We start from the raw sequence: 144179 nt of genomic DNA on the forward strand, positions 1-144179 counted from the left end.
GTCCCGTCCTTTGCGCTGTGTTTTTTTTTTGTAAGACAAAAGAGCTTCTGCCGCGCAACAAAGTGAGCAACTGCGAATGAAATGGCGTTTGTCAAAAGTTCGATCCCATGCATGCGAACCTGCGCCTCGCCGCAGAGACGCTTTAAATCACTTTTTTCATTTTCCCAATAGTTTATGATCATTTGAGGACAATGCAAACGATGAAAAAGTACAGTGACGTGAAGGGTATGTTTAATTGGGTGGACTGTGCACACATTTAAAAGGAGCGCCATACGTCGTGCGATGGCGAAGTGTCTGCAAAACCTTCCGTTTCCTATATGATAGATCCGCGATGACGTACATCAGCCTTTACGAATATAAAGCAACTCCCTTATTTTCGTTTTAACATTTTCATACATCGATGCAATGTGTAAATTTCATGGGCGAAAGAAAGGCCGAAAGGAGGAGTTGAGGGGATATGCAGCGTTCAGAAAATTTCGGGGGGTGTTCTGACACCGAACCCCCCCTGGCTACGCCCCTGATCAGCAGCCTCATTTAAATGAATTCCTCTGTGCCCAGGCTCCCAAACCAACCGTAATGAACAAACGTGGGGTGGTATCAAGCAGTTGAGTAAGCGGAGTGCCTGAGATGTTGTAGGCGCGTTGAGAGAGGAACACAGGGATAATGAATCCGTCATAACTATGACAGAAGACAAAAGAGCTGTTTAACGTGTGCAAGGCCAGGACTACTGTTAAAAAATCGGCCAAATAAATGGGGATGTAATCGGGAAGGGTGGTATCAAGCATTTGAGTAAGCGGAGTGCCTGAGATACCGTAGACGCGGTGAGAAAGGAATAAAGGGATAATGACTCTGTCATAATTATAACGGAAGACAAAGAGCTGCGGCGAGCGAAGATTTTGCTCTTGCGCTCGTCGTTCTGAGAGATCAAAAAGTAGTTTTGTTCGAACAGCCGAAGGAAGAGGTTACATCGTGGGAGGGAACAGCGCGAAACAAAACGACAGACAAAGGAAGAGGACACAAAGACGAGCGCTGTCTTTGAAGAAGTTAACACCGCATCTCTATGGGCTCATGCGTTTCTCGCACGTGGGCCGTCGGCTCCATGCTGCAGGCAGGCGACGGCGGTCTGCATTTACATCGCGCCGCCGGAAGCGGCGGTAACCAGCTTCCCCGTGTTCTAGCGTTTTCCCTGCTGCCGCCCAACTTCAACATTGTCTGGTGGTGTCTACAGGCATCTCCGATTATCGGCACTCCTCGCTGCGCCAACGCCTAGCAGAAGTGCAGTAATGGCCTCCCGTCGCTCGCCCGGCTTCCTCGCTGGACGGAAGCCGTTTTGCGCGCTCTTATTCGCGCTGCCCCCAGTCGTTCGAGCACAAGCCCCAGCGCGCGGCAGTTCTTGCTCCCATCACTGCGCCAACTGGACTGTCGTGGACTTCGTAGCTACGGATTCACGGCAGCTTTCCCGTGCACCTCGGCGTGCCTACATGATTCATTTGGGAACTTATGCAGCGGCGGCGCATCGCAAGTCCATTGCGCTACTGATGACGCTGTTCGAGGCTTCGTTTGAGGCGGCGGAGTTCGTGGCACTAGGCGACTCCTCACAAGCACCCTGCATTCCTCAGCGCCACGGACGACTGCAGCGCGTTGGTGGTGGCAGCGTGGCTGTCTACTACGGTCATAGGCGGGAAGGACCTGGATACTCGCCACTCTCTTTCTGCGAGTGCCCACGGATTAGCTTGCTCTACCTATTGCGCCACCGCCCAGCCATCCTGTCGCAGTGGTATAGTTTGTGCAGCGTTCGCGTGGCTATATTGACTCTCCCCCACCGGATTAATCGGGCCTTGATCTCGCCTCCCACGCCGTACTGTGCCGCATGCGCGGTCTGCTGCATCATGGGTGCGGCGCGCCCCACCTGGTTCTCACCTGGCTCCAAGCAGTCTGATCCCCACACTTAGAAGAAAATAAATACTCCCAGGATCGTTACGAGGTGTAATGCGTATGTTTGAGCGTTCGCTGTGCTGTGAGAAGGCGCAGGACAGAATTGGCTGCGTTTATTTCATGGTTTCAGCTGTCGCAGCCTTCTATTTCATCCCTGGGTTTCCGTAGGCAACGTCTTCAAGGTATGTTAGTTTGCACTGATTTTTTTTTATTTTCGCTTAGTAGAACTCATTTTTTTCTGTTTTGATAACACGTCGCTGAAGCTTCCTCCGAGGCTCGTGCAAGTCTCTAAGCGAGAGGATGGTTTAAACTTGAATACAATTCGTGACTTGAAACTGCGTATCTGCAGCCTACGCCCATCGCGTCTTTTCTTTTGTCACCCAAGTTGCTCTTCACATACGTTTGCTTTTGCTTGTGCATATCTGCTTTTGTAGCCCTTAGAATACTCGTTTAAGGTGCATCAACTTTCAGCCTGTATTCTGTTCTTCTTGCTTCATTTTGCAGATTTCTCAGAGCTAGAGAAAAAAGTGGTCATCATAAATATGTATGATGCCGTAGTGCTACATTGTGTATTATATATGGTTCATACGTTTGTGTCTGCTGTTTCTATTCATTCAAATTTGCGCCATTGAACGCAAGTTTTGTTCGGCGCGGATTTCCATTTCGGTCTGTATTGCTTTTCTTTGACTGAAGCATGCCAGCATTTTGATTGTGGTGGTGGATGGTGCTGTCGCCGGTATGGACGAAGGGCTACAAGTCGTGCAAAGAGCACAGCTAGTAAACTGAAATGATTTCTGTATGGCGCTGCTATTTACTCTTATATGGGCAGGATCGGATGACTTTTTGAATTCATATTTCCTTTTTGTGTAAAATGCTAAGACATTTCACCTAAACGGATAAGTGCAGAACGGCCGAGCCAGCACGCATTCACACGAGTGGGCAGCTGTATTAGACCACCTGTAACAAAAGTATGCGCCTGAAATTTGGCACATATGTGCGCTTGGATGCCTGCAGGCTGCATGAAAAAGGAAGAATAATTTTATTGAACCAGAGCCGAGAAATTGAGCATCAACCTTTCGGGGCTTTCCATGGGACGCACAACTTTTTGGACATTGCTAGTTGTGGGGACGTTTTTTGGATGTGCTAGGAAAAAATGAGTACCTCCTGGGGAGGTTTGAAATGTCCCGATGGGTTATTTTTGGGAGATTTTGAAGATGATTTTTGTTTGTTGGGGTTGGGTATGCTAGCCGGCAGCACTGGGTGTGCTGAACGATACTGCTCTCGAAATGCGTGTGCACAGTAGCAACTTTGAAGTGCATGCGCGCACTACGCGTGCCACTCGCAAAAATGGTTCGGATGGGTTAAGGTATAGTCTGCGAAGTTCCGGGTCATGCCAGTATGCAGGCGATACAACCTAGTTATCGGCGTTCTGACGGCGTACGCGGCAAAAGTACGCAGCCTGAACGCCTCAGCACTGTGCCCCTTTGAATTGTGTACCACCGCCCGCAAACGTAACATGAACGCTTGAGCGCGTCGCTTGGAATGACATGATGGGATATTAATGTCGCTGAGCTCTCGCCTCTATGTGCGAGACAATGCTATAGTGCCTAGAATACTGGCTAGTGTGGCAAGGGCAGGCTTGGCTAAGGTCCCGATGTTGATGGTTTCCGGCTGCGCCCGCTTGGTGCGCTGTTGTTCGGGTGGGTGCATCTGCGTTCAATTCGCGCCTTGATACGCGCGCGCGGAGCAGCGCGAAGCAAACAATTTTTTTGTATTTTCAGCGTTCTTGAAAAAAATGTTCCGTTATGTAAGAACTATGCGAGCGAGCTGACAGTGCGCACATTTTGCAATCCCAGATATAGGTCAATTTGTTGACGTATTCTAGCAGTTTGCCTTCACCCGCAATAAACTCGATACTGACCATGCAACCGATTCTTTTTTATTTACTAAGCTCTCGAGAGCAAAATCATTTCAGGAAGTCCAAAGCCCCTTATCACATAGCCTTCATTCGACCATCGCAGCTTGCTGCGGTGCTTCGGGGTGCCGACGTCATGGACAAACACCGCATGAACGTTACGACGTAGAGTGGGACCGTGCGGTGGTCCAGGGACCCAAGGGGGGTCTAAACACACTTGCCATGATAAAGTTTTTCTCTCTCTCTCTCTCGACCATACTTGAAGTGGAAATAAAGATTCACAATAAGGTTAAGCAATAAACTGCACACTAAAGGAACGTGCGAGATGTTCGTTGCACTGGAAATTGAAGCGCTGAAATCGAAAACTTTATGGCAGTGAAATTTAAAACACCACCCTTGATTAATTTTAAATAGACGCTGATATTTAGAAATGACTTTAAAGAGCTGATTTTGTTGAAGACGAATAACGAACTTAATAAAAATTTCTCCAATCAGAGCATCTAAAAAAATACACAAAACTGACATTGCTTTAAAAAAAAGCAATTATAATGACATACGTTAAGGAAATAATATTTCCGTTAAAAATCTTGGAACAGTTGTACTTCACAATGCCGAACATTAAAAACAAGCATTTTCTTAATTGTTTCTCATGAAGGTCCTAACCCAGAATATTGCAACCATGATTTATTATAACTCCACCGATCTCAACAGCTTCCTTATAATTCAACTAGCCCAATTACCAGGCAGCGAGATGTTGAGAACTGAAGCTCGATGCCGCACGTAAAGGCTGACATGTCCAAAGCATGTCAGAAATTTATTTATTTATTTATTTCATTTATACAAAATACCCTTAAGGGCCCTCAGTTCGAGGGTATTACATGGGGGGGGGGGTACAGGCATGCAATCAAAAGTAAACAAATAAACAACAACTTCAAGAAAATACAACAAACAGATAAAAGCATATGAGTCATTGCAAGAAAAATACAAAACGCAAAATTAAACATTGAAGCGTGAACGGGAAAAACCAAAACATGAACAGAGCAGCCGACAGTAACGTTAATACAAGTTATACAATATCTCACCTGTTTCTCATTTGCATTCAGAATAAACAAGTTTATAAAAAGCTGTATTTTACACCAATGTTTAAGCACCCTGTCTGATCGAGTCGAGACAGTGGTAATTACGTGCATGAGATGTACGGATATCTGGAAACATAAAAATATGAAAACAAAAATATGGTCGTCTCCATTTACTGCACACATAAAACGTAAAGTACGTAATTTATTTACACAACAGTATACAGTATTACAGATACATAAAGGGGACAAACTAGAATTATTCATACTTCACGCTACTGGCAGCGGCGCAACTTAAGGAGCTTTTGTCGCTGCCTTTGACCTTCTCTTTCCTTGTTCAGGCCCTTAACAAAAAATCTGAACCTTATCAAGACATAAAATTTGACCGGTTAAGACAAATTTTCTTTCTCATGGCTGGAGCAGCCAAGCTGCGGCAGTGAGAATGAACGTAAGGACTTGGCGAAATCTAGCAAACTCTCTTCATGGAGAACATTTTTGCTCAAGAAGGCGGTGAATTCGTCCTCGATTAGCTTGACTGCAGTGAACAGGGCGGAACTAGGCTAAACAAGCCCACCGTCGTCAAAATGAGGCGTGAAGTGAGAGCTCTCATTAATGTTTGCGTCATTTGGTGTCACACAAAGGCAAGATGCACACTGAGGGCATGCGTTTTTTGCGATCGTCTTTCTCGCCACATAGCTAGCAGCATAGTAGATCAAGGCAGCGTTACTTTTCCTTTCTACGTACCCGGCATGGTCATTTCTGAACAGAACACTATCAATTGCCTCCTCGACTTTGTGGGGATGCACTCGCAACCCCCCCCCCCCCCCCCCCGTGGTTCCGCGCGGTTTTGAACTGTGTCAGCCGCGCTTAAACGTGGAGAACGTATTTATCTCCCCATTTTTAAACCCCTCAACTTCATCAACCTTTCCATGGTCAAATAAATAGGCAATAATGTTCAAAAGTGGCGCTGCCTTGGTGCTAGACTGTGATACAGGTGCTTCACTCAAGAGCGCTTTGATAACGTCTGGTGAGCAGTTCGTTCCTCTCGGTGGTTTTGCCAGGTTATAAAACGACATTAAGTTAACAGTCACCAGAAACTGTGACACGCTAGGGTGGTCGTTACAACCGGATGACTGCCTTATAATGCCGACGTTTTCCAATTTGTCCCGACTCAGACGCGATGTGAAGAAGTAGTTGTATCCTACAGTGGAGCTAAGATAAGAAAGCAAGTCTACTGTACTTCTTATCGTAACCCTTAGACCACAAGCCGTGTTTTCAGTAAGAAATCCGCCCCCAGCTGGTTCTTCGTGCCGCTGCCATGCGTCTAGGTAATGTAAAAAAATTTTCTAGGAATTTTTCATCTGCATTTCCAGGCTTCAGAGCCTTTTGGCTCGTCCTTGAGGTCATTATGCGGATAAGCCGGTTCATTTTCTTGACGAATTCCTCTGTTGGTTCCGCATTACTGTGCACGGAATGTACGCGTTTTCTGTGCACGTAGAGTCCCTTGATCCCCTGATCACCAAAAAGCTGAAATACTAAACCTACTTTCATTTTTTCGAACGAATTTGGCTACAGGTGTGAGCTTGTTATGTTGGGCATAGCTTTCAGCGTGACATAGTCACGGTCCGACTCCCACGTTGCCTCGATAATACCGCTGTGAACGTAGCCAGACGGGGTCAGGTAGCCTTTGGACACAAATCCATTCCGCACATTTTTCAAGAGGTGTGGAAAGTCTGAGACGAAGAATAGTTGCCTTTCAGGGTCGACAGGATGTTCGTGCTGTTTCTCAGATGAGTAGCAGAACCTATTAAAAACATGTTTTGTACATTAGTTAACGACGAAATGATGCGAGGCCAATGTTTTTAAAAGCTAGCAACAGACAGACACTGTGTAGGCTTCACCTACACAAATTAACTGAGTATGATAGAGTAGCACATTTTTATATTTACCACAGCAGCAGGATATCAAACTGACAGCTTTTGACTATATGTTAGTATGGAAACAGACAAAACACTACGCTATTATGAATCCACTGCAGCCTATAATTTATATAAATTTTAAAAGTCCCAATTATGAAATGAGTGAAGAGAACTTAATTGTTACGATTATGTGGAAATTTCAAGTAAATGAAATTTCGCTTTTAGGGAAGTTTATTATGCTTACACACAGGCTGACAGTACTAACAAATGAGTGAAATTTATAGTTTGCTCACCATGTATGCCAAAGATCCGCCACATGCTCCGTTTCCAACTGGCGCCGTCACGTCACAGAGTCAACATAGAAGCCTGCTTGTTCAGCCAGGACCGTGTATTCAACTACGATTTTTGCCAGCGTGTCTGCTTTTACATTTTCATTCAAGGCAAAAAACGCCAAGGATTTGCGTCCAGCTCTCTAAAAAATGGGCAGTGATGGTGCGAGATATATGACCAAGTTGTTGATGCCATGAGTTTGAAAGCTAGCACATTTAAAACAACTTACCGGTCTACGGCTGAAAAAGCACCACCATCCTGTGGTGTGCAAGCACACCTTTGTGGTCGCTGGTCGTGTAATCCCCCCAAGGTCCACGAAGCCTTCAATGTTACCTGAATTGTTACGAAAAGCACATTACGCCTTATGCGGAACATTGGCTGTCATAATGGAGCAAATAAAATGCAATCTTGCTTTTCTCCCTGGATTATAGAATTAATATAAAGCTACAAGAATAACATGTTGGAATTAGTATTGAAACTCACCAGCTGCCTTCACACTGAGATGATCCGAGAGTTTAATCTCATCCACAAGCAGGCCCCCATGACGGCTGAACGTGTGCATGCTTTTGGTCTTTTCGCTTAAAGCCGCAAGAACCTTCGTGTTCAGACCAAAGCCACCCTTAAATCATTGCAGATATTTTTGTGAGCATTTTCGTCTAGGCATAATCATAATGCTCTGTCAGGCCACTTCTCCGCTTTGAAGTGAAATGCCAAGAACTAGATATAATGGACACATTGCCTAATATTGCCCACAAACGTGATCCACTCCCGCCTTGGTACTGCCTACCATCTGTGTGCGACTTCACATTAACACAATTTCGGAAGAAACATACACCGCATGAACAGATATTACAAGAGTATTTAGCACTAAACGAAAAATACGGAGAATACGAAGCATTTTATACTGATGGATCAAAATCAGCACAATATGTCGGAAGTGCTGTGGTTCAGACTAATTGGGAAAAAATAGTACGCCTGCCTGAGTGCGCATCCATTTTCACCGCCGAGTGTTACGCAGTCTCGGTGGCTGTAGAAAAAATAATAAATGAGAACATTCAAAACAGTATCATTTACACTGATTCTCTGAGCATACTAAGCTCACTTCACCATAGAAATGCAGTGACACCACTAATTGGTGACATCATACACAACATATCAAGCGCCACAATACAGGGACAAGACATAAAATTTTGCTGGGTTCCCAGTCACATTGGAATCACTGGCAATGAGAAGGCAGATGAATGTGCTGGAAAAGCTCGGAACAAAGAAATAAAGAAAGTGTACATTCCCTACAAAGATGGTATGAAGTTGGTGCAGTGCAAATTAAGAAATAAATGGCAGTCGCAATGAAATATCGAAAGAAATAATAAGCTACATTTAGTAAAACCCATTCTAGACGAATGGAAATCATGCTCCCACCAAAAACGATTCATCAGTTATTTTATGCCGTCTCCGTATTGGACACACACATCTCACCCACAACTTCCTGCTAACAAACAAAGACAAACCTGTTTGCGAGCAATGTGGACATAATAAGGCATGCCTCTCAGAGACTTTCGTCTTGCGGCCAGGAAACAAGCTCTCACAGCTAACTGCTGCTTCTTCGGGAGTGACTGTATTTTTGCCTCAAGGGCTCCTTTTCTCAGCGCATTGTTTTGCTCCTTCTTTTGAGTCACATGCTGCTGAGCACTGGCCAGACTTTTCTTTGTCTTTCTCAAAGCACGAGAAAAATTCTTGAATTTTTTTTGCCACTGCAAGGATCTTTCGTCTTTTTTCTACTATGCATGTTGTACTGCGAGAGCTTCCGTAAATATTTGCAGTGCAAGCATGACTCTCCTTTTCCATCGGTGGTCAGCAAGCATTTCTCTGCAAAGTACATACTTCTGTATGAAGTGTGCTTGCCTGCAACAGGAATCATGCCACATCCATTACAGAGGCCACGCAGAGCCATTACTTTGATTAATATCTCTGCCTCATGGTGGGCTGTAAGCACGCGCTTTTCCTTTTCTCTTCCTCGGGAGTAAATTGTGGCAATTACAGAACCGTGCTCACGCAAAGGTTTTCCAAAAGACACCATTCCTTCTATGAATAGTTTCGAAGAGTCGCCAGCTTCGGTCTCGCAACAGGCATAAGTTAAAGCGCCATTTGACGCAGCAGGCAACTTCATCCATGTCACCGGAATCAGAATTCCATCGAACGGGTGCTGAACATCACTTGGGCACGGACACTCAGTATCGCTTCACTATCACACAATGGTCCTGTAGAAATGTCTGTCTACTCGGAATCGGAACGCTTCTGGAGTTCCTCTGATGCGCCTCCACGAGCGACGCAATGAGAGTCCCGTGTACCATCACCATCGACCGTACAGCATAACTCGGGATCCACCAGCTCGACATTTCGCTTCCGTTGTTTAGGCGCCGGTCCTTGGTTGCAAATGTTTCGCATGACAGCCTTCGGTGTCAGCCTTCTGTCTGCCCTCTTTATCTTGTTTCTCATTCAGCAAGCCATGCTGGGTCCGCCGGTGCAGTGAACAAAGACACCTTTTCTTCGTTAGAGCGATAACTGCTTCGACACAACGGAACAAAACACATCCTCTATTTGCATTGCCGCTTAGCCTTTAAAGGCCCCCTGCCCACCCGCGGCCAGCAGACACTCTCTACCTCACTTTGAGCGAGCCTCCTCTCCTTCCATTCCCTCCTCGAAATTTTTCTCTCCCGCTCCTCGTCGAGTAGGCTCGGCAAGGCAAAATCACCCCTTCCTTCTCCGGTGTAAGCCGGAGGCGTGGTGTCTGTGGAGTGCGTCACAGGGCGACGTCATGGCCCCGCCTTCAATACAATTCTTTTCTTGGTTTTTGCATTTTCTCCGCACACTGAACGATCGAGAGGCGCGATCGGCTCGGCCACCTAGACTTGTTAGCGAGCGCATCCTTTCATACATCTGTTTGTCATTCCCAGTTAACGAGCCACCTTTTCATTTTCTTTTAGGCCTCCCCACCGTTTCACGAGCGGAGGGGCGGAAGTCGGTTGTGTTCGAAACACACGGCGAAGCGCGGACCCGGCAACCGCCCGTTTGCTTTTCTCCATGCGTGTTTGTGTTCTGTGCGTTTGTGTCTTTTCTCCGCTCCAAAGCATATGTCATTCATTGGAGTCAAGGCGTACGCAAGATGCACGAAAGATAAGCGGTATGTGTGCGGAGCGGTAAAGTGGGCGAGCGAGGGAAAGGCTCTGCTGCACTACTATTTAAAACCTTGTTTTGGGGGGCTCGCATAGAAGAAAAGAAACTGAGAAGGGAGCGCGCACGCAGAGCGTCCCGTGACGGGATCACGGCGGGGGGGGGGGGGGGGGGGGGGGGCGAGCCAACTCCCTCAGTTTTACTGTTTTTTTACTTTTTATGGCTAGGGTTCAAGGCTGTCGCCGCACGCTCCCTCCGCAGTTTTTTTTTTTTTTGTTCCTTCATGCGGGTTTGTAGGCATGAGCCAGAACAGAAGGCGCTGCGGAAAGCGTTGTGCAGACGACGCGACGCCAAGGCTACGCCCAACCTTCTCCCGTCAGTCAGAACGATGCACCAATGGAGTGTCTTTAGCGAAAGTAGCCCCCCTTGACGTCAGCGGGGTGCAGAGTAGTGGGCCGGGCCCGTTTTTGAAGGAAGGAAAGAACGAACGGGCTTTGATTTGAATTTTCGCAGCTTTTCGGGGCGCGCATGGGTCTAGTATTTTGCAGAGGTTATCTTCGATGCCTCATCTATGCAGTGGGCTTGTTTTTCAAAAATGTCCGGACCCTGGTCAGTGGCCCTTTAAAGGGACACTGAGGAGAAACTGAAGTTGGCTTGTATCGACGAATACCAGCTCCTGATTACAACAACGCCACTCATACTGACAACACAGCTCTTGTAACGTAGAAAAGAGCAAGAACCAAAATACAGGTATCGCCGCCACAGGCCAAACTCGCAAGTACAAGCGTGATGACGTCATAGGACAAAACAGTGTTGCTAGCAACACTGGGACACGAGATGTCACGAATCACTGAGGCGCAGCCAATGCATGCGCAAATCTCCTTGACGTCGCCAGACAGCGCCACGTACCCGGCAGCTACGCGCGCGCCTGCAGTATCGGGACCAACCAGCGTCTGCTCACCCGCAGTAGGCGAGCTCCCGGTATTCCGCTAACGGTAACAAGGTACACGATATGCTAAAGGTGTCTGTTTGTGAGAACTTCGTTGACGACTTCGAGAACGGGATCCATCGTAACGCTGGCAAAACGCCGGTGCAAACGTAAACGAAGCGACGGTAGCGACGACCGCAATAGCCGATAAATGCCTTCAACGTGCGGCCGGCGGTAGCTTTCTTTTCGGCTGCTGCTAGGCCGCTCTGCTGGCCGCCAGAAATCACGGAGTCCGTGTGACGTCATGTGTACGTCATGTTTCACGTCACTTAGTCCTGTGTCGTTATAAGAGAATCCCAAGTTTGAATCAGAGCGGCGGGAAAAACTTTTTCAACTTCGAATCCAAATTTCTTAGAAATAAATGCGTCTTTCGCTGCCGGCCAAGTGGCAACGAAGCCATGAAATGCCGAAATATCGGATTTTGCTACAAAAAAATTAATAGAGCTCTCCTCACTGTCCCTTTAACATTTCAGGATGTTCTTGCTCACGTTTAGCGTCTTCCAGCTTCAAAATCCAAGAGATGATGCCTGGCAAACATTGATTTCACACGAGCAATCACGCGAAGCTGCGGTATCGGCGCAACAGCAGACGACAGGAGTTCGGCGGCTTTCGCGCACCCACTCGACCGGCAGCGCCCCTTGCGGCCTCTCCGCGCAGTCATCGCGGCGGGGTCCTCGCCCTCCCGTACGAAACGCTTGCGCTGCGCACACTAGCCAGTATATTTCTAGGCACTATAACAATCATGGGGGAAGAAAAAAACTAGGAGGGAGCATGACGTCACAATCTTGAAGCCTAGTCATAAAAATTATAATGGGAAGCATCATGGGAAAAAGGCCCTCACGTGATATGACAGAAGCCAACAGCCACAGAAACCAACGGGCACAGGGGATTTTTTTTTTAAATTTATTTATTTTGTGGTGTTGATCAATTTAGAATATGTTATCGCTTAAAGCTAATTGATTAGAAAAGCAGAAGAAAAAACAACCACATGCCGCCGGTGGGATCCGAACCCACGACCTCCGAATTACGCGTCCTGTGCTCTACCTCTGAGCTACGGCGACTTTTTTTTTCTTTATTATCTGAGCTACGGCGACGGCTGTCAAACCTTCTGCTTTCGGGGGTATTTATGCTTACAAGTAACCTAACCTTGGGAGTGTTCATCAGCGCCACCCACGTTCATAAGCGGCGGACGTAGAACGTCCTGAGTTACCGCAGGTGTGACGTAGAACGTCATCGAACGGAGAGGGTGGAAGCTGTGTGAGAACCCTCTTATGCTTCCTATGGCATCAAGGCTGCCAGAATCGAGGCCCTCGCTAAGCAATTAAGCAAACAAGGAAGGGGAATGAGGGGCTCGTTGTAAATATGACAGAAGCTTCTGTCATATTTACAACGAGCCCCTCATTCCCCTTCCTTGTTTGCTTAATTCCTCACGTGATAAGGCAGCGGTAGCTCTTAGCTGGATTTCGGTTTCGGTTTCGCTCTCTCGCTCTACGAGCAACTGCGTGACCATCTGCTTGTGATCACTGACGGCTCCATGGTGAGCACAAACTGCTCGCTCGCCGCAGTGGCCGCCATCCCCGAGCGACGCGCGCGCTGACTGCGGCGCAATGGAGACAAGCACATGCTCCTTCGCTGTGACGCTTCTGCATAACCGCGTCGCTAGATGCTCGCGGCCTACAGGGCGCTGGGAATCATCCCGGACAGTCTCGAAGCGCTCCAGTGGCCGCGCGGCAGTGCGCGCACCCGTGACAGAACAATGGTGAGCATCAGTGTGTTCATCGAGCAGGCGGGCTTGACTTCCCGCTTGCTCTTCGCCAGGTAGTGCACGTGTGACACGAACGCTCCGTGGGTGCTACCTCGGCCGGTATACGCGGCCGGGCGCCCCACCTCGGCCGCTAGTGCAGTGCGCCGCGCGCGCAATTAGTCCGAGACATGACGCTACGTGTGCGCGGCTATGTAACAGTTTACTTCTTTTTGTAAGTGACTGTGCGCAGTTGCCGGGAGACCCCGCGCAGGGGCAGACGTAAAGCCGCCGGCACTCTCTCTCTCGAAAGAGAAATACTTCACCGCTGCATTTCACGTCGGAACCGCGTATGTGCGCGAACTTGTGTCTCGAGAGTAGCAGAGAACGGCGGGCCCATTGGCGGGCCGAAGTCCGCCTGTCCGAGAAAGAGAACCTTGCGCAGCGCTCCGGAGCGCTCGTTAAGCACGTCCGTCCGCCGTGAGCGCTGCAGGGAAGCCACTGCGCCCTTTTTTAGAGGCTCGTTTTCTTCGCCTACTCTCGAGTTCTCCGCTTATAGCATGCGCGGAAATAAACGCTAATTCCTCTCCATTCCCTTTATGAACCACAGTTGAACAGTGACGAGGTCGCGGCCGCACCCTTTGATGAAAAGTTTACCTGCAGTTTTCTACAGTGCACCCAAAAACTCAAGAGTGTAATCAACAAAAGTGTTGAGACGCGGAGCCTTCAGACAACTTCGAGCTCGGTACGCATTCCGCCAAAGCTGCAACACAGGCGCTGCGCTTCTGCGCTACATCGGAGCACGGACGTTCACTAAAAAGCACCGCTGGTTGGCAGTCTGGTAACTGTGGAGGGCCTATTTCCCAAGAGTCAGTGCGCAAAAGGGCCCTCGGCAGGGGCGTCAGAGGAGGATGGCTTGCAGAGGCTGAGCGCACTCTCTCCTAGTTTTCTTTCCTCCGTGATAACAATGCTGCACAGTGGAGGGGCTGGTGATAGCGATTGGGTTTCAGCTAGCCTACCGCCGCCAAAGCTCAGCTGATGTAATGTCAGTCCAAGACACGCACTGGAACGTTTACATTTACGGGTGGTGGTACGTGCGCAGTCTAAATTGTTACGCTCTTCGGTCGAGCAATAAGGTGACGGATATAACCGACGCGCGTTACAGGGACTCCGTGACAGGGAGGAAGCGAAAGCGTGATCGGCGACGACTAACCTTTCACGCGAGAGCTGCTGAATTGTTCGGGAGACAGACTGCAGCGCACCATGGAGGTTCTCTCGGCGCGCGTTTAAACGCTGCCGCCTCGCCCGTCGAGCTGCCAATCAAACATTTTAAGGAACAGCGTCACGATGTTTTTATGACGACCTTCTCTCTACGACTATTACGTTGAGTACTTTGCTAGCCTTGCTGATCTCCCATCAATAGAAAAAGAAACTTCCACATACAAACAGAAATCGCCATATACGTGAAAGACCAAAGCAACATTGTGATGCTACTGCTCATGCATTTTTCAACCGCAGCGCAAGCAACAGGTTGTTAATCCGCAAGTTTCTACCAGTGCATGGTAACTGCTGGAAATCGCTGTGATTTCCGCGGACATCGATACGGCTGAATACCCTATTGTAAGGCTTTCCACAATGAAACCGAAACAGAAACTAGTTGTCACCGCCAGGGGGCTGCCGGTAGCTGTTTTTCTAACGATAAAACTGATCAGGTGAGAAATACCCAAAGTGGCCGAATACAAATACCTCGGGATATGGCTAAACGAAGGGCAGATATACACGGAAAAGCATGAACAGGCTCTTAGGGCAAAAAGACGAAGAGACGCAGGGATAATGAAACATAGGGCATTATGGGGGTACAACAAATATGAAGTACTAAGAGGTATTTGGAAAGGAATAATGGTGCCGGGGCTTACTTTCGGCCGTGCGGTTCTGTGCTTATGGGCAGAAGTTCAGTCGAGATTACACGTAAATCAGAGAGCTGTTGGAAGATTAGCACTAGGTGCCCACGGCAAAACCACAAACGAGGCAGTACAAGGGGATATGGGCTGGGCATCGTTCGAAGCACGGGAAGCTAAGAGTAAAATACAATATGAAGAACGCCTGAGGAAATTGGACAATAACAGGTGGGCAGCTAAGGTGTTTAAATATTTATACAGAAAGAGCGTTGACTCACAGTGGCAGAAAAGGACTAGAAAACTAACCAGTAAGTATGCCGGTCATGAGGACGGAGAAAGAACGAGCATTAAACGACAGGTTCAAAACGCGGAAGCTAAACATTGGATGAATTCAATGGAAAAGAAACATAGTGCAGAACTATATCGATACTGGAAAAGGCAGATCAGGAAAGAATTTTTCTATGATAACTCAAGAGGCAGTGCCCTACTTTTTGAAGCTAGGTCAGGGTGTCTTAGAACGCGCAGCTACAAAAAGAAATTTAACGAAGATGACACATGTGCAGTGTGTGGTAGATCTGCGGAAACAATTGAACACTTCATAATCAAATGTGATGGTATCCATCCGGATGTCAATGCAGGCAAAGTCTAAAAACGTTGGGCACAGTCACTCTTCCCAACATGGAGGAAGGAAATGCTTCCCAACGTTTCTAGATAAAGACAGTTGGGAAACTGCGCCAGCGAGCCAGAGAGCAAAGCGGCCCCCATGGAGGAAGAAAAAACTAGGAGGGAGCATGACGTCACAATCGTGAAGCCTAGTCATAAAAAATATAATGGAAAGCATCATGGGAAATAGGCCCTCACGTGACAAGGCAGGGGTAGCTCTTAGCCGTATTTCGGTTTCGGTTTCGCTCTGTCGTTCTACGAGCAACTGCGCGAACATTTGCTTATGTTCACTGACGGCTCCGTGGTGAGCACAAACTGCTCGCTCGCCGCAGCGGCCACCATCCCCGAGCGACGCGTGCGCTGACTGCGGCGCAGTGGAGCCATTGGAGCGCATGCTCCTTCGCTGTGCCGCTTCTGCAGTGCCGCGTCGCGAGATGCTCGCGGCCTACAGGGCGCTGGGAATCATCCCGGACAGTCTTGAAGCGCTCCTGTGGCCGCGCGGCAGTACGCGCACCCGTGACAGAACAATGGTGAGCCTCTGTGCGTTCATCGAGCAGGCGGGCTTGACTTCCCGCTTGCTCTTCGCCAGGTAGTGCACGCGTGACACGAACGCTCCGTGGGTGCTACCTCGGACGGTATACGCGGCCGGGCGCCCCACCCCGGCCTCTAGTGCAGTGTGCTGCGCGCGCGATTAGCCCGAGACAGGACGCTACGTGCGCGCGGCTATGTATACATACAGTTTACTTCTTTTTGTAAGTGATTGTGCGCAGTGGCCGGGAGACCCCACGCACGGGCAGACGTAAAGCCGCCGGCACTCTCTCTCGACAGCGAGAGAGAGAAATACTTGACTGCTGCATTTCACGTCGGAACCGCGTATGGGCGCGATCGTATTCGGCGCGACTTGTACCTCGGAAATAGCAGAGAACGGCGGGCCCATGGGCGGGCCGATCGAAGTCCGCCTGCCCGAGAAATAGAATCTTGCGCAGCGCGCCGGAGCGCTCGTTAAACACGTCCGTCCGCCGTGAGCGCTCTGGCAGCCACTGCGCCTTCAACAGTGCACCCAAGAACTGACAGAGCGTTATCAACAGAAGTGCTGAGACGCGGAGCCTTCAGACAACCTCGAGCTCGGTACGCATTCCGCCAAAGCTGCAACACAGGCGCTGCGCTTCTGCGCTACATCAGAGCACGACCGTTCACTAAAAAGCACCGCTGGTTGGCAGTCTGGTAACTGGGGGGGGGGGGGGGGCTATTTCCCAAGAGTCAGTAGCAAAAGGGCCCTCGGCAGCGGCGTCAGAAGAGAGAGCTTGCAGAGGCTGAGCGCGCTCTCTCCTAGCTTTCTTTCCTCCATGGCGGCCCCACTCAATCGCAGGGTTGCCAGATCACTCCGACCTCAGGTAGCCAAATTGACCTCCATAGTAGGCCAAACGTAGCCAAAAGCGAAATTTTTACGTAGCCCAAAAGTAGCCAAAAATATTTGTTTTTGTGACTACATTTCTTAGGCATATTGAATTAATTTTCGGCAAGGATATTTACATATCAGATTTCTTTCCCGCACACGATGTCTGAGGTGGTGCGCACGGCGTGTTCTTTCCGTTCATCCATGTTTCCGTTGTTACGTTTCGCCTCCGTCATGGAGGCGTCCGTCATGGCTCCAAGCTCTATGGCCTCCGTCGCCTTCGTCATGTGCGCTAACTAGTGTTTCTAACCAGGTGTGCTAACCAGGTCCTGAAGATGGGGCCGCAGTTCCACTTTGCAGGCGCGACAGTAGGCCATATCACCTGAGGCGGATGGAGACAGCCAGTCTACACGCGGAAAAGAACGGCGGCGCTATGTAACGCAATCGCAGCTCTAGTTTAGATATACTTCACCTTTTAAATGTTCGCAGATTAGGCACATCGACAGTGAAAATATCTTGCTGTATACTTACGCAGACTCACATTTTAATTTTATGCATTATGAAAAAGGTTCTTACGGAGAGCGTCGCCTCAAAGCATCTAGCATGCGCCATCTTTAAGCTACATTCGACGATATGCATGAGCTCAGAATAAATCAAGGACATATACCATTAGATGATAATCTGTCAATTTTATCTTCAGCCTAACAGCACATTCGCAATAATGAGAAAAACGTATTACCCTCGAATTCCGGCTCCCTTTTCTATTCCTTCTTGTAGTTCCAGGTGTACTTCGCCCACTTGCCCATTCTGAAAGTTCTCGTAGTGACGGATCTAAAGACATGCCACTAACTTCCGCCGCCCTCATTAGTTACAGTGGGTTCCGCGCCTCGCCGAAGGATAGCGCCATGGCTCCGCATGAGTGCACGCGGATTACGCAATAGACACGGCGCTCTCGCGTAGCTCGCAATGAATCTCGAGGGCTGCACGTGTGCCGCTTGAGGCTGCAGAAAACAGCGTAGGCTCTTGCGAGTGGCGCGCTTTCTGTGTCCACCACGGGAATAGGAAGAGAGAGAAAAAGACCTTATTTTAATGCGTAAACATATGCGTATCTTGAGCAGAATGTGTCCGCAGAACCAGAATAAAAAATGCAACAAAAGGACATGCCTGTCGGTGGTGGGTTTCCAACCAGCCACCTACCGCAGCCGAAGCGGATGCCCAAACCACTAGGCCACGTCTACGGTTAACGGTTAACATGTGAGGATCACGAAACCATGCAACAGATGCGAAACAGTAGCATTTAATGTTTACGCATTCGCACCACGTAGGGACACTTAAGTTCTCTTAGTATTTTCCCTCTATTTTGGCGCCCAGGTCACCCAGGGTGCACCGTCAATTGGAGAACGCTCACATGTGCAGACGGCAACAGTCAATGTTCGATGGCGCGCGCGCGCACGAGTAGTCTTAGTTCGCAGATTAAATGGAATCTATAGGCCGTAAAGTGTTTCCTGGGGGTAACTTTCGCGTAGTGTTCACTTTTATAAAAGAAATCGAAAGGCCATGATCCTTGACCGCCTGACACACATAAGTTTTCGCGAACGCAGCGTTTTCATATTGTGATTTGTAGCAAACGCGCTCAATTTCTTTAACCTGCTATAGCCTGCATTTTGATTCCAGCAGGCCTTTTATTTCTTTCCCTTATTCTTTACAGAGCACATTATGACTACTTTAACTTTTTTTTTCACGCATGAAAAAGATGTAGCCCAAAAGTAGCCACATAGCCAAAAAGGAAATGTATGACGCCAACTCGGACAAAAAGTAGCCCAATTTGGCTATTTATAGCCCAATCTGGCAACCCTGCGAGTCGATCGCCGTCTAGGCGGTGGCGTTGCGGTCGCTTTAGGATGAGCGCGTCGTCTGCTACTCCCAGCTCAACGTTTTTAGATAATATTATCAACATAAACTACGAGGAGGCAAGTGGTACGTCATGTTTCTCTAAACCGCGGAAAGAAGGGCTTCCAGTTTTTTCCGATATTTACAGCCAGAAGCTCAACCTCGAGCATCCTGCCCTCACGTACCCCACACGTGGAGCGCACGCGGACTTCGCAATTCGTAGATGAGCGTCTAGAAGCAGCCGCTCCTCGAACCTTACTGCCAGGTCCCTCCGAAGACGGATGGAACCAACTCCTCAGAAGGCCAAACAAGAGCATCCAACTGGCACTCATTTCGTGGGCCCAGGAAGTCGCCCCCACCTGGGGGTCACACCAAGCCCACCTGCCGTAAATCCCGCCAATCAAAGGCAATAAAGTTGTTTCTCTCTCTCTCTCCGGCGCAGACGATGCGAGGCGCGAGCGAACGGTAATCATTCGCGCAGCAAACTGTGACCAAGCGTAGCCAATGGGCGCCGCGGCCGTGAAGAGAAATCGTGGCCTCTGAGGTCAAGCGCGATGACGGTTGCACTGGTCACGGAGGCCATGGGAAAACAAACATGGTACTCCGACCACCTGAGAGATGGCGCTGGCATCTCTTTGAGATTAAAGTCACTGGAACTCAGAGTTCCAGTGACTTTATTTGAGATGAAATCGGCGACAGAAAGGGGCCGCATACCCGGAGCAAGTTTTCCAACTGTCTTTATCTAGAAACGTTGACTCTTCCTGAGGCCCTAGGGTTTAAAGATAACAATGATCAAGCAAATAGATCTGCAGTGAAAGTTCGCAAAAAGCGATTGAAGGATTGGTGGCTGAAAAGCAGAGATGTGACATAAGGTTAAAATTGTAGGAAACCGTAGGTAAAGATGATGGTGAATCTTAATTAGAAATGCCAACACACAGTAAACAAAAAAAAATAATAAGGAAAGAAAGAAAAGCTGAGCCTGGTGGCAGTTTCCACCACCCCGTTTCAAAGGGGGCGCTCCTATCCATCCGTCCATTCATCCATCTCCATCATGGTGGTTCGGCCGCTGGCTGCGACGCATCTGCGACGCAATTCGGTACTTGGATTGCCGTCGTGAAATGTTTTGTGGTTTGCGTGCTTTTCTACTTGCAGAAGTGTGCACAGTCGCGCAGTGCTGTCGACATACCCTATTCGAGGCAAAGGGTCATTTTTCTGGTCTCTCTAACTTTTCAGTCTGTGTGTGGCTTCTTACTGCAGTGCAGGATAGGTGTCCAGGCACAAGGATGCGTGGCCAGTGTCGCGATTGAAAGGTTCGAAATAAGGCCTGGAATATTTTCTTCTCCGTGACTACGTGTTAGAGTCTGCCAGCTACGCAGCACTCGTGCTGAACTCGCTGGTTGGTGTAGTGTCAATGACGCGAAGGCGAACAGCGTTCTGTACGACTACATAATCGTCTGTAAAGGTAAGCAGTACTCTTGTGCATTTTCCGAAGCATATAATGCGGGAACGGTGACCTGTCGTACTTCTGCAGTATTCGTGTTCAATGCTCTAAAAAGCGTTTAAGGCGCTTGTTTGTCGCTGGCTGGCGAAATGTCACCGCGGCGAGTTGCTCTGTCAAGAATTGTCGGTACTTGTTTTGGCAAAGGGAATGCTATCGTGCGCGCGCTAGCTTTGCATGAATTTAGTATGCGAACGCGCCTGTTTGCACGTTTTTTTTCTTGTTGAGCACATATTTGTCAACGTATATTCCTTGTTCTACGCGTTTCTGCCCGTGCTTGTTCAAACCGCCGCGCACGTATCAAGGATCGGCACTTCGGCTGTGCCTGAAACGTATGATTGTCTTTCGAGATAACGTTAGCACCTTGAGGACGCGGGGATTCAAACACTTTCTATCCTCCGCGGTTTTTGGTTTGGTTTGTTGGGGTTTAACGTCTCAAAGCAACTCAGACTATGAGGGACGCCGTAGTGAAGGGCTCCGGAAATTTAGACCACCAGGGGGTTCTTTAACGTGCACTGACATCGCACAGTACACGGGCCTCTAGAATTTCTCCTTCAAAGAAATTCTAGCCGCCGCGGTCGGGATCGAACCCGCGTCTTTCGGGTCAGCAGCCGAGCGCCGTAACCACTGAGCCACCGCGACGGGTCCTCCGCGGTTTTTGCTTGGCGCTAGGCTGTTGCACCCCGGGTCGTGGACTCGGTCCTGATCGCAGTGGCCGCATTTCGATTGAGGTGAAATGAAAAAAAGAATGCTGATACTGAGGCGGCTTTCTGAGGATACTGAGGCTGTTTTCGAATCAGCTAACCTTCTAGGGTTTTGAAGTAGTGTCATTGCTTATAACGTCTGTGAAGGTACTTTCTTAATTTTGGCTGAAAGAGTGGTGCAGTTACCAATTTAAAGCGCGATATTTAAATCTCCCGCGCGAGTGCAAGGGAGGAAGGCAGCGGAGAGGGAAACCGCGTCCATGTTGGCCATTGTGACGTCACGTTGAGGAGACTGGAATACTTCGACGCACCCAAGCGAGTTTTCAGCCAGCATTGTGTCTCGTGCTGCATGCGTTGTTCCTCGTATTGCGTGCGTTGTGACGTACAAAGCGTGTCAGCCGACCTTGAGCGTCAGGTTCAACACTAGGTACTGCCCTGCGTTCGTGTCCACGAACGACAACGGCCGTGACTGTGTCGTCTTCCACTGTTTTCCACAAGATCATAAGCTCGCAGCGCGGGTGCGCGCTGCTGTGATGAGGGAGAATTCAAGCGCACCAGCAAGCGTACTCTGCTCGAAGCACTTTCGCCAGAGCAGCTGCATGCAGAGCTTGCCCTTATGTGATCTCTTAGAGATTTCTGTCAAAAAGGCACGGCTGAACCATTACACAGTTCCTTTGATTTTGTCGCATATGAGATGCATGTTACCATTGCCAAGAAGTGCCTCTTCTACTTAGCCCCTGCAGAAACCTTATAGAGGCTCAAGCATGTGTCGCTCTCATTAGCTTAGGCGCGGCCAGACCACCTGAGGCGGGCTCAGCAAGGCTCAGTTAGAGATACTCGGTTCGACATGTCCAAGCAAGCAGGCAAGCAAAGCAAAGCACAACAAAGCAAACCAAGCAAGCAAGCATCAGAGCTCTTCATATGCGGCATCTCGTTTAATCGTAGCTAAGCGATTAAATTGGAAGCGTTTGAGAGATGTCTGTCTGATTTCGGATGCAAATTTAAGAGAGAAATGAACGCCAACCAAGTTTTTGCTTAAAAACACGATGTTTCGCAACCTTACTCAGTTTCTTCATCAAGATGTGGCAGTGGGCGAGTTGCAGCTTGGCTTTAAAACACACATAATAGTTGACCACCAGGTCACTGAACCTAAACTGCAGGTCTAGGAAGGGCGAACGTTTCTGAGGCAGCGATTAATATTTCCCAGCATCTGCTGAACGCCATGAGTGAAGCAGCAGCCTTGTGCGTGTATTTGGCTTGGTTTCCAGCTCACAATGATTGCGTCACTATCCTGTGGTCCCATGCCTCGCAGTGCTGGGCCACTGCGCTTCACTCATTTTGACATCAACTTTGTGCTGCTTCATCGTTTCCTTGAAATACTTTCTTGCCCCAACCCACAACGCTGGGTACTGAGAACAGGATTTTTTGTACACGCTTTGGGCCTTTTCTTTTAGAAGACGCTCTTTCGGGCGAGCCAGGATACGTCCGGTGGTGGTAATTGACTTGAGTGTTGTTCGCACCTCTTCCTCTCCGAGAATACGAGCCGAGGTTGTGCTGGCACCTTCTACGCATGGACTGCATATGCGTCTTTCACTCTGGCATATGCTTGTGCTAGGCGTAGAATTTTTTGCTTGCGTCTTTTTTGGTATCAGGTGATACATGGCATGAACAAACTGTAGTATCCTTTTCTTTGGAGGTCAGTGAAAAAATAGTCGCCATATTCGCTTTTCCAACACCATGGAAAGCTGCGATCTGCACTCAATGCAGAGCCAGATCCACATCGGCAGCTTCTCCAGGCCTAAAAGTGCTGTCAAGACCTCTTGACCAATCACGGGCGGCGGCGCGCTGCACGGTGTGCCCCGCGGCACAGGCTGCATATTTCTGCTAAAAAAGGCAATTCGCGCTTGGTGTTGACTTATTTGGGTTCGATATTCGAGCATACAGCATGAAAAACTATAGGACACTGCTGCCGGCCTGATTTTCAGAAAAAGTGCTTCAGTCTGCCTTTAAAGGGACTATGCAATAAAATAATTGCGATTACATAAAGCAAACGACAGATAGGCATTCCATCATTCGTCACCCCAGCGCAAGAATTTTTGAGCTAGCATCAATAACAACGAAGTTATAGACGATTAAAAATCAGGTTCCTCCTCTCTCCTCTCAACTCATACGCACGGAGCACCAAGAAAAAATGAAACAGCTCTGGGACTGGGCCCCGCCCATGAATACGTCACTCGCTGACGTTCGGTTCGCGACTTCTGGTTGTCGCATCCAGCACCCCAGCAGCAGCATCTCTCCGGTCTCTCTTCGCATTCCTGGATCGTGGCACACGTCGGATTTCTTTGCTTGTCACTGCGACAAAGGCACTGCGAGTGGTTCCCGAACTCCCGATAGAAAGAGGCGGCAGAGGTAAATTGAAACCATATGCGTGAAGGCAATGCCCTGGCTCACGCTTGCCCGAGGGGGTCGCGCGGCTGCTCAAGCAGACGATTTTCACAGCTACCGGAAGCGTGCCCGTGACGTGGCTGCCGTGGCTCCAGCGAATGACGTGTGGTGGCCTGCCGATGTCATGGGACTAGTGATATCTGTTTTCCCGATTTTGGTTTCAAAGTTGGTGCCTACGAAGACACCAATCGACCCACGAATTTTAAGAAACGCGATTTTAAAAAATTCTTAATAAATTGCCGGCTCAGTTCCAAAGACTCATACTTGGTGTCAGTGCTTCTTAGCATCATTTCTAAGTATTGAAAATATTTACAAGTGACTTTTAATTCATTGCATAGTCCCTTTAATAAACTCTAGGTGATCTGAATTAATCCTGAGCCCTCCAGTACGATCAGTGCCCATTTTCCACGTCTGAATATCAAACCCCACATTATACGAAGCACTGTCTCAGGTTGCAGCTATCAACCAAAGTTAATTTCCGGCCATCAGGATTTAATTTAATCACTGTGTGAACTTCTTTTTTTTTTTATGATGCCGATCACGTTTCTTGTTACCTAGAGTACAGGATCTTTCATTTTGATCAGTCTGCTTTAGTTGAAAATTGGTTTTTGAGGAAAGGAAGTGACGCAATAATTGTCTCAGTTTTTACTATGTTTATTTACGCTTTCGAACGGTCGTTTGCAGATTTATTTTCCTCATAGCAAGATTCCTTTATTAATGCTAGGCTCGCTGCGGTGGCTCAGTGGTTATGGCGCTCGGCTGCTGGCCCGAAAGACGCGGGTTCGATCCCGGCCGCGGCGGCCGAATTTTGATGGAGGCGAAATTCTAGAGGCCCGTGTACTGTGCGATGTCAGTGCACGTTAAAGAACCCCAGGTGGCGGAAATTTACGGAGCCCTTCCCTACGGCGTCCCTCATAGTCTGAGTCGCTTTGGGATGCTGAATCCCCTTAAACCAAACCTTAAACTATTTGTTAATGCTAGGGGAACTGATGCATTTTAAACAGGCTAGTTTTGCTGTGTGTAAAGGCGGATACTTGGGCAAGTATATTTTTCCTGATCTCTTTACATACATGTGATATTCACGGTTAGGCCGAGTTTGCATGCTTGTTTTTGTAGTGTCAGTGATAATGGGAAATTGGTATCTGTAGGTGGCACATCTGTCTTCAAGTAGGAGTCAATGGCATGGATTATTGTGGCCACCATATGGAGTCAAAAGCTGTTGTAAGTTATTGGTGCAGTTTTTGGTTGTCACGAGATGGTCTATTACTCTCATTGCTCTTTTCCTTAATGCTACTGCTCAGAGCAGTTCGAATAGCTCTGGCCTCATATGTTTACCTACTCATATTAGTTGGTCATCAGAATAGGCCTGTTGCAGGCCATTTGAAGTTTTAAGTGCAATGTTACTCTTTTTAAAGGGACACTGAGGAGAGCTCTATTAATATTTTTTTTATAGCAAAATCAGACAGTTCGGCATTTCATGGCTTTGTTGCCACTTGGCCGGCAGCGAAAGGTGCATTTATTTCTAAGAAATTTGGATTCGAAGTTGAAGAAGTTTTTCCCGCCGCTCTGATTCAAACTTGGGATTCTCCTATGACGACACAGGACTAAGTGACGTGAAACGTGACGTGCACATGACGTAACGCATACTCCGTGATTTCTGGCGGCCAGCAGTGCGGCCCAGCAGCAGCCGAAAAGAAAGCTACCGCCGGCCGCACGTTGAAGGCATCTATCGGCTGTTGCGGCCGTCGCTTCGTTTACGTTTGCACCGGCGTTTTGCCAGCGTTACGATGGATCCCGTTCTCGAAGTCGTCAACGAAGTTCTCGCAAACAGACACCTTTAGCATATCGTGTACCTTGTTACCGTTAGCGGAATACCGGGAGCTCGCCTACTGCGGGTGAGCAGACGCTGGTTGGTCCCGATACTGCAGGCGCGCGCGTAGCTGCCGGGTACGTGGCGCTGTCTGGCGACGTCAAGGAGATTTGCACATGCATTTGCTGCGCCTCAGTGATTCGTGGCTTCTCGTGTCCTAGTGTTGCTAGAACTATTGGTTCTAGCAACACTGTTTTGTCCTATGACGTCATGAAGCTTGTACTTGTGAGTTTAGCCTGTGGTGGCGATACCTGTATTTTGGTTCTTGCTCTTTTCTACGTTACAAGAGCTTTGTTGTCAGTATGAATGGCGTTTTTGTAATCAGGAGCTGGTATTCTGTCGATGCAAGTCAACTTCAATTTCTCCTCAGTGTCCCTTTAAATGTTCCATGAAGTGCAAAGTGTGTGCATGTTTTTGGCTACATTGTGGCTATATATTGCCTACTTGGCTGACCAAACTATTCTATTTCTATTTTCCAGAGTGCTACAAAAGGACTGATGACAGCAGAGATACAAAAGGTTTCAAAAATTTCCTGGCACTTTTAAGTGCTGAACTTCCGCAAGATACGTGTTTCTTTCCAAAATGCCTTGTATGCTGGCTCGTGCAAGCAACGGCGAATGTGTTGAGCTAAATGACCTCTGCCGCTTAATGAATCAGCTGTCCTGTGATGTTCAAGCAAGCGTTCATTGATGCAGTGCCCCGTCTGTCGAATGTAACGTTTGCCACAGGCAAGGGGGATACTGCACACTATGCCATCCACACATTTGACGGGGTTTGGTGTGGTTAATTTTGCTGGCAGGCCTCTTCTTGACATCATTTACCAGGTGGCACATGCGTCCCGGCTTTTCCGGGGCTGAAAAATACGACACGTACACTGAGTTTGTCGCCGACCTTCTTGAGGTGGTGTGACACCTGATGTCAGTAGGGCACAATGAAGCTCACTGTTGCAAATGTGCATTTTCTTCTGTCTTAAGCCACACAGCAGACTTCACCTCGCGAACCTTGCTTCCTACCACTGAGGCCACAATTTCTCATGGGCAAACTGCCTGCTCCAGCAGCCTTAGTTGAGCACTGACGCTGACACAGACTCAGTTTATCCCTCGAAACCTGCCTGCTGCAGTCGCCTTAGTTGGGCATTGACGCTGTCACGGAGTTGTGAAATTGTCAATGCCCAACCAACGCGACTGGAACTGGCAGTTTTCCCAGAAGAAATTGTGCCCTTAGAGCTACAAAGCCAGGTTCGAGAGGTGAACTCTGCTGGGTGGCCTAAGCCAGATGAAAACGCATGTTCGCAACAGCGGCCTGTGATTTTGCCCTACTGGCATCAGTTATCGTGCCGATTCAAGAAGGCCAGTGACAAACGTGGTGTACATGTCGTATTTTCAGCGCCAGAAAAAGCTGGGATATATGTGCCACCTGGTAAATGACATCAAGAAGAGGCCTGCCTCGGAACTAAGCACACAAAACCCCTCGCTAAACATGAGGTTAGCATGGTGTACAGCATCCTTCTTGCCTGTGGCACACATAACATTACACAGACGGGGTGCTGCATCAATGAACGCTTGCTCGAACATCGCAGGATAGCTGATTCTTAAGTGGCAGAGGTCATTCAGCTGAACACGAGTCATCATGCAAAGTGTTTTGGAAAGAAACATGTCTCTTGCGCAAGTTTAAGCATTTAAAAGAGCCAGGCAAATTTTTAAGCCTTTTGTATCGCCGCTGAAAAAGAGAATTACACCACCAGCCGTTCTGTAGGGCTCTGGAAGAATGAAATAGATTATCTCAAGGCAAATGTGTTTGTTGGGTCAGCCAGCTAAGCGATGTATAGGCGTGCTAATGTGTTGAACGTGAGAGGCAAGATACCCTTATCTCTGTTTTTGTTTTTTGTGTTTTGGTTTTTGCCGCCCTGAATAATCGTTATCTGGTCGCGGAAATACTTTTCAGCCCCAGAGATCAGTAGTACCCCTTTGCACATAAAAAGCCAGTGTTGTGGAATAAACCTCAGTTGGTGTCCGGCGTCCATGGAGTCTACTCTCTTCATCAGTGTGTTTTTGTGCACTGGAATTATGTCTCATAATGCTCCCTTGCTTTCAAAGAATAAGAAGTGCGTCTGGTGTCTCTCTTTTGCCAGTGATGGTTATAAGAGAGTGGCTGCTCATGTACTGACATTTTGGGCCTAATTGATGAATGCTTGGGAATCTATGTCTGACAGCATGTTCCATGGGTGCCTTCTTGAGAAAAATCAGTTAATTACTCATTTTACTCCAATAACCATTACTGCTCATCGTGTCTTAGAACTCATTGATAAGCTTAAGCTTTCAAGTACTTGAGGGCTGGGTGAGAAATCTTTGGAGAAACTTTAAACTACTAGGAATATCTGGAGCCAAATTTTACCAATAATTGTTAGCCAATCCAAACCTCTTGGTTCTATCCCTGACAACCCAATGCTAACCTTCCATTCATTAAGGCCAACAACCGTTCTGATCGCTTGAACTGTTCTCCTATTTTATTGGTGTTCATTTTGCATGAACGGTCACAGCACAAAATGATGGTTTGGTTTGGTTTATGGGGTTTAACGTCACAAAGCGACTAAGGCTATGAGAGACGCCGTTGTGGAGGGCTCCGGAAATTTCGACCACCTGGGGTTCTTTAACATGCACTGACATCGCACAGTACACAGGCCTCTGGAATTTCTCCTCCAAAGAAATTCAACCGCCGCGGCCAGGATCGAACCCGCGTCTTTCGGGTCAGCAGCCGAGCACCATAACCGCTGAGCCACCGCGGCGGCAGCACAAAATGAATCCGCATATTACTTGCCACCATAATTCAAACTAATTTTTTTATACCAGTCATCATGGCTTCCATTCTCATTACTGATGTGCGACACAACTTTTTTAGTTCACAACTGATTTTCACCTAAATTTAGATTCTTTATTTTAGGCAAGGGTCATCGACTTGAATTTCTCAAAAGCTTTTCATCATGTTTCTCATTATCACCTTTCAACTACACTCTCATGCCTGAGCCTTCATCCTTTGATGTTAGCACAGATTCATTGCTTCCTGTTATAATGCTTGCCTTAAAAAAACTATTGTACTGCTTGCCTTTTGAATCCCAGCATATCAATATGCAAAATCATACCGTGTCCCTCATTGCCTGAGTCGCTTTGCAAAGTTAAACCCCCATAAACCAATCATATTACCCAGGTACGCTAATATTAGCTATTCAATAACAGTCTCTGTTTGTACCTCCCAACCGCGCCCTTTTGACTGCATTATTGTGAAGAATGCCACAACTAGCTGAAGTACCCCTCTGTATTGATTTGGCTAAGACAGATGAACTGGCTTGCTGGTAATTCATTGTGTCCAAACAGAGCAAAGAAGACAAGGAAGGTATGGAACGGCTTGAGCGCTGGCTTTCAACAAGGCTATTGAAAGCATGTCAAAATGTATACATTGTGGCCTAAAAAACCAATGAACAAAGGACACCTTGTAACATTCACATTGGATCTGTTGAAAAGAAAAGAAAAGTTGATTATGAACCATTTAAGATCATGAACTCCTTCTTATGGAGCGATAAAGAAGATGTGCTAACAGAGTGATTGCGATTTTTTTGAAATTTCAGTGGCCTTGATTATCTCATGCTCAAGCATTTCTGTGTCCATTTAGCACAATGCAGCGCGTGAATTCCGGCTCACAGCACTCAGGATCTGACAAACGATCGCAGTCGTGACAGTGAATCATCAGATTCCCCCTGAAAGCTTTGTTCACATTGTAACGGTGGTCTTTTAACCTTTCATTGGCGTACTTGCCACTTTTGCCCAATGTAAACATAGCCACATATCAAGGGATTTGAGTACACTATGCCTTCTGTGCAGTCCACGAAGTGATTCTGGTGGTTGATTGTGCAACCTTTGTTGCCTTGCCGATCTCGGTGGACATGCTCACACAGGTACTGAAGTTTCTGAGGTCTGGAGAAAACATCAACGCCATCTCGACTACCTATTTTCATTAACCAGTGCGATAAATTGTGTGGGGCACAGGCACAACCTTTTTTTTGAGAGTTACAGTCCCAACGGGGGTATAACAGGCCTGTTTCTGCTTGTGCTTAAGGCACTCGTCTACGGACACCATCAAAAGTTCTGGATATCCAGCGCAAGGAAAACTGCTTATTGGCTGGGCAAAAATGGATACCAAGGCATGTAGACAGGATTTCATGAAGGCATTTGTGAAGAAAGGGTTAGCAATTGTTCTCTTCAGACTCCAATGAGCCAAAGAAAATGGTAAAAGCAGCTGGTTTGCCCTCGGCTCATGAGATCAACAAGTGTGGTAACCCAGGACTGAGATCCTGAGATTTAAAAAACATAATGATGTATTCTCTGGAATCTCAGTGGTAATTAAAAGCCGGCTGAGGCTCTGTCTGCACTGCTCTATAACCTTATACACTGCTTCATCAGGATTCGAGATCCTGTAATAAGTCATGCAACAGCGGCGGTAATAGTTTTTCTTTTTTTTCAAGAACAAGCTATTTTGAAATGCAACAAATTTGGACAGGTATGAGTTTAAAAGTGCTGCAAAATTCTTCACCGGAGACAGCTATCGCTAACCTTTGTTTCAAAAATGCCTTAATCAAATCCTGTATACATGCCATGGCATCCACTTTCGTCCGGCAAATATGCCGTTTGTCTAGCGCTATATATACAGAAGCTTTGTTCATGTCTGTAGCTGAGTGCCTTAAGCAGCAGTTGAAACAGGCCTGTCTTGCCCCCGTCGAGACTGTAACTCCCAAAAGAAAGGTTGTACCTCTTTCCTTACAACCACAATTGATCGCACTGGTCAAAGAAAATAGGCAGTCGAGTTGGTGTTGATGTTGTTTTCTCCACACCTCAGAAGCTTCAAGACCTGTGTAAGCAGTAAAGCGAAATCAACCATCATAGTTTCTTCGTGCACTGCACAGAAGGCATAGTGTGCTCGATCCCTTTCAAATGCGGCTGTGTTTAGATTGCGCAAGCTGGCAGGTGTGGGAATGAGAGGTTAGAAGACCACTATGACAAGGTGAAAAAGCTTGCGGGAGGAATTTTTTAATTTACCGTCGTGACTGTGATAGTTTCCCATATCCTGAACACAGTGAGCCGGAATTCACGTGCTGCATTGTGCCAGACACAGAAAAGTTTGTGTTTGAGATAATCGAGGTTGCTGAAATTTCAAATAACCGCAATCATTGTGGTAGCACACCTTCTGTATTGCTTAATAAGAAATAGTTTGTGCTCTTAAATGCTTCATAATCAGTTTTTGTTTTGTTTTCAGCACATGCAATGTGTTTGACAAAGGCGCTCTTTGTTTCCTTGATTTTAGGCCACAATGTATCTATTTTGACGTGGTTTCCAATAAACCTTTTTGAAAGTCAGCACTCTTGTCATATTTATTCCTGTCTCGTCTGTGTCTTGTCTATGTTGTTGTTTCAAGATGTATTAACCTTCTGTCATGGTGGCGCTGGTGCAGTGGCCGGCGTGGTGAAGACGACGACAGTGTGGAGTGTGCGTGGAGTGTAGGGGGACGTGGCAGTGTTCGAACGCCGCGGGTGTGGCTGGGTCGGCTGTGGGAGACCCGTGTGTGCGTTTGTGCTGTGCCACAGTAATGTGACGGCTTCGGGCCGCCATCTCACCAGTGCCAGTCTTGGCGAGCTGCTACGACGCGACGACTTAGGTTCGCCGCCGTCACAGCCACCGCTTCGCTTGGGCAACTACCGACCTGTGTTGCCTGGCAAACCAACGCTCGGTACCAGCGACTCCACTGTGTCCTCGGGGCCCACTTCAAACCGTGAGTGGCACGGGACGTTTGTGGCCGTGCAGGCATTAGGCCATTGGCTAGAACACTGTCGGATAGATTGGAGCCGTACGTGGCCGTGTTCCGTAAGACCACCACCTGCCTGTGTGCACACCTGTTCGCGGTTTGTGGGTTAAGGTGCAGTGAAGTATAAAGGTGTTGTAACTAACGTGCCCATTGGTGTCGTCCTTGACTGGCACGGCGAACCACCACACCTCCTTTCCCAACTGTAATGTTAACGGTATGAAGAAATCTTAACCAGATAAAGCGCAACATGCTCGGAGCATGACAGGATACATGCTGCTGACACCACAAAGGTGCTGGGATTTATCAGGGGAAGCCTTGGTCTCTGTGCTCTTGCCATGCTGCTCAGTTTATGCACAAAAATTTTATTGATTCGAAACTGAAGTATTCTTTAGCTGTTTCAAAGTTGCACCAAACTGTTTGAAGCTATGTTGATAGCTCTCCTTGATCCAACAGTGACACATGGTGCAGCATAGTTTACTCAGTCATCTCACTTGACCACCAGACATTAGTGCATAAAAGGAAAATCGCTTATTTGGGTGTGTTTGGTATGCTCTGCAATACATTTACTGAACTTTGTTAACTTTTGTTGTCCCACCTCAGTCCAGGACACCACCATCAATAATTCAAGAAATTTTTCCTGTTCCCATTGAAGAATAAATTGGCTACCTCACCACATTTTCATTACACGTCCCTCAAAATTCAGGAAATATGTGAAATCACTTGGAGCATTGACACTGGTTTGTTGTACCTTTTGTTTGCCTCTTTTGTTTTTATTTTCTTGCAACTGATGTATCAATGGCGTGTATGCCTCTTTTATTTCTTAGTGTATTGTCTGCGACTTCTCAGCTGCACTACTGCAGTCACCCCTCTGGTGTTACCTTTGTATTGTTAATACCGCTTGTTAATACCTTACTAAAAACCCACTATTAATGCCCCACTGATGCTGTCATGGACACAATTTATCCCTGGAAACCTGTCTGCTCCAGTCGCCTTAGTTGGGCATTGTCGCTGTTATGGAGTTGTGACAGCCTTCAATGCCCAACTAAGGCGACTGGAGCAGACAGTTTTCCCAGGAGAAATTGTGGCCTTAGCTGTAGAAAGCCGGGTTCGAGAGGTGTAGTTGGCTTTGGGGCCTAAGCCAGAAGAAAACGCACATTCGCAACAGTGACCTGTGAGTGTGCCCTAATGGCATCAGTTGTCACATTGCCTCAAGAAGGCCATTGACAAATGCGGAGTACATGCTGTATTTTCAGCCCCAGAAAAAGCTGCGTTACATGTGCCACCTGGTAAATGACATCAAGAAGAGGCCTGTCTGCGAAACTAAGCACACCAAACTGCTTGTTAAACATGAAGTTGGCATGGTGTACAGCATCCTCATTGCCTGTGGCAGACGTTAAATTACACCGATGGGGCGCTGCGTCAATGAGCGCTTGCTTGAACATTGCAGGATAGCTGATTCATTAAGTGGTGGAGGTCATTTAGCTGAACACATTCACTGTTGCTTGCACGAGCCAGCATACAAGGCATTTTGGAAATAAACACGTATCTTGCTCCAGTTTAGCACTTAAAAGAGCCTGGAAATTTTTTAAGCCTTTTGTATCGCTGCTGGAAAAGAGAATTACCTGAGCAGCCCTTTTGTAGGACTCCGGAAAAAAGAAATAGGTCATCTGAAGAGAAATGTGTTTGTTAAGTCAGCTAGGTAGGCGTTGTATAGGCAGGCCAATGTGTTGAACATGAGTGGCAAGATACCCTTATGCTTATGTTTTTGTGTTTTGTTTTGGTTTTTGCTGCCCTGAATAACCATTATCTGGTCGTGGAAATACTTTTCAGCCCCCAGGGATCAGTAGTACCCCTTTTCGCATAAAAAGCCAGTGTTGTGGAATAAATCTCAGTTGATGTCCGGTGTCCATGGAGTCTACTCTCTTCATCTGTGTGTTTTTTTGTGCGCTGGAACTATGTCTCATAATGCTCCCTTGCTTTCAGTGAATAAGAAATGCGTCTGGTATCTCTCTGTCTTACCAGTGATGGTTATAAGATAGTGGCTGCTCATGTACTGACATTTTGGGCCCAGTTGATGAATCCTTGGGAATTTGTCTGACAGCATGTTCCATGAGTGCCTTCTTGAGAAAAATCAGTTATTCATTACGCATTTTACTCCAATAACCATTACTACTCATTGTGTCTCAGAACTCATTGATATGCTCAAGCTTTGAAATACTTGAGGGCTGGGTGACAAATTTTTGGAGATACTTTAAATTGCTAGGAATATCTGGAGCGAAATTTTACCAATAATTGTTAGCCAATACAAACCTCTTGGTTCTATCCCTGACAACCCGAAGCTAATCTTCCAATCATTAAGGCCGGCAACCGTTCTGATTCCTTGAACTGTTCTTCTATTTTATTGATGTTCATTTTGCATGAACAGTTAGAGCACGAAATGAATCCGCATATTATTTATTTATTTATTATCAATACCTCAAATGCACGTGGAATTAAGTATTGCATGAGGGATGGGCTGAATGTTCCGCTAATGAGAGATTGGATGGCAGCCTTGAAGTGCAGTGGATCGGAGTGGTGCACGGAGTCGATTGGCCGGCTGTTCCAGTCTTGAGCAGTTTGCACGAAAAATGAGCGAAGATGAGCTGTAGTCTGTGCTGGGGGAGGGTAGACTGCTTCGGGATGGTTGGTACGACTTGATAGGCGATGAGCTGGCAAAATAGCTGAAACATCAAGTGGGCTGTGATAAAATTTGTGAAAGAGAAGAAATTTGTGAAGGCAGAGCCTAAAGATGCGACGTCTGGACTCGAGATTAGTAAGATTAGCCTCAGATTTAAGTGCAGTGAGGCTGGTGTGACACAAGTAGTCCGAAAAAATAAATCTAGCTGTGCGATTCTGGACTGATTCGAGGGTGTTATTGCCACCATAATTAAAACTAATTTTTCTATACCAGTCATCACAGCTTCCATTCTCATTACTGATGTGCAACACAACTTTTTAGTTCACAACTGATTTTCACCTAAATTTAGATTCTTTATTTTAGGCAAGGGTCATTGACTTGAATTTCTCAAAAGCTTTTCATCATGTTTCTCATTATCACCTTTCAACTACACTCTCATGCCTGAGCCTTCATCCTTTGATGTTAGCACAGATTCATTGCTTCCTGTTATAATGCTTGCCTTAAAAAAACTATTGTACTGCTTGCCTTTTGAAGCCCAGCATATCAATATGCAAAATCATACCGTGTCCCTCATTGCCTGAGTCGCTTTGCAAAGTTAAACCCCATAAACCAATCATATTACCCAGGTACGCTAATATTACCTATTCAATAACAGTCTCTGTACCTCCCAACCGCGCCCTTTTGACTGCATTATTGTGAAGAATGCCACAACTAGCTGAAGTACCCCTCTGTATTGATTTTACTAAGACAAATGAACTGGCTTGCTGGTAATTCATTGTGTCAAAACGGAGCAAAGAAGACAAGGAAGGAATGCAACGGCTTGAGCGCTGACATTCAACAAAGTTATTGAAAGCATGTCAGATTGTATACATTGTGGCCTAAGAAACCAATAAACAAAGGACGCCTTGTAGCATTCACATTGGATCTGTTGAAAACAAAACAAAGGTTATGAACCATTTAAGAGCATGAACTCCCTCTTATGGAAGGATAGAGAAGGTAGTGATTGCGGTTTTTTTAGCTTTCAGTGACCTCAGTTATCTCACGCACAAGCTTTTCTGTGTCTATTTAGCACACTGCAGTGCGTGAATTCCAGCTCACAGCATTCAAGATGTGGCAAACAATCGCAGTCGCGATAGTGAATCATCAAATTCCCCCTGAATGCTTTGTTCACATCGTAACAGTGGTCTTTTAACCTCTCATTGGCGTACCTGCCACTTTTGCCCAATGTAAACATAGCCACTTATCAATGGATTCGAGTACACCATGCCTTGTGTGCATTCCACGAAGTGATTCTGGTGGTTGGTTGTACAACCTTTGTTTCCTTGCCGATCTTGGTGGACACGCTTACACTGGTAGTGAAGTTTCTGAGGTGTTGAGAAAACAACACTAATGCCATAACCACTGCTTGTTTTCTTTAATTAATGCGATAAATCGTGTGGGGAAGAGGCACAACCATTTTTTGGGAGTTAGTCTCAACGAGGGTATAACAGGCCTGGTTCAACTTGTGCTTAAGGTACTCGTTTACAGACACCAGCAAAAGTTCTGAATATCCAGCGCTAGGAAAAACGCTTATTCGCTGGGCTAAAATGGATGCCATGGCATGTACACAGGATTTCATGAAGGCATTTGTGAAGCAAAGGTGAGCAATAGTTCTCTTCGTCAACTTCTAATGAGCCGAAAAAAATGGTAAAAGCAGCTTGTTTGCCCTCGGCTCATAAGATCAACAAGTGTGGTCTCCCAGGATTGAGATCCTGAGGTCCAAAAAACGAAATGATGTATTCTCTAGAATCTCAGTGGTGATGAAAAGTGGACTGAGGCTCTGACTGCACTCTTCTATCACCTTATAGACTGCTTCATCAGGATTTGAGATCCTGTAAAAGTCACGTAGCAACGGTGCTAATACAGTTTTTTTTGCAGAAACAAGGTATTTTGAAATCTAACAAATTTGGACAGGAGGCAAGAGTTTAAAAGTGCAACAAAATTCATCTGAGACAGCTATCGCTAACCTTTGCTTCAGAAATGCCTTAATAAAATCCTGTGTACATGCCATGGCATCCAGTTTTGCCCAGCAAATATGCTGCTTGTCTAGCGCTGGATATTCAGAACCTTTGTTCATGTCTGTAGCTGATTGCATTGTGTAGCAGTTTAAACCGGCCTGTCATGCCCCTGTCGAGACTGTAACTCCCAAAAGAAAGGTTGTACCTGTTCCCTACATCCACACTTGATCGCATCGGTTAAAGCAAATAGGCAGTCGCGGTAGCGTTGTTGTTGTTTTCTCCACACCTTAGAAGCTTCTGTAGCTATTGTAAGCAGTCAGCTGAGATCAGCCATCGGAGTCTCTTCGTGCACTGCACAGGAGGCATAGTGTGCTTGATCCCCTTCAACTGCGGCTATGATTACATTGGGCAGACTGGAAGGTGTGCCACTGAGAGGTTAAAAGACGAATGTGACGATGTGAACACATCTTGCAGGAGGAATTTGATGATTCACTGTCGTGATTGCAATCATTTGAGAGATCCTGAACATTGTGAGCCGGAATTCATGTGCTGCATTTTGACAGGCAGAGAAAAGTTTGTGTGTAAGATAATTGAGGCTGCTGAAATTTCAAATAACCGCAACAATAGTGTTAGCACACCTTCCGTATTGCTCGATAAGAAATAGTTGGAGCTCTTGAATGCTTTTTGTTTTGATTTCAGCACATTTAATGTGGTTGACACAAGGCACCCTTTGTTTCCTTGATTTTAGGCCGCAATGTCTATATTTGGACGCGGTTTCCAATAAACCTTATTGAAAGTCAGCACTGTTGCTGTCATATTTATCCCTTTCTCGTCCGTGTCTTGGCTGTGTTGTTTTTTCAAGATGTATTGACCTCCTTTCCCAACTCTAGTGTTTACGGTATGAAGAAATCTTAACCTGATGCAGCCCAACATGCTCGGAGCATGCTACAATATATGATGTAGGCTCCACAGAGGCGCTCGGGTTTATCAGGAGATCCCTTTGTCTGTGTGCTCTTGCCATGCTGCTCAGTTTGTGCACAAAAATTATATTGATTCGAAAGTGAAGTCTTCTTTAACTCTTTCAAAGTTGCACAAGACCGTTTGAAGCTATGTCTATAGCTCCCTTTGATCAGACAGCGACATGCTGTACAGCATAGTTTAGTCAGTCATCTCACTTGACCACCAGACATTACTGTATAAAAGGGAAATCGCTCATTAGGGTGTGTTCTTTATGCTCTACAATGCATTTCCTTACCTTTGTTAACTCTTGTTGTGCCACCTCAGACCAGGACACCATCACCACTAATTCAAGAAACTTTTCCTGTTCGCATTGAAGAATAAATTGGCTACCTCACCACATTTTCATTACACATCCCTCAAAATTTAGGAAATAAGTGATATCACTTGGAGCATTGACACTGGTTTGTTGCACATTTCGTTTGCCTCTTTTGTTTTTATTTTCTTGCAACTGATGTATCAATGGCGTGTATGCCTCTTTTATTTCTTAGTGTATTGTCTGCGACATCTCAGCTGCACTACTGCAGTCACCCCTCTTCTGGTGTTACCTTTGTATTGTCCATCTTATGAATACCCCACTAAAAGCCCACTATTAATACCCCACTGACGCTGTCATGGCCACAATTTATTCCTGGAAACCTGTCTGCTCCAGTCGCCTTAGTTGGGTATTGTCGCTGTCATGGAGTTGTGACGTCAGTGCCCTACTAAGGCGACTGGAGCAGACAGTTTTCCCAGGAGAAATTGTGGCTTTAGCTGTAGAAAGCCAGGTTTGATGAGTGAAGTTGGCTTTGTGGCCTCTGCCAGAAGAAAACACACATTCGCAACAGCGACCTGTCATTGTGTCCTAATGGCATCAGTTGTCACATCGCCTCAAGAAGGCCAGTGTCAAACGCTTAGTGCATGTTGTATTTTCAGCCCCGGAAATAGCTGGGATATATATGTTCCTGGTAAATGATATCAAGAAGAGGCCTGCTTGCGAAACAAAGCACACCAAACCCCTTTTTAAACATGAGCCTTTAAACACAACTGAGATTCTTTATTTTAGGCAAGGGTCATCGACTTGAATTTCAAAAGCTTTTCATCATGTTTCTCATTATCACTTCTTAGCTACTCTCATGTCTGAGCCTTCATCCTTTGATGTTAGCACAGATTCATATCTTCCTGTTGTAATGCTTGCCTTAAAAAAACTATTGTACAGCTGGTCTTATGAAGCCCAGCATATGAATATGCAAAATCATACCGTTTCCCTCATAGCCTGAGTCGCTTTGCGACGTTAAACCCCCATAAACCAAACGTATTACCCACGTGCACTAATGTTAGCTATTCAATAACAGTCTGTCTGTACATCCCAACCGTGCCTTTATGGCTGCATTATTCTGAAGGATGCTGCAACAAGCTCAAGTACCCCAACTGTATTGACTTTTGCTAAGACGGCTAAACTGGCTCGCTGGTAATTCAACATTTCAAAACAGTGGAAAGAAGACAAGGAATTATTGCAACAGCACAAGCACTGACATGCTATTGAAAGCATGTCAAATTGTATACATTGTGGCCTAAGAAACCAATAAACAAAGGACGCCTTGTAACATTCACATTGGATCTGTTGAAAACAAAACAAAAATTGTTTATGAACCATTTAAGAGCATGAACTCCTTCTTATGGAGCGATAGAGAAGGTTTGCTAACACAGTGATTGCGGTTTTCTGAAATTTCAGTGGCCTTGATTGTCTCACCCACAAGCTTTTCTGTGCCTATTTAGCACAATGCAGCATGTGAATTCCGGCTCACAACATTCATGATCTGGCAAACGATTGCAATCGTGACAGTGAATCATCAGATTCCCCGTGAAAGGTTTGTTCACACCGTAACGGTGGTCTTTTAACCTCTCATTCGCGTACCCGCTAGTTTTGCCCAATGTAAACATAGCCGCTTATAAAGGGATTCAAGTACACTATGCCTTCTGTGCAGTCCATGAAGTGACGGTGGTGGTTGATTGTGCAACCTTTGTTGCCTTGCCGATCTCGGTGGACATGCTTACACAGGTGCTGAAGTTTCTGAGGTGTGGAGAAGACAACATCAATACCATCTCGACTGCCTATTTTCTCGGAAAAAACAGCGCTAAACGAAAGGACAACGAAAAAGAGTACAACAGGACCGGCGCTGACTATCAACTTAAGGCTTTATTAGGAACAACATGCAATATATACTCAGGCTATTAAAAGTAAGTTGGGCGTCAGTATAAAACGCATCTTTAGATATGTGGATGATTATCTTGTTTTTGTCGAACATCATAACTTCAATAGGCAGGTCGATGAGGTGTTAAAGATTTTCGACGCAAGCGGGCACGGACTAACTTTCACCTTTGAAAAACCTCACAACATTGAGCTGCAGTTTTTAGATATAAGATTGACAACGAAGCAAGATCACGTGTGCTGGTCCTTCCTTCAGAGATCAGAGAAGTCTTTGCTGAGTTTTCGTTCAGCGCATTCCAAGGTTGTTAAATGTGGCGTAGCAGTTTCTTGCTTAGGAGCTGCCATAACCAAATCATGCGTGCATGCCATCAGTAGAAGTTTTAATCAGCAGGTTCAGAGGCTAAGAAGTGCGGGCTTTCCAGATGATGTTTTATTACTTGCTTGCAGCAAGATAATTTAAAGGGGTCAAAAGGCATGAACCACAGGAACCTTCAAAAAAGAAATTCGTTGTTCTACCGTACATTTACCAAATGTCACACCGTTTGAAGCAAGTAGGCAGCAGATATGGCATTGACGTTCTTTTTTCGGCACCAAACAAGCTCGGCAAATTGTGCGCCATTGTAGATAGAAGGGCCAGGGAAGAGGAAAAGAAACGAAGAAAAACAAAAAAAAGGTTGCCAGATTAAGCATGACCGGCAGTTTGTCCCTTGTGCTGAAGGGGTTGTGTATCAAGTGCCGTTCACATGCGGGAAGACCTATATAGGTGAAACAGTAAGGTGCTTGAACACCCGCTTAAGAGACCACAACACTTCATTAAGGGGGCTCCGTCGTCAAACTTGGCCTTGCATTACAGGAACTGGTTTGGTTTGGTTTGGTTTATGGGGTTTAACGTCCCAAAGCGACTAAGGCTATGAGAGACGCCGTAGTGGAGGGCTTCGGAAATTTCGACCACCTGGAGTTCTTTAACATGCACTAACATCGCACGGTACACGGGCCTCGAATTTCTCCTCCAAAGAAATTCAGCCGCCGCGGCCGGGATTGAACCCGCGTCTTTCGGGCCAGCAGCCGAGCGCCATAGCCACTGAGCCACCGCGGAACTGTTCCCAGAATAACCAACCTGATTATTCTGAAAAATCATGTACCCCCATTTTTAATGAAACTAAGATTCTGTACAAACAGAAAGATAAACTAACACGGGAAATCAGTAGGGGTGTGTGAATATTCGAAATTTTCGAATATAATTCGAATATTATATTTTTAGTATTCGAATTCAATTCGAAATCCAAGTATTCGTGTTGTCTCGAATATTCGACCCGACGCGAATATTCGTATCCAGCCGAATATTCATTGTGAGCACCGGCGTTCATTTCGGTCCGCAAGCCCTATTGACAGAGACATAACAACAAGGCAGCGCCCAGAGCAATGCGCATTCCTTCCTCCAAGGGCCATGCCGTAGCTGACTGCGCTGGTGAGCTTCTTTGTGGCTATACCTGCGAAGCTGGTATAGTCAGAGCTGTGCACGAAGTATCTCGCAATACGTGCCAGTTGAGTGCCAAGTGAGAGGGCATTTTCTGTGGCTGGAGGAGTCGTTTCAGCTAGAAGGGAACTACTTCTGCCTGACCATGTGGAGCAGCGGGTTTTCCTTCACGACAACCTTTTATGTTCATCCCAGCAACGCGCGTTCGTGCTGATGGCAAGCTAGCCTTAATCAATGCTGTGTACCAGCCATCTTCTCTGATATTTCCACTCTTCTCAGAATAATGTTCGAGACTGATACTTTTTGTGCAGCCATACACACCTTTTGTGTTCAATTAATCATCGATAGTTGAACTGTGATGTTCTTGGGTGCTCAAATAAATGTTTTGTAGTGTTTAAATGCGTCTGCCCTTGATTATTCGATATTCGATTCGATATTCGGAGCCAAGTATTCGTATTCGAAGAATTTGACATTCGCACACCCCTAGAAATCAGTGAAGCCTTTCATATTCAAAAAAACAGTGACTCGTGCGTGAGCATCCCCTCTGTAACAGTTCATGACTGTGAACTGAAGTATCTTGATCCAGGTGATTGATGTATCATTGTAGCTTTTGGTGTTGCCATGCGTTCTTGGTTGTGATTGGAGTATATATTGCGTGTTGTTCCCAATAAAGCCTTCAGTTGATAGTCAGCGCCGGTCCTGTTGTACTCTTTCATTGTCCTTTTGTTTAGTGCTGTGTTTTCCAAGAAACATGTACCAACTAGCTCAACTCTCCGTTTTACTGCCTATTTTCTTTAAACAGTGCGGTAAATTGTGTGGGGAACAGGTACAGCCTTTATTTTGGGAGTTTCAGTCCCAACGGAGGTTTAACAGGCCTGTTTCAACTTGTACTTAAGGTGCTCGTCTACAGACACCAGCAAAAGCTCTGAATGTCCAACGCTAGGAAAACCGCTTATTCTCTGGGCAAAAATGGATGCCATGGCATGTACACAGGATGTCAGAAGGCATTTGTTAAGCAAAGGTTAGCAAGTGTTCTTTCTCTTCAGCTTCCAGTGAGACGAAGAAAATGGGAAAAGCAGCTGGTTTGCACTCGGCTCATGAGATCAACAAGTGTGGTCAAACAGGACTGAGATTCTGAGATCCAAATAACGTAATGATGTATTCTCGGGAATCTCAGTGGTGATTAAAAGCGGATTGAGGCTTTGCTTGCACTGCTCTATCACCTTATACACTGCTTCATCAGGATAGGAGATCCTGTAATAAGTCACGTAACAGCGGCGCAATATAGTTTATTTTTTGCAAAAACAAGGGATTTTGAAATGTAACAAATTTGGACGGAAGGTATGAGTTTAAAAGTGCGACAAAATTCTTCACCGGAGAGAGCTATCACTAACCTTTGCTTCAAAAATACCTTGATGAAATCCTGTGTACATGCCATGGCATCCTGGTTTGCCCGGAAAATATGCCGTTTGTCCGTTTGTCTAGCACTGGATATTCAGAACCTTTGTTATTGTCTATTGCTGATTGCCTTGAGCAGCAGTTGAAACAGGCCCCTTGTGCCCCTGTCGGGACTGGAACTCCCAAAAGAAAGGTTGTAGCTGTTCCCTATATCCACAACTGATCGCACCGGTTAAAGAAAATATGCAGTCGTTTGGTTTATGGGGTTTAACGTCCCAAAGCGACTGAGGCTATGAGAGATGCCATAGTGGAGGGCTCCGGAAATTTCGACCACCTGGGGTTCTTTAACGTGCACTGACATCGCACAGTACACGGGCCTCGAATTTCTCCTCCAAAGAAATTCAACCGCCGCGGCCGGGATCGAACCCACGTCTTTCGGGACAGCAGCCGAGCACCATAGCCACTGAGCCACCGCCGCGGCTCAAAAAAATATGCAGTCGTGTTGGCGTTCATGTTGTTTTCTCCACACCTCAGAAGCTTCAAGACCTGTGTAAGCAGTCAACCGAGATCAACTATCAGAGTTTCTTTGTGCGCTGCACAGAAGGCATAGTGTGCTCGATCCCTTTGAAATGTGGCTGTGTTTACATTGGGCAAACTGGCAGGTGTGCCAGTGGCAGTTTAGAAGACCACTGTGACGATGTGACCAAAGCTTGCGGCGGAATTTGATGATTCACCGTCTTGATTGCAATAGTTTGCCAGATCCTGAACACTGTGAGCTGGAATTCACGTGCTGCATTGTGGCAGACACATAAAAGTTTGTGTGTGAGATAATCGAGGCACCTGAAATTTAAAAAAACTGCAATCATTGTGTTAGTATACCTTCTCTATTGCTCAATAACAAATAGTCCTTGCTCTTAAATGCTTCATAATCAGTTTTTGTTTTGTTTTCATCACATGCAACATGCTTGACACAAGGCGTCCTTTGTTTCCTTGTTTTTTTAGGCCGCAATGTTGATGGAGTTTCCAATAAACCTGGTTGAAAGTCAGCACTCTGGCCATTGCATTCATTCCTTTCTCATCCGTGTGTTTTCTGTGTTGTTTGGTCAAGACGTATTGACCTCCTTTGCCAAGTCTAGTGTTAACGGTATTTAGATATCTAACCAGATGGAGCCCACCATGCTCGGAGCATGACATGATACATGCTGTAGGCACCATAAAGCCGCGCGGGGTTATCAGGATATGCCTTGCTCTGTGTGCTCTTGCCATGCTGTGCAGTTTATGCACAAAAATTTTATTGATTCCAAACTGAAGTATTCTTTTCATCTTTCAAAGTTGCACCAAACTGTTTAAAGCTATGTCAATAGCTCCTTGATCCAACAGCAACACGCGCGTACAGCATAGTTTAATCAGTCATCTCACTTGACCACCAGACATTACTGCATAAAAGGGAAATCACTCATTCAGGTGTGTTTCATATACTCTACAATACATTTCCTTAACTTTGTTAACTTTTGCTAGCCCTCCTCAGACCAGGACACCACCACCACAAAATCAAGAAATTTTTCCTGTTCGCATTGAAGAATAAATTGGCTACCTCACCACATTTTCATTATACATCCCTCAAAATTCAGGAATTAAGTGATATCACTTGCAGCATTGACACTTGTATGTTGTACCTTTCGTTTGCCTCTTTTGTTTTTATTTTTTTTGCAACTGATGTATCAGTAGTGTGTATGCCTCTTTTATTTCTTAGTGTATCGTCTGCGACATCTCAGCTGCACTACTGCTGTCACCCTTTTGATGTTACCTTTGTATTGTCCCTTTTATTAATACCCCACTAAAAGCCTACTGTTAATACGCCACTGACACTGTCACGGACTCAGTTTATCCCTGGAAACCTGCCTTCTCCAGTTGCCTTAGTGGGGTTTGACGCTCTCACAGAGTTGTGACAGCATCAGTGTCCAACTAAGGCGACTGGAGCAGGCAGTTTTCCCAGAAGAAATTGTGGCCTTAGTGGTAGAAAGCCAGGCTGTAGAGGTGAAGTCGGCTGGGTGGCCTAAGCCAGAAGAAAATGCACGTTCTCACCTGTGACCTGTGATTTTGCCCTAATGGCATCAGTGGTAACACCACCTCAAGAAGGCCAGTGACAAACGCGGAGTACATGTCGTATTTTCAGCCCTTGTAAAAGCTGGGATACATGTGCCACCTGGTAATTGACGTCAAGAGGAGGCCTGCCTGCAAAACTAAGCATGACAGACCCCGCTCTAAACATGAGGTTGGCGTGGTGTACAGCATCCTCATTGCTTGTGGCAGATGTTACATTACACCGACAGGGCGCTGCATCCATGAACGCTTGCAATAACATCGCAGGATGGCTGATTCATTAAAGGGACACTGAGGAGAAATTGAAGTTGGCTTGTATCGACAGAATACCAGCTCCTGATTACAAAAACGCTACTCATACTGACAACAAAGCTCTTGTAACGTAGAAAAGAGCTGGAACCTGAATACAGGTATCGCCACCACAGGCCAAACTCGCAAGTACAAGCGTGATGATGTCATAGGACAAAACAGTGTTGCTAGAACCAATGGTTCTAGCAACACTAGGACACGAGAAGCCATGAATCACTGAGGCGCAGCCAATGCATGCGCAAATCTCCTTGCCGTCACCAGTTGGCGCCACGTATCCGGCAGCTACGCGTGCGCCTGCAGCATCGAGACCAATCAACGCCTGCTCACTGGCAGTAGGCGGGCTCTCGGTATTCCGCTAACGGTAACAAGGTACACGGTATGCTAAAGGTGCCTATTTGCTAGAACTTTGTTGACGACTTTGAGAGTGGGATCCATCGTAACGCTGGCAAAACGGCGGTGCAAACGTAAACGAAGCGACGGCCGCAATAGCCGATAGATGCCTTGAATGTGCGGTCGGCGGTAGCTTTCTTTTTGGCTGCTGCTAGGCCGCACTGCTGGCTGCCAGAAATCACGGAGTCTGCGTTACGTCATGTGCACGTCATGTTTCACGTCACTTAGTCCTGTGTCGTCATAAGAGAATCACAAGTTTGAATCAGAGCGGTGGGAAAAACTTTTTCTACTTCGAATCCAGATTTCTTAGAAATAAATGCATCTTTCGCTGCCGGCCAAGTGGCAAAAAAGCCATGAAATGCCGAACTGTCAGATTTTGCTTAAAAAAATATTGATAGAGCTCTCCTCTCTGTCACTTTAAGTGGTGGAGGTCATTTAGCTGAACACATTCGCTGTTGCTTGCACGAGCCAGCATGCAAGGCATTTTGGAAAGAAACACTTGACTTGCGCAAGTTTAGCACTTAAAAGAGCTTGGAAATTTGTGAAGCCTTTTGTATCGCTGCTGAAAAAGAGAATTACATCAGCAGCCCTTCTGTAGGGCTCCGGAAAAAAGAAGTAGATTATGTCAAGGCTAATGCGTTTGTTGGGTCAGCCATGTAGGCGATGTATAGGCATTCCAATGGGTTGAATGTGAGTGGCAAGATACTCTTATGCCTGTTTTTTGTATTTTGGTTTTGCCACCCTGAATCGTTATCTGGTCGTGGAAATACTTTCCAGCCCCAGGGATCAGTAGTACCCCTTTGCGCATAAAAAGCCAGTGTTGTCAAATAAACCTGAGTTGAAGTCTGGTGTCCATGGAGTCTACTCTCTTCATCCGTGATTTTGTGTGCTGGAATTTTGTCTCTTAATACTCCCTTGTTCTCAGTAAATAACAAGGGCCTCTAGTGTCTCTTTTTTTGCCTGTGATGGTTATAACAAAGTGGCTGTTCATGTACTCACATTTTGGGCCCAGTTGATGAATCCCTGGGAATTTGTCTGACAGCATGTTCCATGGGTGCTTGCTTTAGAAAAATATAATTATACATTACCTATTTTGGTCAAATGTTTAGGGGAATCCCCCAAGGTGGAGTAGATTTGTAATAAAGGAGTAATTACTCCTTTATTACAAATCTACTCCACCTTGGGGGATTCCCCTAAACATTTGACCAACACAGTTCCCACTTCGAGTTATTGATCAATTCGCTCTCGCCCTACCATAAGCTTGCCGTCCTGGTTAGCTCAATTGGTAGAGCGACTGCTCCGGTGAAGCGGTGGTCCTGGGTTCGAACCCCGGACCAGGACGAATTTTTCTTTCACTACGAAGTTTCTGAGAAAGCTGTATAGCTTTCCTTTGTAGCCGTATGGCTGCGCTCGGGTGGATGGCAATGAGTAATTACTCCCTTATTACATTACCTATTTTACTCCATTAACCTTTAGTCATCATCGTGTCTCAGAACTCATTGATAAGCACAACCTTTCGAGTACCTGAGGGCTGGGCGACAAGTCTTTGGACATACTTTAAGCTACTAAGCATATCCGGAGCCATATTTTACCAATAATTTTTTAGCCAGTCCAAACCTCTTGCTTCTATTCCTGACAATGCAAAGCTAATCTTCCAATCATTAAGGCCGGAAACTGTTCTGATCCCTTGAAGTGTTTTCCTATTTTATTGATGTCCATTATGCATGAACGGTTAGAGTACGAAATGGATCTGCATATTACTTGCCACCATAATTCAAACTAATTTTTTTATACCAGTCATCATGGCTTCCATTCTCATTACTGATGTGCAACACAACTTCTTTAGTTCACAACTGATTTTCACCTAAATTTAGATTATTTTAGGCAAGGGTCATCGACTTGAATTTCTCGGAAGCTTTTCATCATATTTCTCATTATCACCTTTCAACTACACTCTCATGCCTGAGACTTCATCCTTTGATGTTATCTCAGATTCTTTGCTTTGTGTTGTACTGCTTGCCTTAAAAAAACTTGTACTGCTTGTGTTATGATGCCCCGCATGTCAATATGCAAAATCATACCGTGTCCCTCATAGGCTGAGTCGCTTTGCGACGTTAAACCCCCATAAACCAAACCAAATGTATTGCCCATGTACACTAATATTAGCTATTCAATAAGTCCCTCTCTGTATGTCCCAACCGTGTCTTTATGACTGCATTATGCTGAAGAATGCTGTAACTAGCTCAGGTACCACAACTGTATTGACTTTTGCTAAGACGGATGAACTGGCTTGTTGGTAATTCATTGTGTCAATACAGTGCAAAGAATACAAGGAAGGAATGCAACGGCGTGAGCACTGGCTTTCAACAAGGTTTATATTAAAGCATGTCAAAATCTATACATTGTTGTTTGAAAAACTAATCAACAAAGGACAGCGCGTAACATTCACATTGGATCTGTTGAACACAAAACAAAAGTGTATTGTGAACCATTTAAGAGCATTAACTCCTTCTTATGGAGTGACAGAGAATTAGAGCTAACGCAGCGATTGCGCTTTTTTGAAATTTCAGTGGCCTCTGTTATATAATGCACAAACTTTTCTGTGTCTGTTTAGCAAAGTGCAGGGCGTGAATTTCTGCTCCGGGTGTTTCCATTTCAATCTTCTGCGGAATACATCGCCTGGTTTTCTCAAGCCCCATGCACCAGCAATACATCATCAAGGCTTTTTTATGAGGCCCAGCTGAATTGGCAAGTGGGTAAATAAGAGCAGGAGGAGCATGAACAGAAAATAAAACTGGCTGTACAGGCTTGATCTTTTTCAAAATTTTTTTGTGTCATTGCGACAAATGTAACAGCCGCATGGCCCATGTCCCAACATCTCACAACAGACCCGCCATTGCCCAACAGTCCCAATATCGCCCAACAGGCCGCCATGTTTTTTCATTACCATAATTCACTGCACTTTTTAATGTTCGTTTCGAATGTTTCCATCGTTGGCTTTTTCCAATAGAGCTTTTAGGTGGTGGTTCTTGAGCTGTTGCAGCGACTTGAGAGTGCGCGGACGACTTTCGTCACTAAGTCAGTACGGTGTGTGACCAATTCATTCCAGCCAGCTGTTTGTGTCACTTGATTGCCGTGGGCACAGATAAAATCCATGGCACTGTGGTACAGGACGACAGCGTTGTGCTGGTCGGCGATGGTGAGTGCCGACGCGGCATTCTCGATGTTGATGCCTTCTATCAACGCCCCTTCACAAAGGTCCCGGAGATGTAAGAGGCCGTACTTATCGGCTGCTCCAAGAAGAGATCCGGCCAGTTCTCCCAGCTTCCGCGTCTGGCCAGTGTACATAAAGTGCAGCAGTTCGCCGAATACATCATACTCCAAATCGGAAATGATTATCTCGCCCTGCTGCACTTCACGCATATCGTGGCTGAGCATGGCTCGAAAAACTGGGGATCGGGAGGCCAATATCGCCTTGTGGGCGCGGTACGTGCCGCCGGATACCTTGATGGTCACGTCAGAAAGGTCGCCGCTGTCGAGAAGCCAGCTGAGATTGTCGGAGAGCTGGCGCAAAGGTACGGCGGCGTCAGCGCTCTCGAGTGGTCCAGGCGTGGTTTCGTACCCGCCAATGACTGTCACAACACAGCGTATGCCCAGGTCACCTTCCGGCAAGTTCTCCATGCCATTTATGGGAACTAAGTCGTGGAACCCACACCATCCTTCATATCTAAAGACTCTAATATCACTATTCTGGCGATTCCATTCTTGCCCGTTCGCATCGACGATGCTGCACTCAGCGGCTGCCCGAACTTCACGGCTGCCTGTGTAAAAGAGGAAAACAGACAGGGAGTCCTGGCCATCATCGGCCGTGTACTGGCGCAATTTCAAGTACCATTCCCCGCCGTCTTCTTCTCGTGAAGGGAATCTTGTACTGTTAATTCCATTTGGCAAATGCGCCGACAATAACCTGAAATTTTTTAGCTGCCAGAAGATTGATAACTTCTCGGTTTTAACCTCCGTCACACATGTGGACTCCATCACAGACAAAGATGTATGCCAAAGGTACGTGGTGTGCTTCCACTGGTAGAACCCTGTGGCTTACTGTAACCGCTGTGGCTCACTGTAGTTCAGGGTTGCCAGGTCCTAATCTAAAAAATGGCCGCAAAAATGATAAAAGTAGCCAAAAGGTAGCCAGTCTACGGCCACGATCTCAAAAGTAGCCAGAATTGGCGCCAAGACACCAGAAAAACGTAACCAGCGGCAGGAAATCTACAGTTTAAGGACAGAGGGCAGCAGTGCCTGCAAATAACTTGGAAGCATAAGATAATTGCTGATGAAATGATATACATTAAGACCACGGAACAGAAGTACAGAAATGCTAGATGTATTTATGACAGGAGTTGAAAAGTTACCATGTAAAGAGGAAGATGAGCAGCGGCGGCCGCCGCTCCGCTAGCGCGCGGCGCGAGTTCGCTGGCTGGATGACCGAAGCTCGGACCGGCATTTTGGCTATCTGTCGCTAAGTTCCTTTCCCCGGAAATCCTGCTACAATTGTCCCGTATTATCCTCCGACGCCGCCGCCTGCCTTTCCAACCCGACCACCTCCTGCTCGTGTCAACCCTTGGCGCACCCGTGACAACCGTCCTATTTGCTACGCATGTGGTGTCCCTGGCCGCGTTGAGCGCCTGTGCCGACGCCGTGTGCCACCACCCGTGGATGACCCCAGAACGTACGTCTACGCGGCACCATGCACAGCCCCCGCCACGTCCGTCGGCTGCCGAACAGCTTGATGCCTCCGATCGCCGCCCGTATTCTCGCCGCCGTTCGCCATCCCCGCGGCGCCGTTCTGTTTCGCCACTGCGTCCTCATTCCCCTATGCGCCAGGAAAACTAGTTGCCGCAGTTCCCGAGGCAAGAACTGCGTATTCGGCGACAAGTTCAAGGCCTCGTTTGTCCCCAGCGAATGTGCTCGACGTTTCTGTGGAGGGCCACACCGCCTTGGCGCTTGTTGATACTGGCGCTGCTGTTTCTGTGATGAATGAGAAACTGTGCCGAAAACTTCGCAAAGTGACGACGCCGTTATCCAGATTTTCGCTTCATACAGCTAATGCACAGCGCATCTCGCCTTTAGCCGCCTGCACAGCCAGGGTCATCATTTACGGTTCCTTATATACTGTTGAATTCGTCGTTCTCTCATTGTGCTCGCATGACATTATTTTAGGTTGGGACTTTCTTTCCCAACATGAGGCCCTCATCGACTGCGCTCGTGCCGAGCTCGAACTTCTTCCGTGCAGTGCTATATACCTCGCCTGATACGTCATCTTCGTGGGGCAAACTGTCTGTGGCTGACGACATCGAGATTCCTCCGTGCTCATCTGTTCCTGTCCCTGTCTCCTGCCTCACCGCATCTGACGGCGCCGTCGTCTTTACACCATCCGACGTCTTCATCTCTCGACACGGTCTGCCTCTGCCATTCGCTCTGCTCACTGTTCAAGACGGCTGCAGCCTCATCCCGATCTCGAACCCTTTTTTGAGCCCCTGCATATTTCTCCGTGGCGAATGCCTTGGCCACATTCAGCCCGTCGACTCTTTGCTCGATCCCGAACGATGCGCCGAATCATGTTCTCTTGCTACTAATTCTCTTACTTTGCCCGCATCTCCCGCTGTGGCCACAGACGATGCCTTTGCCGATTCCGTCGACGCCAGTCTTGCCACACCGCAACGCGCCCAACTACTTCACCTACTGAACCAGTTTCGCTCTTCTTTCGACGTGGCTCAAAACCGACTCGGCCGCACGTCTACCGTGACCCATGAGATCGACACCGGAGCCCACTTGCCGCTTCGTCAACGCCCGTACCGAGTTTCGGCAGCCGAACGCCAGATTATCAACACTCAGGTGGACGACATGCTTCAGCGAGGCGTTATTCAACCATCCAGTAGTCCATGGGCCTCTCCTGTAGTTCTAGTGAAAAAAAAGATGGCACAATACGATTTTGCGTCGATTATCGGCGGCTTAACAAGATCACCCGCAAAGACGTTTACCCGCTGCCGCGAATCGATGACGCCCTTGACTGCCTCCAAGGCGCGGAGTTCTTTTCTTCTTTAGACCTGCGTTCAGGGTATTGGCAGGTCCCTGTGGCCGAGGCTGACCGTGCCAAGACGGCTTTTGTTACACCAGATGGCCTGTACGAATTTACCGTCATGCCTTTCGGTCTTTGTAATGCCCCAGCGACTTTCGAGCGAATGATGGACTCCATTTTACGCGGCCTGAAGTGGACCACGTGCCTGTGCTACTTAGATGACATTGTCGTCTTCGCGCCTGATTTTGAGACGCACCTTCACCGCTTGGAGCACGTGTTGACATGTTTAACTGCCGCGGGGCTCCAACTTAATCTCAAAAAGTGTCGCTTTGGCGCCCGCCAACTGACAATTTTAGGCCACGCGTCGTCTCTAAGGACGGCGTGCTTCCTGACCCAGCCAAACTTCGTGCCGTCGCTGAGTTCCCCAAGCCGTCGACTCAGAAGGAACTTCGCAGCTTTCTCGGCCTGTGTTCTTATTTCCGACGTTTCGTCCGAAATTTTGCCCCTATCATCGCACCACTTACGAAACTTCTTCGGGGCGCCAACAACCTGTCCGATTGGTCACCTGACTGCGACGACGCCTTCATCACCTTACGCCGGCTGCTCACAGCGCCTCCCATTTTACGCCACTTCGACCCCACTGCTCCCACTGAAATTCACACCGATGCCAGTGGCGTTGGCCTCGGCGCTGTCCTTACGCAACGTAAACCCGGATTTCCCGAGTATGTCGTTGCCTACGCGAGCCGTGCACTGACAAAAGCGGAATCCAACTACTCAGTAACCGAGGAGGAATGCTTGGCGATTGTTTGGGCGATCGGAAAGTTTCGCCCTTACGTTTATGGCCGCCCTTTCGATATCGTCACGGACCATCATTCCCTGTGCTGGCTGGCCTCCTTGAAAGACCCTACAGGCCGCCTCGCTCGCTGGGCCCTACGCCTACAGGAGTATGATATCCGTGTCATCTATCGCTCCGGCCGAAAACATAACGACGCCGACGCATTGTCCCGCTCTCCACTGCCGCCAGACGTTGTCTGCCACTCGCCAACCGGTTGCGCTTCGCTGTCGTTTTCAACAGATACCATGGGCAGCGAGCAAAATAAGGACCCCTGGATATCTTCGCTTGTACGTTTTCTCTCAAATTCCTCGGCGGCACCCGTGCCTCGTGCCCTCCGCCGCCAGGCTGCTCACTTCGCCATTCGTGATGGTCTATTGTACCGCCGTAACTACGTCCCTACCGGCAGGAAGTGGTTGCTTGTCGTCCCTGCCCATCTGCGGTCGACATTCTGCGCCCTGTTTCACAACGACCCGCAGTCTGCTCATGCCGGCGCCTTTAAAACATACACGCGACTCCGTCTCCGCTATTATTGGCGCGGTATGTTCACCTACGTCCGCAAATACGTCCGCTCGTGCCCTGACTGTCAACGTCGCAAGCCGGCTCCCCACCACTCAGTCGGCCAGATGCCGCCTCTCCCTTGCCCTTTCCGTCCTTTTGACAGAGTTGGAATTGACCTCTACGGCCCCCTTCCTTACACTGCTGCTGGCAACCGCTGGGTTATTGTAGCCGTCGACCACCTCACGCGTTACGCCGAAACCGCAGCTCTTCCTGCTGCTACGGCACCACACGTTGCCTCTTTCATCTTGCATCACTTCATTCTTCGCCATGGAGCGCCCCGAGAACTGCTGAGCGACCGTGGGCGCGTTTTTCTGTCCGAGGTCGTGGAATCTCTTCTCAAACAGTGTAAGATCACTCACCATACCGCCACGGCCTACCATCCTCAGACTAACGGTTTGACGGAACGGTTTAACCGCACCTTGGGCGATATGCTGTCGATGTACGTGTCTTCCGACCACTCCGACTGGGACAGGATCCTGCCGTTCATCACCTACGCCTACAACACCGCCACGCAGACCACTACCGGCTTCTCGCCATTTTTTCTCCTCTACGGGCGCGAACCTTCCTCACCACTCGACACGGTACTTCCTTACCGGCCCGACGTGTCCGAGTGCACCACTCTTTCGGAGGCGTCCAAGCATGCCGAGGAGTGCCGTCAGCTCGCTCGGTCGTTAACATCCGGCGAGCAGGGGCGTCAAAAATTCCGTTTCGACACAAGCCACACTGATGACAGTTTTCTACCCGGTTCTCTCGTCTGGCTTCACGTGCCGTCTACCTCACCTGGCCTTTCGTCCAAACTTCTCCCCAAGTACCACGGACCTTACCGCATCGTAGAGCGCACTTCCCCGGTCAACTACATTGTCGACCCGGTGACACCCTCCACAGATCAACGCCGACGCAGCCGCGAGACTGTTCATGTGTCGCGCCTGAAGCCGTACTATGACCCGTGTGTGTTGTCGTCTCCCTGACTCGCCAGGATGGCTTCGCCTTCAGCCCGGGGGTGATTGTAAAGAGGAAGATGAGCAGCGGCGGCCGCCGCTCCGCTAGCGCGCGGCGCGAGTTCGCTGGCTGGATGACCGAAGCTCGGACCGGCATTTTGGCTATCTGTCGCTAAGTTCCTTTCCCCGGAAATCCTGCTACAACCAGAAGAAATCATTTTCTCCTCGTCAGAGCAAATACTTTGTGTTCCTTTGATGCAGACATAGTTATTAATGCGTGAGTATTAGAAGGGACATGTCGCGATTTCGTGATGAGTAAACAAAGTGAAGCCCTAGCTACGTGCAGCCCTAGGTGAAGCCTTATGTGAGTCCTACGTGAAGGCATACATGAAACTCTAGGAGTGAAGCGCTGCCCACCAGATTATGAGTAGACTCCCCACCATGGCATGTGGAAGTTAAATTACTGGTTGGTTGTGACTGATTGCCTGGGAAGAGAAACCTGGGTCGCACAAGCCCCACCGATGGCAGCACCTGCCATCGCAGGGCAGTGGCGCATCGTTTAACCACTGCACCACCACGGATCCAGGAGTGGTAGGACTCCCAGCAATCAGTAAATGTAGAGAGTGACCAATTCCACATATCTGGGCATTAACCGATTAATGCTATCTCATCACCCTTAAGACGGAGCTCAAGTCCGATTAAGTCGCCAATTTTTGTCAGAAGCCTGTTTGACGTGGAAAACCGAGCCTCGAACCGAAATCGAAGTGAGAACCCAAGTGCTAGCTAGCACAACTGATTCGTATTTGGCCTAACCCCGATAAATTGTTCCCCATTGATCGACAACAAGGCAGGTGCAACAGGATAATGGTGTTCATAAATAGCACTTCAAAAGTAGCCAAGTAGCCATGCTCAAATTTTTGTCGCCAAGAGCTCCCAACAGTAGCCAATTTGGCGCAAAGTAGCCAAACCTGGCAACCCTGCACTGTACACAGTCCCTGGCGAAGGCCCGCTTCTCAAAGGGTCATCCAGATGTTAGGCCTCGATGGTAGTCGCCGCACTTTTGTACCGCTTGCTGTTCTGCTTGAGCTCGTTCCTTCTGCTTACCCAGTACTCATCTAGTGCTCGTGCGGGGATCGTGTTCTGAAGCACGATTTCAGTATTCACGATTTCAGGAAGCAATCAGGTGAGGACAAGGTGGTAAAAGTAGTAGTGTTTTTTTAAAAATATTACTAAAAGGAAGGAAAAATACTTCCTACCTTTTATTAATATTTTTAAATGCGGAGCGATGAAATGCGTAGAGGGCGCTGGCTGTAAAAGGAGCGCTGTCGCACCACTTGCAGCGCGGAGAGAACGCGCGCGGCGTCTGATTTTTTACTTCGTTTCGTGCGTTGTTTTCTCCGTAGTGGCGTTGTTTTGCTGTTGTGCCATGGTGCATGGTAAACTGAAGGGAAACGTGGAAAGACGACGCGACGAGGCTGCGCGTGCTTGGTAGGGCACAACAGCGGTGGCCGCTCGCGGAAAGAGCGTGATCCATGTTTGGCGCTCTCCTGGTAGCCCATCGACGTGAAACTTATTTGCGGTATGTCAAAAAAGGACTACGGCAATTGCGGTTGCATTGTGACGCAGTTTACTAGAATAAAGAAAATCCTACACCGCAACCATTAAAATTTAGCAATTTCTTTATTATTTACTGAGAAATACTCCGCTTTGCCCAGAGCGCATTAGCAGGAGAATTTAAAGCTTTGAAAAGAACAAATCATTGCTACAGCCTACTTGGCCATTGTACAATCGGTACCTCTGTGTAAAGGCTGAACTCCATGTACGCGAAAACTCACGCGACAGCGACAAGCGACACCGTCGCGCGAATTGAAATACCCGTGTCGCTTGTCGTGTCGCTCGGATCTGCGTCGCCCGGAAGTTGCCAACGTGATTAGCCAATAGCAGCTAATCTGGCAGCGTACGTCATACCGAGCCTCTTGCCGGCTCTGGCAAAGATGGCGCTGGCTCTGGCCGGGAATCTTGCTTCACCACCGATTCGTCGTTGTCGCTACCATGGAGGAAAAAAAACTAGGAGGGAGCACGACGTCACAATCTTGAAGCCTAGTCATAAAAAATATAATGAAAAGCATCATGGGAAATAGGCCCTCACGTGACAAGGCAGCGGTAGCTCTTAGCCGGATTTCGGTTTCGGTTTCGTTCTCTCGCTCTACGAGCAACTGCGCGACCATCTGCTTGTGTTCACTGACGGCTCCGTGGTGAGCGCAAACTGCTCGCTCGCCGCAGCGGCCACCACCCCCGAGCGACGCGTGCGATGACCACATGGAGACCACATGCTCCTTCGCTGTGCCGCTTCTGCAGTGCCGCATCGCGAGATGCTCGCGGCCTACAGGGCGCTGGGAATCATACCGGACAGTCTCGAAGCGCTCCTGTGGCCGCGCGGCAGTGCGCGCACCCGTGACAGAGCAATCGTGAGCCTCTGTGCGTGCATCGAGCAGGCGGGCTTGACTTCCCGCTTGCTCTTCGCCAGGTAGTGCACGCGTGACACGAACGCTCCGTGGGTGCTACCTCGGACGGTATACGCGGCCGGGCGCCCCACCCCGGCCGCTAGTGCAGTGTGCATCGCGCGCGATTAGTCGAGACAGGACGGTACGTGCGCGCGGCTATGCAGTACATACAGTTTACTTCTTTTTGCAAGTGATTGTGCGCAGTGGCCGGGAGACCCCGCGCAGGGGCAGACGTAAAGCCACCGGCAATCTCTCTCGACAGCGAGAGAGAGAAATACTTCACTGCTGCATTTCACGTCGGGACCGCGTATGTGCGCGAGCGTATTCGGCGCCGCGCGACTTGTGCCTCGAGAACAGCGGAGAACGGCGGGCCCATGGGCGGGCCGAAGTCCGCCTGCCCGAGAAACAGAATCTGCGCAGCGCGTCGGAGCGCTCGTTAAACGCGTCCGTCCGCTGCGAGCGCTCTGGAATCCATTGCGCCCTTTTTTAGAGGCTCGTTTTCATCGCCTACTCTCGAGATCTCCGCTTTTAGCATGCGCTGAAATAAACGCTCCGTATTTCTGTATAACGACGAAAGGAATTCCTCTCCATTCTCTTTATGAACCACAGTTGAACAGTGACGATCGAGGTCGCGGCCGCACCCTTTGATAAAAAGTTTAACTGCAGTTTTCTACAGTGCACCCAAAAACTCGAGTGTAATCAACAGAAATGTTGAGACGCGGAGCCTTCAGACAGCCTCGAGCTCGGTACGCCTTCCGCCAAAGCTGCAACACAGGCGCTGCGCTTCTGCGCTACATCGGAGCACGGTCGTTCACTAAAAAACACCGCTGGTTGGCAGTCTGGTAACTGGAGGAGGGCCTATTTCCCAAGAGCCAGTGCGCAAAAGGGCCCTCGGCAGCGACGTCAGAGGAGGATGGCTTGCAGAGGCTGAGCGCACTCTCTCCTAGTTTTTTTTCCTCCATGGTCGCTACGATGTGCCCCACGTTCACGGCAAACTAAATGCTCACGAAGCTTTCGCTTTGTCTGAACTTGCCTCAACCATAAAATTTTAGCGATAAAACACCCCAGATTTTCAGATTGCTTGTGTTTACTGTGCTGCTAGGCTTAGCGAGTATGTGTCGTTTGAGGTCAGAAAGCGCGCGAGGTTCAAACAGGTGTGCGCCCCACGTTCAGGCAACATAGCGGCGCCCGTGACAATAACATAAAATGACATACAATGACAAAGCTGTAAACACGTTTTATTTGACATTTTTCTGCCCAAAATTCTAATCCTTGCAAATAATGTGACTCTTGTTATAAACGCAAACAGCTTTGCGGTGTATTATGCCAGCAACACTGATCGTCGTCTCCATTTCGCGTTCGCGTTGTCGCTATGCATGGAGCTTGACCGGTGGGCGAAGGAGCGACAGCCAGCCGTCGTCGCCGCGCCGCCTCGTCGCGTCGCTTACTTTTTCGCGTACATGGAGCTCAGTCTTAAAGGAGGAGTCGCATGTAAGCGAAAAAGAGAGCGCCGCGACAAGCGGCGTAACGAAGGCGAACATGGTTCGCTCTGTCGCGTACAGGGGGAAGACGCATGCACGCGACAGCGCGAAACCGACGGCAGCGCGAAACGGCGACAGCGCTCAGTGTTGCTGGCATAGCACACCGCAAAGGTATTCGCAAATGCAACAGCAGTAAAAAAAATTACAAGAATTTAAACTGGCCGCCGTTAAACCCGCCACAAGATAAAAGCCTGTACCGTATTTCTGTGAAATAGTATAATTCTAGTTCTGCATGCAACGCTTTCCTTGTGAGGCAAATCTGCTACGCGGCAGCGCGCATTTTCTAGCGAATGATAACGATCGCTCGACGACAGCTTCGACCGCATGCATGAAACATAAATGAGCGCATTCACTTCGTAAATGTCCAGTCTGCCTACTGAAGCAGTTAGCAGTCAATGAAACCAACTCAATGAAATTGTTTACAAAACTGGTGCGCCTGGTGCACCGACGGCTTCTGCAACTCGGTGCCAAGCCGCATCAGAATGGCCGCGATGTTTATAGTACCTGTGCTGCAGGTCCCAAAAGACCTGCTCGCACTCGACGGCGTCAATAAGGCGCTCATTGAAGTTTTGGTTGGCCGTCGTTTTGTAGGAAGCGCGAATACGCGGCGATCGCAATGCAACGCTTCAAAAAAAAAAGCACGCGAAATGACCGGCAGTGACGTACGCTGAGCGTTCATGCTATTGGCTGATCGCGCATGCACTTCCGGGCGAACGGGCGAAATTTTCTATTTCGGCAGGTCCGAGTGACGAGCCAAGCGACACATGCATTTCTCTTCGCGCGAAGCTTTGCCCGACGCGTGCCGCCGTCGCGTTCGCGTGAGTTTTCGCGTACATGCAACTCAGCCTTTACGGTTGAATCAGCGTAAATTTATGCTGGCAGCGACGGTAGCACCGAAGAGTGCTTTCAAGCTGCGGCGGACACTTTAGTGTCATACGCGGCGGAAAGGGGCTGCGTGTTCCCCGCAAAAAGTCCGAACTCTTCATGTACAATCCGAAAGCGCTACGGTTCAAGCGCGGCTTGAATTTCGAATTCAAGGTTGAGGGCAAAACCCTGCCGAAAGTTAATCAAACCAGGATCCTCTGACTCTTTATCCAAGAGGACGGATATAACGAAGGAACTATCAAGAAGCTCAGCAACTACGCTGCGCATGTACCAGGGAACTTCAGGAGGGTCGCGCTCAAGGGCAGATACCTTAAAGGAGACTGAAGCGGTTTTCGAATCAGCTAATCTTCTAGGGTTTTGAAGTAGTGTCGTTGCTGATCACGCCTGTAAAGTTATTTTTTCGATTTTGGCTAAAACAGTGGCGCAATCACCAATTGTAAGCGGGATGTTTAAATCTCCCGCGTCCCGCGCGACCGCAGGTGGAGGAGGATAGCGGAGAGAGAAACCTCGCCCATGTCGGCCAACGTGACGTCATTTTGAGGAGTCGGAGAACGTCCCGTCACCCGCGCGCGCTTTCAGCGCGCGTTGTTCCTCGTGTCAGCCAAGTTTTGAGCACCCGACCACGTGCAGGCGATCTAACATGCGGTACTGCTCTGCATTCGGGTGTACGAGCACCTACGGCCGCGATGATGTCGTCTTCCACGCTTTCCCGAAAGATCAAAAGCTCGCAGCGCAGTGGGTCGTTGCTGTGAAGAGGGACAATTTCAAGCCGACCAAAGCAAGCGCACTCTGCTCGAAGCACTTTCGTGACAGCGATTACGAGCTGAGCTTGTCCCTAATGCGATCGCTAGGGGTTTCTGTTAAAGGGGCACGGCTGAAACATGACGCGGTTCCTTCGATATTTTTGCACAAAAGAAGCGCGTCACCACCGCCAAGAAGCGCATTTGCGAAAAGAAGGAAACATGAGGTGAGTGCTTCTACTTCACTACTTTGCGGAAATTCAGGTCTCATCTGTGTGTGAAGCTTTGCATGAAGCGTTGACCGTGATTACCACACGCGGAGGCGACCCCGCGATGGGACAGAGCTGCGCCGCGCGGCTCTATACTAGCGGGTTTACTTTTCTCGCGCAAGGGGATATGCTATAAAAACCCGGCGTTGCGCTAAAAATCACGTAACTCATCAACGAAACACCGATGATGATTATTCGCGTGCGCACGAGACGGGCTACTGAGAAAAGCCCACTGCTGTGCCTGACATGATCGCGGAGCCCCTGCGGAACACTGGCGCGGCCAGGTTGGCCAGGTCTGAGGGCGCGCTGAGCGAGTTTCGGTTCGACGCGTCGAAGCAAAGAAGTATCGAAGCTGTTCACATGCGGCGTCGTGATTTCTTGCCCGTTGCTGCTTCGTCGTAGATCATTAGTTACGCGATCTGAAACGAAAATACTCAATAGAAGTCTGTCTGGTTGCGGGTGCATTTCAAGTGAAAAATGAAATGAAATACGACGTTACGAAACCTAGTCCGTCATAGGGGAATAGCGGGGAGGTACAGCGCACGCGCAAGACAACAACGCCCCTCAGGCAATGGTTCAGCACATGTGCACTGGCGCCTCAACCGATAGGATCATCCTATTCTAAAACTGTCCAATTACGACGTGTTCACGCAAATGCGATTCGATGATCACCTGACAGCCGAGAACGACATCACATATGCGGTTTTCTCGCCTTCATGGGAAAATTTTGAGAGTAAAGAGCAATTCCACAAATTCAGTACGCATTTTATCCTTTCAGGTTCTTGCAGAACTGCTTCAAGAAGGATCAACTATGGAAACACTTGATCCAGAATTGGACAGTCCCTCTGGTAACCAAACAGGTAATGATTCTACATTCAGTCTGAACATTTAGTTATACATGGCTATCCCGTGCATCAAATCATATCTCAGTCTGTGTTGCAGACGTCACAACAGAAGCTGAAGCAGATTTGTGTGCAATGTCTCATGAAAACTTTGGTGAGGAAAACTCGCCAAGTACCCTCGCTCTCACAGGTAATGACCAATGTTCAGCAAGCACAGTAATGCAAGGCATTGATCCCTTACACATTACATGATAACCTGCTCATTATTGCAGATGCAGCACAATATGATGGGCCACTGGAGGTCACTCTGACTGAGTCCTGTGACAGAAGACACAAGTGTGTCCAAGCAATGGTGCGGCCAGCGACACAAAGCACAGCTGTACAGGCATGTGTGAAAAAAAGCATGGCATCACGCCGCACTCAGACAAAACTGCAAACTGTATCTATTGGTATGTGCCTCTACATTCAGCGTACATTTTTGATGCATGCATTTGTGCAGTAATGATGGGGGAGGGGGCAAAGCACTATAAAGATTGTCAGTTCTAAAAATTCTGCATATTCCATGTTGCGTCCAGTGGTAATAAATAATAAATGCAGCTGCACATATCGCACGACTTTTAGGCATTCAGGTTGGTAGCCCCATGGTAGATGCAGCCACTCAAAAGAGCATGCCGACCCAAAGAGAGGCCAGTGAAAGCGACGATGACAGCACAGTAGACGAAGGAGCCGATCAGAACTACGATGATGAGGACTACAGCCCATGTGAAGAATTTGAAGAGAGGTATGTTATTTATTAGCAGTATGACGAAAAGCTAACAGTACGCTTAAAATGCTGTTTGCCCTACTTTTAATGTGGTGCCATAAACATTCACTCCAAATTTTTTCATACAAGATTGCATGTTTACACTGTCCAGTCCGATTGAAAATTTGCCTATTCTTTTTCAGGCAGGGATGTGCTGGAAGCTGCACAGATGAACCTGGCAAAAGAATTTTTTTGGTGCAGGAGAAGTACCTGCGAAAACTTTTCGAGTTGTGCACAGAGTGCCTCGCACCTCGTACAGTCTCATTCGAGTGTGAAGGCACACTTTTAAAGGTTTATGGGCAGTGTGCATCTGGTCATTTCATTTACTGGTGCAATCAAGACATCACAAAACAGCAGCCGATGCTCAACCTGAAGCTTTGCGCAGCAGTTCTCTTTTCCGGAAGCAACCCAACAGCTGTGCTTAGAATGCTGGCTTCAGTTGGTGTACCGGTTGTGAGCAACAGGACATTTTTTGCAATCCAGCGCTCATATCTGTGGCCTGCAATTGACAGGGTAAGCAGTCATCGTGAAGAAGTTACCAGCTTTTTTTGCATGGCCAAGGTTCAATGCGCACTATTTTTTTTTTTTCAGGTTTGGAAAGAAGAGCAGAGAAGTCTGCTGCAAGAGCTGCAAGGCCAACAAGTAAAACTTGCTGGAGATGGACGGGCTGATTCACCAGGATATAGTGCTAAATATGGCACGTATACTCTCTTGGACGTTGAACGCCACAAAGTCTTGCATTCTGAAGTCGTGCAGGTGCGTTTCCACTTTGCTACAACAAGATTCTGTAAATTTCTATAGTTCACTAACGCTGACAAATGAATTGTAACACAACACTTAAATATCATGAATTCTTTCAACGGCACACGCATTATTGTGGGTTTAGCTTTGAATCCCCATGCTGGTAGATGAACGGTTTATGGGGGTTTAATGTCCCAAAGCAACTCAGGCTATGAGGGATGCCGTAGTGAAGGGCTCCAGAAATTTTGACCACCCGAGGTTGTGCATTGACATTGCACAGTACATACGCCTGAAGCATAAGCACAGGACTGCCATTGTTAGCAATACAAACAGTCATTTTCGTAAAAAATAGTACATAACAGCTGGGAAGCAGAGGCCTCAATACATGCAGTTTTTTTTTTTTTTTGAATTGGTAGACATTCAGCGCATCAAACTCAATATCCTTTGCCGTTATCATTCCACAGTCTAATGATGCTGGCGGCAGCTGTCGCATGGAGTTAGAGGGCCTGAAACAAGGCCTTGCTTTTCTGGAGAGTGAGAACATCAACGTTACAGTGCTGGTGACCGACCGTCACACACAAATCAAGAGCTTTCTTCGCAACAACAAATCTTCAATCACCCACGAGTTCGATGTGTGGCACATGGCAAAAGGTATCCGGCAGCTGCAGTTTTACGGTGGCTGCTGATAAAATGTTATTTTCAGCGCATTTATGGAATATATCATGTTCAGTTTATATCTAATATGCCTTTTAGGTGTCACCAAGAAGCTGCATACCGCTGCGAAACAAAAGAGCTGCAACGAACTTGCACCTTGGATTAAGTCTGTGTGCAACCATATGTATTGGGCGGCAGCATCCAGCAAAGGCCAAGCACAACTCATTGTGCCCAAATGGCTGTCCCTTCTTAATCACATAAGGGACATCCACACACACGACCAGGCATCATTCCCCACGTGTTTGCACGGCGACTTAGCACCCAAGCAGTGGCTCAGAGAAGGTATATTGCATTTTGCATTGAAAATACGGCAAAGGCCCCACTGAAGCATAATTAGTAACATCTAACTACGATATATAAAATTACAAAATTCCAGTAAGAGAGGGTGTCAGGAAGGAAGGCACAATCTCTAGAGTACTATTCAATGCGTGTTTACGGAAAGTATTTACAAACCTCGAATGAGATCTAACGGACGATAAGAGTTAATGGGAACACCTTTGCAATTTGCTGACGACACTGCCTTGCTAAAGAACTCTCAACAAACTGCAAAGCATGATCGATGACCTTGACAGGCAAACAAGAACAGTGGGTCTGAAAGCTTTATGCACAGAACTTAAGCAAGATTCAACAGCCTCTGAAGGGAACAGTGGCTATACGATAGGCACCGAAGCCTTAAAAGTGGGAAGGGAAGAGATCTAATTAGTGTAGGTAATTACTGCAGATCCATACCATGAGAGTGAAAGATATTGGATAATAAGAATAGGGCGCAGTGCATTTGGCAGGTATGCTTATACCATGAATGGTAATTTACCGGTATCCCTCAAGAGGAAATTGTACAACAGCCGTGTCTTACCAGTACTCATGGCGGAGAAAAAAAATTAACGAAAAGGGTTGAACTTAAACTGAGTACAATGCTGCAAGCAGCAGAAAGCGAGAAGAGTAACATTATGATATGAAGAGAGCAGAGTGGGTCGGTAAACAAATTCGAGTTAGCGACATCCTAGTAGAAACCAAGAGCAAATGGCAGGGCATGCAGTGGAGAGGCTGCACAACTAATAGTCGTTCAGGGTAATAGACTGGATTCCAAGATTTTAGCAACCTGCGCAGTGCAGCAGGATTTCAGGGTTTACATGATAAGCTTCATGAACTAAATAAATAACATTTGTTTAAATTTCTTACATACAACTTATTACAGTGCACCTCAAATTCCAGTGTGTTTATTATAAGTATAAAAACTTATAAGATGCTCATTACTGAATACGAGTTTATTTACAGGTGCGCTGAAATGCTGGTTGATTCACGAGCATACAGCAAGCCACACGTTTAGAGCTTTACAAAAAGATGACAATGACTGTTTCTTTCTAGAATCAAAGGCTTTCCAGAAGCTTCGAGACGTTGCAATGTCTAAAGCCCTTCTGCAAGACATGCCACGGCTGTCAACAGGATACCAAACTTATGGATTAGAGGCTTTTCATAGCCTTCTAGTGCATTTTGCACCGAAGACCTACCACTATTCATATCCTGGAATGAGGGCTAGGTAAGCTGTCTTCTGTCTGCTTTTACATTGAGAAAACACCAATATTACAAAATAATTATCAACGTTGGCGCAAATGTTAAACATGCATCTGTAGAAAAAGTGAAAGGCATGTAGGTGTGTGCCACAACTATGTGAAAAGGTGCCCACTTTAAATTAGATTTACTGAAATTTTCAATAGCTGCATCTTTTCTTACATCTTCTCAACAGATTTAAAAACACATTTGACCGAATCAGAAGGGATTCTACATGCCAACACTTTGTGAGCATGCAGAGTGCCTGCTGTGTTCACCATGCAAGCACTGCATTTTTATTTTCAATCCGCCTGGCAACTGAGGTGACGCTTTGTTTGCACAGATCTTCACAAGTAGCACTATGCTTTGTCACAGTGTTTTCATCATGCGTGCTCATGGTACTTTCAAGCACTAATTGCTGGCATGGCGTTATGCTTAACATCCACCAGTGACCTCCTATTGTCGCATAATCTTTATAGTTAGACTGTTTACATAGGTTACAAGTCCTGAGGGTGAACGTTTGCGGATACCCTTTTCACATGGTCCTGTTTGTTTAACTTTTTCAGGACCCAACTCGCTGCACTTCACTACAATGAAAACAGTGGACGTGGTCAGGCACGCACAAAGGATGGCACACTTCGATGGTGTGTGCGTTACCCAAAGGCAGCAGGTGGTGACCCAATAGCTTGTCCGATAAAGGAGCCACCCACTCATGGTAAGCTTGCACCACCTAGTTTATTTGATCACGAAGAAAGTGAATATTGCACAACCTATGAGATAAAATGCTCACACAGGCTACGTCACACGCCTCCTCGACATGATTGTGGCTATGGCTGAGAGCATGGAGCCTCAGGAGAGGAAAACTGCTCCAGAATCTCGACCGCCACTCAGCAGCAGCTTTCCAAAGGTCCCAAAGGAGAAGCTGGTTGAGGAAAGAAAGTCAAGGTTCAACAGACAATGAGCAGTTTCACATGACATGCAGAGAAAGTACTGCTAAGTAGTATGGGGGTTTACCTGATGTCCAAAATCTGAATGTGAGTTGAGCAGCCAAAGTGCTTGAGACACTGTGACAGGTAAAAATATATAGCAAAGGATATGATGACATGCACTGTATACTTTCATAAGGGGAACCAGTTACTAAAATGTTTGGTTCATCAAAAACAAAATGAAAAGCAGATATCACTAAACACAAGAAGGCAGAGTAGAATCATGCAGCCACTAGAAAGGATGCAGACCACTGTGCACAATATGCTGGGGATTGCGTAGATTATACGGGAAAAGAATGCAACCGTGATAACCGCTTTAGTGCCTCTATTTTCTCAATGGCATTTGTTGTTTCTTTAGCTTTTTTTTTCATTTTACTGTTTTATTGCCACTGTTCATATCTGATTCTGTTGCGCTTTGTTTGGAAAGGGGGGGAGGGGTCAGTTTTTGCAATCTTTTCATGTTAGTATAGCCATTAACCTGCTTCTCTCCTACCTGTAGGTCACAGGCCCCATGGCCAGACAAGAGGCCTTTGAAGCCCAAGAGCCCACCTTCCCACCCTCCTCACTCCACACCCCATCATAATCCTAGTCCCCCCTCTTTAGAGTGAAGGGCCTATACAACCCCTGCCAATGATGACCGCACTTCGCCCGACAAAGACAAGTCCTCTTGTTGGAACGTCCGTCGCTGGACTGAGGCTCTTCCTTCATTTTAATTTTTCAAGATTTCCGTCTGCCGTACTTCTTATCTACCACTATAAAAGATGAACCAGCGCACTAATGGCTACTTATTTAGCAGCCAATGCTGTCTTCCAGAAAATATTACCAGTGACCATAAGCTAAATGATACATCATAAGCTAAATGACAGTATCTCATGTGCATGATCTTAAAATCTTTATGCTTCTGCATTTCTTGACAGTTTGCAGGTTAGCACAAAAGAGAACTTCAATCATTTTGCCTAGTGTGCTTCATGGAATGGTCATTTTGTTTGTCAAAGCAGGCAAAAAATTTTTCTTGGCACCTTTCTGCTCTGCATTTGTGCGGTAAACATGTAGTTGCAATTTTTTGGACCTGAGTGACTGGAAGGGCAATGATGGTGAAGGAAGTGGCGCAGGGCACTTTCACAGCTAGTAGTTCAGTATGTTGGCCCTTGACTAGAGCACTTTCCACCAGACTGTGGACATAGCTCAATTTTTCACAAAATTTATTTGAATGATAATGTATCCGTCATTGTGTTCAGTGTTCCTTGGATGCCTACGTCCAACCATTTAACCAGGCATGAACTGCAAACAGACCAACTAGCTCAATCCAAAGCCATGCTAGGAAGACAGCTAGATGCCAGGGCAGACTAAAAAGGAAAGTTTCACTTATTACAGATCTTCAGAATGTGCTTTTTTGTTCGTGACACAAGTGGCTTTTGCACTGCCGACAGACTTCTAACAGGCTTTTTCCTTTCTTGCTGTGACAGTATTTAATTTATTGTATAATTTGCAGCAGCAATTCTGACATGATTAGAGTTTTGCTGCTTTAGCTTGCTCTTGTAAGTGTTTGATAAGCCAAAGAGACCTTCTCTCTTATTTCAATTCTGTGAACAATTGTCTACTGTGCATACATATGCTACTAGCGTATAATTACTGCGCAGAGTCTTCATGCTTGTATTTATGCGCACGACTTTGAAAGAAAATTTTAGCTAAGATAAAATTTTATTTGAAGTGAATCTGTGAACTCACTCAGCTGTAGAAGCTACGACTTTTTTAATCCCTGCAGCTGCATCTTGCAAGGCGGTGCTGGTTCATTTATGCCTAACTGTTTTGATTTTTTTTTATGTCATGCTGGAAAGCCTCATGTGATCCAGGATTTTAGGGCGGCATCATCAACTCCGTGTAAAGGAATGAAGTTTCACCAACTCGGACATACTTCCTTGACAGTGGTGGCAATAAATGCCACAATGTCAGTAATCAGTGTAGAAAAATGCAACTTGCTCTTATTTCAACATGTACCAAGCTGCTTTGCTGCAGCTGGCATAGTGAATCGTCACAAGCAGTTCACTGAAACGTTGGATGCCAGGAGGTCGTCACCGACTGCCTGTAGCAGAACAAAGCTCAGCCAGCTTGTACATGACTGCTCATCGGCAGTGGGGACTGACAGAAGCTACAACCCGTGTAATCCCTGCTGTCTTATCTTGCAGGTTGGTATTGGGACACAATTATCCTGTGTGACGTCGCTGAATGGTAAGGGACGTTGTGCTAATCATCACAAATGAAAAACAAAAAAAGAGAAATAAGAATACTTATTCCTGACAGCAAAGTAGAATAAAACTGTTTTTTTGCTGTATGGTTTCTCCATGCCACTCACGTTAGTGCCAGGTTCGTGCACAGTGATTGCAAGAAAACCTGCCAGAAACTCGGCAGACCCTGATGAAATAGTCTGCACTGCAAACAGCACTTTTTCTTGCTCTCACTTTGCAAAAACCTCAAGCACTGAGGCCAACACACTCCTCTACAGAAACCACCTTCTTTCAGACTGTGTCAAGGACACAACTTGGTAGAAACAGCTGACTGTTTCTCATTTGTTTTCAGATGACCTAAACACCAGGTATGCTGCATGTCACTGTAGCCTGTGAATGAAAAGTGTTAAAACTTCCCCCAAGGTTGACTCAAATTTCTCACTCATTATTGGAGCATTTTTTTATTGTGCAGTGGAAACTTCAGTGCACTAGCCGCACATAGCAGGTATCTCCTAGCGATTTCTGACAATAGATAAGTGCAGTAGAAGTATTCATCTTCTATGCTGTGCATGCATACAAACACCTGCTATGAAAGAGTAATATTACAGCCACAACGAAAACACGGTTATCACCGACTGGGTGCCACCCTACATGCGAAAAAATCGCATACCGGCATCGGACACTCACCGGAAAGCTTTTTCGGGAATGGCACCGGCCGGCGCATGCACAACGAGTGCACTGTGGGCAGCTCCTTTCGAAAGGGAGGCCTCTGCCGACGGCTACGAGCCTTGGCTTAGTACATGTGAGCTAGCGAACTCGCCTTTTCGTTGCATCAAGCTTCGGCTATAATTTCCGCTCTCCAGCGCTACCAAGCAATATTGCGAATCACATCACAGCAGACGAACGCACTTTGATCATGCACATGTAAGAGCTGCTATGGCCAGGCGAGAAATATACGGCTGGAATATACGGTCGCGGGTTTTTTCTCACGCCATGCCATGACACGATCGACAACACACCGCAGGGCAAGCGAAAGCAAACACATTCGGGTTTCGTCGTTTCTGCGAAGTAGGCGCACCGTCATGACCTTCCGAATCTTCCTCGGAGACTTAAAGACTCCGTGAAAGTGGCTTATCACGGTAAAGTTCTCGGACAATCGTCTAGTTTCTGCCAATAACGACATGCAACCCCAAAAAATGCCGTACTACGTACCAGAGCAAGTTTCCAACGGCGGTAGACGTTCCCGGCTGGTCTTCGCTCTCCGCAATGGAGATACAGCGTCGTTCTTGGGCGCAACAAGTACGAACACATACAGCGAAACCTCGATGTTCACGTGAGTGTCAAAAGTGTTTTACAATCGCTTTTACAACACCGCGAAGAGGTGCAATCTGCACGCAACGCAGCCTACGCAGCGCGGCCAGTCCTCAAAATTACGTCACGTCACATTGGCCAATCACAGGCGGCGGCGCGACCCGCGACGAGCCCCGAGGCGCCGGCTGCATATTTCTGCTAAAAATGACAATTAGTGCTTGTTTTAAACCCAATTTCAGTTCGAAATTCGAGTTTGCAGCATCAAAAACTATAAGGTGCCGTCGCAAGCCCGATTTTTTCAAAAAGTGCTTCAGTCTCCCTTTAAAGAACGTAGCTTCCTGAAATTGACGCAGGCGTATATCATTAGCGGAAGATGCTACGCCACGCCGTTCCTCGATATTAGGGAGTTTTAGAATAGGGGGACCCTAGAAGTTTAGGGCGTCGAAGTGCGCATTCGCAGAACGCAAGGCCCGCCTTGAGTGTTGAGTTAACATTAGCGGCGACCGCTATTAGAGAGTTTTAGAATAGGGTGACCCTGTCCGCGTGCGCTTAGAATTAAGGGAACGGGTTCACGTTTCGCGGATGGTCGCTTTGCGTTGCTTGAATCCAGCGCCATGACGGCGGGAAAGAGAAGCTTCCAGAACAAGTAAATTAATATATATGCTATATTGTTTTCATTGTGTAAATAAAACGACACGTAAACTGTTGCAGTTACCAATTACTACTTACGAAATATGAAAAATGATGCAAATATTTTTTTTACAATGCGGACATGTTCAATCTGAGCCAAGACAATCCACACAGGAAGTTGCCGCCGCTAACAGCCGATTGCCTCCGTGATCGTGCCTTGCTTTATTTTTGTGCATAAGTTCAGCGCTCGCTTTGGCGCTAGCTGTACAAGATATGCTTTTCACATTTTTTTTGTTTTCCAAGTGCAGCGCCATCTCGGGCGCAACCCGCAATGGTAACTCTCGCAAATGTAGTTATTTTCAGTTTTGTTTACGTCCGCGCGAATAAGAAGAGTGTGTTGGCGGGAAGCCAATTCTTTGTGAACCCTTTTTGGGGACCAAAATTGCAAACCTGTTCGTGGAGAACAGTAGTCCGAACCTCCCGCGCTTTCTGACGTCAACCGTCGCGTACTCGCTGAGCCTAGCAGCTCTGTAAACAGGGAAGCAATCTGAAAATTTGGCGTGTTTTATCGTTCGAATTTTGTGGTTCAGACAACTTCAGCCAAAGCAAAAGCCTCGTGCGCATTTATTTCGCCGTGAGCGTGAGCCGCAGAGTAGCGGCAACGACGAATCGGTGGTGAAGCGAGAGTATGCGAGAGGTCCCGCTCGACGGGCGCCGCCATGTTGACCGAACGTAAAGCAGCGTTGGGGTGCGGGCTATTTCGCCGTTTTAGCGTTTAGCCTCGCCCTCTCACCCAAACATCCAAAGGGCCGTTAGCGTTCTGCGCATGCGCAGTAGCACCCCGCTATTCCCCATATGCCCCCAAGCGATAGGGTGACCCTAAATAGCGTGCGCCCCAACGCTGCTCACGTTCAGGCAAAATGGCGGCACCCGTCGAAGCGGGGCCACTCGCTTCGCCACCGATTCATTGTTGTTGCTACGCAATGCCCCACAATCTCGGCAAACTAAATGCGCACGAAGCTTTCGCTTTGTCTGAACTTGCCTCAGCCACAAAACTTTAGCGATAAAACACCCCAGATTTTCAGATTGCTTCTGTGTTTACAGTGCTGCTAGGCTTAGCGAGTATGCGTCGTTTGACGCCAGAAAGCGCGCGAGGTTCAAACAGGCGTGCGCCCCAACGGCGCTTTACTTAGCTCTACGTTCAAGCAACATGGCGGCGCCCGTCGAAGCGGGTCCCGCGGGGCCTCTCGTTCACCACCGATTCATCGTCGCCGTTACTCTGTATATTAAGTTCACGGCAAACTAAAGGCACACGAAGCTTTCGCTTTTTCTGAAGATCCCCGCACCACAAAATTTTATCGATGAACTGCGCCATATTTTCAGATTGCTTCCGTGTTTACAAAGCTGGTAGGTTTAGCGAGTACGCATTGTTTGGCCGCCATAGAGATGACTTGGTGGGACGTTGGAATGGGGTTTCCCGGCTCATTAAAAACACACTTATAATTTTTACTTTTAAATCGTGTGTCTGCAATAATAAGTCTCTGATGAAGAAATAAACGTATATTTTAAATCTCTTTTAAGAGTATCTTATTGGCTTGCCGTAGTGGCGCTGCAATCGATAAACGCAAGCCTGGCCTCGATGCGTAGGGGAGACGGGGAGCCCTATTCTAAAACTCACCGGCGCACTTGTACGCAGCGCTGGGGCCCGCTATTTCCTCGGGGGCCCCCTCTTCTAAAACTCTCGATTAGGGCGAACAAGAAAGATCGTATCGACGCACCTATTAGGCGTTGCGTCAAGAGTGCGCTGGGCCTACCCATCTCCACCTCTTCAGACCGTCTGTTGGTAATGGGGGTGATAATGTTGGACTGAACTTGCCGAGGCGGTGCGAATCGCCCAGCTCGAAAGACAGAGTATAACGAGTACGGGCCGTACCCTTTTGGAGTAGGTCGGCCGAAAATTCGATAGGGGCTAATGCAATAAGGTCGCCCTACTGCCACAATGTCGCGAGAATATCATAGTTTGACCCTCTCCCCTGCAAAATGCACCCAGAATACCATAAGGAAAGGCGGGAGAAGAGGGCGGAGGCGCTGGCTATAAGGACCAGGAAATTTAGAGCAGGAGAAGTAGCCCACGTGGACGCACCGAGTGGCAGGTTGGGGGCGGCAGTCGCCTCGGTAGTCGACGGCCGAGGTGCACCAGTCGCTGCCGCCTCCATTAGGAGTAGAAACGTAGATACGGCTGAGCAAGTGGCAATAGCGCTCGCTTGCGCCGGAACCAAGGCGAGTTTGATTCTTAGCGACAGCGAAACTGCAATCTGGAACATTGGAAAGGGAAGGGTCTCGCCGGAAACAGCTCGCATCCTGCTGGCAGCCCAAATCGATTGCAAGGTCACCTTAATTTGGGTCCCAGCACACATATCCGTCCCCTGTAATGAGTTGACCCACGCATTAGCCCGAGATCTCTACTTCCGGGCAACCGTAGAGCCACCTGACTGCCAGGGGATGGACGAACTTTTGCAAACATACGCGGAAGTCGTCGAGAACTATAGGATAGGAAGACGTCTGATGGCACCTCCGGATCCAAGCTTAAACAATACAGAGGCCATCGTCTGGCGACGATTACAGGCCGAAAATTTTGCAAACCCCGTCTGGTTGTTTCGCACCCAGGTAGACGATAAATGTAAGACCTCCGGAACGAGGGGGACAATCGATCACATAATTTGGTAATGCCCCGGATCCCTGGCCGCTGGGGACAATGTTGAAAGTAGAGAAGCCTGGGAGGCCCTGCTGCGGAGCGAGGTCCCCGCCGACCACCATGGAGCTGTCCGGCTCCCGGCTGAAGCAACGAAGAACCAATATATGTTCACCAGTGTTTAGTCACGGTGGTCGCGGCCCCCGTCCTCTAGGCCTCCTTGCCAGGGGCGGCGAGTAGGGGGCCTCCTACATCGGTGGAAATAGCTTTATTCAGCATCAGCCGAATTTGAATAGGAGCGGCGGGAAAAACTTATTCAACGTCGAATCCGAATCTCTTTGCAATAAATGCACCTTTCGCTGCCTGACAAGTGGCAACAAAGCCACAAAATGCCGAACTATCGGATTTAAAACAAAAAAAAATAGTGTTGTCCTCAGTGTCCCTTTAAAGATGCACGATTGGTCGAAATTATTCCGGAGCTCTCCACTACGACACCTCTTCCTTTCTTGTCTCCGAGATGTGAGACAGATACTGCACCATTTCCTTTCCCTGTAAACAATCTTTCTTCCTCTTGTTTTAACGGTCCGCCGCCTTTATTTCGTCTGCTAGCCTACGTCTCCGAAAAAAGCGGTGTCAAAAGTGTAGTTTTCATGCTACACTATGCGCAACAGAAATGCTTTCGTGTAGGTGGGCGAAGCTACACTCCTACACTGGCAAAAAAATTAGCACTGGTTGAATGCGGTTAAACCATGTTTGTCGAGAGATAGCTCAGTTTTGCTTGGTTTGTCAAAGGACGAGAGCACTGGTTTGCAGAGATTTTGCTTTTTTCTTCGTGGGTAGATTCTCGCTGTATCTTTCGTCGAGCTCGCTACTGTTCGTACCGCCTGGCGTGGGAGCGCCGGTTTCCGTGAACCCGCGCAGGGAGCTGGGTTCCGTGAAACTCCTCGGCGCGCCCATGGGGTGGAGCCGGACCGTTGCTGTTTCTGCCGCCGCTGAGCTGCGGTCGAGGGTCGAGTAGGGTGCCTCGATGGCCTGCGTCGCTTTTAGGGCGTGTTCACATTTGTCGAAAAATCCGGCGAACGAAGCCGATTCGCTCGCTGGAAAAACTAGAACCTAGCTGTTCTCATCTTTTGACGCCGAGGCGGAACCGCCGCTGAAGAGACGCAATGATAGGATGAATGGACGGACGGATGGACGGACGGACGGATGGATGGACGGACGGATGGATGGATGGATGGATGGATGGATGGATGGATGGGAGCGCCCCCTTTGAAACGTAGTGGTGGCAATTGCCACCATGCTTGGCTTTTTATTTATTTATTTTTGTTCAACTGTGTTGTTAATGCTCATTAAGATTCGCCATCTTCTTTCACTACGGTTTCCTACACTTCAAACCTGATGTCACCTCCCTGCATTTCAGCCACCTATCCTCCAATCGTTTTTTACTAACTTCCACTGCAGATTTATTTACATGACCATTGTTATCTTCTGTGCCTACATCGACATCCGGATGGATACCATCACATTTGAGTATGAGGTGTTCAATTGTTTCCACAGATCTACCACACACTGCACATGTGTCATCATCTTCGTTAAATTTTTTTTTTGTAGCTGCGCGTTCTAAGACACCCTGACCTAGCTTCAAAGAGTAGGGCACTGCCTCTTTAGTTATCGTAGAAAAATTCTTCCCTGATCGGCCTTTTCCACTATCGGTATAGCTGTACGCTATGCTTCTTTTCCATTGAATTATTCCAATTATTCCAAATTAGCCGCCGCGGTGGCTCAGGGGTTATGGTGCTCGGCTGCTGACCTGAAAGACGCGGGTTCGATCCCAGCCGCAGCAGTTCAATTTCTTTGGAGGAGAAATTCTAGAGGCCTGTGTGCTGTACGATGTCAGTGCACGTTAAAGAACCCCAGGTGGTCGAAATTTTCGGAGCCCTCCACTGCGGCGTCTCTCATAGCCTTAGTCGCTTTGGGACGTTAAACCCCATAAACCAACCAACCAACCAACCAACCAACCAATTTTTAACTTCCGCGTTTTTAACCTGTCGTTTAATGCTTTTTCTTTCTCCGTCCTCATGACCACCATACTTACTAGCTAGTTTCCTAGTTCTTTTCCCCCACTGTGAGTCAACGCTCTCTCTGCATTGGTATTTAAATACCTCAGCTGCCCACCTGTGATCGTCCAATTTCCTCAGGCGTTCTTCATATAGGATTTTAATTTTAGCTTCCCGTGCTTCGAACGATGCCCAGCTCATATCCCCTTGTACTGCCTCGTTTGTTTTTGCCATGCGCACCTTGTGCTAATCTTGGAACAGCTTTCTGATTTATGTTTAATCTCGACTGAACTTTGGCTCTTAAGCACAGAACCACATTCCCGAAAGTAAGCCCCGGCACCATTATTCCTTTCCAAATACCTCTCAGTACTTCATATTTGTTGTACCCCGATAATGCCCTATGTTTCATTATCCCGTTGTCTCTTCGCCCGTTTGCCCTAAGAGACTGTTCATGCTTTTCCGTGTACATGGTCTGTTCTGAAAGTAGTAGGACTCATTTTTTTAAACAAAATTTATGCAAGAAAATAGTACAAACGATTACAATTTTTCAAGGTAGCACCCTTCCGCACCTACTCACTGCTGCTAATGAGTTTTACAATTTTCGTACGCCTCCAGGAACGCCTGGACCGGAATGCTGTTTAGCTCCCTCGTCACGGCCTGTTGAACCACCTCTACCGATCCGTGATGTTTCTCCTCGAGCGTCGATTTTATTCTCGGGAATAGAAAAAAGTCTGGCAGGGCCAAGTCGAGGCTGTAGGGGGGCTGAGACAGCGTTGCCGCCTTGTGCGGGACAAAAAATCGGGGTCCTCATTCAGATGACGAAGAAGATCCTACCGGTTGGCCTTTTCCTCCTCTGACAACACTCCCGGCATCAACTTCGCGCACGCTTTCCTCATGGGTAAGTTTTCTGTCACGATCCCAAAAACTTGGGTTTGAGGAATGCTCAAGTCATCAGCAATCATTCTGATAGATCACTGTTAAGTAAATGTTTCCCTCGCTACACATTTTCATTGGTCTTGCTGGTCGAAGGGCGTCTGAAGCGGTCGTCTTCCTCCACTCTTTCCTTACCTTCTCGGAAAAGCTTGTGCCTATCAAAAACACCTGATCTACCCATGGAAGCGTCACCGTAGGCCTCCTTAATCATGTTGTGAGTCTCTTTGCCCGTTTTACCAAGATTTACTCAAAATTTGATCGCGTATCGCTGATGCAGTAAACGCTCGACGATTCTGCGTGACGAGATGTTTCGATAGAGGTTCACAGTACAAGCGACCTCCTCTTTTTAACGGCCGAGAGCCGACTGCCGATTTTCCACAGCATTCCCAATATCCCCCTTCAACGATCCTGCACGCGCAGACCACCTCTCGTCCGCCCGTTCGCCCAGGAAAAAACCAGTCCTACTACTTTCAGAACAGACCATGTATATCTGCCCTTCGTTTAGCCATATCCCGAGGTATTTGTATTCGGCCACTCTCGATATTTCGTGGCCTTGTATTGTAAGCACCTGATCAGTTGTATCGTTGAAAATCATCACACCTGGCTTAGTTGCGCTAAAACTGAAACCTAGATTGTCTCCTTCGTCTCCACAACAATTAAGCAAAGTTTGCAGACCTTCCTGGCTATCTGCTAATAGCACAATATCGTCCGCATGCATCAAACCCGGGAACCGCTGCTCAACTTACATTTCCGCCTAATCTGTACGACAGATTATAACCTAGGTTACTTTCTTGTAGCCTTCTTTCTATATTTATCGTATAAAGTAAAAACAGCAGCGGTGATAGATGACAACCTTGCCTTAATCCTTTGTGTACCCCCACTGTTGTGGTACTTTTTTATCCCTTCCCATGTGATTTTATTTGTATATTTCCCACAGAAAATCAATTACCTCATGACCGATACCTTCATCTTTTAATATGTTCCACGGGAGCTCCCTGTTCACGTTGTCCTATGCACCGCTTATGTCCAGGAAGGCTAAATACAGAGGTCTGTTTTCCGCCTTAGCTATTTCCATGCATTGTGTAAACACGAACAGGCTATCATATAAGCGCCTGCCCCTTCTGAACCCGTTCTGAAGTTCTCGGAGTATCCTATTACTTTCTTTTTGCTCCATTAAAATCAATATAACTAACTAACCTATTACTTTCTACCCATGACTTCATTTTTTTAATTTTACCGCCTGCGTTGCCACCCCATATATAACAGATGTTATCGTGATCGGTCGGAAGGATTTTATGTTCATCTTATCTCCTTTTTTATAAATGAAATTCAGTTAGGCGCGGCGGCACGGCAGAGGCAATGGGTATAAACCTACGGCTGTTGCTTCTCGAGCAGGTGCTGCTGGTCTGTGTCCGGAGCCAAGAAACATGGAACAAGGGCCTCGTTGACCCGGCTTCAGATGCTATCAACGCATCATCACGGATCATCGACACTATCGCACATGGCCACCACGTGGGATCAAGCGAAACCTTGGCTGGGCTTATAAACATCGACCCACCGGCAGCCAGCTTCAGTGGGTGCGGCGGCACGGCAGAGGCGATGCGTATAAACCTACGGCTTTTGCTTCTCGAGCAGGTTGGTTATTACTGCTATTTTTGTTATGGCTACAAGAATGACAATCGTTTTGTAGTAGTGCTGCCGTGCCCCAAAGTGATTTTTGCTGCTTTTGCATCAATGTCTCTTTTGTTGTCTGGAGATGTGGATCGGAATCCTGGTCCTGATACCAGGGCAATTTTGGAAGAGTTATGTGATGGCCAAAAGGCAATTCAGGCCGAACTAGTCGATTTGGGCAAACGACTTCTAGTGGTTTAAAACAGCTTAAAGGCTGTCACAGACCAAGCTCGTAGTATTGAACAGCTGACAAAGACAGTGAATTACCTTGATGACACCCTCCAGAAACAAAATACAAAAATAATTGCTTCAGATGACAGAAGCAGAAGAAATAATCTAATGGTGTTTAGAATTACGGCAAAGAAGAAACTATTGAGCAGCTCAAAACGAAAGTTATTGCAGATGTCTTTTTAGATAAATAAGGCGCCACAGTGGAAAGCGTGGAAGGAATCCACAGAATTGGAGGGGAACAAACGAAGAAGCCCCGACCGGTTATTCTAAAGCTGTATGACTATGGGGAAAAGGAAGAGCTCTACAGGAACTGTAAGAAACTAAAAGGAACTGGTGTTTCCATTGGTGACAACTTTTGCAAAGAAACACAACATAAACACAAACAGCTGTGGGATTCTGCCAAGAAAGATCGAGACGAAGGACAAAATGTGCGACTTGAATATGATAAACTGGTTATAAACGGCGAGGTTTTCTTCTGGGATGAGTCCAATGAGCGCGGAATTAAAATTCTTGGTACCAGAAAACGTCCACCTGTGCGGTAACAGGAATGAACTCAGGCAAACCAGCAATTACCGTCCTTTCGGCTAATAAATCTGAACGCTAGGAGCGTGGTCAATAAAACTGGTGATTTAAAGTACTTATTAGTTAATTATGATCCACACGTAGTTAACCGTCAGTGAAACCTGGTTACGCCCGGAAATAGCAGATAGCGAGCTGGTACCTCCATGCTACAGCATGGTTCGTAACGACCGGGAAAATCGAGGCGGGGGCGTCGCAATAATCATAAAAGAAGGCATTAAATTCACACCCGTCCACGGTATACCAGATCACGAAAGTTTTTGGTGCCAGATAAATTTAGGTAAAACTTCTTATCTTGTAGCAGCGCTCTGTAGGGCACCAAATGCACCAGTTTCATACATAGAAAAAATGCAGTGTTACCTAGAATACGTAAAGCCGAGAAAGCATAAGCTGATCATTTCCGGAGATTTTAATCTAGCATGCATTGACTGGAATACTTTGACAAATAACTCAAGAGAAACCGAAAGCAGTGAATTGCTCCTGAATATTGCCTTTAACAACGACTTAACACAGGTGGTGGCTGAGAATGCACGTGTAGCAGCCACTGTTAAATCAACGCTGGACTTGGTGTTCCTAGACGGACGGACGGATGGATGGATGGATGGGAGTGCCCCCTTTGAAACGTAGTGGTGGCAATTGCCACCACGTATTGCCACCATGCTCGGCTTTTTATTTATTTATTTTTGTTCAACTGTGTTGTTAATGCTCATTAAGATTCGCCATCTTCTTTCACTACGGTTTCCTACACTTCAAACCTGATGTCACCTCTCTGCATTTCAGCCACCTATCCTCCAATCGTTTTTTACTAACTTCCACTGCAGATTTATTTACATGACCATTGTTATCTTCTGTGCCTACATCGACATCCGGACGGATACCATCACATTTGAGTATGAGGTGTTCAATTGTTTCCACAGATCTACTACACACTGCACATGTGTCATCATCTTCGTTAAATTTTTTTTGTAGCTGCGCGTTCTAAGACACCCTGACCTAGCTTCAAAGAGTAGGGCACTGCCTCTTTAGTTATCATAGAAAAATTCTTGCCTGATCGGCCTTTTCCAGTATCGATATAGCTGTACACTATGCTTCTTTTCCATTGCATTATTCCAATTATTCCAAATTAGCCGCCGCGGTGGCTCAGCGGTTATGGTGCTTGGCTGCTGACCTGAAAGACGCGGGTTCGATCCCAGCCGCAGCGGTTGAATTTCTTTGGAGGAGAAATTCTAGAGGCCTGTGTGCTGTACGATGTCAGTGCACGTTAAAGAACCCCAGGTGGTCGAAATTTTCGGAGCCCTCCACTGCGGCGTCTCTCATAGCCTTAGTCGCTTTGGGACGTTAAACCCCATAAACCAACCAACCAACCAATTTTTAACTTCCGCACTTTTTAACCTGTCGTTTAATGCTCTTTATTTCTCCGTCCTCATGACCGGCATACCCCAAGCAACCACCGATATCCTTCGGACAGCCGACAGAGGTCTGTTTCGGATGTTTTGTACGTCCGCTGAACATCCGCAAATAGCCGGTAGACGTCCGTCGGCCGTCCGAAAGGTGGCCAAAGGTATACGGTTCGCCCGCCGACGGACGTCCAGTTGAGTACGTCCATTGGCGGATCTTTCTCGAATATTCGCATATATGGTGCATGCGTGCTTTTTACACTCCGCGCGATGCAATAAAACCAAAAACAATTTGATGCATAGCGCGCATATTTTATTGTGGTTGATGATACATCAGCAGAGCAATGGGTTATATTAGGAAAATTTCTAAAATGTGACTTTTCAAATGTGGCAAGCTTGGGACACACATCCGTAATCTTCCCACCCACAGGATTTCTGAAATAAAAAAGAATGCGGCAAACACCAGTCATGTGAAACAAATGGCACAGTGCAGCAGCCCAAGTAAAAACATTGGAACCAATTAATAGAAGTGTTTAATGCTGCAAGTATAACAGACAATGCACTTTAACAAACACCTCAATAAGTATTAGGCAATAACAGCTCTCACTTTTCCACACCATAATTGACAATGCATCTGTTCTTTATTTATTCTCATGGGCCTTAGGGCACTAACCTGCGCAGCACTGTACACGACTTTGCACAGAAAGCCACAAAGCTTCCGTTGCGAACCAATGCGAACTACACGTGCTTCCTATGGGCTGCCTTTCGCGCGTTGTCACTCTTTATATAGGCACAGTGAACCTAGCGATGCCTTAAAAATTAACAAGATGCGAAAATACTCCGTCCGGCATCTTTGAAGAGGAGTGGGAATTAGCCGCGCGAGTTGAGTGCTCCCGCAGCTGTGTGATGTAGGCTCCCGAAAGTGTGAGAACAGCACACACTTGCGGAAGCCATCTCCTCACGCTTACTGCTCCCATTGTCCTGTGAACGAATGTTATATGAGCATGCTGCATTGTCCTAGAAGCAAGTTCCAAGAAGTGTACTGGATACATACCTTCGTAGGCAATCACATGTGCACTAAGCCTTCTTTAAACCAAGGTCGACGCAGTACGGGATTCCGGTGTTCCAGAAGAGCTTCAGGCGCTTCCTGTATCTTTCGAATTGCTTAAGTTACATACTACTTTCGTCCACAGACCGAACAAAGCCACGCATTATAACAACAGAGCTATAAAGCTCTGCGCGACAACACTACGTGACTAATCAACAGCGCTGCGGAGCCGTACTGATGGATTGGATTGGACTGACCGCGAACTGACATTTATGATGATGGTGATAGCAGAATGCACGGGAGTTTTGATTCTTACGAATGGTTTCAATGGGTTTCAATGGCAAGTTTAGCTAGCAAAACGGTGGACATGTCGCACAACTCCACTAATTTGGAGAAGTTTTATAAATATAAAACTAGTCATTGAGTTCTTGCAAAATTCTGCAACACCTGCTTCTCCTCTTAGATAAATTTAGCTCGTTGGCGGCTCTTTTACTGCAGGTAGGAGTGGAATCGCACCAATTTACAAACATCTTCGCGTCAAACCGCGAATTTTCTGTGAAATAAAAAACGTCCATACTCATGGCCTGGGAAAATACTCGGCCTTACATCCTTCGGACGTACACCTCGTTAACCTTGTCTCTCATGCGGATATACAAAAGCGGACACTACCCGTATGTCCGGCGGATGTACGAATACGGATATACGAAATCGGATTGTGTTCGTACGTCCGATGGACGTCCGATTTCGGCAAAGGACGTTCGGATCTAGCTCGTACGTCCGACGGATATCTGTGGTTGCTTGGGACTTACTAGCTAGTTTCCTAGTTCTTTTCCGCCACTGTGAGTCAACGCTGTTTCTGCATAAGTATTTAAATACCTCAGCTGCCCACCTGTTATCGTCCAATTTCCTCAGGCGTTCTTCATATAGTATTTTACTTTTAGCTTCCCGTGCTTCGAGCGATGCCCAGCCCATATCCCCTTGTACTGCCTCGTTTGTTTTTGCCGTGCGCACCTTGTGCTAATCTTGGAACAGTTTTCTGATTTATGTCTAATCTCGACTGAGCTTCGGCTCTTAAGCACAGAACCGCATTCCCGAAAGCAAGCCCCGGCACCATTATTCCTTTCCAAATACCTCTCAGTACTTCGTATTTGTTGTACCCCGATAATGCCCTATGTTTCATTATCCCGTTGTCTCTTCGCCCGTTTGCCCTAAGAGACTGTTCATGCTTTTCCGTGTATATCTGCCCTTCGTTTAGCCATATCCCGAGGTATTTGTATTCGGCCACTCTCGATATTTCGTGGCCTTGTATTGTAAGCACCTGATCAGTTGTATCGTTGAAAATCATCACACCTGACTTAGTTGCGCTAAAACTGAAACCTAGATTGTCTCCTTCGTCTCCACAACAATTAAGCAAAGTTTGCAGACCTTCCTGGCTATCTGCTAATAGTACAATATCGTCCGCATGCATTAAACCCAGGAACCACTGCTCAACTACATTTCCGCCTAATCTGTACGACAGATTATAAACTAGGTTACTTTCTTGTAGCCTTCTTTCTATGTTTATCGTATAAAGCAAAAACAGCAGTGGTGATAGATGACAACCTTGCCTTAATCCTTTGTGTACCCCCACTGTTGTGGTACTTTTTTATCCCTTCCCATGTGATTTTCTTTGTATATTTCCTGCAGAAAATCAATTACCTCATGACCGATGCCTTCATCTTTTAATATGTTCCACGGGAGCTCCATGTTCACGTTGTCCTATGCACCGCTTATGTCCAGGAAGGCTAAATACAGAGGTCTGTTTTCCGCCTTAGCTATTTCCATGCATTGTGTAAACACGAACAGGCTATATTCCTTCAACTATCATATAAGTGCCTGCCCCTTCTGAACCCGTTCTGAAGTTCTCCAAGTATCCTATTACTTTCTACCCATGACTTCATTTTTTTAATTTTACCGCTTGCGTTGCCACCCTGTATATAACAGATGTTATCCTGATCGGTCGGAAGGGTTTTATGTTCATCTTATCTCCTTTTTTATAAATGAAATTCAGGTAGGCGCGGCGGCACGGCAGAGGCAATGGGTATAACCTACGGCTGTTGCTGCTCGAGCAGGTGCTGCTGGTCTGTGTCCGGAGCCAAGAAACATGGAACAAGTGCCTCGTTGACCTGGCTTCAAACGCAATCAACGCATCATCACGAATCATCGACACTATCGCACATGGCCACCACGTGGGATCAAGCGAAACCTCGGCTGGGCTTATAAACATCGACCCACCGGCAGCCAGCTTCAGAGGTAATTGGAAAGAGATAGAATGAATGTGGTGTTGGGGGCATGCTTATCTCTGAAGTTGAGTGTGGATGATTGTAGAATGACAAAAAGTGATTGCAGAAAGCATTAGCAATATCTTTAGGTTGGTTGTATGATATGCCATTGAAAGTAATTTGAAATATAGGGGCACTCAGAGAACGCCTGTTCGAAAATTCGTTGAACGGTCTCCACTGTTTCTTGGAATCATTTTTGTTTAAGTTGAACGCTCTCTCATATTAACGTTTTTTTTTGCAAGGCTTAATAGGGAGTTCAAAATTGACAATAACTAGGTTGTGCCGCTCCCAGAAGTCTAGCTTTAACTTCCCGTTACACTCTGTATATCCATCCAGATCCTCGATGTGGCCATTCATGTCACCAAACAGAATAATATCAGCACCATCTCCAAACAGCTTTATATCATCATTGAGGCACTTAACTAGATCCTTGTTTTCTTGCCTGCATTTGTCTCCGGTCCCTAAATAAACTACCCCTAGCCATGTCCTTTTACCAGCAATTGTACCTGATACCCAGACATACTCTTTGCAAGTTGATTTTATTCTTTCCCAATTTGTTCCTTGATGTATCAGCATACCCACTCCTCCTCCCTTTTTATCCGCTGTTGTTCTGTTGCACTCTTCCCAAACATAGCCTTCGATTAAAGGTGGCTCTTCTAGATCCCTCAGATGTGTCTCGCATAGAGCGTGCACATCTACTTCTTCGTCCTTTTAACTGCTGTTCTATTTCCAGCCATTTCGCTCTCTTTCTTCCCCCCTTGCGTGTTTATGTAACTGATCCTGGCGTTACATTTATCTTTTGTAGTTTTCTTTCTAGGCCTCCTAATAGCCATTTTGTTGGGCTCAGCCGCTATTGTTACATTTACTACTTCGCTTCTACCTACCCCCACGCCTTGAGCCACCGTGGACCCCTAAAAAGCTACCGCTCGGCCTCCCAGGTGCCAGCCTATCTCTGCTTCTACCTTTCCACTGAAATGGATGCCATCTCGTCCAAAGTCTGTGCCGAAACCTGCTCTGTGCACTTCCTTGTTTATGTCTACTACCTAAAGCCTTTCTCGAGGCTTGACGTCCTTATCTCTCGATTAAGATTCACAACGTCGTTGGCAACCTCTCCATTCCTTCCTTGCACCTCCGGCACTATGCACACCACGATCTGCGCTTGCTGTGCTATCGCCCTTATACCGTCAACTCCCTCAGCTAATCTTTTCACTACTTGTGCGGCGTCACCATTCAGGACATCATTTAGCGCCACCGCTACCACTACCAATTTATGCCTTGCATCATTCTCAGAAGGTTCACCTTTTGTCTCTCTCAGTACCTCGTCCATTGGTTTCCCTGGGAATACCCCGACACTACCCGCCTATCACCCTTTACACGCTCTATTATAGCTCTTTTGCAGCTCCTCATGTTTGAGACCCCAGCGATAAGCACTAGGGTACTTTCTCCCTCCCATCTAATTTCTGGATTTTTCTGCCTCTTATCAGTGACTGTGACCTCATTCCTTGAGTTTAGCTTGTTCTCCTGCTCTCCATCGCCTCTAGACTTCCTAGCTGCCACCTGTGCCTCAGCCTAGTGGCGCCATCTGGTTGAAGGACGGGGACCATTACTGTCAACAAACCGACTATCCTTTTAGAATCGTCACTCTAAATAAAAAAATAAAACAATTTATCACTGATACATTTTCTTATGGGAGGTGAGACCAAGCAAAAGACCGGTGCCCCATTTACGGCCAATGAACGCACTGAAAAAAGGCAGCAACAACGAGAATTCAGTCCGAAGCGAATTAAGGGTCCGGCCCCAAAGGGTACCGCCATATTTGTATCGGCCTCTCCGCGCCACTTTCCGTCCCGCTCGCCGTCAAAAGCGGCCGAATCCGCTTCGCTCGGCGGACTTTTGTGCAAGTGTGAACAGGTCTTTAGGGTGGCTCAGGGTTTAAGGCGCTCGTCTTCCCCAGCCGGAGTACATGGGTTCGAACCCGACCGCAGCAGCCGTGTTTCGATGGAGGCGAAACACGAAAGGCACCCGTGGGCTGTGCGATGTCAATGCACGTTAAAGTTCCCCAGGTGGTCGAAATTATTCCGGAGACCTCCACTACGGCACCTCTTTCTTTCTGCTTTCACTCCCACCTTCGTCCCTTCTCTTACGGCGCGGTCCACGTGTCCACCGAGATATGTGAGACAAGTACTGCGCCATTTCCTTTCCTCAAAAACCAGTTTACCAATTTACACCGCTCTCAGCGGGGGGCATTGGGTCCCACTCTTCCCTTGGGCTGCATTGAGCGCAATGCGGTGGTGGGCCGTTTGGAAGAGAAAACTGCAGCTGGTGCGTAGAATTGAGGAAATTTGGTATTCTATCTAGACAGGGCGGTACCAGAGATTGTGTAAACAGTGAATCGGAGTTAGTCACTCTGAATTATACCATCTTTGGCAGCTAATCTGCCGAGAAAGTCGGCACCTTGTCAACAGTCGGTGTGCTCATGTGTGTTGGTTCTCTTCGGTCCCCTTTGTTTTGCGCTGTGTTCCGTCATAATAGCATTCTCACAACGTGCGTATATTCTATAGTGAAATCTCTTGATTTGGATAGTCTACTTTTCAATTACTTTTCCAACAACTAGGCTTACTTATTTCGAGCTGCAGTTGCATATTCGCCTAAGGCAGCCATTAGACAGCCTCTCGTTCGCCAATTGCGAGAAGACTCCTTTTATGCCTGCTGATTTAAGTAATTATGAGGATGCAAAGCCATGTTGTGCATTATTACGCGATAGCATATACAGCTCATTCAGTCGAAAAGGCTGCATAAAGGCGAAAAGGGCTGGAAAGGCGAAAAGGGCTGCATAAAAAAAATCGTCTCATGCCAACTGTTTGCTGCAGAATGCTCCAGATTGTGTTATACGATTGAGCGTTTCGTGCGACATAAATTTACTAGGTAAGTCAGAGCCTAGCTCGTGGCAGGGATTCGAACCGGTGACCTATAATCGAGGGCTGCGTAAAAAAAAATTGGCGGGGGCTTAGCTTTGGTTAAGCCTGTTAGGTTGCGAAAGCAGGTGTTTTATACTGCATATGCAGCGCCTCTAGTGGGAAGAGCGCGGCGCACCATGCCAAGCGGCCACCGTTACCCGGCGAGCCGAGTTGGTAGCCTGCCTCTCGCTCCTGGTATGATGTCACGCCAAACGTCACTAGCGCCTCTAGCGGGAGGAGCGCGGCGCGCCGTGCCAAGCGGCCGTCGTTACCCGACGAGCCAAGTTGGTAGCCCGTCCAAGGTCAATTGAAATAGGTCGCAAAACCGGAGCTTGAATGCGGTCCAGAACCAAGTGCTAGCGACATCAAATTAGTGGAACTAAAGCGCCAAAATGAAATGCGTGGACAGACACGACTAGAAGAGGAAAATAATTAGGACATATTTTGTGTTTCAAAAGCATTCAAAAACAATTGCAGTGATTCCTTTTTAAAATGTTTTAGTTGTGTGCATTTTGTTAGAAAGTATAGCGCTTGCTTTGAAAAAATTTTTATGACAGCTTTCGCTCAGAGCAGCGGCAATGGCAGCGAGACGATGCCAAGGTTGACGGTGCTCTGATGTCATACCCTTGTCATATCTTTTGACCATTCTGCTTGCTTTTGTTTGAAACTCGATTCTGCTAGCCCTACTTTTTCCTCGTTGCTTGTTGCTCGAGTTCTTGGTGTGCATCGTTCGTGTACAGTTTCCGCTTTTCCCTTTTGCCAGCGCTTCTGTGTAGTTTCGTTCGGTTGGGTGCGGTTCTCTCGTTTTTGCTCCAAAAGGGCATCGTCTGTGGCCATGGGGCCGCCGTACGCAAAAACGAGGTGTGCAGTTGCACGATGTGCGAGCGATAACCTGTCTGGCGGCGTCACATTTCAGCGCTTTCCCAAGGACGTGAGAAGGTAAGCTTTGTGTCTGCTGCCCCTGCATGTTTGTGCGGTCATGTCTTGTTTTGAGTGCAGTTAACTGCTTGAGTGCGCTTAGTGTATCGAAGTTGCATGTGCACGATACACAGCTATGAGCCGGTGCGCACTATGAATGCATGCCGCTGTGTCATTACAAGTAAAGAATGCTTAAAACAATTCAACTGCATTTTCTACGTTTGTGTCCTCTTTAAACTGCGCCCGGACTCTTGTGTGGCAGTTTCATCAGCTGACGAATGCAATGCATGCCGCTATGTGACGGGTACTTAGTGCTGAAAATGATTGACATGCATTTTTTACGTCTATCGTGTTTACTTTTAAACTATGTCCGGACTTTGCTGTGGCAGCTGCAAGAGTTGACGATGGTGCAACTGTAATGCGTCTCGTCTATAACGAACCCTGAAAACGTGTAAAGTTTACGTGTCCCGTATACTGTCCCTCATTGTCTTGTCACGTTTGTCTCTAACAGATATTGGTACCGGCAATCTTGTGTACATGCGTCAAACCTGAGACGCAACGGCATAAGTGCTGCGGCCTAATGGCAAACCACGCTGGTGGGCCAGAAAGGCCAAGCAGTACATGTACGTACGTATACATCATTGAAGACGACACGATGGCAGCGGAGGCACGCGGAACACGGTCACCAGAACATGAGTGAAGCACCAGTTCCATCTGCTCATCGGCACGTGAAGCCTGCAGTTGAAACAGGCGGACCACGAAGCATGATACAGTGCCAGTGAAGACCAGAAGAGTGGAACCATCGTATTTTATGAGCATCTGTGTACCAATTCTTTCTTTATCTGTACTAACTGTTTTAATGGGCTTAATAGCCGCTGTTTCTGTGTGATAACTGTGTATAATGGCTGTTTTTCTGGTGGCCTTCTATTTAGTCTGTATCCTAGCGTTAAATTTCTAAATTTGTAGGCTTGCATTCGCATATATTTTTGCATTCCTAAAGATGGAAAAAAACGGCGCTTGTCGAAGCGTGCACTCACTCTGTGAAAGATGTGATGTATTGTCAAGCAGGCCAAGTTATTAAAAGTGCTTAATTTTTTTTTTATGAATTCACTCCCTAACTGATACACACACTGTATTAACCTTTCACGTTTGGGTGCGTGTCATTTCGTTTGCATGTCTAGATGGGGTAATGGAATGTTGTTAATCTCTTAGACAAGAAAATATGGCCCCCCACAGAGTGTAGTCATCTCGAGCAGTCATTGTTTCCTGCTGCTCATTTTACACTTCACCTTGAAAGTGCATACAGGTTCTGTGACAAAATGCTACAAAAAAGGGCAGAAAGGAGTGGGTGCCATCTGCAATGCCTGCTATGTATCTAATGCACCCGAGCTACAGACAACCTGACAGGAAGTAGACAGGGGAGAAGATGGGATGAATAGCGACAGAAATCATTTACTAGTATATTTTAAAGGCTAACTATCTTGAAATAGCTCAGGCACCGTGTGTTGGCTGTGCCCCATGCACATGTATGTCAGTAGTTCAGTAATCGCTCGCATACGGTGCAGAGCATTGCCAGAAAGCAGGATTGTTGCCATGGTTATATTATTACCGATATGTAACATTTCACATCCCAAGGGTGCGCTTGTGCCATGGCAGATGACGTAGTGAGCTGCTCCAGATTACTTTCAACCCTCTCGCAACATCAGCACAGGCACAATCAGGATTTCATCTGAGTACCTGGTTTCCAGCAGCTGAATGACAACCACTGATACAGCACCATGCGTGACTGCAGATGAGGTGTTTGCCATTGTGCAAGTCCGCGGCCTGGGTTCAGTTCTGTGCCAACGCAAGCCTGCAGCAGTTACAGCCGTGCCAGCTGCGGGAACGTGTAGCCTGTTCGCTGCACTTCAGGCCATCGGAATTCTCGCGTCCTGGACGGCTACACCGCGCCGCTTGCCCATCTGTTCCTTACAAAAAAGGTAACTAACAGTGCAAATGGTATTTCCATCATCATCAGCCTGACTACACCCACTGTAGGGCAAAGGCCTCTCCCATGTCTCTCCAATTAACCCTGTCCTTTGTCAGTTGCCACCACTGTATCCCCGCAAACTTCTTAATCTCATCCGCCCACCTAACTTTCTGCTGTCCCCTGCTACGTTTGCTTTCTCTTGGATTCCACTCCGTTACCCTTAAGGACCAGCAGTTATCCTGCCTTCGCATTACACGCCCTGCCCAAGCCCATTTCTTCCTCTTGATTTCAACTAAGATGTCATTAAACCGCGTTTGTTCCCTCATCCACTCCGCCCTCTTCCGATCTCTTAACGTTACACCTATCATTTTCTTTTCCATAGCTCGCTGCGTTGTTCTTAACTTAAGCTGAACCCTCTTTGTTAGCCTCCACGTTTCTGCCTCATAGGTGAGTACCGGTAGGATACAGCTGTTGTATACTTTCCTCTTCAGGGATATTGGTAAGCTACCATTCATGATCTGAGAGAACCTGCCATATGCGCTCCACCCCATTCTAATTCTTCTAGTTATTTCCCTCTCATGATCCGGATCTCCGGTCACTACCTGCCCTAAGTAGACATATTCTCTTACTGCTTCCAGCACCTCGCTGCCAATTGCGAACTGCTGTTCCCTTGCTAGGCTGTTGATTATTACTTTGGTTTTCTGCATGTTAATTCTTAACCCCACCGTTCTGCTCTGCCTGTCTAACTGATTGATCATGCTTTGCAGTTCTTGTCCTGAGTGGCTTAGCAAGGCAATGTCATCAGCGAATCGCAAATTACTCAGGTATTCTCCATTAACTCTTATCCCCAACTGTTCCCATTCCAGTCCCCGGAACACCTCCTGTAAGCAGGCAGTGAAGAGCATTGGCGAGATCGTGTCTCCCTGCCTGACACCTTTCCGTATTGGAATTTTATTGCTGACTTTATGGAGAACTATAGTAGCTGTGCAATCGTTATAAATATCTTCCAATATTTTCACATAACACTCTTCCACACCCTGATTCCGCAATGCCTGCATGACAGCTGAGGTTTCCACTGAGTCAAATGCTTTCTCCTAATCAATGAAGGCTATATATAGGGGTTGGTTATATTCGGCGCATTTCTCTATCACCTGATTGATAGTGTGAATGTGGTCCATTGTCGAGTGTCCTTTACAAAAGCCTGTCTGATCATTTGGTTGACTAAAGTCCAAGGTTGTCCTGACTCTATTAGCGATTACCTTAGTAAATACCTTGTAGGCAACGGACAATAAGCTCATTGGTCTGTAATTCTTCAAGTCCTTGACGTCTCCTTTCTGATGAATTAAGATAATGTTAGCATTCTTCCAAGCTTCTGGTACTCTTGAGGTCACAAGGCATTGCGTATATAGGGTGGCTAGTTTTTGTAGAACAATCTCTCCTCCGTCCTTCAACAAATCTGCTGTTACCTGATCCTCACCAGCTGCTTTCCCTCTTTGCATTGCTCCTAAGGCTTTCTTTACTTCCTCCTTCGTTACTGGCAGGACGTGCCATTGCTGTGCTCGACTGCCTCCCTCAGTAACTTGATGATTACATTCGCTACTGTATAGATTTGTGTAGAACTCTTCGGCTAATTCAACTATCTTATACATATTGCTGATGCCTTTGCCCTGTTGGTCTTTGAGCACATACATCTGGTTTTTACCTATGCCCAGTTTTCTCCTCACTGATTTTAGGCTACCTCCGTTCCTTAGAGCATGCTCGATTTTCTCCATGTTAAACTTTCTTATGTCGGCTACCTTGCGCTTATTTATTAACTTCGATAGCTCTGCTAGTTCTATCCTGTCTGTGGAGTTAGACATCCACATGCTTTGACGTTTCTTAATCAGATCCCAGACAACACTGAAATATCCCGAGGACATGCTGAGGATATTCTTCTGAGGGCATTCTTTATCCTCAGGACGTCCTCAAATGATCCTCAAAATGTACTGAAAAGGTCCTCGTGTCCGGCCTCAGGACATCCTCAGAACAGCCTCAGAAGGGTATCATATGATGTTTTGAGTACATTCTGTGGAGGTTATAGCTGGCCAAGCTGCATGAAAAAAAAATGCGAAAAATTCATAAAAATCATTTATTTGCTGAGCTCTTCAGTTACTTCACTGCTGTTTGCCGCCATCCCTGCGCGCTGTGCCGGTCTTTTTACGTCTCTTCTGAGCTGCTGTCTTCTGTGCTGCCTAAAGAAATATAAATGGAAAGTCAGCAGTTGATTATGTGTAATTCAGTTCAAGCATTCAAGCATGGAAGCAAAATGTTCTTAATGCTACTAGTACAATAATGTGCTGCAAATATGACTTTTAATATTTGAACATAGAAGTTACAACTTACAGTGCAACACTGCCCTTCAGCATGAGCAACTGCCATAAGAGTTAATCACTGCAACATGTATCCCTGCTTCTACACCTAAACGATGGTACTGTTCTCCCGACATTTCGGAAAGGTCACTCGACTTTTTTGGAGTTTAGAGAGCTCGGAGAGAGTTCAGAGTTTAGAGTCGGAGAGCTTAGCTAAGCTGCTAAGCTCTCGCCGATGGAGGAAGCGCAGAAAAGCACCTGTGGCTCCGGAGCACTTTCAAAAACGATGTGGCAGCGGCTTGCGACGACCCAGATTCTGCTGCCACGTTTGAAGCTTACGTCAAAAAGTCGCTATGCCCTCGTCATCGCGTTCGTGATCCGCTTCAGAACCAACCTAGCCATCAACCCGAGAAAAATGGTCTTGACTGCAATCAACACTTGCATCTGCAGAATCAATACTGCCCCAGGTTCAATGCCTTCGCTTCTGAAACGAGGCCTCGACACGTCCTGTCTGGCAAAGAATGTTTGCTTACACACAGAATTTACACTCAAACTGGTTGCACCGTTTTGGCAGTTGATCAGGATCAGCTTCGGCACACGCAGCGAGCACAAGCTAGCGTCAACGCTTCGTTTCCTTGTGCGGCAAAATTGCCGCGCATGACTATCGGCACACATCGTGAAAATATACAAAGGCATCACTCACTTTTTCTTTGCGTGTATCCATGATTTGCGCACCACAACGCGCACGTGCGAGTCATTTGCATCTTGCTAGTCTTGCGTGAGTCGATGTCATGGAGGAAGGAAAGTTTTCCTTTCTCCATGGTTATAGTGAACTAATCTATTCTAGTTCACTATAATGGTCGATGTTGTGGATGCAGACTTAGGCTTGGCTTGAATTCAAACTGGCCGCACACAATAATGATGATGATGACTTTTGGGTCGGTATGCGATTTTATGAGGCACGGAACGATTGATTCTATGAAAAACAATTTTGTTATTGCGAAAATGCAAACTATTTATCGAAATTTGTCTACAAGCAACACACAGATGGGCCCCAGGCACACCGGAATTCAAGCCTGTGGCTCGGGCTCTTTCGCCGAAGGAAAAGCTAGCGGCATGGCTAGCGGCACTGTTTACATCATGGAGGCTGGAAACGATTAGCAGATATGATAAGCACGATAACATCATCGCATAAAAGAACGGCATTCGTAACTGCGAGACACCAGAACTCATCGATTTTCACAGGGCATCAACCAGCAGCGATGCGGGTTGTGGCATAATGTTCAGTACGACGTTGCATTACCCGTGCCCGAATCGGAGCGGCCCAAACTTTTTGTCTGTGTCGTTTGCACTTCGTACGCAGCAAGCATGCTCTTTGTTCAAGTAGAACGTATTTACATTAAAAAGCCTGCATGAATGCGCAGCATTCTGAATGCGGTTACTCTCGTTTCCGCGCGCAGAAATTTGTGGTCTAGGCTTGCTGTCGTTAACCAAACAAACATTTTCTACATGAGTTTGTCAAAGGGAGAGAAACTGTTCAGACTCAAGACTAGCGCCGCGCAGTAATGCATCTGGAAAACTAGGACAGCATAGAGCTATATATTAGAATGCAAATTACATGCATTATTTTGCTGGTTATTTTCATGCATGCGTGTTCGCAGATATGTCCTCGAGAGGACATTTTGAGGACCATGAACCCACCCGTATGACCTGAGGACATCATTCTGAGGACGTTTCCAGGACAATCCAACCTAGGGCATTGTGAGGACATGTTGAGGATATTTTAGAAGCCTTTAGGACATTTGGACCATTTGAGGACGTGCTCAGGATGTTTGGTGTTGTCTGGTATCTTTAGTCTCCTGAGATAGCTTGCTGGTATCCTGTCGAACCATCCTACCACCTACTTCTGCGGCGCACTCTGTAACGATAGCTGTAAGATTATCATTCATTGTTTCAACACTACGGTCGTCTTCTTCAGTTAAAGCAGAAAATCTGTTTTGCAGCGACATTCTGAATTCCTCTACCTTCCCTCTTAATGCTAACTCGTTAATAGCCTTTCGCTTCACCGGTTTCCTCCGTTCCCTCTTCAAATCTAAGCTAACACGAGACCTTACCATTCTGTGGTCGCTACAACGGACCTTACGCGAGGACCTCCACATCCTCTGCGATGCCAGGGTGTGCACACAGTAAGAAGTCTATTTCATTTTTAGTCTCACCATTGGGGCTCTTCCACGTCCACTTCCTGTTTGCTCGTTTGCGGAAGGAGGTATTCATAATCCGTAAATTATTTCTATCTGCGAACTCTACTAATAACTCTCCCCTACTGTTCCTAGAACCTATGCCATAGTCACCTACCGCCTTGTTTCCAGCCTGCTTTTTACCTACCTTTGCATTAAAGTCGCCCATCAGTACAGTGTACTGTGATTTTACTTTGGTCATTGCCGATTCCACATCCTCATAGAAGCTTTCAACAATCTGGTCATCATGGCTTGATGTAGGCGCGTAGGCCTGCACCACCTTCAGCTTGTACCTCTTATTACGATAGCTGCCACTCTCTCGTTAACACTGTAAAACTCCTCGATGTTGCCAGCTATATCCTGATTAATGAGGAATCTCACACCTAGTTCTCGCCTATCTGCTAATCTACGATAGCACAGTACATGCCCGCCCTTTAGTACTGTATACGCCTCATCTGTCCTTCTAACCTTACTAAGCCCTATGACATCCCATTTAATACTGGCTAATTCCTCCAATAGCACTGCTAAGCTAGCCTCACTTGATAAGGTTCTTGTGTTAAACGTTGCCAGGTTCAGTTTCCAATGGTGGCCTGTCCGGTCCGGAGCCAGAGATTCTTAGCACCCTCCGCGGAGGGTGCTAATGGTATTTCCAATCAAGCATAAATGCTCCAAAGTATAGCCAGTAAGAGAACATTTAACATGTCTGTGCCATTATATCTTCGATGTATTTATGCTGATTATGTGATACGTTATGCAGACTGGTCACTCAACGAAAGAAGCAGCCCCGCTGCTGGCCTCGACAGTGCTGCCTGCCACAGCAGGTTCTTCTCCCTATTCTGGTAATTATGTATGAAAAACCTGTGAGAAAAACTTATTCTCCTCAACCAAAAAGTCGTCGAAATACAGTGTGCTAATAGGCTACCAACCGCCCCTGTGTTAACAGTAGCGCTTTCTGCTATGGTTGGTGGTACTGTTTGACAGCGGTGGTGTACCCTCAAGCGTACGTGACCATGTTAGGACCATGGGGGGACGGACCAATTATTGAAGGTTATTTAGCTTCCTTTCTTGGTGTATAATGCAGCTGATACAGTGGTGGCATTGTTCATTTAACTTACAATGTGTGTGTAGGCAGCCATGCTGCTCCCCATTCAGACTGATTTGTCCTTTGTTCTCTGTGTAGTTGATCACAGCTATGCGGTGAGCGCTGAGGAGGCTGAACCCATGGATGGCGTAACATGTTCGTCTCCTACACAGCCCCGGGTAGATGCTTGCCCTCACGCCTCTGCTGCAGCTGGTGATAGTTAGTAGCATTACTCAATAAGCAAAACAGTGCCATTATACCTTTGGAAGTATGAAATACTGAAACCGTTTGTGTTAGTAGGTCCCACGGTTTTTACTGTTTCAAATTGACAACTCTCCGTTGTTATGAGCGTTTCTTTGTTATTTGTGCAGTGGGTGATATGTGTGACGTGGGAAGAGGAGCTGAGCAGGGCGAGCTTATGGATGGCATGGCAGTTTCGCCTTCTGCACAGCCATTGGTGGAGGCTTGCCCTGCTGTGTCTGCTGCTGCTTGTGGATGTAAGTGACATTACTCAGTAAGCAAAACAGTTACATTACATATAGAAGTGCGAAATATGGAATCCGTTTGTATCTGTATTCCAGTGACTTCTCTTCAGCATAGTACTGTCGGAAGTATGAAATATGTAAATCATTTCTGTTGGTGTGCCCAGCGATTTGTTTTCAACGTGGTTTATTTGTTGTGGCTGTTCTGAAGATTGAAAGCTATCTTCCTTGTTGCTTTCTGTGTACAGGTGACCACACCTATGTGCTGCCTGGAAGGGATGAGAAATTGTTGGCGCCTGGGCAACTACTAGTGGAGGCTTGCACCGGCCCCTCCACTGTTCGTTGTGGTGAACGTAAGTACTGCTACCAATTCAGGGAAACTTTCGTGATGATGTTTTGCTCTTACAGTTCTATTTCAAAAGTGAAATAATAATCATAGTATACAATTTTCCACAGTGCACTGGAGTAAGATGCTTAAAAAAACTGTGGAGATAGAACTTAGACATTGGGGTAGGGACATGCAAACATAATTGTTTCGATCAAGCATGGTTATTGAAATTAAATATACTTTAGAGATGTGAATTTTATACCTGTATGTGGAAGATATGTGTTTCCTCTGATGGCTGCGATTTCTCATCTTGCAGCGTGCCATGCCCACCGTTTCAAGCACAAGCTACATGCGCTGAAAGTGAAGGCGCCAGTTCCGGGACCAAAGCATGAGGCTGCAACGAAGGCTCCAGCGACAGCATCAGATGAGGACTGTCGCCGAGATAGTGGAGGGCGTTCGTGCCCACGTTTCGCCAGCCTTCGCATCACTTGTTGAAGCTCAACTGAGAATGAGCCACATTAGCAGGTTTGCCCGCCGATGGCCCTCACAGAACAAGTCGTTTGCCATGGGCTTGTATTTCCATAGCCCAAAAGGGTACAGATACTGTAGAAGGCTTCTTAAACTCCCATCTATCAGGTCACTGCAGCTCTGGCTTCAACGTGTTCCACTGAGAGTTAGATTTTATCTGGAAGTTTTTGAGCTTCGGAAGCGGCGTGCAGGTTCGTTCCCACATGCAGACAGAGCCTGCAGTATTGTTTTTGATGAAATGCACATAATGAAAGATCTGTCATACAACCCGTCAGCAGACAGATTTGAAGGGTTAGAAGAATACAGTGGGAAGCAAGGTGCAAACCTAGCAAACAAAGCCCTCATCTTCATGGCGAAAGCGATTGGCACTCAGTGGAAGCAGCCGCTTGGTTATTTTTTTGCTCATAGTGCTACACCTGCCAATGTACTTCACAGTCTCATTTTTCAGTGCCACGACTTGCTATTAGAAGCAGGCCTTGAGCCAGTAGCCGTTGTATGTGACCAAGGGAGCCAAAACATTTCCATTTTCTCGAGCCTTGTAAGTCCTGAGAAGCCATTCATTGAGGTCAATGGCAAGCCACTGTTTTTCCTGTTTGATGCCCCTCACTTGTTGAAGTGTTTGAGAAATATGCTTTTTAAGTATGATTTCAAGGTTGGGGACCACATAATAAAAAGTGCATACGTAAGAGAAGCATACGAAAAAGACCGCCGCCTTGAAATCTGCTCCATGCCCAGTCTTAGCGATAAACATTTCAACCTAACCTTTACATCGAAAATGTGCGTTAAACTTGCCGCGCAAGTTTTCCGTAACCACTGTGCAACCGCAATGTGTGCTCTTCACACGTACAACCAACTGCCAGCCGAGGCCATGCACACGGCGAAATTCATTGAAAGAGTTGATCGTCTTTTTGACAGCTTAAACAGCTCGCAGAAGCGTGCCAAGTCACCATACGCATGTGCAATGGCTAGTGGATCAGTGCACTGGGAGTTTTTAGAAGAGTGTATCAAAGTTTTCGAGAAGTTCGAGGTGCTTGGATGTGTGCGGCGACCGCCCTGCATTCGTGGCTTTTGCCTGACTATAAGGTCTAATCTTAATAAGGGAGTAATTACTCATTGACATCCACCCGAGCGCAGCCTTACGGCTACAAAGGAAAGCTATACATGTCAATGAGTAATTACTCCCTTATTACAAATCTACTCCACCTTGGGGGATTCCCCTAAAAAATTTGACCAACACTGTTCCCACTTCGAATTATTGATCAATTCGCTCTCGCCCTACCATAAGCTTGCCGTCCCGGTTAGCTCAACTGGTAGAGCGACTGCTCCGGTGAAGCGGTTGTCCCGGGTTCGAACCCCGGAGCAGGATGAATTTTTCTTTAACTACGAGGTTTCAGAGAAAGCTGTATAGCTTTCCTTTGTAGCCGTAAGGCTGCGCTCGGGTGGATGTCAATGAGTAATTACTCCCTTATTACAAATCTTCTCCACCTTGGGGGATTCCCCTAAAAAATTTGACTAAGGTTTATTCTTCTGCTTTTTGAACACCTCTCGACCCATTATGGTTTCCAGTATTTGCTAACACGTCATTTGACTCAAGATGCTCTTGAAAACACATTTGCCATCATTCGTCCGAAATGCGGGGCAAATGCCAATTCAACCTGCCGCCAGTTTAAGGCAGCATTTCGCCATTTTTTAGTGAGTAACTTGTTTAAGGTGTCTGACGAGACCAACTGTAACGAGGATATGGCCACTCTTTTAGGAACACTTCCAATTGACTTGTCTGTGCCTTCCACTGTTGGTCCAGTAGTGACCTCACTATTTTTCAGTACCTCGGAAACTTTACCCGATTGCCCTTCTGCAATGGTAGAAAATAACATGGTGTATTTTGCGGGCTGGCTGGTGTCAAAGTTTTTAAGGTCCCATTTGTGTGTTTGTGGTGCTGATCAGTGTCAGCTGATGATTGACAATGCAGCCTTTTCTTGTGAGAACCAGGTGCTGTTGTACCTAAGCAAAAAGGGCGATGTGGAAGGTGATTTTGGGAAGCTTTCAGTTCCAACCCCCGCTATGACCTCCTTTGTCACTGTGTGTGAGCAGGTCTTTGTGGGCTCTGCCAACGACCTGATCTCCAAGGAAGCAGTAGGGCAGTCTCTGTGTGCTCTGCTTCGTGAAAAGGTTGAGAAGACAGTAACTGTTTGTGGTGACAACGTATACGATGAGTTGTTCTCTCTTTTTGCTAGGGTCAGACTGCACTGGTTTGCTCGTAAAAAAAAATGGAGAACTGCTGGATGCAGCAGCAGCAAGCCGCAAGGTTCGAACGCAGGTTTGCAGATTAAATACATAAAGCTGTCAACAAAAGGACCATGACCATTGCAAATATGTTTAATGAAAATGACATGACGCTATAGACGGGCATATGCGGAAAGAAATGAGCAAGTTTTCGTTAATGTGACATTATGACTTTCGTCTCAATGAAAGAACACAGTGGAACTATCGTCCAGCATCCTTTTTTTTACTCCCTTACCATCCTATGGCTTGAGCTTGTTCCCATAAGAGTTCGATTTTATGTGGAAGTTTTTGAGCTGCTAGAGCGGCTTGCAGGTTCTGCTGCACATACTTTATGAAATACACATCATGAAAAAGCTGTCATACAACCTGTCAGCAGACAGGTTTCAATAGTAAAGATAAAAGTGTGAACATTGCAAAGCCCTCGGCTCCATGATAAAACAGTGCATACTCGATGGAAGCAGCCACTGGCTACAGTTGCTGATCCCCTTTGCAGTTCCGTCTTCCAATGCTTCGATTCCCGTTTACAAGCTGACATTGGGCCAATAACCCTTGTGTGTGACTAAGGGAGTAGAAACACTTCCACTTTCAAGGGCCTTGTAAGCCCCAAGAAACCATTAATAGATGCCAATGGCAAGACTATTTTTTTACTCTTTGATGCTCCTCACTTGTTGAAGTGCTTGAGGAATATGTATTTTTAAGTATGATTTCAATGTAGCATGCCGCACCACATAACAGAAAGTTCATGCTTAAAGGAAGGTTGCGAAAAACATTCCCGGCAGCCTTCAAATGCTATTTGAGTCCAGTGTTTGTGATAAAAATTTCAACCTAAATTTTTCAACATGTCTGTTAAGCTTGCTGCTCTAGTATTCAGCAACCATTATGCAACTGCAATCTGCGCTGTTCACACATAAATAGCACTTTCTCCATATTGACACCTCGCGTCTCTGGTGTTCACAGGTGGCGCATGAAAGACAAAGACATCGAAGTGCGTCTCGCGCTGGCTGACTGCGGAACGCTGTTTGCTTGAGATGTCGCCCTATGTTTTGTCACAATATATATGTTTCCATAATATGTTTTACACGCCATCACGATCGTATGCAGGAAGGTTGTTTCTTATAACCTCCGCATATCCCACAAGTTGATAGCTCCTCTTTTCATAGCAATAAGCGCTCTGTTCGAAAAGCACTTGTGAAATAGCTGCTCCTGACCTATTAAGTGATTGAGGAATATGTTTTCCATGCCATCAGGGTCGTATGCATGAAGGTTTTCTTGTAACCTCCACATTTCTAACATGTTGCTAGCTGCTCTTTTCATAGAAATAAACAATCTATCCTAATAGTACATGTGAAGTAGATGCTCCTGACCTAATAATAATCTCTTGCAGGAATGTTTCCCATGCCATGAGGGTCGTATGCAGGAACGTTCCTTGTAACCTTCACATTTCCCACATGTCGATAGCTCCTGTTTTCATAGAAATAAGTGCTCTGTTCGAATAGCATTCGTGAAATAGATGCTGCTGACCCATAACTGTTTCAGGAATGCTTTCCATGCCATCAGGGGCACTATCCGTGACCATTCCTTGTTGTGACCTTCACATTTTCCACATGTTGAAAGCTCCTGTTTGTACTGAAATAAATAAGTGCTCTGTTCAAACAGTGCTTGCGAAATAGATGGTGATGACCTATTAAGTAATTGAGGGAAATGTTTTCCATGCCGTCAAAATAGTAAGCATGAACACAAAGGTCTTTGTTTGTCTTCATAAGGTATTATCAGCAAACAATTGCAAGGTTATTCTCGTCATTCCTTGTTCTGGCTGGTGGTGTGTGTACATATGTAGCACTGTAATAGCCTAATCCCTGACATTATTTTGGCGTCATCAGGATGCGGCGCATTTTGCGACAATGGTTCCAAGAGGCAAGCAAAGTGGTATGTGGGGTAACCTCTTGTTTGCAAGATGGTTAGGGCTTGTGCATATGCGAACAGAAGCAAAACAGAGCCTGCAATGACATTGAAGCCATATCTGTTTTGCATGGTATAGGTTTACAGGCATGGCATGCTATAATGATTGCTGGTATTGTTTCTCATCTCATGAACACACACTGCTTTACAACGTTTACTACGGCGGGCAAGATTGTTGTCGGGCCACAATAGCGGGCTTCATTAACTGATGTCTGCATCTGTACATTTAAGGCATTTGAAATAAGTTGTTGCAGTGGATCCTGCTTACTTTAGGACACTTGCATCCCTTTTATCAGTACATGTTATGCACCCAATTTGCTCAATTTCTGGAGCTCTGCACTATGGTCTTTGTTATATCTTGTGTGCAGCTTGAACACCTGTAGTGCCATATACACGCTGTCATTACTGTGACTTATCTGCAACACAAGTGAATTATCGACTGTATGTGTGTGACGCGTGCTGAGGTGCTCGGCAATTTTGTTTGCAGTGATTATGTAATCTGAAATTTGGCAATGCATGAGTGACCTTGCGGCTTTTTTTTGGTGTGGTGTTTTAGTGATCTACCAATTTTCCGTATCTTTATGTAAAAATATTTTACTTTCCTACCGCTCTGTATGTACCACTGCTTCATGAAAAATGTTTTCATCCATGCCTTGCCATCATCATCTGTTCTGCAACTGTCATATTGTGTGAGTCATGTTGAGTATCAGTTTGTAGTGCACATACCTTCTGGCAGTGATAATCTAGTGGCAGTACGCCTTTGCTACTGTTTTGCATTGTTCAGGCTGGTCTTATTTGTTACATAATCATAAATCGTGCTGCGATGTTACAATATTACTTTTGGCACTGCTGTGGCATTGTCACTGATTGCCCATGGAAGACAGAAAGTTTCCTCCTATATAATGGTCCGTATGGTGAGAGTTATCGGATGTGCCGTTCGGATGGTTAGATGGTAGTTTGTACAGAAGTGCATGCTGCATAGGGAATTCTGCTGATTTCCTAGCGCCTCCAATAGGACAATGGTTGTGCTTGTTTGCTGACTGTTCTAGGGTAAGTCATGCATGAGCATCAATGGTGTTTGTGGTGTAGAAGCACTGGGATGAATATGCACTTGGCAGTGGGCCGGTTTAAGTAAGTGTGCTTTATATCCCTCAGAATGTTAGGCAGCGCTTTAATAATGGAGAGTTTCTCTCATAGTGTGAGTCGCTTTAGGATGTTGAACCCCATAAAACAAAGACATTAATAAGAAATATGTAACCTTATCTTTTGCAAACATCAAGTGAATCCTGCTTTGAATGTCTACAGTGCTTACATGTTGCTGAGCACTGAAAACTGCGACTGAAAAGGATTTTGTACACCTTCAGTTTTGTAGACATGTTGACATGATACTGTGTAGCGATCATATATCAGGAAAAAGTGCCTTATATGTCACATGTTACGGTCTGGTCGCTTTGCAAGATGTACAGTGCTCAGACAGATACTGTTTCTATTAGTGTGTTAAGCCTGGCCTGCATGGAGTGAATTTTCCTGGCGTAAACAAGCCTCATGCGAAATGCACATAAAGGTGAAGCAAAAAAATGCACCATTGCAGGTGCTATAACCTCCCATCACAATGCAAGTTGGTGGCATAGCTATGTGCATATCACACGGGACACATTTTTGCGTTCATGAAAACTGTCACGCAGGCCAGGGTCCAGGCACACACCAGGCTTTAATGAGGTCAGTCTTTTCATATCGGAATCTTCCTTAGTAATATCCAGGAGCTAGTGCCAGCTTGAACGCTTCGTGCGACTACAAGCTCATTTTTTTAAAGAGAAAGGTGAATTGAATATTCTTAACTTTTTCTTGATTCCCCATTGTGTATGAGTGCTCCTCGATTTTGTTTCATTTATGTGCATTGCGTTTGATTGTATTGATGAAGATGTCTGTCCTTTGCATGTTTTAAAGTAAGCCCTAATTTTGCTGGGAAAGTGCAGTGCTGCTTGCAGTGCATTTATGGAATTTATGCACACCAGGCAAACTACCTTATTTTTATATTTTAAACTTTCCTCATGGATTACACCAGCACTGTGTTTTTGTGTCACTAATCAGATTCTTGTGTACTGTTGCTTTCAACTCATTAAATCATCACTTTTATTAAAAAGATTGCATCACTGTCCTTTTCTGTGTGAGCACAACTCAACACAATTCTACCACAGCCCATTGCTTCCAAACTTGGGTGCTCAGAAACAGCAACCAAGCAAGGAGTCATTACACCTAAAACTAATGTGGCAGTAACATAAATAACTGCACATGTTGCCACTTTACAACCCTGACATTCAGCGCGACACCTGAGGCGAGGACGAAGGAAAAAGGCACAACAAGAACTGACTACCTAAAAATAGCGTTGGTGGTTGGCACTCATCGTGTCTTCTTTCTTCGTTCTCGTGTCGGGTGTCGCGCTGAAGCGTTGCGGCGTTCAGCAGTTTATTTTTCCCGCCAAGCAGCACGTGACGCTTACGTCACGGATATGACGTCACTAAAACACGTGACTTCGACGTCGCGTTTTTGTTTTAATTATGACGTCACTTTTTAGTTGTCCACGCATTTCGAAGATGGCGCAGGCTGTGCACCATAAGCCGCCATGTTTTGAACGTATGGGCTTCTATGCAGACTACACAACCATAGTACATCTACCTTGGCCTGTCTCTCACTCCTGGTATGATGTCACGCTATAACGTCACTAGCGCCTCTAGCGGGAGGAGCGCGACACGCCGTGCCAAGCGGCCGCCGTTACTTGACGAGCCGAGTTGGTAGCCCGTCTTTCGCTGCTGGTATGACGTCATGATGTGGCGTCACTCGGCATAGTATGACGTCAGGGGTCATTCTAAAGGTCAAAACGAGCCAAGTGGCCGCCGCTCCGCGAAAGGCCGTTCTTGGGAGTAGTATTGCTTTCGCAATAAAAAATCGTGCCATGGTAATTTATGGTTTTAGTGATTGATGATTGATTAGTGTATGATAGGCAATGACGAGTTAATAAATCAGTAATTGATTGATCAATTAAAGAAATGACAAAATTGAAAAAGGGGTTCAAAGGTGTCAAAATGCTCAAAATGAAAAGGGAATGCTTGATGATGCTAATTAAGAAAATTTAGAGTGTGTGATTAATTAAAACAATTGAAAAATGAAAAATGCGTTCGAAAGTGTGAAACTGCTCGGAATGGGAAGCCTAATTACGCAATCGCGTCATACCCTTAAGGCAGAGCTTAAGTGTCCTCTAAAATTTCCCCCCCTCCACAGCAGAAATCGTTCTGGAAAGCAAGCGTTTCGCATGCCTTACCTCGCATGCTTAGAAGTTTACAGTCCACGTCTTTCTGCATGTGCTTTACCTCAAACATGGTTTTCCAACTAGCCCAGCCCCATACGTTAATCAGACTGTCCGACGATAATAGAGTCAGGCAGCAAGCCAGTGTCTCTTAGCAACTGGACGAGACATTTCCATGAAAACGAGTAAGGCAGCCTGTGTAGCCCCGACCCCATTTTTGTTAGTTTTTTTTTCTGGCGGGGACAATGGGCTTCAAAAGAAGTATTTATCAGGGGCTGATTTTGTGTGGTCTCTTGTGAATCAGTCACTTTTAATGATTTTTCTTCATGTTTAGAAAGGGAAAAAAGAAATTATTTAGTTAAATTTGTCCTCGAGTACAGCCACTTTGCCACTACGAATTAGGAAGACGTCGTCGCATCGCATCGTCAATCTACGTGCAGTCAACACCATCCAGAGGGAAATGCAACCATCTGCATTATTTTGTTGCGGTACAAGCCACTAAGGGAAGCAGCTCGTAAAATATGACAATTTGGTTTCAGACGTGTCCTCAGCTTTTCACTCCAGAGCAAAGAGGCAACGGACCGCTTGGAAGAAAAATTGGCCATTAATACACGGAATTTCTCACATACGATGCAGTAATAAGACAAAGCCACCTAAGAGTGTTGAAAAAGTGGGTGCTAACTATGCAAAAATATTATATTTGGCAAGGTCATCCTGCGCGCTGCTTGCATGCCCGAATAACTTGGGGCCTTGTGAACAGTCTTTACATTCAAAACAAAAGCAGCATAATTCTATGGAATTTGGTGACCCTGGTACAGTCGATGTTATCACTATGTGGGAAAACCAAATAACCGCTGTCCTTTTTCAGTGCAGCCAGTGAAGTACAGCAGTTCGTAATAACTTTTCGATTGTCATGTAGTCTGAGCGAGTGCACCATGCATAAAATAAACTCAGAACTGCCAGCACATTACTGCCTCGAATGAAACAACTATGTACTGCTTACGCTTCAGTCGCATTTTACAGTTGCTACGCAGCAGCAAGTGAAACCGAGCCGCGACGGGCACGTGAGACCCAACATGCCGCTGCGAGGGGGAAACGGCGGCTGCGGGGGGGGGGGGGGGGAACGGCGGCTGCGGGGGGAAACGGCGGCGCGGTCCCCACCCCGAAAGCGGAGGCCCGCCGGCCATCAAGGCACCCCAGGGTTGAGGTAGGGTTGAGCTATATCGGAACAAGCATTGTCTGCTGGCACCGAATGTTGAGCTTGCGCAGGGGTTCCGAGTTCGCTTGTAGAATGTTTGTCGACAACAAAGCATTATTTTAATTATGCACGGTTGTTTTATAGTGTGGATAAGAGTTCGAGCCGGGTGGCTTTATTTTTTTAGCTGACACTGCGTCCCATACCCGCTCTTGCTTTCACACAGCAAAGATATTTACGACAAGTGTTCTAAGTGGGCGCGAAATTAGGCTGCATGGTTGCGGAATAATTTGCAAGGCACTTGCTCGTTACTTATGTCAGGACACCGTAGCTCTGTGCATACGTATCCCGGCGACGTTATTTTTTTTTAAATGTGCTCAGTGCCCCGGTCTTCTGGTTTTCACTGCTGTTTATGATGCAGCTTTCCTCAACGTACTGCTTCATGATATGCTCATCACTGTAGCGTTGGACAAGGTATACCATCGCTTAAATGCGAAAATTTATAATGGAAGACCTCGTATGATGGACAAACGCAATCACAAAAACAGCAGCACCACGCAAACACTAGTGACAATACCCAGACAACACAAAGACATCCACCGAATGTTCTCAGAATGCCTCTGTCTGGATGTTCTGACATCCTCAGGTAGTAATCAACTGATCCTCTGGCAGTATAAACGGAGTCCATTTGTCTGTCTAAAGCACTTACTCAGAATAGACGATATGCGAAATTGCTTGGCGGTCTGGCAGCACCGCGCCCACAACTTCCGGTTTCCATTTTGGTTCGGTCGAGCTCGTCGAGTTGGTGCATCGTTTGCTATGCGCGCTTTCTTCTTGCGAGTGGAATTTCAACAGCCAAGCTTCAGCTGCTGCGTTGTTTTCACAGCTGATCTTTGACCAAATGTATATGTGCTTTCAATAAGCGCCAGCTTACTCATACCGCGTCCTCAACTTCGCTTGAAGTCTGGCGCTGATGATCGCAATAATCGGCACTCGAAAGTGGGTTGGAAAGTCGAACCGTGACCGTGTGCTGTTGTCGTTTTAATGCTCGCATTAAAGCACCAGTTCAAGCATCACGCGTTATCATGGCTATTTTATTCCCAGGTGGACGCGAATTTATCTGGTAGGGTAGCGAGCGGTTATTTGAGCTGAGTGCGCACGTGTGTTGACAAACTTCTGTGACAGTGCGAACTTTCGTTCGCGCCGACGCCAAGAGGTTCGTGCATTGCAGTATAATCACACAAGACCCTCGACCAGCTGCGTAATTCGATTCCTTTACTGCAATGTGCCATGTGCAACCGCGGTTTTCAACGTCACCGTTTCAGAGCCCGGCGTCGGTTGATTTTCGCCATAATTCGTTGAAACCGCGTCCTGCTTAAGACGCAGTCAGTCAGTCGACATTAACAAGAGGAAAGTAAGGATGCACATATAATTTAAAATATTGTAAGCAAAGACGCAGCTTTTTTTTCAGATAAGCACTGAGCCACCGCGGCGGCTTGATTAGAGAAAGATGGTACAGCTGTAGGTGCATGCACGGACTCGATACGCTGGTCAAGCTGTGTGTGCAGGGGCGAAATTAGCATGTTCGGTTGCTTCCGAGACTTAATTAGCTTACTCCCAAACTTAGAAAAATGGCTTTGTTGCGAAGCAAGCTGTTGGAGCTTACCACAACGATAATAAAATCTGATGGCCTGAAGCGTTTTCAGAACACTGTTGCACGTACTTTCTAGCTTAGAAATGCGTCCCTCCTTCATAATAAAGTAGCTATATTATTCGCTTCTTTTTTTTTTAGATTTTCGTCGCCGTAGATATCGAAGGTATATAGGAATCCTCAAGAAATAAAGCATTCGCACCTCAGTTTTTATTTATTTATTTATTTATTTTTTTATTAGTACCTCACAGGCCCCGAAGAGCATTGGGTGAGGGGGGCAAATCGAAAAAAAGGTATATACAGATGGAAAAAACCGTAATATCGGTACAAGAACGCGGTACAAGTCAAATACAAGAAATGAACATGAAATTTATACAAAACGGAGAAAATAACATCACACACGAAAATAGAGGGGGGGAAAAAAAGCGAAACACGAACATGAGAAAAAAAAAGCAACCATGGGTAACAGAAGTGGTAAATGGGAAAACAACGTTAAGAACAAATGAAACTGTTGTACATTTCCAACATCACTATGGCAATAAATGTATACATAGATGTTTTTTAAACTCACCAGGATCAATGAAAGAGATTATGTTGTCAGGAAGATCATTCCAGAGTTTTATTGCTCTAGGTAATGCAGAGGAATTAAACGACAGGGTCTTCCCATATATCCGGTTGAAGTTGAGTTGATTGTGTAAGGGTTGTGAAGAGCGGAAAGGTGATGCCAGAGGTAACAACGAAGGACGGGTGTGAACATATTTATGGAACAAACACAGAAGTGAAATGGAGCGACGAATTTCAAGTATCTGTATGTCATTAAGGTTTTTAAGCTCGGATACACTTGCGAGGGGACTATAATTGCTAAAAATGTACCGGGCAGCTCTGCTTTGAATAGACTCGAGCATATCTATGAGATATTTTTGATGGGGAGACCATATAGGTGAGATAAGTTCCAGCTGTGGGCGAACAAATGTAAGATATGCAAGTTTTCGAACGGAGCTAGGTGAGTTCCGAAGGTTCCGGCGTATGAAACCTAATGTCCTCGATGCTTTGTTGCAGACTGCAGAAATATGAGAAGACCATGAAAGATTTGGTGTGAACTGAATTCCAAGGTATTTGTAGGGTGTATTACTTAACAAAGACTCCTTAACGCGTATAACATATGCGTATGGTCCAGAGAGTTTGCTCGGCCTTCTAAAACTAATTGAACACGGGAAAAACTTAACTGAACACGTAGCAAACTAAGCAATAATCGGCATATGGTTCTTCGAGTGAACTCATTTCGCCACGGCACGAGCGATTGGCCCGCTCAAAAAAATTACCTTCTCTATTACGTTGTTCAAGTATGCGTCCATATATATTCACGCCCGACCGGAGAGTTGATAAATTCATGAAATCGGCTTCTAATTTTGATCAGAGACAACAAAGGCTGTGGTCCCTATCTTAATTTAAACGCAAATCACCTCGAAAGCTTTGTAAAAAATCAGCGCAGAAAGCGAAAGCTGAGCACTGATCCGCGTGCTGACACATGATACCTCGCATGGCGTTTTGTGTTACTAAAACGTTGGGACGGAGTAAAAAAATAGAAAAGCGAAAAGCTGGAACGCAACTAGTTCTGGCACGCATCGTAGTGTCTTTTCACAGTGGAGAGGGTAGCGCAACACTGCATCGGCATTTTACTTTTCAAACGAAGCGCAGCCGTTTTAACCCAACGCTGGGCAGCGGTTTCGTTTTCTGTAACGTAGCAACATGGAGGACTTAGTTCTCGGAGCGCCGAGAGATGGCGCTGCGCATTTCGCATATCGTCTATTACCTGGGGAAAAAGTGTCTGGATGTTTCCCGTACCGCCCCGGGACAAAACACATGTCTAGAACGACCGAACTGTGTGTTCCGCAGCTCCCAAAACAACTGCGACCAGGAAGGCAAAAAATGACGATGAACCACTATAAGTTTAACTGCATATCCTTGCATCCAGACGATTATAAACCAAATGCTGCCGCTAGATATCGCGCATTAAGCCCGAAACACGCCCATAACTTGTTCTAGGCAAGCGTTTTGCCCTCTGTACGTTTCTTTCTGCATGCCACTCGAATTTCAATGGCTCAACTAAGCGCTATGGCAAAAGATGCATGCCTGGAAGTCATTATTCACTTTCAGTCTTCTCTGATCGTAGGAATGAAACCAGCGCAAAGAATGGAGACACAGAACAAGGAACACAGGATAACGCTGGTCGTCTTCCCGTGTTCCTTGTTCTTTGTTTCTGTCCTTTGCGCTGTTTTTTATTCTACGATTATGTACTGACTCGCCGAGCTCTCCACTCTACTGAATTTTGTGATCATGTAGGGTTGTGCCTCAAGTGTGCAGTATCACTAGCTGCATAGATTTCTTTACTAATGTGATGATCTAATTAAACATTTGATAGAAAACAGTGACATCATGCAGCGTTGTTCACGCGCAGATTAAGGACTCAAAGGCACTTAGGTATAAATTATTTTTGTATGCAAATAATGAAAACTGCTGCGCACTCTGCTTACAGACTAGAACTGCGTAAAACATACTGACTAGGCTTAAACATTTATATAAAATGACAGTAAAAGCTTCCCTATCCAAATGTCAAGTTCCTTGCCAGGGCACTGCAGGCAGCTGGGTTGAAAATATGTTGCACTGTGCTTAATGAATAGAAATCTGTCAATAAAATTTAAATGGACTCAAATATGTAAACCTCCAAAATTTCCAGCCCAAGTTTCTTGCCAGGGCTCTTGAAGCAGCTACGGTTCAACAGTCAGGCTGTTTCTTCAGCACAGGACCCTGAAAAGGAGCAAGAAATTCTGGAGAAAGTCGTAGTGGAGGGCTCCTGATTGATTTAAGCCACCTGGGGTTCTTTAACGTGAGCTGACATTGCATAGCACATGGGTGGCTTTTGCATGTCGCCTCCGTCGGAACGCAGCCACTGCGGCTGGGATTGAACCCAGATTTTCCGGTTCAGCAGCCAAGACCACTACCGGGCCCATTGCCGTGGGGCCAAAAAAGAATTTATGCAGATTAAGAGCATTACCATATTTTCTATATTATTGGCGCCTAGAATTGGTGTCGAAACATTAGCGTGCGAGGGAAAAGGAGGATCCCTCCTGAGACTAAACCTTATACATAGAAGATGAGTCTTAGGAAAACAGTTATGGCAATGACGAGTAAATGCAATTTTATGCACAATACTGCTGTGAACGCCTCAAAATAATCTTGTTCTGGCAACAAATGAGGCACTGTTTGCACAGTTACAACAGTGCATAGTCAGGCTTGTTGCACGTAATACAAGGCGCACACTTTGTTTTTCCCTGGCAGAAAAATACAGTACCCTGCTTGTGTAATGAATGCATGTGTTCCTTAAAGTTCCGAAAATTTTTAGGGTGCATTCATTAAGCAGGGAAAATATTCAGAAGAAACTCGAAATGCTAAAAACGGGACAAAAGCTAGGCTTTTGGAATAAATACTTCATCTGGTACGACATTCCTTTTCAGCAATTCGAAACACACTCTTCATCACTGTTTCCTCATTTCAGGGCATAGTCAACAGCTTTTATCTTAAACTTGCACATATAACTCAGTAAGGCATGTTGACGGGCTAGTTGGTTTTTCATCTTGAAACTTGGGAAACAAACGCACCTAGGCGCAAATGATTTCACGACACAAAAAGAGACGAGGAGACAACGGACAGGCGCCTGTCCGTTGTCTCCTCGTCTCTTTTTGTGTCGTGAAATCATTTGCGTCTAGGTGGGTTTTTTTCCCCCAAGTTTCAATTTGCACATATAACTAATGTCGCAGTTCATAATGCTGTCCAGAGAAAGCAGAACTACAGCTCACTCTAGCTTAGCTCGCAGCATTCAGATTGAAGCCCAAGCGTAACAAGTTGCTGTGACCATAATATGGCAGATCGAAGAGAAATTCCTTGTGGCCAGGCATGCTATTAGTATTCATGTTCCCCCTGAAACATCAATACAGATTACACAGTTGTTTCGGTGTTTAAAAAGAAGGATGCTTTTGTTGGTGGATTGCACACCGAAAGAAAGAGATGAATTCATTACATGAGGGGGAAAAAAAACTTTTCATTCGACAGCTAATGTAGGCAGCAGCCAAAATAGGCAGCAAATACAGTAGTTTGCTTTATTTCTAGCAAAACATTAAGTGAAAAGTAGGAAAAAATGACAATAGCTAGAGGCATCGGCGACGCAGGAAAGACTGAACCCGCAGCGCAGTTTGTAGAATCTAGCCTCGTGAAGGCTCTACATGGACACATTTAGCGCATACCTCCGCTCCCAGGCACCAAAATTATAAACTTGGACAACCACCGTCTTCTTGGAATTGAGCCTGAGGTTCAGACGCGTAATCTCAATCTGGCAGATGTTTTGCAAACATTGCAAATCCCAGGAGGATTTCACAAGTCTAGATCGTCCGCGAAGGCTAAACCCGGCAGCCAGCGCTTGTCACCCGTACCAGCTGTCTAAAGTGCGGCCTAAGCAGCCCTCGCTGGATGCTACGAGTGGCGACGACGGGCACCCTTGGCGCAGACCGTTCTTCACTGCGTTACCCGAAGTGCACGACGTTCGTGTTTTCCTCACACAGGCGTCGAATACTGGCCAGCATCTATAGCTCCATAAGCCTCAGGTCCGACAGGGAACGAAAGCATGGGCCGAGCACGGGGTTCTGTGTCGTGCTCTTGCTCGACATCGAGAGAACAGCAGCACAGTGTGAGTCCCTCACGTCTCGCTACCTCAGCGCATTAACAGCAATCTTTGTACCGGCGAATTAACTGCCTTCAAACCGACTGTCCGGACGAAATTCATTTTGTACCGCTGTGGGAACGCCGCCTCCAGTCATGGCCGCCTCACCTCAACCATTTAGCGTCATAGAAAAAATTCCGCTACATAGAGAAAAAAAGACACTCGCATCTTTCTCGGCAAGTATTTAAGCTGTAACTCAATATTTGAAACGTTTAACTTGATTTTGTGCTGTTTTTAGTTTGCTTATGAGGACGTCAGTGCATGGCAGCAGCCTTTGCTTATTCTAATAGGTTCTTGTATCAGGTGGTTCTTTGGGTAAGAGTATTAAAAGAAAGGGCATTTAGCAGACGTGGTAGTATGTTTTCTAGTGTTTGAAGGTCATGTGTTGTTCTGTATGTTTTAAATATTCCACTGATCAACGTTTCTTGTGTAGTGTACTTTGCAGCTTGGCGCAGTTTTAGCCAGTTCGTGAAGGAAGACGTATTATTCTTAATTTCGCGTTTTAAAGCGTGGCATAAACAAAAATGATATAGCTTGGTGATGGGAAGCATTTTATATTTAGGAGAAAGTGCTTGCGTGTGGAATGTTCTAGGAAATATTTCAATTATTTTTTAAAAGGTTTTCTGCAAGGTGCGCAATTTTTTTGTTCTGATGTTTTCCCCCATAGTAAATTACTCTAATTAAGGCGAGAGCTAAATAACGAATGATGCACTACTAACATGGCTTTTGGTGGTAATAGATGTCAATGAATTAAACCAATAATTTGCGGCAGTTTGCTGGCAATAAAGTAGGCATTATCGTCCCACGTCATTTTTCGTTGAATACAACACCCAGTGTCTTAAAAGTGGGTGGGTACTATACTTAAATGGACGCTATTGAAGCAAATGTCTTTTTTTATTGTAACTTTTTATTTTTTTGGTCTAAAAATAAGGACTTTTGATTTCGCGACATTAACCTGTAAGGCATTTTTTTGTGACGAGGCGTATAAATTTTTAAGTGCGGAATTGGCTGTGTCTGCTAGCTTATTTGCGTCGGCTTTTGAGAAAAAGATATTCGTAGCGTCAACATATATTATGTACTTCGCAAGGGTAAACATGTACGCAATATCAGTAATGAAATATTAAAAAGACAAGGGCCAAGTATGCTCCCCTGAGGAGCACCCCGGCAAAACGGTTTTATTTCTGATAAATACCCTTTATTATTGACAGTAAGACTGTTTGAGAGAACCTGCGTGACATCGGAAACCGTAACAATCAAGCTTTCGTATTAGTAATTCATGATTCAACAAATCAAAGGCTTTTGTAAAATCTATGAAAATGCCGATAACTATTTCATGTTTTCCTGATGTAGCAGCGCATGTTCTGTAGAACGATGCTAGCGAAAACCATGCTGTGAGTCGGTTATTATATGCGTTGCTTCTGAAACTTTGCAAAGCGTCTGTAGATTAGTTTTTCAAGTGGTTTAGAAAATACCGTTAGAACAGAGATGGGTCTGTAGTTGCCTAGGCCATTTTTGTCGGCTTTTCTATACCGGGTGTTTTTTTTTAGAAGTTCCAAAATTAAAAAAAAAAGGTAAATTGCTTTAGATTTATTTTAGCACTGGGGCTATACTGGAGGCTACGGCGGGCGCCAGGCAAGAGAAAAACTGCTTTAATTAGTTCGCTGATTAACTAAATATGCTAATTAACTCTTCTAATTTTTGTTTTAGGGGGTAGGTTGTATTCGCAGAATTGGAGATCGTCCTCTAAACAGTCCAACCGAGAAAAAACAATTGTAATTAAGCATTTTTCACGCACGTTACGTGGCGCGAGAAAGTCACCCTGGTAGGCATCTTCACACCGTAACTCAACGGCGGGAGCGCCTCTGACGTAGTTCACTCCGCCCTGCGCTTTGCGTCACGCGTCCCGGACTGGCGGCCTGCGCTATTGCTGCTTATCTCGCTTCGCTCCGCGGCCTCACGGAATGCCGCGTTGGAACAAAAACGCACTGGCACAAAGGGCAGTGCGGAGCGAACTACGTCACAGGCGCTCACAGGCGCTGTGTGACAGTGTGAAGCTGCCTAGCAGGGTGACTTTTTCTCGCCTCGTAACGCGTGCCAAAAATTTTTTCATGAAAATTTTTTTTCTTGGCTGGACTGTTTGGAAGACGATCTCCAATCCTGCTAATACAACATATCCCCTAAAATAAAAATTATAAGAGTTAATTAACATATTTAGTTAATCAGTGAACTAATTAAAGTAGTTTTCCTCTTACCCGGCGTCCGCCGTAGCCCTCAGTATAGCCAGGGTTAAAATCCCAGTGTAGTATACCCAGGGTTAAAATCAATCTAAAGGAATTTACCTTTCTTTAAAAATTTTGGACCTTCTCAAAAAAAAAAACATCCGGTATATCCCAAAGACACGCGCAGTCTGCATTTTTGGAAGGGAAAATGGCATCAGCAATACAGAAAATAAAATATGCATGATATATGGAAGGAGGACATAAAGGACAAACTTAACAGGTTTCACTTGCATTCCGTCAATATCTACACCTGTGGTTACACATAGTAATTCATGTTCTTCAACGAGGTCGAGAAATATGGTTTTACTGCTCACAGGGATATTACCAAGGTCGTTATGCGCGCAAGGCGGGCTTGAGAGATTAATGAAGTGCTCGTTGAATTTGTTTGCTAATTGTCCTCATATCTCAACAACATTCTGCTTGATAACGCTGATTTAATTATGAGTATTGGTGCGAGAAAAAGATTGTTTAAATTTTTTCCAGATCATCTCTGTCCGGCCTCCAGGAAAACCAAACTGGTTAGCGTAGTACTCCTTTTTTGCTTGCTCATGTTCTTTGTACAGGTGATTGCGGTATGTTTTGAAAGTCTTCAAATTACTGATCTCTTTTCTTTTGATAGATTTCTGATACAGTTTATGCTTCTGAGCAATTTTAATCTTGAGGTGACGTGTAATCCATGATGTACGGATTCGGTTATTTCGCTTTGCTGTCGTTATGGGAAAGCCCCCTCCATAGATGCTTTTAACGAAAATCTCATACGCTTTGTTCGGATCTGTTTCGTGAAGTGTACTAGTCCAATCGAGTTTTCCTAAAGAGTTTCTAAGTTTAACGAGATTTTAGCTATTAATAACCTGAAAGCTCCGTTTGAAATGTTCGAGCTTATTTTTTATGTGTTTAATACAGAGGAATAGAGGCAAATGCTCACTAGCATCAGAAAGAATGATGCCAGCTTTAAGGCTGTGAGTTTCAAAATTTGCCATGAGCACGTCTAGTAATTAATGATAAGCAGGAAGAGGTAATGCGCGTTGGTGAAGGAATTATATTGGAAGCTCCGCTCACTTTTAACAAGAGGTCTATATTTTTAGTGTGAATATCTGCTGAGACTAACAATTTAATGTTTATGTCACCACCAAACACCAGTTTTAAGCAGTTTTCATTAGCACAGAAAAACAATCATTCAAGAAAACGAAAGAAATTGGTAACACAGCCCTGAGAGGGACGATAACACACAACAAAAATCACATTGTCGACACGAGTGGATAAAATTTCATAATCATGTGTAGATGCAGTGAACAGCGATCGTAACTCAGGCTGCCATGCCTTTCAAACAAACCACACACCGCCACCGCGACCAGAAACACGGTTTTAAAAGAGTGTTTGGTAGCTGTCTAACCGAGGAACTTGTATTTCGCTGTTGCACCATGTTTCAGAGATCACAATGACATTGAAGGACACATTGCAACATTTAAGTAATGCAGATAATTGTGATTCCTTATTTCTAATTGACTGAACATTGAAGTGAAAACATACGTTAAGCATTTTGAAAAAAAAAAACAAATTCATCCGCAAGGATGTGTGGGGTAAAAAAAAAGGTTCAGGGCTAGTCACGCGAAGAAAATATAGCTTTGAGGGAGCTGATCGAAGTCAGATGCCCTGGTAATGTGAATTGCTGACATACCATCAGACTTCTTCAGTGATATTTTTCCGTTCACGTGCCACACATACTTGTGATTATGCTCCTTTGCCCATTCCTTGACGTCTTTCAACAGTTCTCGTTTTCTTTTGTTCACATTTTCGAGCAAATGTGCTTCGTTTCCCGTAGCGACCAGTTCCTTCCGATTCGCCCACCACATGTCCCTGAATCTTTGCTTTGCGAACCGGCAGATAACGCCAGGAATCTTATCACGCCTTGCTCGCAAGCGATGGATTGCATCCACATCTTGATTACTGAGCAGTGCGTTTAATTTTATATGTGCTGGGTTCTTAGATAGCAGTGAGAAGGCTATCTTTATGGCTTGGTCTGTAGATTTTTCCAGTTCTGAGTTGTGCACCTGGACTAATGCCTCTTGTGCAGTGGTGTAAGTAATTTCGTGCCTACAGTTTCCGCAATTGAGCTCCATCGCAAGAGATCAGGAAGTACCTGTTTGGTGATGGAGTGTCAAGAGCCTTATACAAATGCAACTCTATTTTTCCTATGTTCTAGAGGTGCCCCCCGTGTTCTCAAGGTAAGGTCCCAGATTTCACCCACCTCTGTCATTTCATTGCAGGGATGTTAGACAAGTGCATCTGTGCCATGTTTTTTGTGCGATGATGCAGGATGTCAATCATCCACCACTTTTGTCATAGCCACATCGGGCAGATAGAGAAAACCTGTTTGCAAGATGCAGCTCAGGAGGTTCTATGAGTACAGTCTGCGTCACCCTTCTATACAGCGCACGAGAAATCTGCACCACGCAGTCAAAAGTGAAATTAGAAAGCAGTGCTTGGTTTGCGGACAAATTGCTTGCGCCAACCTTGCTTGCAGGTTCATGTGGCTCCGTGTAAGCGTAGCCTTTAAAAGCTAATGCTTCGATGAGATGTCGTGTTTTTGCGGGGGAGGACACCAGGTCTTTTTCAAAAAGGAAAAATGAAAAAGAAATAATACTGAAAACGAAAGAAAATATAACATTTCACCAAGCCAGAAAAAAGTTGGAATTGACAGATTCATTTGCATTTACAGAAAAGATAAACTTCGCGGATGTGGTGCGCAGGAGTGAAGCCCCTCACCCGGCTCCGGCCACTGCCCAGGCAACGCCTCTGGCAGGGCAAACCTCGCCCCCGATAGATGCTGTTAAGGCTGTCCTGCCACCCCTGAAAAAGGGTCGCCGGCCCCACAGTCGGCCGCCGGCAAGGCTTCTCCCAGTAGGGGGAGGCCTCTAAAGACCGAGTCAGACGACCGTCCGTTCGTCCAGGGCCCGCGCATTACGTGTTCATGCGTCACCACATTGAGCGGCGAGCTGTGGACCCGCGGAATGGACAAGCACAGAAACACAGGTGCCTCTCCCCTCGCGGGAATTGGCGGCGGCCCGCGAAGATGAGTGCACTAGCTCTGGCAACTGGGCTAGCAAGACGGCCCAAGACATTGAGGAATTGAACAAAGGGCCGCACCCACTCTGCAGGACATCTCCCGCAGTTCAGTAAAGTTTTCCTTTGATTCAATCGCACAGTCATGATTCGAGAGGAAAAACCGGTTCGACCAGCCTCACAAACACTTTAAAATAATCTGGCAACTGTGGTACACTCAGCGCGTCGTCAGCTCCTTTGTTCCGTCTCGTCCGCTTGACGTCATGGGATCGCAGACCAGTTTTTAGTGGCGTATGAATACGTGATGCGCGGGCCTCGTGTGAAAGGACCGTCATGTGAATCTGCCTTTACCGGTAAGACTGAAGACAGCACAGTTCGGAGAAATAGTGCTGGGTTAGCACTTAACCTAGCACTTAGCAATGAGCTCTTACACCTAGTGCTCATGTTTGGCACAGCCTGGCACAGGGCTGGGGGACGGCAACGCTACTTGGAGCAGCATGTCAACGCGCAGACGGGTGGCGGCCTGCTTGCGACCGGCATCGTGAGCTCACCAGACAGTTTTAGCTCTCGCTTAGTGCACTGAGGTCTTTGGAGGAATGGGTGGCAGCTGGTGCTGTGCCGTAGGATATCCGAATGACCGAGCGATAAACAAGGCAGTGATTTAACACCAAATCCCTAAGGACAAAGACATACGCGTGACAAATAGATACATGCGACTCGGCGGCTCAATTAGTAACCGAATTTGCTAACACGTGTATGTTCAGAACTATTCGCGCGGAATTGCTGACAAGACAAGATGCTTCTGATAGAGAAGTTTTGGTTTCGCGAATAGCAGGCGGTAGTTGAAGTTGGGAGCTGTAGCTGCGGTGTTCCCGTACGCGATGCCTGCTAAACCGCCCATACGCGGAGGGGAAGCAATGACGAGGAAGCGAGCAGAGATAAGTAGATTGGAATGTGTCTTCTTTTAGTTAATTATGCCCGCCCTCCTAAAAATAACTGAAAGAAGCGTACCAAAACAAAAAATTACCGACGATTACGTTACTTCCTAATGCGAAATTTGAGCACAGCAAATAAGCTGTTTCACCTTTTCGATAGTGAGTCAACCCCAGCTGCAGAGTTGGTTTCAGGGACAACGCCGCCGATGCCGACACAAACAATATGATACCCTCGCTTCGGCAGCGCTAAGAACCAGGTCTAGCCGTGGGAAGGTGGTCACGTATTCGTCGACGTGCCGGGGTCTACGTGAAATAACCGGCGCGTCGGCAACTGAAGAGCACCCTATCCGCCACACAAGAACAGGGGGGGGGGACCCTTTCCTCCTCTTTCTGCATGGCGGCGACGGTGTTCTATGCAGTCACGTTATCTTGACTCTCTAGCGGCGTCAGAGGCATCCGGCGGTATCAGTCGGTCGCTGCTAGCGCTGGGGGGATGAAAGGGGGGCGGAGCTGGTTACGAGGCCGACGACAACGCCGACGACGACGCGAAACCCAGGAACGGACGCCAAAGAGCTGCGCTCTAAAATAACATACTAATTCCAGCAGCTGATCAACAACGAAATAGGACAATGTCAGCAGTAACGTTTGGTCGGCATCATAATTGCAGCGTCGTTGTTTGACGAGATATGCCACATGCATCATGGTGTCAGAGCGCATAAATGGCTTAAAAATTCTACCGAATATGCATCCTACGGTAGTATTTTAGTTGTGTCGCGGCGCATTCCTACTCTCATTAGTATGTTCCAGGTAACTAGGGTTGTAAAACTGTAACTGGCGTCGGTTTATGTCCACCATACCGGGATCGAAGTACAATATTCGCAACAGCCGGTTGTTACAGATACAACGGATCCTGGGCAGCAGAGATCTCCCGACAGCACAGCATTTCGTCTCTTAGCGACGGCTGGCATTCGCAGCATGTGCACCTCTAAGGACGGCCTATGAGGTATTAAATCTATACGTTGGACCGTTTTGTAATTCGAAATTGAAGTGAGGGTCGTCCTTCGCAGTCATGTCGATGAGCGACGAGCCACGTTCGCTCAGCATCGCCATGGCCAGGCCCCTGCCGTCGCGGCGGGTAGTCTTCAAATGGGGAATCGCTTTGGCTAAAGCTTAATATCGAATCGTCGCAGTCGCTCGCTGATGACACTGAGGAAGAATAGGAGTTTTGGATGCTTCCTTCAATGGTGCTCTCACAGCGATTCGCTTTTCGCGCAGCCTGACACGGCAGCACGCGCATACGGGTCGCTGGCCGACCTGTGTTGTCATCACTGACGCCAAGCAAAGCATCACTCCGGGCACCGCTCGGGAGTTTTGATTTCGATTTAAGATTCTCGCTTATTTAAAATTATTGCTTTAGTAATGTAAAAAATGAAGTTGAGTACTGTGATGGAAAGCCTTCAGCAATATATATCAACCATTAACTAACTGCGGGCAGAAAGTCGCCGCATTTGCCTTTTAATGTCTGAAGTAGTATTATTTTCCACCAGTAACGTGTTTGTCATTAAAATCACGCCTCCTGCCTATCACTGGGAGCATAGTTCCACCCGCACGAGTCACGAAGAATACGAGGCAAAAGACAAAGAGAAGCGGCTCGAGCTTTTCGTTCCATTCACGTTTGCACAACCAGCCATCGGAAGCTTCGCAGAGGCACCACTAAGAGGTACGTGGCTACCCCCATCTTTGAACCCCAGGGGTCTGTTTGCAGGTCCCAAGCCCATCTTCTTGCCGCCACAGACATGACCTTGCACCCTTGCGTCGGCGTTAAACTGCCGCCATCGGAGCAGCAGTGGCCATCTGAAGCGAATGGAACGGCAACACCTTGGCCCATGCTACGTCTTCCTTCTGGCGGCAGCGGACCTTCGACTTCTCCAAGCCCCTCGTCGTATCGGTTCGACACTCCGGGTAGGCTCTCTCGGAGCTCTGCGCCAGGGACTGCCATCACCACCGCTCTCCAGGCCGAGGGCAGCGGATGTCGTGGCGAGTTCCCAACTGGGAGACATTCCTGCCTGGAAGACCTGTCAGCCGTGTTCCTGGCGCCCACCACGGTAATTTATTTTCTTACCCTTTCCATTCCAGCTGGGCTGCGCGGATGATACGTCATTCTCGGGCACTGTAAAGTTCCGTGAGTGGTGCAATGACGAGCAGACATCAGGAAGGCGAATGCCGCAGCCTTTATTCCGTGCTCGGTTATATACACCATTTTACGAGGAGCGGGCAGGAGAGGGAGAAATACTCTCAAACACGTGCGCTGCGCGACACCCCACTGTTGCCGTCCTCCTCTGGGCTGATAATCCGGCGCGCGGAGCAACGTCCGCGGCTGCTTAGCTACCGGTCAAGCGCGTGTTTGCGTCTGTACAACAAAAGCAGCAATGTTGTACGAAACACCAACGTCTTCTAGACATCATTGTTTTATTGTCGGTTGCGAAAATAGTCGACGAAAGTAGAAAAAAGAAACGCCCCCAGTATTTACGTGCACCATGTTATGTGAAGGTCTCAGCACGTCTGCGGTGTCCATTTCTTCACCGCTTTTCCGCCGGTCCCGAGTTGCATTGGCAGTGGGCGTAGTTGAACAAAAAATACTTGCGCCAACAAAAGCTTAAACGTTTATGCACTTTGTGAGCGAAATGCAGACAGAAACAAACCCACTGCCTGTGCCTAATATCGGGCGCGGAACGAAGCGCAGCGCCTGGGTTACCAAACTGTAATATGTGCATAATTTTAAGAGATCAAGTATTTGGACGGCCTTGGCAAAGTTCTTTTAATTCAGCAGTACACTATGTGAGGACTTCACAAATTTGGCCACTTCGTTTCGCCGCCCCACATGATCGTCAATATCGGGAGGGTGTGGGGATCACCACCTGAAAAAAATAAACATGTCGTTAGTGCAAAAATACTAATTTAATTTGCACAGCATGGCATGAATAGAAGCGGCGACATGAACTTTTACCCAACTGCAAAGTGAGGAAAAATGCAGCCATGGCAACGTAAGATGAAAAAATACACGGCATGCACAGGACGGTAAACTCTGCCACGCATTGTAATAAATTATTCGACTGAAATCTCATCGAATGCACTGTAAAAAAAAATCCACACTATGCATAACCGTGCCAGAGATACAACAAACGCAGCGACTTGAGCAATGCCCCGACCAGATTGAGATTGGAATTCTCAAAACAGGTGCGGCGATTCTGCCTGTCAGTGTAAGTGGTAATAGCGTTCCATTAGCGTACCAACCTATTAGAACGTGTAACTGCACGTTTTCTGGTATTTGTGCACCAGTGAGTACTGGCGGGAGCGGAGAAGGCGAGAATGCGAATTGCTTTCAGTCAACTGGCTTGTATCGCTCGTAGTACGAACAGCCCTACGCAAGCGGCAGGAGGGGCCGAATTTCAATTTCATCGCGCGTATCTCCGCAAACATTCTAATCACCAGAAGTGGATTCGTTTCGGTCATGTACTCGCTGTTTCCAAAATGTACAGTTTGCAAAACGGGGTACTCTGTCGCAAGCTCAGCATCTAAACTGTCACACTCGCCATGTCCAAGCAGGCAGCGAGAGCGTTCATGAAAAACTGCGCTCCACGAAAAACTAGATATTCATTGCTCTCGTGCGATCTTGTGTGTCAACACATTTTGCTTTCGTTTTTTTCTAACATGCAACACCGTGCCGCATTCGCCCTACAGGCAACCGGCGACAAAAAAGCACGCGTGAACTGCGAGCATGGCACTCACCGGTGCTGACCGTTCGCTGCGTCGAGGAATGGTCGCTTGCTCCCAGTTGGTTATTGCAGGAGCTAATGGCATAGCACAAACGAGGATGGACACGAGGCGAACGCCCACCCAAAATTTCTAGGCTTGGCAGGAATAAAACGGGCGGATGACAATTTCAGAGATCGCACGCTGCTTCGTCTGCAGCCCACCGGCTGCAAATTATCAGTCCAAGATGGCGTCGGCGGTAGGCGGCGCTCGAGTAAAACAAACATGGCGGCGCCCAGGTATCGAAACTAAAATCATGTATAGGCGCCGGCCAGCTCGACGGGCGAGGGAAATGATAAAGGGCGCGCCTTGTTCTGAGTAGCACGAGTGACGCAGCACAGGCTGGCGCACGTCTTATCGTAACGCGATACATCTTTATTTCTCTCCAAAAAAAAAAGCTTACTATTGCAGGTGACTTGGTTAAAGTTACTGTCGTAGTGCAGGCGCTGGAGGGGGAGGGGGGGGTGGTCGGCTCTGCCTACTGGATCGTCTCGGGGGAGGAGTGGACACTTGTGTTGTAGCCGGAACAGTGGGACTTGAAGTTTCAGGAACTGATACGGGTGGTGGGGTCCGGTGACTAGCTTTGTCGGCGACTTCGTAGTCAAGCACCTCCGGATTGAAAGGCTCGCTTGTGGGAAGAATATGCTACCGGTTCCGCCTAAGAATCTTTCGGTTAAGATCTTGGACGATCTTGGGAGCGTTGTGGCGATAACTTTCGCTTTATGCGACCATGTTTTTTTTCTTGAACCTGACAATTCGGCCTTTTTCAAGGGGTGAAAGTGGGCCTCGTGAATGATCAGTCTGAACATGCTTCTTTACTGCCGTCTTGGTTTGGTCTTTGAAGTCTGGCAAAGTTGACCGCAGCCGTCGTCCTTGTAACAGCTCTCCCGGAGACGGCCGTCTTCTAGAGGAGTCGACCTGTAACTCAGGAGACCAAGAAAAAAAATCTTCACCCGCTTCCTTCGTTTTCTTCAAAATCCGTTTGATTATCTGTACCCTTTCTCCGCTAAACCGTTGGAACGGGGGAAGTGCGGACTAGATGTCACATGGCGGAAGTTGTACTTGCTTGCGAAAAGGCGGAAGTCTTGACTGGCGAACTGGGGCCCCATTGTCGGTGCACACCTCGACTGGGATTCCATGTCTTGCAAATATGGCCCCAAGTTTTGTGATGACTGTCGCTGACGACGTGTCGTTAAGCTCCACGACTTCTGGAAAATTTGAGAGAGCGTCATACACAGACAGATAAGATTTTTTTCCCCCGTACTGGAATATGTCGACGCCAACCCTATACCACGGATGGTGTGGTACCGGCCTGATAAGTAGTGGTTCCGCAGGTTGACTGTACGGGTGACGTCTGCACACCGAGCATTTTTGTGTCATAGCAGTAATTTGCGCACTCAAACCCGGCCAGTACACAAATCTTCGTGCCCTCGCTTTACATTTACTGATGCCCATGTGGCCTTTATGAGTGCGTTCCAGCGTCTCTCTTCGCATGGGCGTAGGCACTAGAGCACTGCACGGGTCTCAATCTGAGGCCCGGGCCCGAGACCTGAAGCCCGGCCCAGGCCCGCTAAATTATCGCTCTAGTGAGCCCGGCCCGGCCCGTGAATCCCGGAGTGAAGCCCAGCCCGGGCCCGGCCCGTTTCACAGTAACGCTTGAGGTATACTGCTCACTCTGAGCAAGTAGTCCGCTACTAGACCGATAAGAAACTGGCCGACAAAGGTTCTGAAACCACAGTTTGGCTTGCAGAAAGTTGGTTCTTTTTAACCCAGAAGGAAGTGATTAAGAGGAGTGCTCGCCAGGCCAGTCTTTTGGTCAGTGATCTTGCGTAGGTGCGCAAAGAACTCGGAAGTTCCGAGAGCCAAATAAAAAAAGCTGCATACGCGCGTAATAGACTACTTTGCATTCCCCCTTGATTTTAATCAGTTATATTTTGCCGCTCGGAAGTATGAACATTAAGCAGTGGGATGACGTTTTTTTTAGTGAACGCGATCTCACAGGTTGAACTCATAGCCGAACTGGTCGCCTTTCAGCAGAAACGAAAAGCTAAAAGCTTGAGTATTTCACGGTGTGTGTTTCGAAGACTATAAGCGTCCTAAACTAATATGTTCTTAAGAATGAATTTCTAATAGTGTATAGGTATGTTTTGGGATAACAAACGATCAATGGCCAATTAAGACCGGTTGAATTTTACTCTTACTGGTGGAGCAGAAGATAACGCGCGAACCACGTGATAACTTACAGGGCAAAACACTTGCCATGACAACCAGGCTGAAGAAGCGAGGAGAGATAGATGTGGTTATGAGATGAGATTTACAAACTCTCGCGAGCTTTTGTGGCTATTTCATTTACGAGACGTTCCGGTCAGCTGACGAAAAAGAAAACCAAACGCGCTTTAGTTTGTGAATTTTCTCACATGAGAAAAATATTCCTATAAAATAAAAGCTATGTTTTCGGGGCTTAAGGGCCCGAGGGGAGTCAGGCTGTGAGTGAGCGGAGGGCTCCGGATCACTTCGACCACCTGGGTTTCTTCAACGAGCAATAGACACCTTTAGCATACCGTGTACCTTGTTACAGTTACCGGAGTAGCGGGAGCCCGCCCACCGTCGGTGAGCACGCGCTGATTGGTCCCGATGCTGCAGGCGAGCGCGTAGCTGCCGGGTACGTAGCGCCATCTGGCGACGTCGAGTATATTTTCTCATTCCCATTGGCTGCGTGCGGTCTCCCGGTACTCCGATACCGGTAACGGTAACACTGTACACCGTATGCTAAAGGTGTCTAATGATACTATACAAAGTACTATCGCGCTCAATATGAGTTGCAACGCGCGGTCATCGACCGGGGCTCGTTCCGTGGTGTGCCTCCTCCAAACAGTCGCTCGGAATTCTGGGAGAAACTGCTGTTGCAGGAAACAACAGCACCCCCGCTCAGGAAAAAGTTTCTCCCAGAATTCCGAGCGACTGTTTGGAGGAGGCACACCACGGAACGAGCCCCGGTCGATGACCGCGCGTTGCAACTCATATTGAGCGCGATAGTACATGGCTGTCATCCTTGCCGCTTAAATAGAAATGCAGCCGCCGGGGCTAGGAGCAAACCCTGGTTCCCCGGCTCAATAATCAAGCGCCTTGACCACTAAGCCACCGTAGCGTGGAAATAAGGAAATAATTAAGTCAATGATTAAAGCTTACTTTTTTTTTCCTCAGCGCGTACTATAACCCATAGCTCATCCATGTCGCTGCTCCTATGCCGCAGTTGTGTACTTCACTCTGCAATAATGAATGAATAGTCGGACACCAGCCGTTTTTGTACGGATCAAAGCGCGACTCGAATCCACAGCTTTAAGCCCGAGCCCGGCCCGGGCCCGGAACTTCAGGCCCGGGCCCGGCCCAGGCGCGGCAAAACAAATCATGCACCGGCCCGGGCTTTCGGGCCGGCTCGAGCCCGTGCAGTGCACTAGTAGGCACTATCACTTTGCTGCCTTTTAGCACGATGCCTTTCACTACAGAAAGTTCGCTGGCGAAAGGTTTCAGCTCTCCTTGTATGCTTGTTCCAGCATAAATACTTTCTTGTACTGCACAAAGGTACAGGTCATTATTAGTGGCGTCCGCAAGCCGCTTTAGCGTCACGTCGCTTACGAAAGCATCCACCGTACTCACAGCATGGATTTCTATGTCACCTTCACCTGCTGCGTAATCTTCCGTAGTGGTGGCTGCGGCTCGTGACAGCATGTCGGCCAGAAGGAGCCGTTTTCCTGGAACATATTGCATAGTGAAATCGTACTTCAGCAATCGCAGAAAGAAACTCTGAAGTATGGGTGGCATGTCCCCTATTGATTTTTCAGGGACTGCAAGCAGTGGTCGATGGTCGGTCTCTAATATAATCTGTCGGCCATAGATGTAGTGAAATTTCCGACAGCCGAATGCCACTGCCAAGGCTTCTTTTTCGATTTGTGAATACCGCTGCTTAACTGAAGTGAGCGTTCGTGACGCTTCCGCCACGGACCGCCAGTTATCGACATGAAGCTGCAGTAGGTCAGAGCCCAAATCATTCCGTGACGCGTCTGACGCCACTTTTGTTTCCTTGCGAGGGTCGAAGATTGCAAGCAGTGGCTCTTCGCTCAGGCATTTGCAGATATCTTGCCATTCTTGCGCATGGTTGGGGGTCCATTCAAAAACTGCGTCATGCCTAATCAAACTGCGCAACTGCGGCGTCTTTAGTCCCAGAGACTGAATATATTTCGAAAAATAATTTGCTACGCCGAGTAGACGTTGCACTCCCCTCTTGTCTGATGGTACAGGTATTTGAGTTATGGATTTGACGAGCGCTTGGTTAGGCGTTATAGCTTTTGCCGAAATTATGTCGCCTAAAAATTCGATTTCTTCGACTCCAACCTTACACTTCTCTGAATTTAGTGCGAGTCCGGCCCGCCTCGATGCTTCAAATACAGATATTAAGCGTTGATCATGTTCCTCACTTGATGTTCCCCATACCAAAATATCGTCCACGTAAACGTGCACACCGGGCAGAGACTCGAAGATTTCGCTCAATATCTTCTGAATGACTTCGAACGCGCAAGAGATGCCAAATGGTAGCCTCAAGAAACGGTAGCTTCCAAATGGTGTTGCGAAGGTACAAATGAGCTCTCTTATCGTCAAGAGGGATTTGATGGAAGCCAGTTTTTGCGTCTAGACGGCTGAAAACTTCCGCGCCTGCCAATTCTGCTTGTATGTCTTCCCTCCGCGGCATCTCGTAATGTCCTCTCTTTATGCACGCATTAACCTTTCTAGGATCCATGCATAGCCTTACCTTTCATTTTCTCTCTTTAACAATGACTAGAGGGCTCACCCAGTCCGTAGGTTCGTTGACCTTTGTTGTGATGCCAGCCTCTTCCATTCGTTGCAGCTCGTGGCGCAGGGGCTCCCGCAGTGCCAAGGGTACACGCCGAGCGGCTTGAACGGTTGGGACAAAACGTTCACGGAGCACCATCTTGTATTGGGGATGGACCGACCCGGTGCCTTGAAAAATGTCGCTGTATTCTTCAAGAAGTTTCTCGGAGCTGTTCTTTATCACCGAATCCACTTTTCGGGAAACCAACCCGAGCCGTTCAGCTGCCTGAATACCTAGAAGCGCCTGACATCCTTTCTTGACCACGAAAAATTTCAAGCTGCACTTTTGTTCGCCGATAGCCACGCGTTGGTTGATAACGCCCAAGTGCTTGATTGTGCATCCAATGTAAGATTGGAGGGTGGAACTGCTGTGCTTGTACGGTGGCGTAGGCTTGATGTTCTTGTAGACGGAGTAAGGTAATAGGTTCGCTTGCGATCCCGTGACAACTTTCAACAAAACAGCTACATTGGCAACGTTTGCCTTAACCATCCAGTCCCGTCGACTTGCCACGCAGTCTACGCAGACGTCCAAGATGTCGAAGTCTTCATCATTGTCATCTCTCAATTCACTTACTTGCGCTGGTTTTCTGCAGCATACGGAGAAGTGATTCTTTCCCTGGCATGTGCTACAGGTCTTCCCATAAACAGGACAGTTGCGTGGCTTGTGTTGTCTGCCACACTTAGAGCACCTTGATTTGCTTTGCAGCCTTGTTCCTCTTTGAGTCTCCTTCACAGGATCGATCTGTTTTTCTTTCTGTCTCCATGATTCGTTCTGAAGAGCTACTGCTTCGAATGCTTTGAAGATTTATTCCGCTTTGGATAACGTCAGCTAATTATCCTGTAGAAGCTTTGCCCTGAGGCTCTCATTGATTCAAATTACTATCTCGCCGCTGATCATAGAGTCTGTTAACCCTTCAAAATTGCAGTGTCGTGCCTGTTTTCTCACGTCACGTGAAAACTGCTCGAAGGTTTCCCCTGCCTCCTGGATTCTTGTCCGGAGCAAGTGTCGTTCGTACACCTCGTTCGTCTGTGCGCCCCAGTAGCTGTCAAACTTAGTACGACGGTTTTATAGTCTTCTTTACTTTTAGCCATCGTTGAAAGTAAAGTTATTAAAGACCTCGATAGCGTCGTCACCGGCTAAAGTAACAGCATCGCAGTCTTTGCAGAATCGCTCAACGGCTTGTCATGTGGCTTCACTACGGTAAAGTAGAACTGCAGCTTCTGTCTAAAGAGCTGCCAATTTTTGGAAACGTCACCTGTGATGCGAAGTGGGTCTAGGGGCTTCAGAAGATTCATTCTTGCAGCCTGGCTTCGAAGTCTTACGTCTCTCAGGGCGTTGTCGAGGAAGGGGGACCACTTCTTACACCGTGTAAAGTTCCGTGAGTGGTGCAATGACGAGCCGACATCAGGAAGGCGAATGCCGCAGCCTTTATTCCGTGCTCGGTTATATAGGCCCCGGCCAGCCCGACTGGCGAGGGAAAAGATAAAGGGCGCGTCTTGTGCCGAGTGGCACGAGTGACGCAGCTTAGGCTGGCGCACGTCTTATCGTAACGCGATACAGGCACTCCGTATTCTCCACCTTGATTGTGGTTAATTTAGAAGAACTGTTTGCAAGGCGAGTTTGTGCATGCCTATTGTTAAGCTATTTGGCAACTGATCGTGGTTAATGTTCGCGACCGCGCTGTCTACTACCCTACATCCACGTTTTGGAACATACCCTGCAAAGCGGCTTACTGGTGCCGAGCGGAGATTAATGGGCAACCCTTTGAGGGGCGTTCGTAGTTGCACTCTGCAACTGCTGAAGATTCTTGGTCTTCAAATAAGGCTTGTCATGATTTTTCCGAGGAAAATTTCACGCTCGCCCCCCTTTTTCGGTTTGGTTTGGTTTATTAGGGTTTAACGTCCCAAAGCGACTCAGGCTATGAGAGACGGCGTAGTGAAGGGTTCCGGAAATTTCGACCACCTGGGGTTCTTTAACGTGCACTGACATCGCACAGCACACGGGCCTCTAGAATTTCTCTTCCAAAGAAATTCAACCGCCGCGGCCGGGATCGAACCCGCGTCTTTCGGGTCAGCAGCCGAGCACCATAACCAGTGAGCCACCGCGGCCCCCCCCCCCCCCCCCCCTTCCTTACCTTGAGAGAAAATAAATTTTGATGAGTAGGAAGGCGGAGTGTTCGGCCGGCGGAAACATGATCTTCCCATGGTACTCCACTGGGGGAAAAGGGGAATTGAGGGAAAGAAAAAAGTAGAGCGCAAACAGAAGGTGGTGAGATGTCCACGCACACACTGGCTAGCACTTGCCTCTCGCGGAGTTTATAATGCATAATATTTCCTTCCCTAAACACGCCGCAGCATATGGCGTATGCTAATAATTTGCACCCATTGATTTCGGGCAATTACATTCTCTTTGCTCTTGCTCAGCGTAAATGCGTTTGATGGTGCTTTTCGTCTTTGTGATACATAGTAGCGCGGCATACCTCGACTTCTGTAAGTTTTATTTTTGAATCCTTTCATTTTTTTCAATTTTTTAGAAAATAAAAAAATCTAGATAGCGCATAACATTGAGTCCTGAGCCAGCACATTTCTATCTATCCAAAATAACTCCTGCCAGCACTTGTATTTTGCCTTTTTTCGATGAAGCTACTCCAAGGGTAGTAACCCATGTGGTAATGAATAATTACCTTGTCCGATACTCTTTAGGCGGCGGCCGCCGCTGACCGTCTCTCTTGAAGCGGATCAATGAACCTGTTAGCGACTAGCATTGGTTAAGTTAGTTCTGCTAGCATTGGTTAGGCGGTTCGCTTTTGCGCCATAACCAATAAAAACGCTAATCTAATAAATAGCGATAAAACAGCGCGTGCAGTGTTGGAGCCGTGGGGACGAACGGCTGTACGATGAACAATGATGACCGTTGTCAAGGCATGAGCAAGAATCCACTGAAGCGGCACTATGAGCACGTAGGTCTCAGAGGCACCTGTCCAGTAGATGGCTACAGATTTTATGGTAACATAGTTTGACAGTTTTGTGCAGATATTTTCTTTCTGTGTTCTCGAGCTCTCATGTTTCGTAAGTTAGTAAGCCCGAGCAGTGTTTTGTTTTTGATATCGGCATGACCTCAATATACCAGTCTCTTGTTTTACCACGGTATGAATAACATATGCAGGCAGATTTACAGACATGCACAGTCAAAACTTCAACGCACTAAAGAGGTGAAAAAAAAAAGCCCCCTAATTTCTGTTCAGAGAATAATGCCTCGGTATGCAAACTTGCGGATTTATTACTCAAGTGATTCACGTTTGTGATGGGAGTGGGCTTTGCTTTGGTAGTAGCGTATTTTATTTTGTTTAAGTCTCGACGAGCGACTTGTCGCATTGCATTTCTGGTGCAGAGAGCGACCAGGGCTTGGGATGTTGCGCTCCACGCATCTCTACCCTGTGGAGTGGTCACGGTCACCATGGAAACCTGGGGAGCGGTGGCTGCCGTGAGCGTGACGAGGCTGAGACCACTGCATCGCCGAGGGCGTCGGCCCGCAGCGTGCTGAGCGTCGGAGAGGGCACTGCTCATAAGAGCTGCTGCGACTTCTGGTGTGCGGCAGCGTGAGTGACGTCTTACATACGCTTGTACACAACTCCCCAACGAGCTGAAAAAAGTATAGGATATTGCAGTGGGCAGGGTGCTGTGGACAGGGTGTACAGGGTGCTTTAAATTACTCGTAAGATTTTTCTTTGAAGAACCGTGAAAGATACATCAGTGCGCTTTACGTTTGCGTGGAAAGTATTGATGTGACAGAGAGCGTTAACCCTTTAGGCCCAGATGTTTTTAAGCGTAAGCCTTACTTGCCCCATTGAGCGATAACCCGTCTGTGTGTGCGGGTACGTGTACGTGTTGACACTCGATGGTATCCACAAAAGATGGTGTTCTCGTGCAACGTGGCAGGTGGTGTTAATTTCATGGCTGGTCGCGTTAGGTTGCTCAGGAAGAGGAACCTGATTCGCACAAGTTCCACCGGTGACAGCACCTGCCATCCCAGGGCACTGGCAGGGGCGGCTAAGGCAATGACCGCTCGCGCGAGGGTACTCGGGAAGGGCAACCTGGATCGAACAGAGTCCACCGGCGGCAGCAACTGCCATCCAAGGGCACTAGCGCACCACTTGACCGCTGCACAACCACGCCAGCAGTGGTATGAGGGCTCTCAGGAATTTATGTATGTTTAGTAGAGGAAGGCCAATTCTGCATATGTGGGCATTATTAACCCATTAGCTATCGCGTCAAACCCTTAAGGCGGAGCGGGGGCCGCGGTACGGCGGCCACTGCCTTCACGAATATAGCGCGCAGATGGGAAGGGGTGCGGCAGCGACAACTTAGAGGCATGCAGATGTAGAACTGCCGGCTGCGTGGCGTCAGGCTACATCACGCCGCGCGGCGACTGCGCTCTCAAAGTGAGCGGGAGGGCTTGCGTCTTCTAAAACGTACGCAGTATTAAAAGTCTCTGCCAACTTTTATATTTTGGTACCGGATTTTGGCTCTGTGTTTTTGTTGTCTATGGTGCCATGAGTACGCTGCAAAAAAGTAAAGCTTTTTGGAGCAAATAATAATCATAAGTATTGCGTGGTGCGTCGACAGAATTGGACATGAGGGCTCAGTGGGGGCAAAATGCCAAAGGGGCCGCTTTGGTCCGCTTAACTCTGAAAAAAAAGGAAAAAAAGAAGTGGCCAATTTTTAGCGTGGCAATCTCTAAAGCAGCTTTTTTTTATTTTCAGGTCATAGATAGATATTTCACTTGCGAGAAAACCGGCTGCTCTCTCCGATTCATCTTGTTTTGTATAAAATTTTTATCGTTCTTATCTCAGACAGACGATTGTTTTATCTGATAATACGTCTCGGCCTCAACACACATGCTAAAAACATGAAAAGCCTTCCTGGAAAGCAACTGCTGACACGATGCCCCCTGCTGAGCAACAGGGGGCACGACGCCGTATTGGCAATGGAGCGCTTACCTTTCACACTGTTCCAGGCTGCCCTACTCCTTGGCTCATCGCTACCTTGTTTGGCATCGGACGTGGTCTTCACCTGCCCAGTTGAGAACGCGAATCAACCCGCGGATTGGACGCAACAGCCTTGCCTACAGATCCATCTGGAAGGAAACCTGTTCTTCGGCTGGCAACCGCGGTCGTTCATCACCAGCGATACCACTATCAGCGCCGGCCACACGGAATATAAGCTGCTGCCCGTGAACGCCCCTCTGGGGCACGACGCCGTATTGGCAATGGAGCGCTTACCTTTCACACTGTTCCAGGCTGCCCTACTCCTTGGCTCATCGCTACCTTGTTTGGCATCGGACGTGGTCTTCACCTGCCCAGTTGAGAACGCGAATCAACCCGCGGATTGGACGCAACAGCCTTGCCTACAGATCCATCTGGAAGGAAACCTGTTCTTCGGCTGGCAACCGCGGTCGTTCATCACCAGCGATACCACTATCAGCGCCGGCCACACGGAATATAAGCTGCTGCCCGTGAACGCCCCTCTGGGGCACGACGCCGTATTGGCAATGGAGCGCTTACCTTTCACACTGTTCCAGGCTGCCCTACTCCTTGGCTCATCGCTACCTTGTTTGGCATCGGACGTGGTCTTCACCTGCCCAGTTGAGAACGCGAATCAACCCGCGGATTGGACGCAACAGCCTTGCCTACAGATCCATCTGGAAGGAAACCTGTTCTTCGGCTGGCAACCGCGGTCGTTCATCACCAGCGATACCACTATCAGCGCCGGCCACACGGAATATAAGCTGCTGCCCGTGAACGCCCCTCTGGGGCACGACGCCGTATTGGCAATGGAGCGCTTACCTTTCACACTGTTCCAGGTGAGTTACCTTGATCATTGCACTTGCCTAAGAAGCAAGAATCGCTGCTTGTTTTAGGTGTCGTGCCCCAGAGAGTGGTTATATGCCCTAGAAGCATGCGAGGAAACTGTGCAACATTGCTTAAGTAGTTTACTCTTAATTCTTTCCGGGGATGTGGAAACAAACCCCGGACCTGATTCTAATGACATCCTGGCTACTGTGCTGGAGACTGTACAAAGGATCGAATCCGGCCAAGATGGAATTCGAAGTGATTTGAGAGAGTTGAAGCAGTGGCAAGCGTCAGTAGACATTGAACTGAAGCAGTTGTCTTCTAGACTTCGCAGTGTTGAAGTGGACGTTTCAGATCTAAAAAACAATCCCGCTACGTCTTCGGCTGATTCTCCTGGTGCAGTTTCCAGCGTCATCTCTGACCAGCTCAGAATTATTGAATCGCGTTGTAATGACGCGGAAAACAGGCTGAGACGCTGCAACTTACTTTTTTTCGGCCTTTCCGATGACATATCTGAGACATGGCCAAGTGCTGAAACGAAAGTGATTGACCTGTGCAAGAATGAATTGGACATTACAGTAGATTCATCGCAAATAGAACGGGCACACCGCATTGGTAAATACGACCCGGAAAAGTGCAGGCCAGTGATGGTAAAATTCACATTATTTAAGGACAAACAACAGATCATTGGGAACGGCATCAAGCTGAAAGGAACTAACTACGCTGTGCGCGAAGATTTTTCCTTCCAGACACGACTGGCTAGAAAGAAGTTGATCGAATTTGCCAAACCACAAAAAGTTCCGTACAAGCTAAATGTCGATAAGCTGAGAATAAACGATAGTGTTTACGTATACGACGCCGCTACTGACACCGTAAAACTATCTTCCGCATAGGTAAGGTGTTGCTCGGCTACACGTGTCATCAGGAAAGAACGAACATCTTACCGCAATAACACCGCGCAATCGCAGCTCTCCTTACTTTTCACTAACATACGCAGCATCCTTCCTAAGCGCATCGAACTTTGTTCATACCTTGACAATTGTGAATGCGACATTTTAATACTAACCGAAACGTGGCTTCATAAAGATATTAGGAACGATGAAGTCTTGCCTGATATGGACAGTTTCACTATCTACAGAAACGATAGGAGCGACAGAAGGGGAGGAGGGGTGTTGATTGCAGCTAAAAAGCATATAACTTCTTTTCTCGTTGATATTCCTAGTAAATTAGAAATTTTGTGGGTTTGCATCACATCGCCATCTTCCAAGCATCTTCTTGGAGTTTGTTACAGACCACCAGATAGTCCGCAATCATTCGTCTCCGATCTACATGATAACCTAACTGAAGCAAAAGCTAAATTTCCAAAAGCAAGTATTTGTCTTCTAGGTGACTTCAACTTTCCCGAAATTGACTGGCCGACCTTAAGTTCGAGAACACGTGATAGCACTAATTTTGTTCAACTAACTCTCGATTTCTCTTTGGTCCAATTAGTCGAAAAACCTACCCGAGGAAACAATAAGCTTGACCTCGTATTCTCGTCAGTCCCAGACAATATAAGCCCTATCTCTTATTCTGATGGCTTCAGTGATCACGAACTGCTTAATTTCACGATTTCCATGCCTCCATGCGCACGTGCACAAACACATAAACGCATTTTTGATTATAACCGCGCTGACTACAATGCCATTAATATCGGGTTACAATCCTTTTGTGACACATATCTTCCGAGTTTTTCTCAGCGTTCGGCCAACGATAACTGGGTTTTGTTCAAAAATAGTTTACTGGAATTAGTGCACCGTCATATACCACTGCTCACCCTCCGCACGAACGCGTCTAAACCATGGTTCAACAGGATGCTACATGCACTAAAAAACAAGAAAAAGCGACTTTTCAAAGCTGCCAAACGCCTTGGCACACCGGCTTCATGGCAGAAACACAAAATCGCCGAAAAAACATATTGTAGTGCCATCCGCAAAGCAAAGCTTAAATATTATTCCCATGACCTTCAATCCCTTATGACACACAACCCTAAAAAATTTTGGAAAACGATATCACCTACTGACACTCCGGTTCTTGTTTCGTTGTTGGATAACACTGGTGCTCCAGTTATAGAAGAAGAATGCCCACTTATATTTAATAATTATTTTTCTTCAGTGTTCACACAGGAAGACCATTCCACTACTCCACCATTAGTAGATGCCGATTACCAGTACATGAGTCCCATAGAAATAAGTGTCTCCGGTATTGCAGCATTAATAAACAATCTCAAGATTTCGACTTCTGCTGGTATTGATGATATTAATACAAAAATTCTCAAAAACACAGTGATCCATTCAAGCAATATTCTCTTCCATATCTTTCGTCAGTCGCTATCAACTGGTGAGATTCCAAGGGATTGGAAAATTGGTAAAATTATCCCCATCTTCAAATCAGGTGATAAAACGAACGCGCAAAATTATCGCCCTATATCTTTGACATCTGTCCCATGTAAGATCCTCGAACACATCATCGTATCAGCAGTGGCGCAGCATCTAGATAGTAATAATTTCTTTTTTTCTAACCAGCACGGGTTCAGGAAAGGCTTCTCTTGTGAGACTCAACTACTGGAATTTACTAACGAGCTACTACACAACATGGACGAGAACTTCCAAACAGACTGCATATTCTTAGATTTTTCAAAAGCATTCGACCGCGTTGCGCATTCACGCTTAATAGGTAAAATTACTTCCCTCAACCTAGACTCACTAACTACCTCATGGCTAAGGAATTTCTTGTCTTTTCGTAAACAGTTCACAGTTGTTAACGGCCACTCATCTCCGTTTAGCGATGTTCTATCTGGTGTTCCTCAAGGAAGCGTCCTGGGCCCGTTGCTGTTCCTGATTTACATTAATGATCTGCCATCCAACATTACATCAACCATTCGCTTGTTCGCAGATGACTGCATAATTTACCGCAAAATCCGATCACCTGCAGATCATCTTGCACTTCAAAGGGACCTCGATCATGTAACCGCTTGGTGTTCATCATGGCAAATGTCACTTAACACTGAAAAATGCAAGTTAATGACATTCAGCCGCAAAAAATCTAACTCTTCGTTCAATTACATGCTCGATAAAAGCTTAGTCTCTCAGGTGTCTTCTTACAAATACCTCGGTGTCCATTTTTCATGTAACTTGTCCTGGTCCACTCATATCCAGAAAATAACAGCTAAAGCATCCCGGACCTTAGGCTACCTAAAACGGAATCTTCATGGAACTCCTGCTACTACCCGTAAGCTCGCCTATCAAACATTTGTTCGTCCGCAACTCGAATATGCGTCATCCATTTGGTCACCTCACCAGGCTTATTTAATTAACTCCCTTGAATCAGTCCAAAATCGTGCTGCGCGTTTCATCTCCAGAAACTATGACCGTCACTCAAGCGTCACAAACATTAAATTATCGCTCTCTCTTTGTACCTTGCAATCACGAAGATTAATTGCCCTAGTCTGCTTATTTCACAAAATAGTCTATAGCACTAATCATTCGACTCTCCCTCTTGCCCAACCTCACCGCACCTCGCGCCGTTTAAACAACCATCTCAGCTTTCAACGCCTTTCAGGTAAAACCGTTGCATTCAATTCATCCGCTTTGCCGCAGGCTATTGTTCACTGGAATGGTCTTCCGCAACACATCGTCAATATTCGTGATCCAGCTTCTTTTAGGACCGAAATAACAGCCATTTTTTCTAATTACTGACGCGTCAATAACTATTGTATAATGATGTTCTTATTGTTTGATGGTGAGTACTAACAGTCAGTTGGCATTGTGTAATGATGTTCTTATTGTTTTATGGTGAGTACTAACAGTCAGTTGGCATTGTGTAATGATGTTCTTACTGTTTAATGAGTACTAACAGTCAATCAGCATTATATAATCATGTCATGCATGCTCCTGTTATTACCCCTATTTATGTAATCCCCCCCTCACACAATACTCCATGCTTGGAGCCTGTGAGGCAACGTGAATAAATAAATAAATAAATAAATAAATAAAAGCTTTCCCCTACATATGAACGGGCTCGTCTGTCGAGCGTCATGAAGCGCTGCGGAAACGCTTAGCGCGGAGCCCATCATATCGAAGTGAGCGGCAGGCGCGAGGCGCATTGCATCTGGCTCGCGCCTATTTTCAGTCCAGGTGATCACAGAAGACGAGCTCTTGAAATGAAAGACAGTCGGTAGTGTCTGCATCTTGAGCAGTTGTTCAGGCGACAAGAAATTCTATCTCGTCCATTGGCTTATGGGGCATGTATATCTCTTGGCCAAGGAAATATCAGAACCAGTGCATGAGCGCACCGTATGTGCGTTCTCAAGAAAAGGCAGACAAACACACTGCATTGTTACCAGCAGTGCCTGGAGCACGTGTTGGAAGAGCGGTAGTGTGCGAATTGCAGTTTGCATGCCCCGAAAGGTTCTCGCACCTAGCTGCCAGTGATGATGGGGGGGGGGGGGGGGGGGGGAGAGCAGTAAAAATAAATAAATGCAGAAGTAATGCAGAAATAAATGTCGAAGTCAGCATTGTCACTGTCTGACTTGATCACAACATTCACCTTCTACGTTAGGTACGGCAGTAAAATTTCTATTTTCTAGTTTATGCTAAATTAAGGATTACCTAATAGCTGCGAGGCACATTCAAGTCAGGAGTGCAAAAGCTGATCTGTATAGGTGCATTAGAAAGAAAACGACCACGCGGTCTTCTACAAGATTTACCTATCATCACCCAAAGGGCACCGGCGGTAACCATTGTGCGCTCATGGTGTAAAAATCGCACATGTCCAAAGCGCGTTGCAGCTGAGTCTGTGCGCATTGAATAATATTTACGACACGCATACAAGCATGGAAAGGCGTTTCAGGAAACAGTTAAAAAATTAAGCGGGAGAGAAGGAATGGGTAGTGACATCAAAATTTCCAGATTTGCTATATCTCGGCTTCTTCAACCATGCCTGCCGTGTTGCTGCCTTTTATAACTTAGACCGCGCACCTGAGTGCAAATGCGAGCCAGTGATGTCGACAGACACAGGGACCTCGGAGCAACTATCCGATAGAAAAAATGAGTACTGCATTTTTTCGACAGTAATGAGGCTCGAGCCGAACATTTGAGTTATGGTGTCGTCATGGGAACATCAACATGGATTACTCCATAGTACAAAAGAAATGCGCAAGCATTTCTATCCTTCAACATTCAATCAGCGCCATTCGGGCAATGTTCAGCGAGGGAAACCCTTGATAGTCCGTTTTAAAAGTGTTTTTCTCGTCCGATATCTCGAACCACAATTCCGTTTCCAACATTTTAGAAACTAAGCGCCCTTTCAAATTCTAGGGTGTTTAATTTCGCAGTGTAACCTTGAGCCATAAAAGCTAGAATTATAAATGGTGATGAGTTATTTTAGTTACAATAAATTAATGGTCTTTTAATGTCACTGCCTCACGCAAATGCAGTCGTCTTGCCATGCACAGAGCATGTCGAGGTATATTTCACGCCTTCTAAAAGAAAAAAAAAATTGCTGGGGTTTAGCTTTGGTTAATCCTGGTAGGTTGCGTAAGCATCCATAGCGTTCCATTCGGGATCATCACCGGTTGTAGACGATTCGGTTTCGATAGAGGCGCGGTGCGCCCCTCTAGCAGCGTTTTGAGCGCGCCGCTGAGCAAGGCGCTGTTTGCGTTCTTCATCTGTCTTCGAAGCCCTTTGTCGTTTCCTGGCTTCGTCAATCCGACGTAGAAAGAGAAGTTTATTTTAGAGCGCAGCTCTTTGGCGTCCGTTCCTGGGTTTCGCGTCGTCGTCGGCGTTGTCGTCGGCCTCGTAACCAGCTCCGCCCCCCTTTCATCCCCCCAGCGCTAGCAGCGACCGACTGATACCGCTGGATGCCGCTGACGCCGCTAGAGAGTCAAGATAACGTGACTGCATAGAACACCGTCGCCGCCATGCAGAAAGAGGAGGAATGGGTCCCCCCCCCCCCCCCCCCCCCCCCCTGTTCTTGTGTGGCGGATAGGGTGCTCTTCAGTTGCCGACGCGCCGGTTATTTCACGTAGGCCCCGGCACGTCGACGAATACGTGACCACCTTCCCGCGGCTAGACCTGGTTCTTAGCGCTGCGGAAGCGAGGTTATCATATTGTTTGTGTCGGCATCGGCGGCGTTGTCCCTGAAACCAACTCCGCAGCTGGGGTTGACTCACTATCGGTGTCAGCGGCATCAGTCTGTCGCTGCTATCTCTTCCCTCCTCCCTTTATCGTGTTGTCCGCTTGCTGCGCGCGCTTCTGCCCCCATCGTTTGCCGCTGGGTGTACACGCCGCCCCCCTCCCCCCTCTTCCTGCGAAAAATAAAAAAAAATTCTGTGATAACGCATACATGTGTTGCTCGATTTCTTTTCCTCAATCTATCGAAAAGGTGAAACAGCTTATTTGCTGCGCTCAAATTTCGCATTAGGAAGTAACGTAATCGTCGGTAATTTTTTTCCGAAAGAAACAAAAATACGAAACAAAACAGTTGAACTGAAGTCTGATCTTTCAAGCACATGCGCAGTGACGCAGCACTGAGCACGTCAGTATGGCAGTATGAAAGCCGACACTCGACCGCCGCGCAGGACGATAAAGTATGTCGACCATTTGCGCAAGAACTCAGCCTCGCTCATTGTCAGTGCGTCCACGCATGCTTGCTCAAAGAGGCGCGTGCGGAGGCGCTGCAACATTGGAAACATTGCTTTTTGCGGACGCCCATTTAAGGAAGCCGCTCCACTCTGCCGCCACAAAACGAACATGCCGACACACAAGAGCATATTTGTAAACAGTTCGCGTGAACTAGTGCGCGCTTCGAGGCGGGTTACGAACATTCGTGACACTAGTACCCAAAAGGTGCGCTCCACTACACAGTCGAACATTGCGTGCCGCAATGTTTCTAAGAGACCGCACTGCGGACATCGGGCGGAGGGCGCCACGCCCCACGCCGCGAGGCGGTCTCTTGTGGGCAGGACCCGCCAGCCTCGCAGCCAGCCGAAGTCCCTGACATCTGCAGGAAGCGCAGCTGAGGTCAGTTGGCGCCAGCGTGCCCGTCTCGTTTTCTGGAGTTGTTCGCGTGTCAGCTCAGCTACCGTTAGTGCTTCACACATCCTGGAGGGCGGGGTTTCATCAACATCCAGATCGGGCACGCTGGCAGACAACGACGCCAGTGTGCGACGCACGTTAACGATAAATGCCGGCGGCCGCTCGGCTGTAGGGCCAACCACGCGTTGTGTAAAAAACACGTTACGCGCTGTACCCAGAAAGTATGTGAGGAGTGTTCTCCCGGGATAGTCTGGGTTGCGTACAAGATCTCGTACTCCTCGCAAGGCGAGCACATTGCACATGGTGCGGATACAAGGTATACCAAACCCACCCATGTACGATGGAAGGCGCATGAACGTTCGTGACACAAGTTCGGTTTTGCCCGCCCAAACGAAAGAGCCACAGGCCGAGGTTAGCCTGCGAGCAAACGTGCGCGGTGGGTTTGCGACGCGGGCGACAAAAAAAACATACGTAGGCGATTGTCTGCGATCAAGAGCATGGATAAGGGCAAAGGCTATTTAAACGTTCTTCCCTGAATAAATCCTGTTGAAAGTGCAGCGCTCGTCCTGTTCCTCGTCCGTGTCCCCGTTTTGCGCTCTCATGTCTTTCACGAATATGCACCAACAAGCCCAGCTTCAAGTACTTCTTGGGGGATTCCCCTAAACATTTGACCAACACAGTTCCCACTTCGAGTTATTGATCAATTCGCTCTCGCCCTACCATAAGCTTGCCTTCCTGGTTAGCTCAGTTGGTAGAGCGACTGCTCCGGTGAAGCGGTGGTCCTGGGTTCGAACCCCGGACCTGGACGAATTTTTCTTTAACTACGAAGTTTCTGAAAAAGCTGTATAGCTTTCCTTTGTAGCCGTATGGCTGCGCTCGGGTGGATGCCAATGAGTAATTACTCCCTTATTACAAATCTACTCCACCTTGGGGGTTCCCCTAAACATTTGACCAACACAGTTCCCACTTCGAGTTATTGATCAATTCGCTCTCGCCCTACCATAAGCTTGCCGTCCTGGTTAGCTCAACTAAAATCATTTAACCCATTTTATCATCGTGCACTAGCTAGAAACAGACCTGTGCTTTTATTGTCATGTCATTGTATTTTTGTTTTGTTTGCCCGGCCAAGTCGGTAATAAAGAAAAAAAATCCTGGTTAGCTCAATTGGTAGAGCGACTGCTCCGGTGAAGCGGTGGTCCTGGGTTCGAACCCCGGACCAGGACGAATTTTTCTTTAACTACGAAGTTTCTGAGAAAGCTGTATAGCTTTCCTTTGTAGCCGTATGGCTGCGCTCGGGTGGATGCCAATGAGTAATTACTCCCTTATTACAGAAATTCCTCCTACTGTGCGTCATACGTCTGACAGAAGTCCGCGCCAGTCACAGTTGTTTGCGCAATGTGTTTCTAGAATATCGGCATACTGAAAGGTGTTACTTATAGTTGCGTGAAATACCTGTAGACGATCAGACATTCGCCGCTTTTGCTCTGTTTAGATCTTTAATAGATTATGCAGAAGAGATTTAAGGGAAAAAACGTCGCCAAGGCCGGCAGCATGGTAGCGTTCGGCACATGAGGTCAGTATGAGAGCGGAAGAGGATAAGCGATTTCTCTCTTCCAGAGAAACCATTCTTTGGCTGCTCGGGACACCGTTCGACTGAGATGCATACCACGCTTTGTGAAGTCGATCGACTAATAAGTGTTCAGCCTTACCCTGAATCGACCAAAATCGATGTCCAACGATAATTGAGCGTGTCCGACATCATAGAGACCTCCTAAATTGGCCCTGGTCATTTCCGAAAAATGGCCCGCGTCCAACCCGAAATTTGACCTGGGCCGATTTAGACCAAAAGTTTGTCCAAAATGTGCGACGGCATATTAGAATCACGTGGCATCGGGTGGGGCCACGTGATGTCAGGAAAGAAAAAAACAAAATAGAGTCACCTGACTGGAGTTAACATGTGACGTCAGGATGGAATGCAAAAATCAAGTAACATGCTTCCGCATTCCTCCACGGAAGCTGGCTTAAGTGCCCTCAGAATTTTTGCCCCTGTCTTGGTCTTCGACGCGCAACTCGAGTGGTTCCTGGCGACAGCAGGGTGAGAAACGTTTCTTTGCCGAACTACTCTGCATTTCACGCAATTTACGCTGACCACGCCGTCCGGTGCCTCGAATCACGCAGCTCGAAAAGAGCCGCACACACTTCATGGTCATGGCGCGGTTCGTGGCACCCGCGCAATTTCTGTCAGTGGATAGGTGAAAACGTTTACTTTCCAATATACGCTCCACTTCAAGCAGTTTCACTGAGCACGCCGGCCGGCTCAATACGGCGCAGGTGTGAAAGGCACGCCTACCTGCGCACGCCATGGCGCGAGCACGCCGGTCGGAGCGCAGTTAGCAAAGGGCGCGCCTTGTGCCTTGTGCGCTTTGTATAGCGTTTAATTTTAAGCGGAGGATAAGTTTTTATGCCCCCCCCCCCCCCCAAAATAAACAACTTCTTTCCATGATATTTGTCGACGGTCGGGTAAAATTCGGTCAACTTGAAAAAAAATAGGGAAACGGTTGGTAAACGAGCGTCCTCGCGTTGTTAGTAGGGGCGCGTAATTTTCGAAACTGCCGGGAAAAAAGATAACGCAAGAAAAGCTGAAGAACAAGAGGCTTGTGCGTCGAAGACTCTGTCGCCTGCTCTAGTGAAAACACGCATTGCAGACGTCCAGTGATCACAAGGGAGTGCGCTTTTCAAATCGATCTGGAAAAAGTAAACACGTAGGACTTTCTAAAAGATTGAAAACCAGAAGCTGGTGCGTGGAAAATTCTCTTCTACGCTTCTGATGTCATGGAAATTGCACCCGCGCATTTGATCTCTGTGCTCCAGCACAATGTGAGTGACTGGTTGGGAGTCCATGTGGTAACGGTCACGGTGCCAGACATTTGTCGAACAATACGCAGAGCTGGCCATGGAATGGGCCTTACAGCTTTTATGGGGGCAAGGAATAACGTCGGGGAACGTGGGAATGCTTGTAAATTATTGGGAGATGTAAATGTGTACGTGGTGCATCACAGTTTCACATGTGAGGTTCGTGGTCCTGTTTTCGTGCAGCCTTTGTGAGGCTTATCAGAATTACAGCTGCTCGTAGTTCAAAATTTTCAGCTGACAGTACCAGGTAGGAGAGACCATCACTGCTGTCAGCCATAACAATGGACGCACAAGAAGCGCGGAACGAGATTAGCGATGTGCCAAAGGGCGACGGCTAGTGTATCGGTTTTCATGTTTAAATATGGAGCAAAATAAATGTTCATTTCGCAAATTACCTGGTGTCTTTTCTGGATTGGCGTTGTTTGACGAAGGCCGTGGTAAATAGCTGCGTGGATCACCAGTCACGAGCGCCCGGAATCTATATTTTCTTATTTTTCTGCATAAGAAATAAATATATAACATTAGGACGCTATACTGAACAGAAATATTGCGCTATGAGGGCAAGGCAGGCCGCAGCGCATGCTAGCATTGAATCTACCCGCGCCTGAAAGCGAAACCGGAACTTTCGCGCCCAGCCGCTTGGTGCGCTACAGTCAATTGGGCTGCTTGATTCTATGGGAGCGTACGCTCCTTGGGAATCCCTTTCTCTACGCTGCTTCCTTGAGAAAGACGGTGTGGTTGGACACGAAGAGCGCACAGCACGCGACGAACCGTTGCTCCGTACGTAATTCTAAATGTGAGAGCTGCTCCGCTAGTATCCAAGTGCAACGGTACGGTTTTGGAGTCGCTTTGGTACTGTGGTATGCCGTTGCCACTGAGTGTCGATGCCAGCCAGATAGGTGTCTATAAGGCCTCCGTGGGAAGTTTCAGATGTGGGTCTCAGATGATCGCTTGATAGTTGTACGAGAACGCATGTTCCATAGCGAATTTCGTTTTTTTCTAGCACCTGCAGACAGAATGAATGACTGTGCTTAATGTTGACTGGACTGAGTGAAATACTGCATGCGAATTATTTGTGGTTATGGAGGAGAAACACTACACTCAACGTGCACTTTGCAGTGATTTAAAGAATACATATGGTTTATACTGTTCTAAATATTTGGGAACTCATTGATAATAGGGAAGCCTATCGCGTTATCCGTCGCAGGCACGAACTTCACGCTACACACATACTACTGAGCACTGACATATTTTGTACCCTTTGAGTTTTGTACATGTTATGTTGGTAGGACACTGCCCTTTTACATGTCCTTGTTACCGTATATTTGAGAAGCGAGTGTTGAATGTCACTTCTCACTGTTCTGTACAATATCTCGGCGGCTCCGTAAAAATTTCTAATTGTGTGATAGGCACAGAGCTGTCTCTAATAAGGCCACTTGTTTTATTCGCCTTGCTTAGTAGTCTCCTCGAACATGTGGTTGCTTGAACGTTTGTTTGCCTGCAAGGTCACTTTTCGTATTTACTCATTTTCCCGTATTTCTCCTTGCTTTCCTTATACGTGAGCGCTGTAATGTATGTTTCATCTGGTCTGCTTAGGTTGTGATCATATTGACGAAAATGACCGTGACCCGTATTATCTAAAAGGCAGCCGTGATTTCACTAGGAAAATGCAGCGCTATTTAAAGCACTGTTATGCCATATACGGACAACAGGCAACTAGGTAATCCTCTGAACACGCAACTTGCCTTGCTGGTTAGTTCAGGCCCTTCTTAGTGCGTCACTATTCAGAGCCTGAGATTGTGTCCTTGTTTTGAACAAATGAAAGGAGTTTTATAAAACTTTGTACTGCTGTCTCTTTTCGCTAGAATGCATTGCACGTGAACTCGGCTGCATAAAAACGAGTCGCATAAAAAGCTATGAATATACCTAAAACCGTTCCTCTCGAGCTTTAATACAAATTATAGTCCTGCTGTTACACAAACACCGTGCAATTCAACGCTACGCACGAAGCGAGCGTAAAGGAAAAACGACACGACGAGAACTAACACTCGAAACGTGCCCAGAATGGAGGTGAGTCACGTGGTTCTGTGCTTTTGACACTTCTTTTCAATATGCTGATGCGCTACATTGCTGTGCACAATAGCGTTACAGTTTGTTTACGCAGACGACATAGCCTTCTTTGCCTCAGAAATAGATAGATATTCATGCGCTATATCGTTCTCTCCTGGCTTATCTCAATGCACTCGACGTTTGGCTGGATAACGTTAATTTCGTTTTAAATGTGCGCAAACGTATAATGGGCTAGTTTTTCAATCCAACGTGTCTTTATATATGTCGTTACACTATCGCGCGGACAGCATACCGGAGGAGGAATCTCTGAGGCATCTGGGCGATACTCACGATGCTAGAATGGATTGGCTGCCCCACATAGAGACTAACGTTGAGAAAGGTGAGCGTGCACTCTGTAGGCTACTAGAAATGAGTAATAGGAAATCTGTCATGCACCGGGACAAGCTTCTTCTTCTTTACAAAGCCTATTTCAGACCCATATTTGGAATTTGGATGCATACTTTTTTCTGGCTCCCCTAAATATAAGCTTCATCCGTTTCTGCTGTTAGAAAGGCGCGCACTGCGCCTCGGCCTAGGTCTCCCTCAATCAATTTCCACCGCAATTCTTATACTTCGAGGCTCGTATTCCCGACCTTACCTCCCATTTCCTCCTTTCAACTTTAAGGACTTCCTTGCGGGTTTTTGAGTGTGCTCCTGGTGTGGATGGACCTATTTTTGTCTCCCACCCGGTCCTCTTTCTCACTCATCACAGGCCAAGGTTCCGCCTCCCTCGTTTTTACCCAGAACCTTGTATCGAACATTGGTGTGGATCTCAATGTTGTACATGGAATTGGTTATGCAACATTCCCTGTGGATATTCCTTTTGATTATCTCACTGTTCGAGGTAAACAATCAAGATGTGCTGCCACTGACTGTCAGAGTCTTGTTGCATGAGAAGCTGTGACCATCAGACGTGAGCAATATCGTGTGTCTGTCGTATTTCACTCTTTTTCTTTACAACGCAGGTTGTACAAGGTCAGTCACGTCACCGTTCTCGACGATCCCTGGCAGGCCGCCGTGGGTGAAGGCGGTACTTTGGAACGCTTTGTTGCGGAAATTTTTAATGTTATTGAAAAATTGTTTTTCAGATTGCAACGTGCTTGAGTAAAATTGAGTTTTAAGGCTGTTATTTATCCTTATACTTCTAGACCGCGTCTTTGCGGCATTTCGTGAACACGTATCCATCACATCTTATATTGTCACGTTTTAGTGACGGCAGTCCAGCGGTCAGGAAGACACCAGAAACACTTGCAAACGAAGCTCTTTATTAGGGCTGACTTGCGCCCGCAAAAGAACTGAATCACTCGGTGGCG

General features: G+C 46.8%; 3 protein-coding genes and 1 long non-coding RNA gene across 11 annotated transcripts; 3 read left to right on the top strand and 1 right to left on the bottom strand.

Annotated features, from left to right (window-relative positions):
* Positions 1–19981: 19981 nt before the first annotated feature.
* Positions 19982–66545, top strand: LOC149354090 (uncharacterized). 7 transcript variants are annotated; one of them, XM_089583046.1, is made up of 12 exons: positions 19982–20384; positions 24718–24790; positions 59976–60057; positions 60140–60229; positions 60312–60488; positions 60661–60820; positions 60985–61597; positions 62047–62233; positions 62336–62578; positions 63662–63833; positions 64411–64559; positions 64639–66545. In XM_089583046.1, exons 2-12 carry the CDS (start codon positions 24752–24754, stop codon positions 64803–64805), a joined length of 2079 nt encoding a protein of 692 aa, XP_089439172.1. In that variant the 5' UTR covers positions 19982–20384; positions 24718–24751; the 3' UTR covers positions 64806–66545. The 7 variants fall into 7 exon arrangements, 6 of the variants coding, with proteins under 6 accessions (XP_089439172.1, XP_089439173.1, XP_089439176.1 ...); XM_089583050.1 differs by lacking the exons at positions 19982–20384; positions 24718–24790 and adding an exon at positions 58794–59155 and having other exon boundaries at positions 60661–60824; positions 60989–61354; positions 61433–61597; XM_089583047.1 differs by lacking the exon at positions 19982–20384 and having other exon boundaries at positions 24445–24790.
* On the top strand, positions 30695–94695 carry LOC149354091 (uncharacterized). Of its 2 annotated transcripts, none has more exons than XM_089583052.1 (8): positions 30695–31256; positions 76074–76313; positions 81716–81896; positions 87593–87779; positions 93112–93193; positions 93807–93932; positions 94166–94270; positions 94562–94695. In XM_089583052.1, the coding sequence occupies exons 2-7, from the start codon at positions 76278–76280 to the stop codon at positions 94226–94228; spliced, it is 675 nt and encodes a 224-aa protein (XP_089439178.1). In that variant the 5' UTR covers positions 30695–31256; positions 76074–76277; the 3' UTR covers positions 94229–94270; positions 94562–94695. The 2 variants fall into 2 exon arrangements, with proteins under 2 accessions (XP_089439178.1, XP_089439177.1); XM_089583051.1 differs by lacking the exon at positions 30695–31256 and adding an exon at positions 66681–67059.
* On the bottom strand, positions 64561–64897 carry LOC149354092 (uncharacterized). Its single transcript, XR_016291154.1, has 2 exons — positions 64859–64897; positions 64561–64766 (listed from the first exon to the last, which is right to left on the bottom strand). It is a non-coding gene; the product is annotated as an uncharacterized LOC149354092 (long non-coding RNA).
* Positions 94696–129905: 35210 nt separating the features above from the next.
* Positions 129906–130857, top strand: LOC149354093 (uncharacterized). The gene has a single exon (XM_089583053.1). The coding sequence runs from the start codon at positions 130186–130188 to the stop codon at positions 130834–130836; it is 651 nt and encodes a 216-aa protein (XP_089439179.1). The 5' UTR covers positions 129906–130185; the 3' UTR covers positions 130837–130857.
* Positions 130858–144179: the final 13322 nt, after the last annotated feature.

The sequence above is a fragment of the Amblyomma mixtum genome, chromosome 3 (assembly GCF_055824585.1).
Source record: "Amblyomma mixtum isolate Tamu chromosome 3, ASM5582458v1, whole genome shotgun sequence".
NCBI lineage: Eukaryota > Metazoa > Arthropoda > Arachnida > Ixodida > Ixodidae > Amblyomma > Amblyomma mixtum.

Excerpts from the sequence above, each read along its gene's own strand:
- LOC149354090 (XM_089583050.1), top strand. The coding sequence starts at position 58,829 with ATGCGGTACTGCTCTGCATTCGGGTGTACGAGCACCTACGGCCGCGAT. Across the intron at positions 60,489-60,660 it reads ACTGCAAACTGTATCTATTG|GCATTCAGGTTGGTAGCCCC; the intron begins GTATGTGCCTCT and ends CACGACTTTTAG. Across the intron at positions 62,234-62,335 it reads TGTGTGGCACATGGCAAAAG|GTGTCACCAAGAAGCTGCAT; the intron begins GTATCCGGCAGC and ends TATGCCTTTTAG.
- LOC149354093 (XM_089583053.1), top strand. The coding sequence starts at position 130,186 with ATGGAGCGCTTACCTTTCACACTGTTCCAGGCTGCCCTACTCCTTGGC.
- LOC149354091 (XM_089583051.1), top strand. Across the intron at positions 76,314-81,715 it reads GGCTTTTGCTTCTCGAGCAG|GTGCTGCTGGTCTGTGTCCG; the intron begins GTTGGTTATTAC and ends CTGCTCGAGCAG. Across the intron at positions 87,780-93,111 it reads ATCTGTTCCTTACAAAAAAG|ACTGGTCACTCAACGAAAGA; the intron begins GTAACTAACAGT and ends TACGTTATGCAG.